The sequence below is a fragment of the Nannobrachium achirus genome, assembly GCF_963921795.1.
Source record: "Nannobrachium achirus genome assembly, chromosome: 11".
Lineage (NCBI taxonomy): Eukaryota > Metazoa > Chordata > Actinopteri > Myctophiformes > Myctophidae > Nannobrachium > Nannobrachium achirus.
Window position 1 is genome coordinate 37,675,492 of NC_137820.1, and position 135,123 is coordinate 37,810,614.

General features: G+C 45.1%; 3 protein-coding genes across 3 annotated transcripts; 2 read left to right on the forward strand and 1 right to left on the reverse strand.

Moving 5' to 3' along the window:
* Positions 1 to 49,993: 49,993 nt before the first annotated feature.
* On the reverse strand, positions 49,994 to 81,889 carry nuak1b (NUAK family, SNF1-like kinase, 1b). Its single transcript, XM_080736427.1, has 8 exons — positions 80,384 to 81,889; positions 70,676 to 70,796; positions 64,234 to 64,385; positions 61,493 to 61,558; positions 61,114 to 61,233; positions 56,081 to 56,213; positions 55,569 to 55,903; positions 49,994 to 55,215 (listed from the first exon to the last, which is right to left on the reverse strand). Exons 1-8 carry the CDS (start codon positions 80,723 to 80,725, stop codon positions 54,367 to 54,369), a joined length of 2,118 nt encoding a protein of 705 aa, XP_080592553.1. The 5' UTR covers positions 80,726 to 81,889; the 3' UTR covers positions 49,994 to 54,366.
* A 12,612-nt stretch (positions 81,890 to 94,501) lies between these two features.
* mov10l1 (Mov10 like RNA helicase 1) lies at positions 94,502 to 117,859 on the forward strand (the record flags this gene model as incomplete). Its single annotated transcript, XM_080737059.1, has 24 exons — positions 94,502 to 94,610; positions 96,271 to 96,458; positions 97,162 to 97,315; positions 97,731 to 97,843; positions 98,627 to 98,814; positions 99,738 to 99,878; positions 100,393 to 100,707; positions 101,597 to 101,794; positions 102,757 to 102,871; positions 103,846 to 104,023; positions 104,582 to 104,652; positions 105,425 to 105,516; positions 106,814 to 106,895; positions 107,680 to 107,755; positions 108,332 to 108,510; positions 109,678 to 109,824; positions 110,727 to 110,848; positions 112,035 to 112,134; positions 112,724 to 112,870; positions 114,034 to 114,207; positions 115,006 to 115,155; positions 115,450 to 115,557; positions 117,136 to 117,276; positions 117,755 to 117,859. 24 exons carry the CDS (start codon positions 94,502 to 94,504, stop codon positions 117,857 to 117,859), a joined length of 3,393 nt encoding a protein of 1,130 aa, XP_080593185.1.
* A 6,179-nt stretch (positions 117,860 to 124,038) lies between these two features.
* szl (sizzled) lies at positions 124,039 to 125,558 on the forward strand (the record flags this gene model as incomplete). Its single annotated transcript, XM_080736355.1, has 4 exons — positions 124,039 to 124,271; positions 124,440 to 124,606; positions 124,745 to 124,837; positions 125,245 to 125,558. 4 exons carry the CDS (start codon positions 124,039 to 124,041, stop codon positions 125,556 to 125,558), a joined length of 807 nt encoding a protein of 268 aa, XP_080592481.1.
* Positions 125,559 to 135,123: the final 9,565 nt, after the last annotated feature.

A 135,123-nucleotide genomic window follows, 5' to 3' on the forward strand; every position in this document is an offset into this window, starting at 1 on the left:
ACTTTAGTCAGAAATTAAAACAGCAAGTCAGACATTAAGGCCAAAATTGATAACACAAAAAAGTCCTGGGGAATTGTTTCCTATTGTTGTACTATGTATTCAATTCATCAACATAGCATAGAAAATTTAAATAATAATAACATCAACAAATACAAACACTATAGAAGGTTTGCGCGTGCATAAAGTGAACGGCAAATCGAGTGACAAAGTGTTTAACGTTGTTTAATGCAATCAGAGAGGACTTTTCTGTTTGGATGTATGGGCTGTCAAGGCCAGAAAGTAGTTTTTGGCCACTCAGTAGGCGTTCCAGCATAACTTCCCGGTATGACGATGATGTCACGCGCATACCCTCTATAGCCTATGTATTAAGGAGAAAGGGGAAACCGGGGGAAGTGAATGACGCCACCTTTTGATGGGGATTTACATGTATGTCTAGTCTACCTCTCCTCCTGATAGATGTTTTTTTTTCCAGGCCTATTTTGAAAGAATTGCGTGCATGCGCGTGTGCATTAGAGAGAGAGACAGAGACAGAGAGAGAGAGAGAGAGAGAGAGAGAGAGAGAGAGAGAGAGAGAGAGAGAGAGAGAAAGAGCTTGTGCATGCATGTGTGTGAGGTTTGTACTACATTTACAGTATAAGGTTGCTTTGGTTACAATACACGTGTCCTTACAGTAAACACAACCCCCCAAAAGCCATAAAACTGCGAACTGATGAACTTCTTCACACGAAGATAATCGTTGCTGTCGGGGCGGAGACCTCTTACTTTGTGTGTTCTCTTCTTTCGTAAATGAACTTGATCATAGGTCTTCTTACAGGCAACGCCACACAAAAGCATCAGCAAAGCTCGAGCTTGTAGATCCACTAGCCTACAGCAGGGGTTCCCAAACGTTTTTGTCTCCGGGCACCCCATAAATATTTTTTTTTAAACTGAGGCACATTATAATTTTCACTCCCAGCACCTTATATTTATAGCATATCGCCGTTGTCGGGTGGAAACCTTGTATGTCCAAAACCGTTCGTTTGGATTTATCATCTATAAAATGTACTAACTTGTGAAAACAGCCGATCTACAAGCACACAGTGTGCTTGTAGATCGGCTGTTGTCACTAGTTTTGTGCGACAGTCTTGTATGATGAAGCAGGGCTTTGCTTTACCAAAAGACGTACACATTTGAAACTTGGAGCCGCAAGGTTTCTGTCCGACAGTGGCGATATTTTAGTGATTATGTTGCGAGAAAAACGTTGAGATAATAGCCATTTTGGTTAGAACTAACTGAAAATAACTTTGTACTTCAAGTTTAAAATGATAGTAAATATTTTTTTCAAGTGTCCAAATGAATTCCAAATATTATCAAATTATCTCGCGGCACCCCTGGACTGTCGTCACGGCACCCCAGGGTGCCCCGTCACCCACTTTGAAAACCCCTGGCCTACAGTACGTTTTGCTGTCTTTGAATTTGAATCCTGAAAAGTAACAGTTTTGGACATATATGAGGTTTTCACACGACAGAGACAACATCAAAGTGTTACAGAGCCAGAGCCTGCATTATAGTTAGTGGTGTAAAGTAACTAAGCACATTTACTCAAGTACTGTACGGTGGCCTGTCACCTAAAGGGTTACTGTCACTTAAAGAATCATCTTAAAAAACAAGTTAATATTTTTATGATGTCATTGTGGGGATGCGCAATTATAAGCCAATCAAATTAATTGTCTGTATAGCCTGACTGTATGACTACTGTACTGGTCAGCTGTTGGCGAGGGGCAGATTATACTGTGACATGAGCTTCAGACTGTTTCAGACCGTTTTCAGAGAAGCTCATGTCACAGTGTAATCTGCCCCTCAACCCCTTTAGGTGACAGTACCCCTTTAAGTAAGAAAATAGATGAAGATTTTTTATACATTTGAAAACTTGAAATGGGACACTGCACAATGAGTAGGCCTACTTTCTACTTTTGGTGCTTTAAGTACATTTTGATGCAAATACTTTCTTACTTATTGATAATGATACTTTATGTAAGTAAAGAATTTGAGTACTTTTTCCACCACTGAACCTCCATATACTTCTTACCAAACCCCCATCACAACAGCATTATAATGTCTTACTTTACATGTGTGTTTATCATGCCATGACATTGTTATGTCACCACATCTTAGCAAAGCCGAAAACCAGAAACCAAATAAACTCCAATATACCCATAATTCAAAAAACGGCAATATCCAACCGGTCGTATACTTCAAATAACTCATAAAAAGCACACAAAAGCCAGAGCAGGGTAAGCTATTATAATAAAAGACATTTTGAAAACTGATACCCAGAAAACCTTTCTGGTCACACTTTGTACGCGGTTTCAAAACAAAAGAAAATGTTACAAGTTGGCCGCCGGTGGAACTGAAAAGTTGGAGGTAAAAATAGTTGCAGTAAAAATAACACATTCCTGGTGCGTGACAGCCTGACAGATCGACTTTTTGCCCGTTTAGTGCAAATGTTGCTCTACTCCCGCGGCTGCTTGGAGAAATATGGGGGTGGGAGGGAGGGAGGGAGGCACGCCGTGCTGCAAGATATGTGCTCCCATTTGGGACTTGAGTAAAAGTAGCCTATACCACCACAATGTAGAGTAAAAGTAGCCTATACAACCACAATGTAGAGTAAAAGTAGCCTGTACCACCACACTGTAGAGTAAAAGTAGCCTATACCACCACAATGTAGAGTAAAAGTAGCCTATACAACCACAATGTAGAGTAAAAGTAGCCTGTACCACCACACTGTAGAGTAAAAGTAGCCTGTACCACCACACTGTAGAGTAAAAGTAGCCTATACCACCACACTGTAGAGTAAAAGTAGCCTATACCACCACAATGTAGAGTAAAAGTAGCCTATACCACCACAATGTAGAGTAAAAGTAGCCTGTACCACCACACTGTAGAGTAAAAGTAGCCTGTACCACCACACTGTAGAGTAAAAGTAGCCTATACCACCACACTGTAGAGTAAAAGTAGCCTATACCACTACACTGTAGAGTAAAAGTAGCCTATACCACCACACTGTAGAGTAAAAGTAGCCTGTACCACCACACTGTAGAGTAAAAGTAGCCTATACCACCACACTGTAGAGTAAAAGTAGCCTATACCACCACACTGTAGAGTAAAAGTAGCCTATACCACCACAATGTAGAGTAAAAGTAGCCTGTACCACCACACTGTAGAGTAAAAGTAGCCTATACCACCACACTGTAGAGTAAAAGTAGCCTATACCACCACACTGTAGAGTAAAAGTAGCCTATACCACCACACTGTAGAGTAAAAGTAGCCTATACCACCACAATGTAGAGTAAAAGTAGCCTATACCACCACACTGTAGAGTAAAAGTAGCCTACCACCACACTGTAGAGCAGGGCTGGGCAACTTTGATGATGGCGAGGGCCACTATAATATTTCCACCTTCACTCCAGAGGGCCACATTGCATATTGCGCGACGTCCTACTTTGTCTTTCTAGTATCTCATACAAAAGAAGCAAAAATAGAAGATCTACAAGCTCAAAACGCGCCGCGCTGCGACGCGCTTTGAGCTTGTAGATCTGCTATTTTTGCTTCTTTTGAATTGGAAACTAATTTTTGTTATTTTTTAATTGGAAATGAAATGTACAAATTGTATTTAATTTCAAATTCATTGAGTTATACTCATGTTAACTTTATGAACCTAAATACAAATATGTTGGATTTGAAAAAAAAGACTAACATTTTAGTATTACTATACTAGTCATTAAGCTATTAAGATAGACTGAAGTAATTAAAGCAGGTCATGTTTGCATGTTTGGAATTAAAACAGCTCAAATAATATATCAGTATTCTGATATTAACCTGCGGGCCCCATTAAGTGAAGGTGGGGGCCGCATGTGGCCCCTGCATGCTGTAGAGTAAAAGTAGCCTGTACCACCACACTGTAGAGCAGACCTGGGCATTGTGCGGCCCGGGGGCCGTATGCGGTCCCTTGGTTCACTCTGACCGGCCCTTGTAGGGTTAACTCATTCTTAGCCATTTACAATAGGCTTGTGCGCCTATACTGCCAGGAATTTTATTAATTTCCAAGTTAGCTTTAATCTAACCCAACAGGGATCATATTGTTGTAGAATGTAGTACTAGTACTATCCACTAGAGTGTGCCCAACGATAATCTCCTAGAGTCTGGACTTAGCGGGGCAGTTAAGGAGAACAATACTTCAGTTCTGGAAAGAAGCACCAACATTTGACAGAGTGTACCTCTTGGGTCATTCTTTAGAAAAATCACATTAGACACTTAATTTTCAAAATGGCCGCCAGTTTTAAAGATGGCCGCCTTTTCGGATATGTTTTACAGTACGCCAGCCAGTTAATATCGAATTTTCATAATATTAGCGTTGTTTCGTAGGTTTTAAAACATCCTGAGTTCATTTATTACACTTTTAAAGCAGCCAGAATAATCTTTATGACTTTTGGTTGGGGTCTTTCCTCACCTGGGACCCCCCAGACAGACCCCTGAGCCTATTTCAGTAATCGCTCTGCTCCTGCTCCAGAACAATGTTAAATTAGATCTGAAATATGCTCTGAAATCAAAAAAGGACTAGTAGCAAATAACAGAGGTCTTCCACGGGGGGTCCGGGACCCCTGGGGGGGGTCCTCAGAGCTACTACAGGGGGCCTGCCAAATTTTACATTTGAAACTTCGAATGTTTTTATGTATCCTGGTTTTATGTATTGTACTTTGATGGTTTATTAGTATTCTCAGTATTATTTATATGTTTTTTTGTGTTATGGTTGACAGCTGTTACTGCAGGGTGTTAAACAGTTATGGTTGACAGCTGTTACTGCAGGGATTGCAATAATGAAGGTATTGCAACTTTTCACTTTGGGGGCAGAACAACATTTCCATTTATTGCACTGCACTCACACTGACAACACACAGACAGAGACACAGACAGAGACACAGACACAGACACAGACACAGACACAGACACAGACACACACACACACACACACACACACACACACACACACACACACACACACACACACACACACACACACACACACACACACACCTCTGTTATCGTCACCCCAAAACCCTCACCTTATCCTCTTATAGAGCCCATGGTCAATTACGCCCAAAGAGATTCACTACAATACAGTCATTTCAGACATGCAGGATATATTTGTCCTCATTTTTGTCCTCCAACCTAATGGTGTTGACACAGTCTCCACCATAGCATAGAGTGAAAGGCCGGTTAATTGAGCAGCTGCACCGTCCACAACCTGCTTTGCAGACACATTTGATGAGCTCAAGTACTGCCTTTGGAGCAGGGAGAGCAAGAAACCTAACTGGAATTTACCCTCTACAGGGCAATTTGTCAGGTATGATTTATCCTGCATTGTGACGAAGTTGGCACGGAGGTAATGTGGTAGCAGTGCAGCACGAGTTGGAGGTAGCATCTCACCCTCCAAGTTCTTTGACAGAAATTGTTCCCATCTGAGTAATCCCAGGGTTGTTGGACCTTTTGAACTGTAAACATGGCATGCAAAATGTTCCGACTTCAATGTTGATGGAAGCTCACCATTTATAAGCTCAGGAGGAATGGCCAATGGCCTTGCCAAGGTCCTTGATGGCTTGGTCATCATCATCATCAAGTCATGACCCACTCAAGGCATTGACCCATGTCTTTTTGGTGATTCCAACAAATGTTCTTCCCCAGTCAGCACCTGAAAAACTATGTACGCAAAGGAACTCTTGACATTTGTACCATCCAATAACTTGAACTCACTCGAATATATACATTTCCTTTTTTTTGTACCGGAGGCAAGGACTTGATAAGGAATCGGGGTATCAGCCTCTTCATGTGTTTGCACTTGCTCAAAATCATGTCCCTTGATGAAGGTATCGTATTATGATGCCTACTTTGTCATACCTGACAAATTTCCCTGAGCTTCCATCAATTGAAAGAAATAGATGGAATTCAGAGAGTGGAGGGTATGTTCCAGTCAGGTTTCTTGCCCTCCCTGCTCCAAAGGCAGTACTTGAGCTCATCAAATGTGGCTGCAAAGCAGGTTACAAGGGAGGGTGCAGCTGCTCAAACAATAACCTGCCTTGCACTCCTCCCTGCAAATGCTATAGTGCAGGGGTGGGCAACTTTGATGATGGCGAGGGCCACTACTCCAGAGGGCCACATTGCATATTGCTACGTTCTACTTTGTCATTCTAGTATCTTATACAAAAGAAGCAAAAATAGCAGATCTACAAGCTCAAAACGCATCGCGATGCGATGCGTTTTGAGCTTGTAAATCGGCTATTTTTGCTTCTTTTGAATTAGAATCCTGAATATTTTATTTTTTATTTTTAAATTGGAATCCTGAAATCTAACATTTTGATAAAATTGTAATACTACTATACTGTCATTAAGCTACTAAGATAAACTGATGGAATTAAAGCAGGTCATGTTTGGAATTGTAACAGCTGAAATCAATAATATATTAGTATTCCGGTATTAACCTGTGGGCCGCATTAAGTGACGGTGGGGGCCGCATGTGGCCCCTGGGCCGCCAGTTGCCCATGTATGCTATAGTGGAAACTGTCAACATTATTAGGGAGGACATGTATAGTAGTGAATTTCTTTGGGTACAATTGACCGTGAGCTCTTAACACCTTCTAAGCCTGGTCGTACTCCCTCGGACTTCCTACTGGGTCCCATCAGCCACACGTCTATTCCCGGACTTTTGATATAAATGATAATAATAAAAAAAAAAAACATCGGAAATTCTTCTCTGTGTCTTTTTGGAGCTATCTGAAACGGTTAATATGCTCTCACAGTCATTTTCTGGTGCTGGGTGTGATACTCGTAATATCCAGCAGGCCACGCCGTTGACTCACATTCTGGATGGATGGCTGGCCAGGAGTGGCCTGATACTCTCCCCAGTGTTGAAACTCGACAAGGACAACACACAAGATGGCTACTCTTTGTCTCTGTTCGTGGATCGCGGTTTCAATCACGTTCGGGCGCCGCTTCTCTATCGCTCCTTTCCCTGCTTCGCCGCACATAAACGAATGGAATTGATCTCCCCTCCGCCTCGCCAAAGTAAGATCGCCGACCTCTGCAGGATGAATATGTACGCTGTATCGAGCACTCCATTACGTGTTGTTATCATGTGGGCTTTGTTTTTTTAAAACATGTTTGTAAATAAATGGCTTATTTCTTCGGCGCTACCTCTGTTCAGAGGGTTCTGCCGCGGCTTGCAACGTGTTAAGAGGATAGGGTGCAGGTTTTGGGGTGACGATAACAAAGAGGTGTGTGTGTGTTGTGTTGTCAGTGTGAGTGCAGTGCAATAAATGGACATGTAAAGGCCCATTCCCACTGGGCCAGATAAACAGATAAAAAAATCTCTTTCTCCAGATATTTTTCCATTCAAAGTGGATGGTAGATACAGATAAAAATAATATCTACCACAGATATTTGCCACCGATACTTTTATCTGTGGCAAATATTTGTTTTATCTGGCCCAGTGGGAATGGGCCTTTAGTCTGCGCGCCCAAAGTGAGAAGTTGCAATACCTTAATTCTTGCAATCCCTGCAGTAACACCTGTGAACCTGTCTGTCTAACACAAAAATGTTATAAATAATACTGAGATACTAATAAAAACAGTTTCAAATGTAAAAAATAAAGAAGAAAAACGTCCCTATCTAGATTCGGCAGGCCACCTGTAGTAGCTCTGAGGACCCCCTAGGGGTCCCGGACCCCCTGTGGAAGACCCCTGGGTATTTGCTACTACTCATTTTTGCTTTCAGAGCCCAGTTACAGCAACTTTAATGCTTCAGTTATGATCTAATTTAATATTGTTCTGGAGCAGGAGCAAAGCGATTACTGAGATAGGCTCAGGGGTCTGTTTGGGGGGTCCCAAGTGAGGAAAGACCCCAACCAAAAGTCAGAAAGGTTATTCTGGCTGCTTTAAAAGTGTAATAAATGAACTCAGGATGTTTTAAAACCTACAAAACAACTCTAATATTATGAAAATCAGACATTAACTGGCTGGCGTACTGTTCAGAGGCAGCCATCTTGGAAACATGGCAGCCATTTTGATTTTTCAGTGTCTAACGTGTTTTATCATAGGAACAACCCCTAAGGAGTACTTGTGAAAAGTTTTAGGTTTCTTTCCACTTGTGAAGTATTTTAGTGCAAAAATGCATTTATCTGCCCCGCTAACTAGCGAGTGGACAGCAGTAGACCCATAATGGCGGCGCCCATTGGCGGCCATTATGTCTCCCGGTCCGCCGAACGGGAGCTATAAAACACGATCCGAACGTCGTGCGCACGCCATTTACACTCGTTTTTGCTCTTGAGTGACCAATCTGTCAGTCCAGCCATTTTTTCCCGAATGAAAATCGGTCTAAATATGGTAAAGTTTGATAAGAAAAACGTCAACATTCAATGCTGTAAAAAGGCCCATTCTATGTTATGGCCGAACGACTTCCGGGTTACGTCATCGATGATGTCACTTCCTTCGAATATGTAACTTTAGACTAAAATTAAGCTAGAAAGGTCATTTATAGCTCAAAAAATGTCAAAAAAATACCAAAATGATCAGAAAATGATCCCCAAGGCGACGTTTGGCGATCTGGCTGCCTCACCCTCCTCAAAATGGCGATGGAAGGCGATTTGGCTGGCTAAGAGTTTTTAATGGCAAATTACAAAATAAACATTTTTTAATTTTACCTCATGCATGGACTAAAGCTGCATTTCTTTTATTTTGAAGTTTTATTCATGTACAAATGGACGCAATGCGTACATCAGCAGCACATGTGCGTGATCATTGGATGTTGTCTCAATAACAAGCAGGTGGTCAAACTGGTCACACATCAAGACGACCCGCCTTACCTTACCCATCAAAAATGGCTAAAGTGGCTAAAAAACGAAAGGTCGATGCCGAATGCCGGGTTTTAAAAAAATGGACTGCTAAGTATTTATTTACTGAAGTTGGAGGTAAAGTCGTGTGTTTAGTTTGCGAGGAGCACATCTTGCAGAGAGCACTGCCTTTTGGCCTGGCCCTCCACAATATTTTCTGTTGTTCATGTGGCCCCATGGAAAGAATAATTGCCCACCCCTGCTGTAGAGTAAAAGTAGCCTATACCAGTAGCCTATACCACCACACTGTAGAGTAAAAGTAGCCTAAACCGCCACACTGTAGACTAGACTGTAGAGTAAAAGTAAAAGCACTGCATTCTAAATCTAAGACCTGGAACGCATTATTACTTTAACCATGCTTTAACTATTGCAAAAATAGCAGATCTACAAGCTCGCAGCGTGGCACTGAGTGCCGCGCTGCAAGATAGATCTGCGCATTACAGTAAGCATGCCCCTGAGCATTAAGCAGGCAGGCTCTATTAGCTCAATGGTAAAACATTTCAGCAGTTAGCAGATCTTTGAAAAAAGGGGCCGATGCATGCACACCAGAGAGGTTACCCACACAAGGATGGTCCAAATGCAAACAATACAAAAGGTCCTGCACACTCTCTCCAAAACAAAAGCATTACTTACCAAACAACACTTCAGTACAAGCTCACAATAAGGCTCATCAGTGCCTATTTTCAAATATAACCAGGGCATAAGGGCTAAAGTGGTTAATGTATGTTTTTGTAATAATAATCCAAATCTACAAAGTGACTGGTAACTAAACAATTTGCCTCTGAGATGTACAGTAGTGGAGTAGAAGTAGAAAATATTGGGGATATATTTTTTTTAATACTCAAGTAAGTAAAGTAAGAGTAGCTCTAAATTGTAAAGTAGGCTAGTAAAGTACTTGAGTAAATGTAGGCTACTTAGTTACTTTCCACCTCTGTACGTTCCCAGAAACAGAGCCGTTTTTATTTTCTTTATTTTTTTGCGCGTTGAAAGGGATAATTGCTCATCTGAGCTCACCCAAGATGGCTCGCTTTCTTTCCAATGGCAATATAAACTTCTGCTGCATTCTTGGGAGAAGAGTTATGCTGACCTCTGTGTGTGTGTGTGTGTGTGTGTGTGTGTGTGTGTGTGTGTGTGTGTGTGTGTGTGTGTGTGTGTGTGTGTGTGTGCGTGCGCGTGCGTGTGCGTGTGTGTGTGTGTGTGTGTGTGTGCTTGACTTGTTCATTCAGTGAAAAAGTACTCATTTTACTTAAGTAAGAGTATCAATACTGCTATGTAGAAATATTCTGGTACAGTTTAAAAGTCCGGAATTCAAAATGAACTTGAGTGAAAGTATACAAAGGTATTGGCATCAAAATGTACCAATAGTAAAAGTACTCATTGTGCAGAATAAACTTGACCTTTCACTCTGTAGTTTGCTCTGCTCTTTTCCCCTCTACACGAAACCTCTTTGCCAAAAATAGCCGATCTACAAGCTCACAACGCATGTAGATTTATTATATCAAGGGGGGAAATCAGTCGCCCAGAGGCAGCACAGCAGTTAAGGTTACAAGTTACAGAGACTTATGAAAAGGAAAAAAGTACTGTTGTGTACAGCGAAAAAAGAAGACGAATCAACAATATAGAGCCATCAAAAACCTAAGTAATAAAAACCTTAGAAAAAATAAGTGTCAAAAACATTCAGTGCTACCTATGTGTAACGTCATAACACAAATAGTAATGCTTAAAGGACAACTTATCAATACAGTGCCAAAAAGTGTCCTTTAAGGCAAAAAGTGTCCATAACAGTCAATGATCGTTTCAGCTTTAGTGTTTGTACCCATTCATAAAAATATGTTCTGCAATGTTGACGTCCTCACAAGTATAGTAATACATGATACAAACGTGTGTGTGTGTGTGTGTGTGTGTGTGTGTGTGTGTGTGTGTGTGTGTGTGTGTGTGTGTGTGTGTGTGTGTGTGTGTGTGTGTGCGCGTGCGTGTGTGTGCGTGTGTGTGCGTGCGCGCATGTGTGCGTGTGTGTCCATGCGTGTGCAAATACTGTACATACTCACGCTTGTGCAAATGTGTCCATATACATACATACAGCAGCACATGTATGACTGGGTGTCTGAGTCTACTGTGTGTGCACACGCGTGTGTGTGTGTGTGTGTGTGTGTGTGTGTGTGTGTGTGTGTGTGTGTGTGTGTGTGTGTGTGTGTGTGTGAGGGAGAAAAAGGGTGGGAGGGGGGTGAAGTGACATTTGCAAAGGGAGGGGTGGAAACTACAGAGGTCTTGGAGTGGGAGAACGGTGTGGGAGAAGCAAAGGAGGAGACGGGAGGAGGACGAGGGGGTTGCGTCGGGGTTGTTGGGTCATTTCAAGCCCTGTTTGAACGTCCGTGAGTCAGGCCTCAGCAATGAGGGGAGGGGGGGGGGGGGGGGGGGGTGCCTCAGCATTGAAAGTACCGGAGGAGGCTGTGAATGAGAGTGCTCATGTTTATGTGGGTCAGTGGGCTCCCTTTTAACCCCCTACGCCCCGGCCTATTTAGCAGGAAGTGTGGGCGACCCCACCTCACTCACGTTCCTGGCCTGACCCGCCCCGAGCATGATGTGTCACGTGTTTCTCGGAAAGGGAAGGAAGTCAAACACGCCACAACCCAGGGACGTGCAGAGAATGTCAGAGAGGCAGGGGCTGACATTTCTAAATGGCGTAACGGCATGGATTTCTGAACAGAGAGGGCAATTCTTTCAACATAAGATGCTGCATTCAAGTTGCAGGAGAGTTTGGACAAGGCAAGTCTCTTGAATGCTGCCTTCAGGTATGGCATGGAAAGAGGGCATTTGCATTTCTTTCATCATAGTGAAAGCTGCATTTATGGCTTGGAAAGGGCAGTTTTTACAGACATATAAAAGGGCAGGGGCTCAAGCCCCCTTCGATGTCTATGTGTGCACGTGCCACAACCTACAAGTGCCAGAGAGCCTTTGTAACATACGGTCATGTCAACGCAGAGGTTTCCCTGTACATGGAAAAAAAAGAAAGAGAAAGAAATCCCTCCAATAATTGCTGTGTTTACATAGGAGGGATGGGGGGCCGTGTTCGGGCACATGAGGCTGTTATCTCTACAGCCCCACGCGGTCGAGGTTAATTGGAGTGAGATCATCAGCGCTAAAAAGCAAGCTGTTCCCAACCTCTGGTGGGTCATGAGGATATTGTAAAGTGGGACCCCGAGTAAGTGGCAAAATCACTAAGAATGTAACAAGATAAGAAGGAACACAATCGATTGGTTGACCACCAAAATAAACACGCTCTGAAAATGCACACGGCCCACCCGCGGTTGGTATCACGAACTCTTTCGATATCGGTGTTGTCGGGTGGACACCTTGTATGTCCAAAACCATTTGTTTTGTATTTATCGTTTTAAAAATGATTTAAGCTAGTGAAAACAGCCGATCTACAAGCACACACCGCCTCGCACCGTGAGCCATTGTGTGCTTGTAGATCAGCTGTCTTCACTACTTTTGTGCGATGCCCATGTGTGATGAAGCAGTGCTTTACTTTGTGAGAAAATTTACAAATTTGAAACTTGGAGATACTCGAAACTTGGAGTTTCTGCCCGACAGTGACGATATGCAGAGAAATATCCCAGCGATAAAGCCAAATAGCCTCATAACAAAGGTCCTCATACTCTGCAGGATGGGGGGGGGGGGGGGGTGAATCACTTGTAAACTGTCTATGACATTTCTCGGCCAGCCAAAGGTTTCGGAGGAAGTCTTGGTGTTTAGCATCACATGCATGCACATGCACACAAATCACCCTTCCTGTTTATGCAGCTGTTTTATTCAGTGGGCATTCCAGAGACAACAGCAGCTACTCTCTGGAAGCTGCTGTGTGAATTACAAGCACTAGCACAGGAACATCTCAGGCCACACACAACAGACACCGTTAACTGCACCTGGTGCGCCTCGGCCAAGGCTGTAAGTCATGAGCACGAACACGGCTGTGACACAAAGGTGCAGGCAGGAAGATTAGAGGCTAGTGATTCCAAAGACAGACTAAACTGGTAAACAACCCCAAAAAATGACTAGCAAGGCTTATTGGATGATGTTGTTTTCTGTTTGTTGCCAGGGTTTCCATGGACACTGTATAGAAGACACTTCAATCTCTGGAATAGTGCGCTTCTTCCTGTCCTCCTTTTCGGCATCTTGGACTCTCTATTATGCCAAATGGAACTGACCATGGACTTGTCTGAGATTGTGCCAACGTGGAACCTCAATTGCACTGATGTACATACACAGAAAGGTATTCTTTGTCCAAAGAAAGTGCTGAAAATAAACTGAACTGAACTGAACTGAACTGAACTGAACTGAACTGAACTGAATTTTCACTGCAGCCATTTTTGGTAAATGCAGCTAAACGTAATAACATTAGGTGTTTCATTTAGTTGTTTCTTTGTGCCAACATGAAGTTAACAGAGAAAGGATCAGCTCTGCTCCTGTAGCGTGTAGCCTATACAGGAGCAGTCCAACAGTTATGTTGAGTTATTATCTTCACATACAGCCTACAGCATTTACCCATCAAAATGACCAATGTGAAAAGGCTCTATACAAGAACCTATGGGGTAAAAAAAAGTGGTACAATGGTGTAGATACCTGGGTGTGGAGTGAGTACTGAAGATACAACGGTCATTCCTTAACCACCACTTCGAGCCTTATTTCCAGAAAATCTTCGTATAATGACGTGCCCAAAACAGGGACTCCAGGGTGAACAGTTGCTACATGTATTAGGCAGACAATTTTTCCTCTGCTCACTCTCCCATGTACCCTCCCCCCCTTTAGCATGAACCCATCAGGCCCCACGGTGCAGAATGTCACAGTCTGCAATACACCTTGACGGGCAGTAGACCAGTGGACCATTCATAGCTTTATGTTCCCTCAGGGTTTGGAGCTGGAGTTAGGGTTAGGCTCTGTGTTGGGGTCAGGATTACGGTCGCTCTCCACCGCACCGGCATCGGCGGCGCTATGTGTTGGAAAGCGCCTGTTTTGCCGTAAAATCTGGGCGGTGGGTACGCTGTCACGTCGGCTCGCAAGTTGCGGGGAAGCGGCGAAAGGGGACTGAGCTATCAGCTTATTATATTATTGTTGAAAAAGAAACCGTCTGTCGGTGTGAGCTCTCAGGCGCACTAGCAACTTATTTTTTCACACCTTCCAACCGACCGATCTTCCAACTTCATTCGCTAATCTGCATAGTAGCCTGTAGTCTCTTTAAGGTTAACTTAGGCAGAGGGAACACACGCTCCCGACCAGTCGTGTTGTCGGCTAGAGTTTCGCAAAACAAAGGCATCTTGGGCCAACCTCTCACCTTTGCGGGTGCTCTCTTTTGGGCCAAGTTTGAGGAATTTCTACCTCAGGAGTTATGTTCTTGGCCCCGGTGGGACGGACATGCGGTGCAGAGCCGGACCACCCTCGTCCAAACATATCAGCTCTCACGTTGTTCAAGGAGTTCATGTTTTGGTTCATAAGTCCATATTGAGCGTATATTCCGTGATAGCTCGTTGACATCAGCCGCTAGGAATGTCTGTCAATGCACTAATCTTTCCCACCCTAGCTCGGTGCATAGTTCACTGCTAGCGTGTCATTAGCGCATGAGAGATCTGTGTTTTGAGAAGACGATGTGTGGGAGGCGCGCGTTGCTGTCTTTGATGTTGTCAGGTCGTGAATACCTCGGTATAAATTGTTACGGTGGTCAGGAGGAACATGATATGGCAGCTCCCCACTAATCACGGAATAATCACTTTGCCAGAGAGATGATAAGAGATGGATTCTCAAGTGCGGTTAGAGAGAGAGAAAAAAAAGGGCTCTTGAAGAACATTTTCACATTAAAATTGATGGGATGGGAGACGATATAGTCCCTGAAGACGGTAAATCTCCTTTATCTGAGGAGTTCATCTATAAAACAGTACATATTCATTTGGGGGAGAGGGCGGGCATCTAAATTAAAGACCGATACGATATGTCAAAGTGACACCATTTGATTAGCCACAGGTTTTAGGTTACCTACTATCCTTTTACAAAGCGCAACAATGTGTTTTTCATTTTTGCACTGTTAATCATTTTGTAAAAGTAGGTGACGCTTATAGTTTCTAATACAGTAGATATAGAGCACTGGTTCTCAAAGTGGTGTCCGGGGACCCCCTTCTCATATATACAGCCACATACCAGGGGGTATGTGGCTGTAGTGGTTCCATGTGTACACTCTCACAGTACACTCTCACAGTTATGGTGGTCAGTGGTCTAATGCGGGGGTTCTCAAAGTGGGGTCCGGGGACCCTCAGGGTTCCCCCGGGGACCCCCAGGGTTCTGTAAATCAGCTATTTTCAAATTCCTTGAAAAATGTTTGTCATTTCTAACACCACAAATCTTTTCAGGTGAGAGTCCGTGGCCAAATACACATTCATTTAGGGGTCGTTGACATGAAAAAAGTTTGAGAAGCACTGATATAGAGGGATGATAGATGTTTCGTTTTTTGACAAAGCTCCTCTTCACCCGATTCTTCCCTTCCCTGTACAAATCTTTTTCTTTTTTTTGGACCCCAGGAAGACTATAGCTGGCTGCTATATGGCAACAGCTAATGGGGATCCTTAATAAAAATCAAATCAATATCTCGCTCCTTTCCCTTTCTTCCTTTGTTGACTGTCCTCTTTCCTCTTTTCACTCTTCTGGGTAAACCACAGGAGCAGGCCAGTCTCCTCGCTGTTCTCCCTCCCTCTTCTTTAAACTCTCTCCTCCGCTAGCTCTCCGCCACCCGTTGCCCCTCTGGCACTTCCAAGTTGTTTGAACCCTCTCTCTAATATCCTTCAGCTGTCCACAACAAAGAGCTCCGGCTCTCTCTCTCTCTCTCTCCCTCGCTTTGCATGCCTCCTCCTCTCCCCTCCCTCGCGCTCCCTGTATACGTATCTGTTCCATTTTCTTTACTTCCTTTCTTGCTTTATCCCCCCTATCCCCCTCTCTCCATCTCTCTCCCTCTCTCTCCCTCTCTCCCCCTCTCCATCTCTTGCCATCTTCATTATCTCTCGCTAGGTTTTCTGGACCAGGGACGTGCAGAGAATGTTAGAGAGGCAGGGGCTGACATTTCTAAAAAGGGTCTTTTGGTGAAAATATTGAAAATAGCAGACCTCCAAGCTCACAACGCGTCGCGCTGCGACGCGTTGTGAGCTTGGAGGTCGGCTATTTTCGATGCTTGACTAGAGAGGGCAATTCTTTCAACATAAGATGCTGCATTCAAGTTCAGGAGAGTTTGGACAAGGCAATTCTCTTGAATGCTGCCTTCAGGTATTGCATGGAAAGAGGGCCTTTGCGTTTCTTTTTTCGCCAGTGTAAAAACCACATTCATGGTCTTGAGAGGTTACTTTTTCTAGATGGATAAAAGGGCAGGGGCTCAAGCCCCCTTTGATATCTATGTGTGCACGTGCCTGTTCTGGACCTGGTATTAGAGAAGACAGTTCTCTGGAACAGTTTAGCGTCCTTCACACACGCGCAAGCACACACACACGCACGTGCACATTCACGTTTCATCCCGCGACAGCCCCTTCTTAACCATCTGTCTCCCACTCAAGGGGGATCTTCCTCTCTGATGACACCCTCACATCCTTTCTTCTCTCTCTCTCTCCATCCCCCTCTCCCAACTCCCTCCCCGACCCCATCGGATCCACTGCACCACCAGACAGGTTGGGAGAGCGGTTGCGTGCGACGGAGGAGAAGTATAGTCTTTCGTCAAGCCTGCACAAGTGAAAGGGGTGGGGGGGGTGGGGGGCAGATTTGCGGGTAAGGATGGGGAGAGGAGAGCTGTGGAGGGATGGAGTGGGGGGAGGGTTCTACTGCTGAGAGAGATCCGTTTTCAAAGGGCTATCTTTTCATTTGTTTTCCTTCAACATCTTACACTGCTGTTTAAGATGAAGAAAGAGAAACGGGTGGAGAACGAGACGAAAGTGCACGCACACACGCACCACGCACACACGCATGTTTTTACTTAGAAAACCTGCAAGCCGGTTCCTGACCGCACACTCGAAAACGGCACCAGAATGGTGGTAATGCAGATGATGGACAAAGTCATTGACTGTGAGATTGAAGGCACAAACAGGGGTGAAATAAATCTTCCTCCCAAGGATACTTCACCATCCATGACAGAAGTGAAGCTTCCCTTCACCTTTATTAGACGACAGTTCCCTTTCAGGTTAGCTTTCTCTGTTGAAGCAATCATGAAAAACTATTTCATGAACAAAAATCCTCCCACACTCTGCTCTTGCTCAGCTGCTCGTTTTTATTTCAATTAACAGACGTTTCGGTCCCACTGGACCTTCATCAAGAGCGTCTTCAAGACACTCTTGATGAAACGTCTGTTAATTTAAATAAAAATGAGCAGCTGAGTAGGATTTTTGTTCATGAAATAGTTTTTCATGATTGCTTCAGTGTTCACTGTCCAACGCACCTGCATCCGAATCCAGTGGATGTGCGAATACTTCCTTTACATAGCTTTCTCTCAATAAAGGTCAAGGCCTTGAGAATGAAGGAGTTGGCATCGCTCATGGCCAACTCTACACAGCCTTCTCCAGGGGAAAGAGGGCCAGCAACGTCAAAGTATTCATTGAGGGTAATGACGAGGAAACAACTGACAACATCGTTTATACCGAACTCCTTTAATTACATATACCTGATCATTAAAGCAATACTGTATATTTTCTGACAGAAATTCACAGTAGCCTACTCTCCTTTGAAACGCCTCTGCTTACATGTATGTTTAACATAACATGACAGTGTGCAAGGACTGCCAGATACAGATCTCCATATATGGCCCTATCAGTTGGATCACTGCCACTCACATCGATCAATAGACGTGAGCGGCCCAATTAAAAGGGCCACAAACGTATGGTTTTCCTAATACTAAAGTGCCCTTCAAACGAAGCGTGGTTGCCGTGGGGGCTGCCGCTAGGATCAACGGTGGCCGCACCGCGGTGAGACACAAACACACTCGTTCAGCGAGTAAACGCTGTGTGGTATTTCACAAAGATGAACACAATCCATCTCTCACCGCCCGCGTGCGCATGCACAAACGAGCACGCTCACAAGGATTTTCACGGGACTGCACCCGCTCGCCTCGCCACCTCTAAACCTCCTCTCATTGAAAATGAATAGGAGGCGGTGACCACGTATCGTCTGGAAGGCACTTAAGCCTAGAAGGAGGACATGTTTCTTTTACTTTTAAATATTGAGATCCACAGTAATGAATCTTTAATACCGATTTCTCTTGTGAGGATCAGGACAGTCAAATTCTACTATAGGCCTATTTGTGGAAACAATTGGTCCTCACAAGTATAGTAACACAGATGCACGCACGCACGCACGCACGCATGCACACACATCCAGATGGCGATCACACATGACAGGGAGGAATCTTTCAAGAACGACTCATCAGCTTATAACCAAAGACAACCACCACCAACACCAGACCACAAACTGCCAAGAGAAAGACGACGTGTATCTCTTATCTGTGCATGTGTGTTGCACGGGCAAAGCGGCGGCGTTCACATCACAGATGTCACCCTAAGTGAGCATCAAAGGGGGGAAAGCTCACCTGCGAGTTTGCAGGAGTGGTTTTTTGTAGCTTTTGTTTGAAACTCAAACCCCCCTTCCAAAGGTGGAGGAGAAAAGAAGCGCTCCGCCTCTCATCTGGGTCTTGGCAGGCATGCAGCGGTGAGGCTGATACGTGTCAGGGACATTGCCCCCTTTTTTTTCTTTTTGCTTAAATCAAACCAAGGTGCGTGTATTTACCCCTCTCACGCACACGCACACGCACACACACACACACACACACACACACGCGCGCGCGCGCAACACACACACACACACACACACACACACACACACACACACACACACACACACACACACACACACACACACACACACACACACACACACACACACACACACACACACACAGTACACCCCGAGGCAGGCAGCTTTTAATCCCCTCATCATCAGAGGAATAGACAAAGAACCCTCACAGTCCTCCAACAGGCCTGTCAGCCCCAGAAAAAAAGGACATCTTCATGTATCTGAGGCAGTGGTTTTCAACGTTATACTTATCAAGTTCCGTTATTTATTCAGCACTTGATTCACGGTCCACCAGTTGATGAGATTTAGCCTCTCAGACCCAAGACTTAGGACTGTTTGGTTGTCGTTGGATACGATTTTGTCTGCAATTCCATGCTGTATTGATGTGATACCATAGGATTGATAACAAGCAAACCTTGATCAAAATAACATTTCCTTAAGTAATGCAGGTGTCTAACAATAATTCAAGGTTTTACACTCTAAAGATCTCTAGGGGTCCATATCCCTCGGCAGAGGGTGATATTGAGTCTGCCACACCAGTCTACCATTTGGTTACCAACTCTCCATCATTTAGCTGGGGACCACCTGGAAGGCTGGAACCCCCTCAAGGACCATGTGGTCTGAGTGAATCTCTGCAGTGTTGCCATGCATTTTCACTCAAAGCAACTTTTAGCTTCTTTTTTCTGTACAGTTACTTATAAATATTGGCAATTTTTTGGGGGCTTGTTTGGGGGCAAAGTGTATTCGCTTATTTGGGCGGTTCTGTCAAGGACCCACAAATTTGTAAATAAAAACTTCATTGGTGGTTTCCATTTCCTGAAAAGTACCAGTTTTGGACATACAGTTGAGTATAGGCTTCCACCTGACATCGACTGCACATGCCATTTACAAAATGAACTCTCCTGCTCGCTCCCTGCTTGCTCGCCACAATATGACCCAGTGTGTTTGGGTCAGTGTATCAACAACAGGTCGACCCAAGAAGTCAGCTGTAAATTCCATGGTGTCTGCTTGCCCTACAAATTAGATTTGAGCTCATTAGGACATTTTAGTGCCAGTACATTTAACCTAGCTGTTAGCAGGATAATCAAATTCACCTGCGCTTAACATAATTCCGCCAGCAGCCGCACAGTTCCGCCTGCCAAAGTTCAACTCGGGAAAAAAACAACGATTATCTCCTCCTCCTCCTCCGAACGCGGCCACTTTGCACCGTTTATCGAGGACCCGTTTTATCTGCCCTCTTTGAACCTTCGCCACGTCCAGATAGTTTAAAGCAGTAAAAAACCCAGCCCCCCCCCCCACACACACACACACACACACACACACACCCCTACCCGTCACGGTGGTCCATCTACCGTTGTCTCTTAAAGAAAAGAAAGGGAAAAAAGGGAAGAGAGGGAAACATTCCCAGGAGCATGTGGGGCCCTGACATCCACGATCCCATTACAGCCCACCTAAGACACCGGCAGTGCACATAAAACAACGTGGGACGCAAGGTAATGAAGTGCTAACCACTGAGGTAATCTCTCTGCGAGTGCTGACCCTTCCCCTCCACATATACGTTATAGTCTCCCGACTCCATGCCAGGGGGCTTCGACAAAGTCCCTCCCTTTGCATGTACGCACAATATAGAATAGTTCCTTTCCCAGATTTTGGGAGAGAAATAAGCAACCAGGTCTATGACGACAAGCCCAAAAGAAGCGACCCTATCACATGAGCACTTTAACGCCATATACTGTACATCGGCTGATCAAGCTTGCGATGTGACATTTTTGTGGTATATAACCATGGCACGAAATGTTTTCAGGTGGGGATATGCGGACAAAGGGGAAATCCTGCTAAGGCAAACGCCGATAAGGCAAACGCCGATAAAGCAAACTGCCCGGGCGGCACCCGGGTCTCCTACCGTAGTGATGAATAAAGAATTTTGAGCAATACAATGGTTATATGTCACAGTTATTGTCCACGTCCATGCAAGCGGCGCGAAGGCCAGCGGACCTTGGTCCTGCTCTTCGCGCCCGAGCGCCGCAGGCGCGAGAGCGGGCCAGGGCCGGCCGCGAGAGTTACGAAGCCGTGGTGAATGCAATTGTTATATTTATGCCCAGGCCGTAAGGCCTGGGCAAGCGCACGATAAACGCATGAATGGGATCATGAAACGCGATGCAGGAGAGCTCACATTTCACCATAACAAAAGGTGGTTTAATACATTAGTTTGCCTTATCAGCGTTTGCCTACTCTGCGTTTGCCTTATCAGGACGTGCCCCGGACAAACAGGCTACATGATACTTTTTCATCTGTTAAATATGCATAAAACCCACAGACAGACACAATCACTTCAAACCTTGCATTCTTATTTTGGGGACAACATATTATCTCGAACTTACCAAAATAGTTGTGAGCTTGTAGATTGGCTATTTTCAAAAGGTTTGCCTCATTCTTAATTGTTGGCGTCCTTCTTTTTCAATGGATTGCGAGGCGTTGTGAGCATGCTATTTTCACAATTTCTGCCTCTGATATATGACAATTTGGCCAATGTTTAATTTGTCATTTTAGAGGTATTAAAAAGTCCTTAAATTGTCACTTTAGAAATGTGCGGTATACCCTCTATACACTTCAACTTCATGTTGGTTTGTTTACTGTTGAGTGAGAAAACAATGTTGGACATTAAGTTAATCATCTGGGGACCCCCCCAAAATAATTTGGGGAACCCCCTAGGGGTCCCGACCCACAGGTTGAGAACCACTGATTTAGCGGCATGGCCTCCCCCCCGAGAGCCACTGATCTACCTGTTGTAAAAGCCCACCCCCTTGCTTCCCTCCCCTCCCCTCCGTGTGAAACAGCGTTTTACTTCCAGATAGCGAAGAAAGGGGAAGAGGAAGAAGCCATAGGACCAGGGAAGAAGGCCACACCCTGTGGCTCCTATCAAATCTGTATAGCGTCCATGTCAGTTTGAAGACGGCCAGTTTCATCTGGCACGGATGATAAGAGCACCACGGGAACAGAAAGGAAGCCATTGTGACACGGGGGAGGGGGGGTGGAGGAGCGTGAGAAAGTGGAGACGCCAGAGATAGTGGATGTTACAACACGGTTGTTTGTTGTTGCGTTGCACGGTGGTATATAACTAGCCACACAAGACTGTAGACGTACGGAAAACAGCACTTATATAGGCTATACGGGGCCCCGCAAAACAATGTGGAAGGAGGACCGTACGCACGCACAATATAATTGCTAGACTGCTCTTTCTAAAATGACCATGCGCTGACTGAGACAGAAACCATGCAGGTTAAAGCTATAGGCCTATATATAAATTCCTTTTGTGTGTGTGTGTGTGTGTGTGTGTGAGTGTGAGTGTGAGTGTGAGTGTGAGTGAGTGTGAGTGTGAGTGTGTGTGTGTGTGTGTGTGTGTGTGTGTGTGTGTGTGTGTGTGTGTGTGTGTGAACTTGGTCGGGAGTTTCCCCCAGCCGGTATTTGGGACAGATTTAACTTTATACGAATTCAGAGTGGGGAGACAGGAAAATGGCTGTGAATGGAAAGAGAGAGAGAGAGAGAGAGAGAGAGAGAGAGAGAGAGAGAGAGAGAGAAAGCAGAGGGAATAAAAAAAAAGGGGGGGGAGAGAAACTTTAATCACAGAAACACTGACCCAGAAAAAAATAAAAAGGAGAGGCAGACACAAGTGGAAACCAGAGGAATGTTAGCCAGCTGGGAGATACATACATGCATCCATCCATCCATCCATCCCTCCATCCATCCTCCATCCATCCCTCCATCCATCCAGCTACTACTGCTGCATTTATACTTAAAACCTGGGCTGGAGTTGAGTTGGGGGGGACAGGGGCGTCACAAGGGGGGGAAACGTGCGACTGAGTTACTAGGGCCCAAGGTGGAGGGGCCTTAATTATTTTATACTTTAGCTATTGAAAAAAAAGCAGGCCTACAAGCTCACAGCGCTTCAAGCTTGTAGATCTGCTATTTTTGATTTTTGTTTTTAAATGTGTGCAAATCTTTGAATATATATGTATTTTCTTAAGAGAACATTTCTAACTCAAGCTTTACTTCTGGGGGTCCTTGGAACAAAATATTTTGAGATGGGGGTCCATGGCCAAATACATATAATTTTGGGGGTCCTTCACATGAAAAGGTTTGAGCACCACTGACATAGAAACATATTGTTTTTCAAAAAACCTTGAAATATTCAAAGACTGGCACAATGGTTCACAATTTTTTTTTAAAATAGCAGATATACAAGCTCAAAGCGCGGCATTTGGTGCCGCGCGGTAAGCTTGTATATCTGCTATTTTTCAATAGTTAAAGTACCCAGGGCCCAGAATTTGGTGCGACACACCTGGGGGGAGGATGAGAGTTGGACAGATGGGGGTGGGGGCTGTTGCAAAAACAGAAAAAAAGAAAAACCAAACCAAATTGAAGGATGAGCTAAAACCAGCGGCACTAAAACGCTGTGGCCGTGGTGGGAGCGAGTCCTGGAGAGACCGGGCTGCACATCTCTGAGCCTCGGCCAACACCGGCTGCTCCGCTTCCCTCCCTCCCTCCAGTGGCGTAAAGTAACTATAAGTATGCACTTTACTTGAGTATTTCCCATTTCCAATACTTTTACTTCGGGCTAGTAGTCCCAGTTGTCCAACGTCCCAGTTGGGCGACCAGACTGTAAAGCAAGTGATCTTCATCCCATTCATGCGTTTATCGTGCGCTTATAACGATTGCATTCACCACGGCTTCGTAACTCGCGCCACCGGCCGCGCGGCCCTGGCCCGCTCTTCTTCGCGCCGCTTGCAATGTCGTGGACAATAATTACAGTCGGACATTGGACAACTGGGACGTTGGACAACTGGGACGTTGGACAACTGGGATTTTCCCTTTTACTCCTACTAAAGTAGCAAGCAGATCTACAAGCTGACAATGTGATCGGCTATTTTCAAATGGCCAAAATGTATACAGAAATGAACGTGAAATGAAATTAATGCACGTTTTGTAATAAGTAATAAGTAACTAAAGTTTTCATATAATTGTAGACGTAGTGGAGTTAAAGTACAATATTTGCCTCTAAGAAGTAGTGGAGTAGATACAAAGTAAAAGTAGCCTCCTGAAAATTGGAAATAGGCTACACCAGTAAAGTTAAAAAATCACACTTGTGTGAACTGAGCGGTGGAGGCTGCGTGTGTGTGTGTGTGTGTGTGTGTGTGTGTGTGTGTGTGTGTGTGTGTGTGTGTGTGTGTGTGTGTGTGTGTGTGTGTGTGTGTGTGTGTGTGTGTGTGTGTGTGCGTGCGTGCGTGCGCGTGTGTGTGTGTATTTGTGTGTGTGAATGTGAGTGTGAGAGTGCCTAGCTGGCCTGAACAACAGCGCCCCTCCCTTAACATGTGTGGTCAGAAAAGGTATAGCAGCCAGGCTACATACACCACAGGCTACATACAGACAGACAGACAGACACACACACACACACACACGGATACACACACGGCCACGCTATGGAGACGGTGTGACCACCGCTCAAAAACAGTAGGCTACTTCGGTGATGTTGCTAGGTTTTCAATGTAGGTCCCGGGACCCACAGGTGTTCATTCAAATGGGTCCCAGAATTATTTTATGGATCCCGCGACGACACTCGCATTATGTATCAACGGTGAAAACATCAAAAAGGACTTTAATTCAAACAAATAGTGGCAAATAGCTACTTGTATGTAGTTAATAAAGGACAGAAGCATGGATTTACGAGACAATCTCATCTCATCATGCCAGAACGCACAGCTGTGGAGACTCCACCACATGCAGCTGAGCTGGTGCAGTGAAATGATGGATAGGAAGGATAGAGTTGTATGCGTCCTGGGGATGCAGTGATGCTTAGTTTAATGCATCCTTTGTTAAAAATATGCGTCAGGGACGCAGGATGCAGGGCTAGTAGCATCACAGCTACTTTAGTAAATGTTATTAGTTACTTTAAACCACATGGGAGAGAGCGATGGAGAGAGAGAGACACAAAGAGACAGTCAGAGAGAGAGATTGCAGACAAGCAGGCAGGTTTAATTACCTGACTGGATGGTTAGCTTTGACAGGAGGGCCGCGGTGTCTGACGGCCTTCCTCTTCCTCCCTATAGATGTGTCCTCCTCTCTCCGATTGACCCCCTCCCTCCTCTCCCTCCACCGTTATGTGGAGCTTCAAAAACCCACATCCCCTCAAACATACTGGTAGCCAGGGCCAATTAACGGTGTTAGCATCTCTGCTAACATGGCTGACGATCCACTTTTCATGCTCTTTAAATCTAAAGTGAAATGTAGAATAATTCATTGATTAACTGATTGGGGAGTGGCGACCACTGTGGTGCATCTGTAAGAATGCAAGAGAGGCTTCTTCTCTTTAGGTGTTCATTCCAACAAAAAGGGTTACACAAGGGTGCTTAAATGCGCAGTCCCACGTTGCAAATAAGGAAAATAAAGTCTCTTCTGTGTACTAATCCAAAATGCAAGAATAATTCCAAACGGGTCATGGTGGTATGTGGTATTTTTTTTATGGGAGACATGTTTTGAAAACCTCCGCCTATATAATGACACGTCCAAAATAGAGATGCCAGCCAGGTGGAAAGCAGTGACTGACAGGACATGCAGGTGAGGGAAGCATTTCCTTAGCCTTTGGCTCTCTGAAGAGGCAAAGGTCCACACGTAAATGTGTTTTTAAGGGCCTGTCTCTGCCCCGTCATGTTTGTTTGGGTTTTTTTCCCTTCACACTAGGGCATTAACGAAAAAGTCGACAAGACGACTCAGTCGACTTCATTACACAAGTCGACTCCCACCAGAGAAAGTCGAAAGTCAAAGTTGAAAAAAAAAAAAACTTTCTATTGTGAAAATAGCAGATCTCACATGCTCACGCTCACAGGCGTTGTGAGCATGTAGATCGGCTATTTTCATAATTTCTGCCTCTATATATTTGACAATTTGAACAATGTTTAATTTGTCATTTTAGAGTTTATGTTGGTTTGTTTACAGTTGAGTGAGAAAAAATGTTGCACATTAAGTTAATCATCTGGGGACCCCCCAAAATAATTGGGGGGGGGGGGGGGGGGGGGGGTCGTGTGTGATGTGATGACATCCTCAAACGATAAAGTCGACTTCAACTCAACTTTTTACTGAGTCGAGTTGACTTGCAAAAATCACCGGTCGTTAATGCCCTACCTCACACCCTCCTGCTCTTCTTTGTCCTAATCACACTCAGGGAATCCCCTCCCAAGAACCCGGATGAACTCTTGTTGGCTTTTGGAAGGGCCGTGTTGATCTCATTAAATATGATGGAGAGCTATGTAATGTACGCCCCATTGCCTTGGATGTCGGCCCGAGGGGCGGGAAGTCTGTAGTGCAATGATTTACCAGAATGACAAGAGCCTGTATTGCTCTGAACAGGCCTGTCATTGGAGAGCGGTTAAGGTGATAGATAAAGAAAAGCTTCAGGCACAGATGACTAAATATCCACAATTGTTGGCGCAGTTCCTGGCATTCCTATCATATTGCCGCTGTCGTCGGGCTAAATAAAAAACCTGCATGTCCAAAACCATTAGTTTTCAGGATATGGGGGAAAAAAGAACCTGCACCAATTGATTCAACTAGAAGCTGGGCCGCCCGAGCGTCTAGTCGGCGACCTGGCCAACTCGGAACAACATAAATAGGGAATGAATGCCCCGCCCTTTAATGCAAACCCCATTATACCTGTTGTCATAGGACCCGTTTTGACCATCTGTTTGCCTGTGTCCATTTATGCCCATATATGGAGATATCTGTTATCTGTCTGTCTGTCAGCGTCCATTTTATGTCCATATATGGAGATCACTGCAGATATAGTTCTGGGTCCATTTTATGCCCATATATGCCCATATATGGAGATATCTGTCTATTTGCGTCCATTTCACGCCCATATATGGAGATCTCTGAATCTGTCTGTCTGTGTCCCTTTATGCCCGTATATGGAGATCTTTGTGATTCTGCGTAAATTTTATGCCCATATATGCCATTTGCGTCCATTTTATGCCCATTTATGGAGATCTCTGTATCCGTCTGTCTGTGTGTCTGTCTGTGTCCCTTTATGCCGTATGAGATCTCTGAATCTGTCTGTCTGTGTCCCTTTATCCATTTTATGCCCATATATGGGGGCATTCATTTTATGCCCATATATGGAGAACGCGCGTGCCCGTGGGACGAACGGTTCTCATATGGGGGCATTCATGTTATGCCCATATATGGAGAACGCGCGTGCCCGTGGGACGAACGGTTCTCGAGATACGCGGATTACCTACATACATACACACTCACAGAGATTTTTTGTTGACTCATGTGGCGTACGTCTGCCCATATATGCCCATATATGGAGATATCTGTCTATTTGCGTCCATTTCACGCCCATATATGGAGATCTCTGAATCTGTCTGTCTGTGTCCCTTTATCCATTTTATGCCCATATATGGGGGCATTCATTTTATGCCCATATATGGAGAACGCGCGTGCCCGTGGGACGGAACGCGCGTGCCCGTGGGACGAACGGTTCTCGGAGATCTCTGAATCTGTCTGTCTGTGTCCCTTTATCCATTTTATGCCCATATATGGGGGCATTCATTTTATGCCCATATATGGAGAACGCGCGTGCCCGTGGGACGGAACGCGCGTGCCCGTGGGACGAACGGTTCTCATATGGGGGCATTCATTTTATGCCCATATGGAGAACGCGCGTGCCCGTGGGACGAACGGTTCTCGAGATACGTGGATTACCTACATACATACACACTCACAGAGATTTTTTGTTGACTCATGTGGCGTACGTGATGTCAGAGCCTTTTATGAAGTGATGTCACAATGAGTCAGAGCTTTCGCCGATTTCCTCAGAAACAGCCTGATGTCAACAATCAACCCCGCATAAGGAGATTCCGAACGTTTCGCGCCGGTTTGGGAAAACCGCGCGTCGGGTCGGGTCGAGACCCGGCACTGCACTCCGTGCCGTGGCCATATATGGGAGCATTCATTTTATGCCCATATATGGAGAACGCGCGTGCCCGTGGGACGGAACGCGCGTGCCCGTGGGACGAACGGTTCTCGGAGATCTCTGAATCTGTCTGTCTGTGTCCCTTTATCCATTTTATGCCCATATATGGGGGCATTCATTTTATGCCCATATATGGAGAACGCGCGTGCCCGTGGGACGGAACGCGCGTGCCCGTGGGACGAACGGTTCTCATATGGGGGCATTCATTTTATGCCCATATGGAGAACGCGCGTGCCCGTGGGACGAACGGTTCTCGAGATACGTGGATTACCTACATACATACACACTCACAGAGATTTTTTGTTGACTCATGTGGCGTACGTGATGTCAGAGCCTTTTATGAAGTGATGTCACAATGATGGAGATCTCTGTATCCGTCTGTCTGTCTGTGTGTCTGTCTGTGTCCCTTTATGCCGTATGAGATCTCTGAATCTGTCTGTCTGTGTCCCTTTATCCATTTTATGCCCATATATGGGGGCATTCATTTTATGCCCATATATGGAGAACGCGCGTGCCCGTGGGACGAACGGTTCTCATATGGGGGCATTCATTTTATGCCCATATATGGAGAACGCGCGTGCCCGTGGGACGAACGGTTCTCGAGATACGCGGATTACCTACATACATACACACTCACAGAGATTTTTTGTTGACTCATGTGGCGTACGTCTGCCCATATATGCCCATATATGGAGATATCTGTCTATTTGCGTCCATTTCACGCCCATATATGGAGATCTCTGAATCTGTCTGTCTGTGTCCCTTTATCCATTTTATGCCCATATATGGGGGCATTCATTTTATGCCCATATATGGAGAACGCGCGTGCCCGTGGGACGGAACGCGCGTGCCCGTGGGACGAACGGTTCTCGGAGATCTCTGAATCTGTCTGTCTGTGTCCCTTTATCCATTTTATGCCCATATATGGGGGCATTCATTTTATGCCCATATATGGAGAACGCGCGTGCCCGTGGGACGGAACGCGCGTGCCCGTGGGACGAACGGTTCTCATATGGGGGCATTCATTTTATGCCCATATGGAGAACGCGCGTGCCCGTGGGACGAACGGTTCTCGAGATACGTGGATTACCTACATACATACACACTCACAGAGATTTTTTGTTGACTCATGTGGCGTACGTGATGTCAGAGCCTTTTATGAAGTGATGTCACAATGAGTCAGAGCTTTCGCCGATTTCCTCAGAAACAGCCTGATGTCAACAATCAACCCCGCATAAGGAGATTCCGAACGTTTCGCGCCGGTTTGGGAAAACCGCGCGTCGGGTCGGGTCGAGACCCGGCACTGCACTCCGTGCCGTGGCCATATATGGGGGCATTCATTTTATGCCCATATATGGAGAACGCGCGTGCCCGTGGGACGGAACGCGCGTGCCCGTGGGACGAACGGTTCTCGGAGATCTCTGAATCTGTCTGTCTGTGTCCCTTTATCCATTTTATGCCCATATATGGGGGCATTCATTTTATGCCCATATATGGAGAACGCGCGTGCCCGTGGGACGGAACGCGCGTGCCCGTGGGACGAACGGTTCTCATATGGGGGCATTCATTTTATGCCCATATGGAGAACGCGCGTGCCCGTGGGACGAACGGTTCTCGAGATACGTGGATTACCTACATACATACACACTCACAGAGATTTTTTGTTGACTCATGTGGCGTACGTGATGTCAGAGCCTTTCATGAAGTGATGTCACAATGAGTCAGAGCTTTCGCCGATTTCCTCAGAAACAGCCTGATGTCAACAAGCAACCCCGCATAAGGAGATTCCGAACGTTTCGCGCCGGTTCGGGAAAACCGCGCGTCGGGTCGGGTCGAGACCCGGCACTGCACTCCGTCCCGCGGCGGGGAACGCGCGTGCCGAATCTGAAGCCGGTGGGACGAACGGTTCTCGAGATACGCGGATTACAAACACACACACACGCACGCAGAGACTTCTCGCATTTATAGATAGATGTCAGGCTGGTATTTAGACACACACTCTAGTTAGTAGGATTTGGTTCAATATTTATAAATCCCACACATTTTCACTTTCAAAATGGCCAGACTGCACCAATGCAACACCTTGCAACAAAACAGTTTTAAGGCCATATCACACAAATGCAACTACTTTTGCAACTGCCATTGGGGATAAAGGCCAAACCACAACATTGCAACTACTCGCAACCATTATCCCCAATGGCAGTTGCAAGGAGTTGCATTGGTGCGGTTTGGCCTTATTGGTTAAAGTTGTTGCAAGTACCGTTGTTTCCTGTTGAGATTGGCACATTTCACCCAGGTTTTTTTTTTCATCTTACTCACGTCACTTTGTCTGCTGACCTCACTCAGCAACGAAATAAACAGAAAATAAACAAAAGAATAAATAAAAAATTCACAGGAGGCAAGCAGTGATCACCCCGTCACCCGTGATGTGCACTGCAATGTATCACATTGCAGGTGCTTTTTGAGAGTGAAAAAATAAGAAGACATGTGTGACGTGTGATCTGGGCAGCTTGCCCCAGGAAATGTGCCAAGCTCAATAGGGAACAACGGTAGCTGCATGCTATGGTTTTGTTGCAAGGAGTTGCGACTGGTTTCATTGGTGTGGACTGGCAACAGATGTAGCGGAAATAGCAGATCTACAAGCTCCCAAAACCCATCTCGATGCCATTGCCAAGCGCTAGATCCGCTCAATAGTGTCCGAAACAGTTACTATTCATGAATCAATTTCAAAAACAGCGCAAGTAGCAGATCAACAAGCTCGAAACGCGCCGCTTCGCTCTTCAAGCATGCACATCTGCTATACTGTCGTGTGGCACTGTAGTATGATCAAGGGCGTTAATTTATGGAAAAAAGTTGAAATTATTGGAGAAGGTTTCTGCACCGACAGCGACGGTATACTGTAAAACCTGGAGATAGGAGTTTTCTGCTTGGCAAGGATAAAGTGTACAACAAGGGCCCAGGCCTTCACCTCATTCTGCAGTGCAGAACACCTTCCTCCGCTCCAGTAACCTGGCACGTGCACACATATACATCAAAGGGGGCTTGAGCCCCTGCCCTTTTTTCCGTCCGTAAAAAAGTGCCCTCTCCAGACCATAAAAGCAGTTTTTACTATGGTGAAAGAAATGCAAATGCCCCCTCTTTCCATGCCATACCTGAAGGCAGCAAGAGCATTGCCTTGTCCAAACTCTCCTGAACTTGAATGCAGCATCTTATGTTGAAACTAAGAATTGCCCTCTCTGTGCAGAAATCCATGCTTAGTTCAGTGTGGTATCAAGCACCGAAAATGGCAGCGCGATGTGTTGTGAGCTTGGAGGTCTGCTATTTTGTTGTGAGCTTGGAGGTCTGCTATTTTCGATATTTTCACCCAAAGGCCTTTTTCAAAATTCCAGCCCCTGCCTCTCTAACATTCTCTGCACGTCCATGGCTCCAGTAACCTCAGGGAAGGGCTGTTCTCTGAGTGGCACGCTGCACTATGTCTCTCGACAAGGAAACGGGCTCCAGCGGATCTCTGCAATCATGAGCAACAGGTGGGCTTGGACGGTGTTCCCTCACCACTGCAAACAATTTGCTTTGAAACCACCAAAATGCCTTGATCCAAGACAGGAAAAAACTTCCCATTAGAGCTGCTTTTGTTTTCTGTTTTGTTTTTTCTTGTTTTTTCTTCTCTACCCCCGGCCCTTTCCATGGACCACACACACGCGCGTGCACACGGCGGACGCACAGGCACACAGACGAATCCACCAGCACATGTACACGTGCAAGTCTGCACACAACACAACACACATGGGGCTGGCAGTGGCACAACCACACACGAAGGTCAATCGTAGATATAGGGATCGTAAGTACGTAAATCACACCCTCAGCGTTCTATAGCAGTAAAATGTTTTAGCTCTAGACCTAAAAGAGAAATTAGACGCTTGACCTAAACTAGTGAAAATAGCATCTACAAGCCAGATCTGATATTTTCAATACAAAGTATAGCCTGGAAACCATGCAGAAAAATCTACCAGTGAAAAAACAAAAACAAACATAGCCTTCCAGCAGATTTGGTCTGGCCCCGCTCGGTTGTGATTGGATTTCCCTGCCCCCGAAGTTGTGGGGCACCAATCACCACCAGCATTTTTTTTAATCCGCCCCTTGGAAATGCAGGTTCCACACAGAGATTCCAGACTAATATCTACGCAGTGATATCAAATGGGTCCTGGCCCACTGTTTGGGAAAACAGTGCTTTATAGCGGTGGTTCTCAATCTTTTTCATGTCAAGGACCCCCAAATTGACATTTAATAGCCCGCGGACCCCCATTTGAGAAGATATGCCAGTGACCCCCATAAGAGACGGCTCTATAGCAGTGATTCCCAACCATCTTAATTTCAAGGACCTCCAGTTTGACATGCTTTAGGCTACGGACCCCCATTTAATGGCATTTCTATCTCTGGGACCCCAATGTATATTGTAAAAATCTATGTTGGTCCATTTGGTTCAATTTGTACATTCTCTGAGTTACATAACCTTAAGGGTCCGTTTGGTTCCTAACTATCATTTAGCTGGGGACCCCCTGGAACTCCCTCAAGGACCCCTGGGGACCCCACTTTGTGAACCAACGCTCTATGGGACAGACAGACAGAGTCTCTCCCCGACCAGGAGCTCCAGCGACAGACAGAGAGGTTTATATAGAGGCTGTAATCAGAGCCCAGGGCCGTCCCGTTCCCATCCGTCCGTCCGGCCTGCTCTGCTCTACTCTGGGGCTCCTGGAGCGGTTTTGAGGGCAGGCCAGACATTCCAGAAGAGATCACCGCCCAGTCAGTCAGTCAGACAGACAGACAGACAGACACCCCAGCAGCAGCAGCAGCGAACCAGTCAGAATCCCATTCCAGAATAGCAGCAGCCGAGGACTAAAAATAGGCTGTACAGGAGGGAAGGGACCGGGAGAGAGAGAGAGAGAGAGAGAGAGAGAGGAGGATCTGGGGGGGGCTGGATGAAGGGGTGGTGGGGGGATGATGAGAGAGGGCTGGAATCTGAGGAAGAGGGTGGTTTATTCCATTCCGTGTGTCCAGTCACAATGTTATGACAGTGGCACAAAGGAAAAGGAGTCCTGCAGAGATTTTTAGGGCTCGGGACCATTAGTGGTGTGTGTGTGTGTGTGCGTCCACGTGTGCGTGTGTGCGTGTGTGTGGATTCCACGCGGCGTGCATGTGTGTCTGAGTGAGGACAAAGAGTATAAGAGAGCTTGTAAAATGCACGAATGTCTGTGCTGGAGTGCACGTCCTTGTGCATACATTTGTGTTGGTGCGTGCGTGCGTACGTGTGCATGTGCATGTGCGCACGCAAATGCACGGAGCCTGGAAAGTTGGCCTTCTCATGCCCAATTTCTGCTCCGTCGTGCAACAACATATCGTCACTGTCGGTCAGAAACCTCGTATCTCCAAGTTTCAAATTTGTACATTTTCTCGCAAAGTAAAGCACTGCTTCATCACACAAGGGCGTCGCACATATAGTAGTGAAAACAGCTGTTTTCACTAGTTTAAATCATTTTTAAAATGATAAATACAAAACAAACGGTTTTGGACATACAAGGTTTCCACCCGACAACAGCCACAAAATAGCAGATCTATAAGCCCACGACCGACGTGCCAGAGATGTGACACGTTGGGAGCTTGTATAGATCCGTCTCTTTTCAGTGCGCGACACCGTCATACGTGACATCAGACCCACTCCCCCTTCTCAAACAATCTGTGTCAGCTACCCGGGCGAGGAACACACGCCTCACTGTACTCAGGACTTTCTCCGGACTCGGGCTCTACTGTTTATTTTTCCTGCAATGAACAGGCGGCTCGGTTTACAACAGGCACCCTAAACCCTCACTGTGGAACAGCCAGCAGTGGAAGCAGTACTTCGGTTAAAAGTAGCAAATAAGAACAATAAAACACTATTAAAAATGTTAAACGCAAAAAAGTATTTTAACCATATTTAACCATAACATATATATGTTAGTGTTTTTGAGGTACCAGTGGAATTTGGACCGGAGTGCTCGTTTTAGTTCACCTTATGGGCAGGCAGTCCCCGGAAGGAGCCGTTGCCACATTGGTCCGACGTCTCATTGTTCCGACATCCCATTAGTCCGACACTGGTGAATGTTAACCTGGTGAATGCTACTATGCCTAAACCTAACCCTAATCCTAACCCTAAACTCAGTAAAACTATGCCTAAGCCTAACCTGGTGAATGCTAACCTGCTGATGCTGGTGAATGCTAACATGGTGAATGTTAACCTGGTGAAAATAACCCTAACCTCAGTAAAACTATGCCTAAAACTAACGCTGTAGGAGGGACCGCTTGCTCCACCTCACGCCCAAGAACGAGCGCTCCTGGTCTCAATCTCACTGAATCTCAAAAACACTGTGACATAAATGTGTATTGAGATGTACTGTACATAGAAGTATACAATTATTCTCTACGAAAAATGGAACAACTCAAGTAAAGTAAAAGTACCGCAGAAGTGTACTCAGTACTTGAGTAAATGGTACTTGTGTTACTTTCCACCAGTGTGGAACATGCTGCCAGCAGCAGCAGACACACACGCTGCCAAGGCAGAACCGGCCTCCGCCAAACCCACTGCCGCTTTTTATTTTTGCTCTATTTCGTCGCCGTCGGGCAGAAACCTCATATCTTCATATCTTCATATCCTAACGTGTTGTGTGTTTTCTTTTCGTAAATTCACACCCCTCCTTGATCATATTACAGTGTCACACAAAAGCTTCAAAAAGTAGCAGATCTGCAAGCTTGCGGAATGGCTACCTTTGACGCTTTTGATTTTGAAGCAGTTGTTGGACATACAAGGTTTCCACCGGACTAGACGTTTTGCAGAATATGGCCACGCCAACGCCCCCCCCCCCCCCCCTTCTTTTTCTTCTCTTCATATGAAACCCTTTTTTCCCCAAGACAAAGAACTTGTAAACTGATTCGAAGCGCATGTAAATTCTCTTAGCTTTCATGTCGCCAAAAATCCACCACGTGAGTGATGGCTTTTATCCACTGCAGCTTTTGGAGGAGGGGGGGAGGGGGGAGGAGGGAGAGAGGCCTCTTATTTTAAAGTCTGATGCTCCGAGCTAAAAAGGGCCGAGAATAGCGTATTATACGTACATCCTCCTCCAACATTATGCAGACTTCCATATCCGCCAGGCACACACAGAGAGAGAGAGAGAGAGAGAGAGTCAGGGTCACGGTAAAGGACAGAATGGTGTGTGTGCGTGTCTGTGGTGGAGATTGGGGCTTAGAGAATGAATGCAGCCCCCTCCACCCCCAACACACACACACACAACCTAGTCTAGGGACAAGCAAACCCACCTTCTACAGATGGAAGGATGGTGGTGAGGTGAGGGGGGGGGGGGGCGTTCAGAAAGTCTGGCAGCTGCACTTTATTTGAGGGTCAAAGAGTGAGCCAGAAATTGTTGCGAGGACATTGATGGTGGAAGGGGGGGGGGGGGGGGGGGGGGGGGGGGGGAGGGGGGGACTCCCTTTGAAACCCGGGTCATATCAGTGAGCAGTAGTCGATATAACGTTTCAACTTTGCTTTTCTTTTTTTTTTACTCCATTTTAGCACACAACTGGCCATTATAGTCTACACTGGCCTTTAATGCACAACCACTTGTAAGAGCTTGTAGATCTATACGGCTTGTAGATTGGCCCATTTGGAAAAGACGCTTTTGCGTAATCACATTGTACTCACATTGTTTATTCAAGTAAAAGTATTGTAAGGGGATTTATCTGTGTTATAGTTTTCTGTAATAATGAGAATGTTTTGGGGCTTATCTCAATGTAACTGATAAGAGTGAACAAATATTTCGGTTTGGGGGGTATAGTCGGACTCTTTACAAGGGGACAGGACTCTTTACAAGGGGACATCAGTTCTAACGTATGTGTTGACTTGTTGACTGTAATGGAGGGAAAGTTCTAAACGAAGAGAGGTGAATGAAATTCCTGTCTCCATGTCTCATTTCTACCACGTCTGAACCTACAAGTTAAGCAAGTATCCTTCAGTATTACAGTATCAATACTGCAATGTAGAAATACTTAGTGGGTAAGGCCTAATGTATGTTTGTTTTGTGATCAAAATCTACAAAGTAACTAGTTTTCAAATAATATTTGCCTCTGAGGTGCAGTGGAGTAGAAGTAAAAGTACAGTACCTAAATGTACTTATAGTCTCTTTCCACCACGAAGTCTAAAGGGTTTTAAAAGTGGGTTAATTTATGCTCCGTACGACAACGAAGCATAAATCTGCGGTTTAACAGGCAGATCATTAATTACACTCTAGGCATCCAAATGGTTGCATAATTGGTCTATTATTCTATGCCCTTGGAGGGCTCGCAGTATTACTTCCTTGCTTTGTTCTGGGCCCGCCACTGACTTGGCCTGCATGTGGCTCGTATTCCTGAGACCAGAACCTGACCTTTTAGTCGTTCCAATTTTACGCCTCCAGAAAAAACATTCCGACAGGAATAGTCAAACTGAACACATGCAGGCTCTGTTAGTGTTTGCGTTCATTGACAGAAATGATTCTGTCAATGAATTGCTGCTTTTTTTTGCAGCAGGCACAATGTTTCTCCCTCAGAGGGGTCCCCACATTATTTTGGGGGGTCCCCAGATGTTTAGCTAAATGTTAACATTGTTTTCCTACTCAACAGTAAACAAACCAACATACAGTATAAATGTACAGTATCTGCACATTTCTAAAGACAATTTAAGGACTTTAAAGACATTTTAAGTACTTCTGGTCAAACACTGGTCAAATTGTCAAATATTAGAGCAGGAATTGTGAAAATAGCTATTTTCACAATTGAATAGATCAAGTCCAAGTCTAAATGTAAGGCCAACTCCTACAATTCCAAGTGCTTGTGCACTGGGGGTCACGGCCTGAAAAGGTTGAGAACCACTGCTATAGAGTTTAACCACATTAACTCAGGCATCCGTAAATTAGCAAAAAAAGAATGCACATCTACAAGCTCACAACATGATGGTCAGGTGTTGTGGGCTTGTAGATCGGCTATTTTCGCTATTTGTCATACGACTAAGTATGTAGACCAGATCACAGTGTTCCACGTAGAATGTCTTGATAATGGACGTTTTCACTATATAAGATAAAGTGTCCAGAACGTTAGCTACGTCTAGTTTGTCAACCTGTCAGAACAAAATAATACATTTATAACAGCAGTGGTGTTAAGTACCTTTACTCAAGTACTGTACTCCTCAATCTTGAGGTACTTTTACTTTACTGGAGTATTTCCAACTTTCTATAGGCCTACCGTTACTTCTACTTCATTACACCTCAGAGACAAATATTGTACATACTCCACTAGCTATTAGAAAACGTATAGGTTCCGAACGGAACCCTGTTTATTTAATACCGGAGGACAAGGTCCCCCTATGGGATATCAGCGCCATCTGGCGGTGCAACAGAGTAAAACTCATATCCTCCCGTAAGAGAAATGTCATTTGTCGGAAGGGCTGTCAATCACAAAACGAGGGCACCGCCCCCGAGTGTATATAAGCCCTATGGGCTATCATGACTTCCTCTAAAGCCGCACCTCTGCCCGCAACTAGCGAACCGAGGGGCTTAATTCGGGGGACCTTGTCCTCCGGTATTAAATAAACAGGGTTCCGTTCGGAACCTATACGTTTATTATCATACCTCCAGACAAGGTCCCCCTATGGGACTCATAAACTCCCCGAGAAGCCATGAACCGACAAAACTGTCGTGCACACCGACCACCCCCGGAAGGAGGTCTCGTCAACCGACGTGACCCCTCTCAGGACTGGTCCAACCCAGACCCACAGGGCCTGGGCGTGTTCAGACAGAAAAGAGACCCTGACAGACCGAAGCCTGCCTTATGCACTAAGGGCAGACACGGGTCCGCCTCATAATACTACAGTAATATAAGGGAAAGACTCAGGGTCCCCCCCCAGGTATCCTAGAGACAGTAGCATGCTGTCCCAGGAAGGGGAGAGAGCCGCCCCACTACCCAGTAGGCGGGGCAGCAGCACCCAGAACCGTATGCGCCATAGCAGAAGGCGCAACGTCCAGGTGATAGTAGGTCGCAAAGGTGGACGGCGAAGACCAATTCGCCGCCGCACAAATCTCCTCAATGGAGACACCTTTGGACAAAGCCCAAGAGGTCGACACACCCCTAGTACTGTGGGCCTTAAGTGCCTCCGGCACTTCAGACCCAGCACGGGTGTAAGCCAACCTAATGGCATCCACAATCCATCTCGACAGAGTGGGTTTGGACACCGCCTTTCGCTGACGGGCATTCATGACCACGAAAAGCTGAGAAGTAGACTGTTGTTGCTGTCCACCGTCCTGTCACAGTAGGCCTTCAGGGCCCTAACCGGACAAAGACAATGAAGACGCCTATCCTCCTCTGATGCAAACGGAGGAGGATGGAAAGCCGTCAAAACCACAGGTTCCTTCGGGATCACTCGGTTCTTAGGAATAAAACTCAAATGAGGTTTAAGAAGAACCTTGGAGTCATTATTGAGAAACCTCATACAATCAGGGCTCACAGAGAGCGCATGAAGGTCGCTCACACGCTTAGCCGTAGACAAGGCAAGCAAAAGAGCTGTCTTGAAACTTAAATGTTTCAAAGAGGTCCTCCCAATCGGTTCAAAGGGTGCCTTGCAAAGGCCCTCAAGCACCACTTGTAGATCCCAAGCAGGAAACAAGGCTCTGGTCACAGGTCTCAAATGGTCAACACCATGCATGAACTGGACCACCTCAGGGATTTTAGAAAGGCCTTTACCTGCCACCCCCAGGTGGCAGGCATCAATAGCCGCTAAATAACCCCTCAGTGTAGAGAACGCCAGACCAAGGTCCAGGCGATCCTGCAGGAAATCTAACACCCTCTGGGCCGGAGCTAAGTGGGCTCCTGTAGCTCACACCAGTCCAAAAAGGCATTCCACCTTCCATCGTACACAGCCCTAGTGGAGGGGGCTCTAGCACTCTGAATAGTGGCTACAACCGTCGGTGAGAAGCCTGCTGCTAACAGGTTCTCCCTCTCACGGGCCAAACCCACAGGTCTAGGCCCCGTGGGTCTGGATGGAAGATCTCGTCCCCTGCCTGGCGCAGCAGATCCCTGTGCAAGGGGAGCCGCCAAGGGGGTCGAGAGAGCAGTGGGGTGATCAGAGACCTCCACACTCCCCTGGACGGTGTTACTAGAAGAACCTCCCGGTTGGAACATCTGATCCTCTCCAGAGTGGGAAGGATCAGTTCCAAGGGCGGGAACACGTAGAGAAGGCCCTCTGGCCATCCGTAAGCAAACGCGTCCGTCCCCAGAGGAGAAGGTCCCCTCACTGAGAAGTAAAGGGGACACTTCGCGTTCTCCTGGGAGGCAAAGAGATCGACTCGAGGTTGACCGAACCTGGAGAAAATCTGCCTCACCACCGCAGGGTGGAGAGACCAATCCTCGTAGCGAGGCTCCCCCCTGGACAACAGATCGGCGCCGCCGTTCTGAAGGCCCGGAACATGGGAGGCTCTGATGGACCTCAGACGAGGCAAGCACCAGAGGGTCATCTCGCGCGCCAGCTGATCCAGCGTGCGCGAGCAGAGGCCACCCTGTTTGTTGAGATAATACAGGGCCGCCGTGTTGTCCGTCCTGACCAGAACATGACAACCCCGAAGAAATGGTTCGAAATGCTTGAGCGCCAAGTAGATCGCCATTAACTCCAGATAATTGATGTGGTGCTCCAACATGGCCGGGGTCCAGAGACCCCTGGCTGAACGCCCCTCGTGGGTGGCGCCCCACCCCGAGCGGCTGGCGTCCGTGGTGATCACCTTGCGTGATATCACCTCGCCCATGGAGACCCCACTCGTCAACAACGCCTGGTCCCTCCATGGGACCAGAGCGTCCATGCAGACCTGGCTGACCGTCACCTTCCTGTACCCTTGCAGGGAAGGAATCCTGAGCGCCAGTGTCCACCGCTGGAAAGGTCTCATGTGAAACCTGCCCAGACGCAGAAGTTGCACCGCTGATGCCATCAGCCCAGCTAACTTCATGCACTCCTTGTACCTGACCACCTGGTTCAGTCGGAAGAAGCTGAGACAAGTCAGAAACCTGTCCACCCTCTCCGGTGAGAGGCGGGCGGACATTGTGGCCGAGTCCAGAGATATCCCTATAAAGGAAATCTGCTGGGAGGGTGACAACATGCTTTTGCCAAAATTGACGTTGAAACCCAAGGCCTTCAGGTGTGACAACACCAGATCGGTATGGCGCGCCGCTCCTGAGCAGGAGGCGGCGGAAATCATCCAATCGTCTATGTAGTTCGCGAGCCTGACTCCCTGATGCCTCAGTGGAGCAATGGCTGCCTCGGTCACTTTCACGAAAACCCGAGGGCTCAGGGAAAGACCGAAGGGGAGGACCGTGTACTCGTACAGGCGCCCCTCGAAAGCGAACCGCAGGAACTTCCTGTGTGGGGGATAAATGAGGATGTGCTGATAAGCGTCCTTCAGATCCACTGAACAGTGGAAATCCCCCTGTCTCACTGATCTCATCAGGGACTCTGACGTCAGCATCCTGAATTTGAACTTTTTCAAGTGCTTGTTCAGAGCACGTAAGTCCATTATAGGACGCAGCCCCCCCCCTTTTTTCTGTACCAGAAAATAACGGCTCCAGAAGCCTAAACGGCTCTGGTCGCGGGATAACTCCACTATAGCGCCCTTGCGCAATAGTGAGCTTATCTCCTCCCTCAAGGCATCCGCTTTCAAGCCGCGGGCTCGAGTGTAAATAACCTTGCTGGAGAGGGAGGGTATTTCCGCAAACTGTAGTCTGTAGCCCCGTGTCACTGTCCGAAACACCCAGTGATTCTGATTGCAACGCTTCCATTGCTCTGCACACTGTGCTAACGTGTTGCTGAGCAACGGAGAAGCCTTGGGGTTGTACCGCTTTAGCGGGACTACTGGGCCGTGAGGGAGAGGATGGACGGGACCGAGAGGTTCCGTATCCGGGCACGTTTCCGTATCCGCTAGACGCCGGGCCGGAAGGCGCGGGGACACCGAAGGAAAGAGCGTTTCCGTTTCCGGTACGCTTATTTCCGTATCCGGTGGGAGACGGACACGTGACCTCCGAGAAGCCTCGCTTGTTAATAATACAGGCGGCACATAGCGTGGAGCCCGGGGGACAGGGTTTATCGCATAAGTAACATAATCCCCGGCTCGGGGAATTGTTTTTACGTTTATAACCTGTTCTAAGGCCTTTATGTGCTTCCTTACGGGAAGACGAGGCCGACCCTGGGTGTTGATATGTGCTGGCTTCTTCCCTGACGCTAAGACCAAACTCCTGTCCTGAACTAGACTCGGCATTGCAGTGCCGCTCAGTGGGGACAGAGGGGTATTGCACACTAGTGAAACCATACCATTGTGAATAGGAATTAGCTTGTCTGGGAACATTTTGCAATGAGAAATATTCTGCTTGTACCCTGTCTGCGTGACTGGAGAAAGCGATATTTTCTGAGTGGAAAGAAATTCCAGCCTGGACTTCTCTACACTGGCTAAATTCATGCAAAATGGGGTCGTCTGTACTAAAGCAGGTGGAGTCGAAAGAAACAGGCATTGTTTTATCAACACACTCTTTATTACAGGCACTGGAGGAGAGCACAGAGGAGAAGTATACATTATTTTCTTGGCATGAGAAATATTGTTCATACTGTTCAACCGTTTGCACTTGAGAGGGGGGGTCCCCTGAATATTCAGGGGGACCCCGCCAAGGTCCAGTGTCACTTTCGCGGCGGCTTCCCACGGGCCTTGTGGGAGCTGGCCGGTATCCCGTGCCTGGGAGGGTGGCGGGATTGGGAGCGGGATGGAGCCCCCGCTGCAGTGCGGGGGGGTCCCGCGGAGGAGGAGGAGGGGGTCCTAGGGGGATTGTTAGGTTTCCCCTGCTTGGAGGAAGAGCGCCCTCTGTCAGCCTGACTGGGGGCCTTGCTTCGTCCCTGCCTCTTCTCCTTCCTGGGCCCCTGGGGGTCCGTCGTGGCCTCCAGGAGTTCCAAGGTGATCTTCTTATCCGCCACCTCCTGGCGGAGAAGATCGAGTCCGCCGCCCATAAGGGAGGTAGGGTGGCCAGGGAGGTCTTGCAGGACCTTCTCGGTCTCCCCTTCGGAACTGCCAGGGCATTTCACTTTCTCAAGCCACCTGGCACGTTCCGCCTGGATGCAGTAATCCATACCGTGTCCAAGCCACTCGATGGCGTGGACATTAAGGTCCATCAGCATGCCCAGCGACTTGTCGATCTCCTCCGCCGTATCCTTAGGCACCTCTCGCAACCCGCTAAGAGGTGCCTGGTGGAGGAGAGCAGCAGCTGGGTGGCGTTCATCGTCCTGGCAGCCAAAGCCGAGGATCTGTACGCGTTCCTCACCCTGGACGACTGCTTTTCGTCATAGCCGATGGCGAAACCAGGAGGCTTTTTCCCCACAGACAGGATGAAGGGACTGCGGCCTCCAGGACCGGTCCGCTCATAAGATGGCTTGAGGCTCCCGATAAGGGACTAGGCCATCAGTTTGTCCATGGGAGGGCGCAAGGGGATTCCCGCCTTCTCTGCGTCGTGGCAGTCGACCAAGAAGGGGAGCTTGGGGGGGTCCTTGTGCGAAGTCCAGGTCGAATGCAGGGCCTCTGCAAAGCCTGGGACCAGTGGGAGCTTATCCATGCGTGGCGGGGGGGAAGGCTCCACATCCTGGCCTAGGATGGGAACTCTAGCCCGGGGTCCGAGTGGCGCGTCTCCGAGCGGCAGCTCCAGGCCGCAACGGATGGTAGCACGTTCCAGCACCGAGAGCTCGTCCATGGGGATAGAGTCTGGGTCTTGTGCCGCTGCCCCTCTCGCCCCAGCCGGCATGGAAGGGGGGAGAGAGGCAGAAAGGGCTGGGGAGGACGCGGCGGAGGTAGGAACCTCGGCGTGAGGAACCGACCCGGCCGCGCCTCCGCCCTGACCGGAGGGAAGCGTGGACTCGTCTTCTTCCGAGTACTCACCCTCCGAGTCCACCTCGGACATGTCGTAGTCCTCCGGCTCCGGTTCGTCACCGTCGCTAGCATGCCAGGAGACGGGGCTAGGTGGCCGCATGGCCCGGAGCTGGGGGACGGAGAAGGAGAGGGGAATGTCACCGACGACTAGCGGGTGGAATTCCCTAAAGGGGACGGCCAAAGTTGCAGCTGGCGGTGGAGCAACATGGGCGGTCTTGCATGTTCTCTTCTTGGGCACGGCACCAGTCGAGCCAGTCGGAGAAACAGCAGGAGTAGCAGCAGTAGCAGGCCCGCTAGCATCGGGGCTACCGAAGCTAGCTGAGGGCGAGGCTGCTGGAGGCCTGACCACGTGGCGAGAAGCAGCGCTGTGGCGTACAGCGCTGTCCGGCACACGAGGAGAGGTGTCTGGGAGGGTTCCGGCGGAGACCGTGGCGTGAAGGCCGTAGCCTGCGGCAGCGATCTCGCAGCGGGCCTTGAGGGCTGGAACGTCGTACTGGAGGCATTCAGCACAGTTCACACCCGTGGCCGGGGCCGGAGGGGACAGAGAAGACAAGGCGTGTCCTACCCCCATGCAGACAATGCAGAACGGGTGGGTGTCTTCGTTGGCGATGAGTCCTTTGCAGCTGGGAAGGCCGCACTTCTTAGGGACCATGGCTAGCAGGCTGCTAACCGTGGGCCGTCGAGCCGCCATCGTGAAGCTAACCGAAGCTAGGCGAAGCTAAGCTAGGGCAGGGAAACACGTGGCAGAGCGCTCAGAGAAGAAGGTAAAGACTCAAAGACAAAGGAAGAGAAAACCACGAACTGTAGAGAGAAGATAGAAGAGAAACGTACAGGAGGGATTCTATAAAGGCCAGTGGCCGACTTCCTAGCCGTCGCTATAGGCTATACTTTACAGAATTTAATTACTATATGGCTGAGTTCGCGACACTCTAGTTCAGGGGTCCTCAAATACAAATCTTGAAGGTCCAGAAATATTTTTTTGAAACAGGTCCGGGTCCGGAAAAAAAAGGCGAAGGCGAAATAAGGCGGATACATTAATACAGTATGTACTGTATGTATGTATGTTTATTATAATCATTAGAATTGTTTATTTTAATTATTATTATTATTATTTGGAACTTTGGAAATCTCAGTTGGAACTGTTACCCCTGCTACCCGATGCTGGATAAGCGGTTGAAGATGGATGGATGGATGAATGGATAATTATTTATGCATGTAGAGTAGGCTACATTATTTACATTTATTGTGTAGCAATAAAACACTGGCTTATAGTTTAATTATTGGAAACTAAAGAGCATAAATGCAATATTAGGCTTGTCGCTCAGAATGGAAAATAAAGTGAAACTTAGCGTGAGGGGGAGAGGATTACTTGACATTCAGTTGACACACGTACTGCACAAGCCAGACTGTGCTGACAGATTGCCCATGTCAAATGGCCAGTCAAATCAGGGTCAACGAGTCATAGTTATTAACCTAACACAGCCTAGGATAGCTGGCAATAATATGCGACGACACATCACATTGTTAAAGACGCATGATCACGCATTGCGAGTTTCGCGACCATTTCTCGTCTAATGCAAGCAGTTGGAGCCTTACATCGTGGATATTAATGTGTTGCTGTTGTCCTCTCCAATTGAACAGCCAAAGGTAGAAGATCTCTAAGTTATTAATCCAGTGGGAGCAATGGTTTCCAAGAGGTTTTAGCAACTTTTTCAGGCAGCGAGCGGCATGAGTGTGTGGAGAGGGGAGGGGAGGGGGGAGCAGCATGGAGAGCAGACTGCTTCGGAGGGAAGGAAAACCTTTGATCTACAAGCCCACAGCACGTTGCACCCGCGACGCTTTGTGGGCTTGCAAATTGGCGTAGGGGACGGGGTGTGTCTTGTGAGCCTGTGTATGTGTTTGAGCGAATGAGCACATACACACCCACGCACACACACACACAAACACAAATCACACACAGTCAGTCCGATCGTCAGATACAACTGTGCGGAGATTTCTCAGAAATGTGCCGCGGTCCGGACGGAGATGCGCCTGGGTCCGGACATGGACCGCGGTCCGCCTATTGAGGACCCCTGCTCTAGTTGCAGGAGCAGAGGTGCGGAAAGAGGAAGTCATGATAGCCCATAGGGCTTATATACACTCGGGGGCGGTGCCCTCGTTTTGTGATTGACAGCCCTTCCGACAAATGACATTTCTCGTACGGGAGGATATGAGTTTTACTCTGTTGCACCGCCAGATGGCGCTGATATCCCATAGGGGGACCTTGTCTGGAGGTCAGGTATGATAATAAACTTGAGTTCCCACTTCAGCCCTATATACATTACAGCCATTTGAAAATAGCTGATCTGCAAGCTCACAATGCATCGCAACATGATGCATTGTGAGCTTGTAGATCTGCCCTTTTCAAAAGATTTGAAAACTTGCGAGACTTGTGCATGCAAGGGCACGGTCATGCCGTGCTTTTATTCTACCTATGAGGGCAGATTCTTTTCCCCCCAGGATTAAATGAACGCATGATGTTTACAGCGTGTGTGTGTGTGTGTGTGGGGGGGGGATGAGGTCACCTAAACACTGGAGTTAGAGGTATTGGCAGCAGGTCTCTCTCTCTTCCAAGGCCAGCTGCCTGTGTGTATGTGTGTGTGTGTGTGTGTGTGTGTGTGTGTGTGTGTGTGTGTGTGTGTGTGTGTGTGTGTGTGTGTGTGTGTGTGCGTGCGTGCGTGCTTGTGCCTGGCCATGCATGGCAGTACGAGCCAGGGGTGCCGTCCCACTCATCAGCACCAAAGCCCCAGAAGACTCTTTAGGGGGCCTGAGCCATCCATCCATCCATCCAGACATCCATCCATCCCCATCCATCCCACTGCAAAATGTGGATCAAATTAACCCGGGCAATAATGGCAGCAGCAGCCAAGTTGCTACCCGGACAGGGAAATTAAGAGACAGTGAGAGAAATAAGCAGCCAGGTCTATGAATAATATAAGCCCAAAAGACGCAACTGTATAGGCTACATGAGCACTTTAAAGTTTAAACCTGTATACCAGGGGTCTTCAACAGAGGGTCCGGGACCCCTAGGGGGTCCTCAGAGTTACTACAGGGGGTCCTCCAAATCTTTGTGTGATAGAAACTAGTTTTTTCCCCCTTTTTTATATTAACCACTTGAACCCTAGTGTCCATATTCTGAGAACTTTAGCCAAAAATAGCCTATTTTCGGCAAAGAACTTTGGTGTAGAGGGGAAAAAGAGCAGACTAAGTACAGAGTGAAAGGTCAAGTTTATTATGTATTGACGGTGTTCAATTGGTTATATATCTGAAAACACAAATTGACATGAATTGACTGATGATTGTGCTGATAAACGATGAAAGTATATGGAATCTATGAGAAGGTTGTGGGGGTCCCTGCTTCATCTCTCTCTCAACTAAGGGGTCCTTGGCCTGAAAACGTTGAAGGCCCTGGTCTACCTTATTTTGCATTATGGTCCCATTGTTTCCTGTTCTCCTTGTAGGCTAGCTGTTGCCTGTCTTGTCTTGTCTTGTCTTGTCTTGTCTTGTCTTGTCTTGTCTTGTCTTGTCTTGTCTTGTCTCACCTACCCTTTGATTAGTTATGTTCTCCACCTCTGTCCTGTTGGTCTCTTAGCTAATCAAGTGTTAATTGCCATTTGTGTTCACCTGTGTCCAGTTAACCATATGTGTTATGGCTATACTGTATATCCACAAGTTTCCAACATCCCCATCGTGCGTTGCGCAGAAGGTGGGCGGCACGTCCGGCGTCTGCGACGTGACGTGAGCTTGTATGTCAGCTGTTCTGCAGACGTGTCTCACACATAATTCTACGGTAAATTCCTGCGGAAACAGGTCCCACTGTACCTTTTGTTCCCTGCTTGATTATACATTTTGTCATGGTGTTCTGTTCACCTGGTGTTCTCAGTAAAAAGTGAAATATTTTGAATATATTTGTCAATGTCAGATGGGGTTTCTGGTATGTGGGTGTCCTTGACATGCTAATGTTTGAGAACTGGTTTATAACTACACCGCACCCCGCAACTATACTATATTTACAAGCCAGTAGCCACTGTACAAGCCCAAAGTCGCTTGTAATAAGCAGACATGGCAACACTGCAGCTGACTGATTACCATGTGGTGGAAGAAAGAAAGTACTGGCTGTGATTCCTTTACTCATTGATTGATTGATTGATTGATTGAAGAATTTATTAGAAGTTTGCAATAGAAAAAAGTACAGTTTCATGACAGTACAAATCACTGGTACAAGGTCAACTAAAAGGAGATCCTAGAAAGCCGAGGCTTATTTCCACAGGAACCACACTTTAAGTATCTCATATAACATTGAAAGACAGACGGATAGAACATAGTACTTTATCTAGGATAATATCAGTTTCAAAAGCATAACATCAAATACAAAAGGCAGAATACAGAGAAAAAAGGGGGGGGGGAGCATGGGGGCTTAGTCTATTTACAAGTCACGGGTAGCTGCTGTCTGAAGGTGACTTTTCATACCAATTTTGAAGGAGGCTAGGGATTTGCTCTCCTTTAGGGCTTGTGGAAGGGCGTTCCACATGTTGATGGTATAGCAGGAGAACGAGTTAGCGCCTTGTTTAGTGTTAAATCTACGCTGATGATGATTAGTGGAGCTGCCTCTGGTGTTATGATCGTGAACATCCTTGACCTTTAAGAAGTAGTTTGTCATTAAATGCTGATCCCGCATATACTCGCAAAATATTAAACGGTGTCCGGAGTGCTGATCCCGCGTATAGGCCTACGCGTGATATATAGGACTACAGTAAAGCTGGCACAGGCTTACCTTCGGTCCGGCTATCCATCTGGCACGGCTGATGTCCACGATTTGTTTCCATCGCACGTAAACATGCACGCAAAAGTGCCGCGGTCCCATAGAAAACAATGGATCTTGAGTCTTGACACCTTTGCACTTCATTTACTTGAAAAAATACTTTTGATACCAAGGCTGGCATGTTTAGGCTACTTGCTAAACTAGCCAAGTATAGGTAACTCAAACTAGCACAAGCATAGAGGCATCCATCTTAGATCTTTGTTTACACTCTGCCCCGGAACTAGTTCTGGGTGAATCTTGAAGAAAATAAAATGAGGAAAAGTCAGCGCAATCTCCTTCCAGTCCTTCAAAATAAGAGTGGCCGCTTATGGAAGAAAATGCTGGCGCTCTGTGCAACTTAAAGACCCAATGAAATTACTATTTTGGGTATTCTGTTTTGAAGTTTCAGTTTGAAAAGGAAGCCTGTGTGTTTCTGAACCAATCCGAGGGGACCAGCCCTTCAGGCGATGGGATTTAAAATCTGAGTAATGGGAGTAATGGGAGCCAGCAATGGGAAACAAACAGGTGAATGTAATCAAAGGTTCATTTATATGCAAGCGGACCTGTCGATGTCATCACTTTTTGAATTTCTGTTCACAGGAAGTAATTAAGAATGGCCTATTTAGGGACCTTTGATATAAATATACACAAAAATTGTTTATTTTCATTTTTTTTGGCATCTAGTGTTAGGAATGCCCATATGATTACCACGGATAAGCTCTAAATGTGTGGGAAAACTTATTTTTCATTTCACTGGGTCTTTGATTACAGTACTTTAGTAAATGTACTTAGATACTTTGTTTCCACCACTGGTAGCAGACAGTAGCAGAAGCAACTCCCAAAGACACACTGTTCACACTATTCCTTTGTGCTTAGCTAGACTATATATATATTCTCTGACTCATGTCTCCTGTCTGGGATGTTTTTCTGCCTGTTTTTTAAATTAAAGGGGAACTAAAAGTGATTTTCCACCTAAAAAAACCCCAAAAAAAAGAAAACAGTTACACACATCCAGGGCCAGTTCCTGGCATAAGCAACATAAGCGGCTGCTTAGGGCCACAACTAATAAGGGGGCCACATCACAGGAAGAAGATATTTTTTAAACATATTGTTACATTATGTCATGTATCCCCTATCCAAAAAATAGCGTTATTATTTTAATATGCGCTCCCCTTCCTCCTTCCTCATAATCCCCAAACTTCACTCTAGGCCTGGCTGCCTGTACTTGATTCATGAGCAAGTCAGTATGCCTCCAAAAAGAACATTTCGATCTGGTGCTACAGATTATTTTAGGTGGCCCCTCACTAACGGATGCGCGCGTACCTAAAATAATCTTGCATAGGGCCACTTGAGTCCTAGAACCGGCACTGCGCACGTCATCCTCCTCTTCTAGAAATAAGCAGCAGGTGTGTGATATTTACACAAGTATTGTTGAAGATACAATCCATATTGGTGAAGAAAAAACTAACATTTTAATTTAACCAATCACAACTGCGGTCTCCCTTCTTTTGAAATAGGGCTTCATATCAGGGACGTGCTGGGCCCCTGATTCAGCCCGGGAAAAAAAGAGTTGTAGAGGCCCTCATTGCGCGCTATAGAGAGAGATCTCTCTCTATAGCACTGCTGCTACTCAAAGATTTGCCAATTCAGATCATGACAAGCCAGTGGGCCAATTACATGAGTTTTATTTCGTCATTGTCGAGTGGAAACCTAACCTAACTAGCTGCTGTTTTCACTACTTTTGTGCAGCAGCCTTGTATGATGAAGCAGGGCTTGGACCGGCCGTGAATGAACCGGCCGTTCGGGAGTTGTCCCGCTTTTCCCAGTGGCCAGCACGTCCCTGCTTCATATAATGCGAGTTCTGGTGTTTTGTTTTGAAAATGCATAGAAAAATAAAAACCCCCAAAATATTGTTTTAATTCGACTTGGATTTACATATTTACCGTAATTGCTGGACTATAAGCCGCACCTGAACATAAGCCGCACCAGCAAAATTTTGAACAAAAAACAAATGTTTACATAATAAGCTGCACTTGACTATAAGCCGCAGGTGTTCTTCCTGCTTCCTGCTAGAGCGCCCCTGGTGGCCGTTGGCGGTAAAAATCTATATATAAATCCTTGTTAAAGACCATTGTAAAACAAACTAACTGGCCGTTAGCTGTAAAAATCTCTATATAAGCAGCACCGTTGTATAAGCCGCAGGGTTCAAAACATATGAAAAAAGCCACAGCTAATAGTCCGGCAATTACGGTACTTACTTACAGTAAGTTACGAATCATGACAATAACGTGCACAAGACGCTTTCACGATCCATTTATTTCAGTTGATACAGTACTACAGAGGCACATGGTTCAATGGTGATACACCCAACATAAGACATGTTACAGGATTTAGTTGGAATCTTATTGGGGTTTTTTTTACTCCCAAAAAGACATACTTGGCCAATGGCGTTCACAATGACGTTTACCACTCTGCTGAATCCCATTACATTGAAACCCTGGTGTATAGAATGCAGAATTCATACAGAAACAGCCGATCCACATGCTTGTAGATCGGCTGTTTTCGGAGCACAACGCACACAGTATACGACCCCGTATAAAATCAGGCTGAATGCATCACACCACACTCAAGAGCAGTGGTTCCCAAACACTGGGTCGGGGACACATTTTGCGGTCGCAGATCCATTTCTATGGGTCGCAACTTCAAGTCCCCTTTTCTCTCCAATTACAAAAATATATATATTTCAAAAGATTTAAAAAAAAAAGAAAACAATCGAGAAATTCCATGAATTAAAAAAAAGCCAATCTACAAGCCGACAGCGCAGCGCGTTGAGCAGCTTGTACGTCAGCAATTTTTTCACTACTTTTGGAGACATGACATTTCTATTTTGGCTCTTGAGCAGAACATTTTGGGAACCCCCCTGCTCTGGAGCAGGCCGAAGCATGAACGTAGAGTCATTTTACATCAAACGAAATGGCTTGATCACCAATAAATACAAGTATAAAAAAACACATTGGTAATTATTCTCATCAAAAAAAAAAAAAAAAAAAAAAAAGTTTGCGAAGGCACTCAACTTTATCCACCTTGGCAGTCCAGAGTCCACAAACCGACACCGAAAGAAAAAAATTAAAATAAATCAAAACCTCGGCATTAGCCAACAATATTAATGAGCCATAACAAAAATAATACTTAAATAACATAATACTATTTTTTTTTAATTATTATCATAACAATATCCAGTCAAGTTTTCCTATGATTAGACTTAATGCTAACTAACGGATATGCACCAGTTATTTCCAGTTTGGCAGATTGAGAATTTTTTCATCATCAGATTAATTTGCTTTAATAACATCCCCTGTTCTCTTGATGTATTTTTTGTTGTTCCAACCTCCCCCCCTCCACTGCTTTAGTAAAAAAGGTGAGCCAGATCATTCTTTGGAGACAAGCTGTCAATGTGACGGCACATATCCGCTTAATGGTAAGATCACAGAGATTGTATTCATAAGGAGATATGCTTCCATTTGGGCCCAGTCCAACTTGGCATCCGTGGTTTCCTTCCTACACTGGGAGCAGTTGGATTACTAATCTGCATAGCTGATCTCAGCCCAGCTTCTGGCCTCGCTGGTGTATCAACATGTGTGGGGGGAGGGGGTAAAAACACGGAGACTTCACTGATTTTGGATCAGATTCTCTCTTTTTTTTTTTTTGGCCAAACCCTTATTAGGAAGTATTCTCTGCCATAACATAAAGCAATATAAAGTTTCTTATATTTTGTAGAATCAAAAACAGAAGCATAATAAAACAAAAATACTAACATAGTATAATTTCATCACTGTAAATCCAGTTGACAATAAAAATGCAATACAAAATAAGGCAATTAAAAATGCAATATAATACGCAACAGGTCTTTCAACTAAATCCATACCCGGGACCTTTTTTCCTCACACAAAGCCAGACTCGCAACATTCAAAATGGTGTCTTGTTTTTTTTCATTACTTGACTTTGGCTCGTTTACTGCAGAATTTGGCATTCTGAATGATGTCCGTCACCCGGGCGTCCACTGCTGCTATTGAAAAGCGTAACACACTATACGCTATAAGGCCACAATGGATCGCAACACAAAGTCACACACTGACCCACAAGACAAGCTGTGTCAACACACAGTCCCTCTGTATTTGGAAAAAAAAATGAAGAAAAATCACTCGTCACCGCCGCCAAGAAAAGAAAAGGAAAAAGAAAACAAACGCCAGTTAAAAACCAGAGTGAAAGATGACTTCATCGTGCGCCCGCGGCGGGGGGGAATTCCTATACCTCAGGAACATTCATAAAAAGAAAAAAAAATGCCCTTGTTAGTCCGCGACACGGTCAATCCCACGTTACTCATTTCAACAGCTTTATCTTATCTCCTTAAAACAACTTTGCATCTTACATTCCGTCCGCTCACTTTCGTTACCTTTCACTACTCGACATAAACTGCTTCCTTCAACAAACCATACTCCTACCGATGATTTCCTGTGCTCTACAGGAAAGCCCTCTCTCCTTTCACCACCGATTCCAGGCATCACTCTTTTTCGTCCACACTCTCATTACTCTTCCTCTCTACCCTCGAGCCACAAATCGCTATACGCTCTACCTCTCTCTCTCTCTCTCTCTCTCTCGCTCTCTTCAAATGAAAACAATAGCTGGCTAATTGTGCTGGGTTGACACAATGGACTAGTATACACAGCTGGAGGGGCTGTAGTACAGACCGCAGGTCCCACCTGTGCTGACTGGGAGCTTTGGGGGCTGATAAGATCTCCAGCACCAACACGTCTCCAGCCTTTGTCTGTGGAATGTGCTTTGTCATCAGCGCACTGAAAACAACCCCACTTTGCTCTTTTCACAGTAAAACATTAACCAAACCCCACAAAGGAAACCACCTCGTTGGGGCAAAAGATTGTCTCTTTCCTTTTTTAAATGTCATTGTTTTTGGTTTATATTACGCCGACATCCATCCGTCAAGGTGGGTTATAATTGCTTAGTAACCTACAAAAAACAACAAAAAAACTAAAAACAAAGACTGAATGGATATGATATACGTAGAACAAAAAGGCGTCACTCACTAGCCTAAAGTAACTGATCTTCCAAGCTATACGACGTGTTGCGTCACGTAGCTCAAAGATCCGTTCCTTAAGGCAAGCGACAATGTCGCGCGGCTTCAGGCGACATTTGGGTTTATTTGCGACATTCCAGTCTGAAAGCCCGTTGACCTTCAGTATAAAAGGTCGCTCTATCTGAACCTCTAGCAGGGCCTGTGTACCAGCAGCTACGCTGTGCTGCCGTTGACACATCAAACCACACGGAAACAACACTGAGAGGCTGACAAAGAGCCACTGCTGCTATAGCAAGCTGGGAGACTTTGTCATCTCTCCGACACTATAGTAGCTGTGGGTATTCACACTTATCTGTGAGTGTGTGCGCGCACGTGTTTGTGTCCGCTTATCTCATCTGTATGTGTGTTCTAGTTCCACACGGACATGACGCAGGTTGCAGATGAGGCTGTTTGTTCTCAACAGCCTAACAAAAAAGGTCTCGGATGACCTTTGAACCGTTAATATCAAGGCTACAGTCAGCTGTGTGTTGCAAGGTCCCGGGTCGTTCTCTCTCTCTCTCTCTCCACATTCACAAACAAAATCTTAAACAGCACAACTGGTGACAGGTCGGCCTGGCTTCTCTCTCTCTCTCCATCTCTCTCTCTCCACTTTTCAGGAAATGACATACATAATCGTTATTATGAATCCATAGAAAAAAAGGCACTTCCCACATACTCCCCTAGTTATCATACACATATATAGGACATACACTTTCAGGGAGATATACTTAGTCTGCGAGTTTTACATGCGCAGCCATAGCTATGTATATATAATATATGTCGGGTATCATGTATATTATGCTTCTCATCACTGAGCTACATAATTATTATATATGTCAGTTCCACACAAAGGGGTTTGGGAGACAAATGAGCTTTTGACTCTTCCAGTAACAGCCAGTAAACACCCACCAGTTTGGTATTCAAAAACCTAAAAGCTACGCAAATATTAATAAATAATCAACAATTGTCAGTTATCTTGGAGCAAGACCCTGGTTTTGTTTCTAAACAAAAACAAACAAAACTTAAAAAAAAAAAAAAAAAAAAAAAGTAATCAGGAAGTAAAGATCACAAAAGCATGTGCTCTGTGTGAGTTTTAAGGTGCTTTTGTAAACTCAATCTCAAAATGGGTGCTTTTCCGCTAAGGAGAGCCCAACCAGTTTTCTGGTTGCTTGCGCTTCTTGTGATTCTAACTTGCCTTTTTTCTTTCTGCTGAATATGTAAACATTTTAAAACACAGCAAAGTCTTGGTGGGCCACGAAAGGCAGACTGGGTGGCATTGCTCTCGTGCCAGCTACAATCTCTCTCTCTCTCTCGCCTACTCACATTCTTTGAACACCATTTCCTCCTGGCCAGAGAAGTGCATTATAAAAAACGTGTACATTTGCGTGTGCATGTGTGTGTGGGTGTAAAGATATCTCTCTCTCTCCCCATCAGCATTTCAACTCTGTTTGGGAAAAACCGCAGCTTCCCAAAAAGTTGCATCCCAGCAAACACACTGGTCGTCATGGAAACCCATAATACACGTCTACACTCCCCCCCACATGCACACGCCAATGCCCGCGATGCCCACACTCTGCCAGCTCGCTGCTAGGTGAGCTTGCTGCTGATGTCCAGGGCTTGCTGGTACACCTGAGTCATGTCCTCCAGATCCCCCAGCAGGGAGAAGCTGCCGTTGTCCCCCGGCGAGGAGCCCTTGGCCCTGGGGCCGCCGCGACCAAACTTGGAGGACCCCTGGAGCGGCGCGACGGGTGACGACGCGGCCTGGAAGCCCTTGAAGTTGGCGAGCTGCAAGAGGTTCTCGGCCGAGACGCAGGCCCTGATCTTGGGGCGCAGGAGGTGGGAGGTCGAGGGGGGCCACTCGGCGAGGCCTCGGCAGAGGGAGCTAGGGGACAGGGATAAGCTGGAGCTGTCCTCCCCGACCATGCTGGAGGGCCGGCTCTGGCTGCGGGACAGGCCCGAGTCGGCGGAGGAGGAGGACGATGGGGGAGGGTCCCCGAGGAGGACCCCGGCCACGGCCGCCGCCGAGGGAGGCCCGCTGTACGTGGAGTACTTGCCGTTGCGCTTCAGGATGCCCTTCCGCCCCGGCGCCCTCCTGGGCGGGGAGCTAGGCAGCAGCACGGACATGCCGGCGCCCCCCAGCAGCTCGGAGGACTCGCTGCGCTCCGGGGAGGAGTAGTACCCCGACTCCCGCTGCTGGCTGTTCTTCAGGATGCCCTTCTTGGGCAGGGCGGCGGGCGCCATCTTGGGCGGCGAGCCCCCCGTCAGAGCGGGCTCCTCCTCCTCCTCCTCCCTCTCCGGGCTGGAGGCCACCTGGACGCCCCCCTCCTCGGCCGGGCCCAGCAGCAGCAGCGGCGGCTCCTGCTGCCCCATGGGCTCCACCTCCTCCAGGCTGGGCGAGCGCTGCTCTCCCCCCGTCGGCCGGGTCTTCAGGATACCCTTCAGTTGGGGATGCAAATTATCCATTAATTCATTCATTGAAAGTTGATAACCTTATCGATCTTACCTTAATTGAATGAGCAGCGTTTTTTTTTTTGGATCAAAGGGAAAATTCTTGTCCAAAACAAAAAATGTGTGCAGAAACATAATTGTCTTGATGTATACAACATTAACAAGCGTCAACGAGCTTCAGCTGGACACAGACCCACACACACACACACACACACACACACACACACACACACACGCACACACCCTTGCCCTCTGCAGTGCTCTAAGGAGTCCCTTTAATTTAATTAATTAATTTCTTAGCATCAATTCATAGATTTTAGATTAAATGTTAACATCAATACCTTCGGTCTCTTTAGGCCCGGCTTGTCCTCCTCCTCGCCGCAGCAGGGCGCTCCTCCCGCCTCGTGGTTCTCCTTCTTGGACTTCTTGGGCCTCTGGCGGAGCACGGCGTGATGGGGCGCGACGCCGGCGGTGGTGGGCTTCTCCGCGCTGCTGCGGTTCTGCCAGTCGATGAAGCGGGCCAGCATGGGCGAGCCGCCACGGTCTCGTTGGCCCTCGCAATCGCACACGCTGTTCTTCCAGCCCCAGTTGACCCACCAGTGGTTGGCGATGTCCTCCACCGTGGCCCGCCGCTCGGGGTTGACCATCAGCATCCAGCGGATCAGACCGCGGGCATCTGATAAGAGGCACAGCAGAGGTACAATGAAGCAATAAGCCACAAGAGGCATGTGGTTATCTGGTATTTTATAACGGCTGAGAGGCGTGGTGTCTCCAACCCAGTTAAAGTATGATTATTTTGGGGGTCGCGGCCTGAAAAGGTTGAGAACCACTGTTATAGAGGACTGTGCAGTACCTGAGGACTGGGTGGGTTCCCTGTACTCCCCATTGCTGATCTGCCGGATGAGGCTCTTGTGGTCTCCCCCATCGAACGGCATGGTCCCGTAGACCAGGGTGTACAGCAGCACCCCCAGAGCCCAGCTATCCACCTGTGGAACAAAACACAAGAAACGGAAAGAAAGGCTCAAAAATGTGGTTCGTTCAAGACAAAACAGGTCTTCAAATGAAGGCTTTTCGGGGTGCACGGGTAAAGTTCTTATGCACCGATATGGAGACTGGGGTTCGATTCCTCCATGGTACCTCTGGGCTTGGCTGGGCGCTCCAACAAACACAGGTGGTGGCCATGTTCGTGGTTGGGAAACAGTCTCTGGTTCCACATCCACCAAATGACCAAATGTCTGACTCTGAACCTGCAGTTCCTTTAGTACTAAGCGGGATTATTATTGCAACAACACATCATCGGTAGGGTAAAACTAACCTGTCTCACGACGGTCTAAGCCCAGCTCACGTTCCCTATTAGTGGGTGAACAATCCAACGCTTGGTGGATTCTGCTTCACAATGGTAGGAAGAGCCGGTCTGTACCAGTCTGTACCGTGAAAGCGTCGGAAGTTGAATGCAAGTCATTCCAGTACAAGCTCCATTTGACTGGAACAATCTATCTCTTTCTCTCAGATCAGTTACCTTCAACATTCTTTTAAACTATTTGCACTCATGTTGATTTCTGACTTTGAGTCGAGTCATCGTATATTGCTTTTGTTGAAAATGGGTTTGAGGGCTGGGTGTGGGCGGGAGAGGGTGAGCAAGCTAATTGTATGTTTTGTTTATGTGTATAGGACCCCCACTAAAATGAGATGCTGCATCTCAAGGGGATATCCTCTCAAAACATTCTGACCAGAAGCTGACCGGGGAAGGGGCTATCTCTGTCTCTGGAACTGGAGAGTTACAGTACGGCATGTTACTGCTATAATATACAGCTGAAACCCCTCTCAGTCAGGTGAAAACAAGTGGATTGCCATTCCATTGTGTATGGAGACATGCGGTTGTCTACACCCTACCCAGACCAAACATCAGGGCTCAGCAGTGACGGGGACTGACCACTAAACATGGGGGGCAATTAGCATCGACTAAATTGAGGGTAACAATGAGTAAATAAACAAATAAACAAAAAGGCCTTTCTGATTTATCAGGTATTATCGCGGAAAGACACGAGGAATGCTGTATACAGTAGGTGATGACGTACTATGCGGTGGCCGGTCACGGAACCTTTCCTGTGCCGCACTAACATTGTGTGCAAAAAAAGAATAGGAGATGTGTTAGATCTGGTTATGCAATGGAAACACGTGTAACTAGTCCCGGTGTGGTCAGTGAATCATGGCATTCCAGCCGGGCCTGCCGTGGGACCAGGTTCCACTCTGCTCAGCCACGCAAGAGACCTTTCCAGTTTAATACTGCCGATCTCCTCTGACTTTAACAAGCAGCCCTGAAGCCCCCTGTCGCACATCAATGCCATCAGAACGATCTCTGTTAAAGAGCTTTTGGTAACCGTATTGCCCCACCCCCTCCCCTCCAGGGGGGTCTCCAAATTATTTTGGGGGAGTCGCCAGATGATTAACTTAATGTGCAACATTGATTTCTCACTCAACAGTAAACAAACCAACATAATGTTTACGTGTATAGAGGGTATCTACACATTTCTGAAGTGTCAATTTAAGGACTTTTTAATACCTCTAAAATGACAAATTAAACATTGGTCAAATTTTGCGAGGCGTTGTGAGCATGTAGATTGGCTGTTTTCACAATAGAACCATGTTATACAAAAGAATGTAATGCCTCAACTCTTAGTGCCCGTCCCCAGTTAAAATATGATTATTTTGGGGGTCGCGGCATGAAAAGGTTGAGAACCACTGCTCTAACACACCACTGACATAATGCAACGTGTCTTTCTAAGTAAGGAGTTACATAAGAGGTGTGGGGGGAGTATGGGAGAGGTGGTGGACAGACAGACAGGGCCGCACCTAATGCATCTAGCAGAGATGGCAGAGCTGTTAAACTCTGGGCCCTGTCGGCTCCGTGGAGACACACTGTGCCCCTCGCCGAGTAGCACACGTGTGTGTGTGTGTGTGTGTGTGTGTGTGTGTGTGTGTGTGTGTGTGTGTGTGTGTGTGTGTGTGTGTGTGTGTGTGCGTGCGTGCGTGCGTGCGTGCGTGCGTGTGCGTGTGCGTGTGTGCGCGAGTGCGCGAGTGCGCGCGCGCATGTGTGAGCATACTCGCAACAACGAGCTTGTAGATCGCTATTTTTGCTAGGCACCTGCTTGCAACTAAAATCCTCCCTTAATGGCCAGACCGTTTTCAGGCCAGTCTAAACCAATGCAACTCCTTGCAACTGTCATTGGGGATAATGGTTGCAAGTAGTTGCATCTTGCAAGGAGTTGCATTGGCGTGGACTGGCCTTTAAAAGGCCAGACCGTACCAATGCAACTAGTCGCAACTCCTTGCAACAAAACTTTGCAACTACTTGCTACAATTATCCCCAATGGCAGTTGCAAAGAGTTGCATTGGTGTGGACTGGCCTGAAAACGGTTTTGTTGCAAGGAGTTGCATTGGCCCATACCCTAAGTGGGGTTGGCAAAAAGGGCCTTTCTGTGTGGAGTGCCCATACCCCAAGTGGGGTTGGCAAAAAGGGCCTTTCTGTGTGGAGTTTGCATGTTCTCCCCGTGACTCCTAGGGTAGGTACCCTCATAAAAAACATGCAGTAATCCTGGTCTCTATACTGCCTCCGCCTTAGCCTAGGGCCAGCCTATATACTAATGCAGCTAACTAACTGCAGTATCTATCTATTCTTGTTTTAACATGGCTGGGATGTCTAGCTCAGCTAGGCTACCTCCGCCTGGCCAGTCGGGCACCTAATGGAGGTGAAAGGAACTGGTTGGAATAACCTTCCATGTTCCTTCCACGCGCTTTTTGCAAGTCGACTCGACTCAGTAAAAAGATGATTAACTTAATGTGAAACATTGTTTTTTCACTCAACTGTAAACAAACCAACATAACGTTCAAGTGTCTTCACATTTCTAAAGTGCCAATTTAAGACTTTTTAATACCTCTAAAATGACAAATTAAACATTGTCCAAATTGTCAAATATATCGAGGCAGAAATTGTGAAAATAGCCGATGCGAGGCATGTAGAACTGCTATTTTCACAATAGAACGTTTTTTTTTTCAACTTCGACTTTTGACTTTCTCTGGTGGGAGTCGACTTGTTTAATGAAGTCGACTGAGTCGACTTGTCGACTTTTTGGTTAATGCCCTAGCAGGAAGGCAGATGCAATATGCAGGCTCTGGTTAGTCAACAAGTGAACCTCCTCTGGGCGCTCATGGAACCCTGCACCAGGAATGTGCATCCATCCATCCCCACCCCCGAGGCCAGGCGTGTACCATTGTTAGCGTTTCCTTCTACATGCCTCGTGTTTGCTGTAATTTGCGGTTGTTTTCTCCCTACCGGGATTTTATCATTTCGATCGGCCCCGCGCTGTTGTTTTTAGCACTCTCGGGTAAATTACAGTCAATTATGCTAAATTGAACGGTTAGACTTGGGATAGCTAAAAGCTTTTTTCTTTCTCCATGCCACAAAGCGAAACTTTTCTTCTTCTTTTACTTTCTTTTTTTGGAGCAACGCCCCCTTTGTTTGTAAACGGAGTTCGCGGAAATGGTAAATAAGCTTGCCTTGGTGAGCACTCCTTCTCTCACCTCCCCAAAAAAACTAGACCAGGGGTCTTCAACAGGGGGTCAGGTTTTTAAAGTATTGATGGTTAGAGTGGTTAAATATCTGAAAACACAAATTTACATGAATCCAAAATACACTGATGATGGTACTGTCAAACGATTAAACTATATGGAATCTATGAACAGGTTGTGGGGGTCCCTGCTTCATCTCTCTCTCAACTAAGGGGTCCTTGGCCTGAAAAAGTTGAAGACCCCTGAACTAGAGTGAGAGCTTTTTTGCTCTGAGCTCTCTTTCGGTGGCAGTGGAGCTCATTCCGTTCCTCCATTGGGGAGGAGACAGCGTGCAGACAGCAGCAGTTAGATCACAATTCCCCACTTCAAAGGAAGAACAGGAAGGGGGGGTGAGGGGGGTCATAGACAGTATCTGGACTCCCCCCGAATACTTGGTGTGAGCAGGGGCGTCACAAGGTGGGGGAAAGTGGGACTGAGTTACTAGGGCCCAAGGTGGAGGGGCCTTAATTTAGCTATTTTTGAAAAGTCGTGAAAATCTTTGAATATATGTATTTTGTTTTTTGCTTCTGGGGGGGGTCCATGGAATGAAATATTTTGAGATGGGAAACCTAGGTTTTTCAAAAAGGATTTGAAATATTCAAAGACTTTTTAAGATCTTTCAAAAATAGCAGTTCTACAAGCTTGCAGCGTGGCACTCGGTTATTATCTGCTATCTTTCAGTAGTTAAAGGACAAAATAATGCGTAATAATGCGTTCCCAGTCTAAATGGGTTAAACCCCCTCCCCCTATGAAGAACATTCAGTGAATCCTTGTACCCAGGGCCCAGAATTTGGTGTGACACTCCTGGAGAGAGAGAGAGAACTCTAACCCTGCGGGACTGGTGTCTAATCTCATCAAAAGAACCACCACCACCGCCCACTTAAAACCTACCCCACAACCAGTGGTGTAAAGTACACCAAGTACACTTTACTTTAGTACTGTACTTAAGTACAATATTTAGGTATTTGTACTTTCCGATACTTTTTACTAATTCTAATCCACGACATCTCAGTGACAAATATTGTACTTTTACTCCACTACAATTATTTGGAGGAGTACCTTTGGTACTTTAAGTGCATTTTAATACCAATACTTTTGTACTTTTACTCAATTAAATGTTTAATTCCGGACTTTTACTGGTTATTTCTATATTGTAAAAACTGTGAGTACTTTTGTATGTGTGTGTGTGTGTGTGTGTGTGTATGTGTGTGTGTGTGTGTGTGTGTGTGTGCGCGCGTGTGCGCGCGTGTGTGTGTGTGTGTTTGTGTGACCCCTCACCTCCGGGCCGCGGTAGGGTCTCCCGTTGACGATCTCTGGCGAGGCGTAGAGCGGGCTGCCACAGAAGGTCTGCAGCAGCTTGTCCTTGTGGTAGAGGTTGGACAGGCCGAAGTCAGCGATCTGCAGGGAGACATGAGTGCACGCAGCGCCGTTAAAACCAGCGTTGGACAGGGACTCAATGTAGAAATACTTTGTTACAAGTAACAGTCCGGAATTCAAAATGTACTTGAAGTACAAAAGTATTGGTCTAAAAATGAACTTAAAAGTATCAAAAGAAAAAGTACTCATTATGCAGAATATTCTATTTCAAGGTTTCAAATGTATAAAGATCTTTTGAACCACAGCCCCTAAAAGAACATGGAGGCTCTCATTTCCTTACCTTAATATTACAGTTATCATCCAGTAAAACGTTTTCCAGTTTCAGATCCCTGTGCACCACTCCATTCTGTGTGAGGGAAACAAGAACAAAGAATATTAATATTATATTTAAAAAGAAAATCCTTGGTGCAAACCTTCTCTTTCTTGTCTCGCAAACCTGAACGATGAACGACTGCGTGGCATTACGGCGACAGATGGTTCACTCCTGACACAGCTGCCTTGCCAAGCGGGTGTCAGGAGAAATCGAGGCACCACTAACACTCGTTAGTGGTGTATGTAGTGTTTAATTGGGTCTGGTCCCCTTTGGGGTCTAATAGCGTGTGTTTCTTTAAAATAGAAAAAAAAAAGTGTCTCACATGTGTGTCACATAAACACAAGCCTGTAATTACCCTGACCAGGATGAATGATGTTCTCACAACATCTTGGGATTAAAAAACAACTATGTTGTTAGTGACATTTTTGAAAAGAGCCCGGGAGAGGGGGGAGGGCAAACCGTTTCAGATGTGGACAAGTGTGAGAGAGAGAAATAGTGAGAGTGACTTCACCCACACTGGTCGTTTGTTTTGAGAGACCATGTGTTGACATGGCTGTGATTGGTGCTGGTGGTGATGGAAAAGGGGCGGGCACTTCCTGTTTCCCTTGTCAACAGACAAGCACCATTTCTTCTGCACATAACTACCGTACGTTTCTCAATGTCAAGGGGGCGGAGCTCATAGCGCAAAGACAAAGCCTGGAAGATGACGACGAATGACACCATCAGTTGTCTATGCAACTCTTTCACACAGTAGAGACAAAATAAATCTTTCTGATAACTTAAGTCAAGATTGTAATTATTATTTACATCACATCATGGCAGGCACGCCAACAGAAGCGGTCTTGAGGCCTGTGAGGGTGCTGCGCCCAAGCGAGGCGTCAGCCCAGCGACAGCCCGCAAACCGAGTGGCACGATGCCCGTGCGCTGTCGAATCATGCAGCGCCTCTCGAGTTAGTTGCATACCAACCAACGGGAGTTGGAATCAAGTTATAAATGTATTTCCAAATTGTGTCTAACTTTTGTCAACTCAAAGTTGACACGGGCACATTTACTTTCCCATTGTCAAGTACTATTATTATTTCGACACTGCAACACACAGTACTTGGCAATTAAAGTAGGCTAAATGGGTAAGTGGAAACAGCTGTGTTGCTCTTCCACTGTCACTGTCTGTCTGTCTTGTCTGTCTGTCTGTCTGTCTGTCTGTCTCCCCTTGGGGTGGGTGGCACCAAACAATGCAGCAGCGCTATCCAATGAGAGAACGCCTGAGGTGTGGCCAATTGTTACAGAAGAGGTCTGCCAGGGGAAATAAAATAAAACGACACGTCATGGAGAGGCCAACTGCGCTCCCGCACCCACGGTGGGTTTAGTTAGGACTAGGAGGAGGTGGCGGTAGGTAGGCGGTGCCTGTGGCGTGGATGGTGATATGAGTCATCATCATCATCCGTATGGGGCTGTCTGGGACGGTCCCTATCCTGGGAAAACCATGGTGACATCATCCTTGCACGGACGTGCAGAGAATGTTAGAGAGGCAGGGGCTGACATTTCTAAAAGGGCCTTTTGGTAGAAATATCGGAAATAGCAGACCTCCAAGCAAGTTGTGAGCTTGGAGGTCGGCTATTTTCGATGCTTGATTTCTAAACGGAGAGGGCAATTCTTTCAACATAAGATGCTGTATTCAAATTGGACAGGAGAGTTTGGACAAGGCAATTCTCTTGAATGCTGCCTTCAGGTATGGCATGGAAAGAGGGCATTTCTTTCACCGTAGTAACAACTGCATTCAAGGTCTGGAGAGGGCACTTTTTACAGACGAGTAAAAAGGGCAGGGGCTCAAGCCCCCTTTGGTGTCTATGTGTACACGTGCCTGGGCGGTCCCTGTCCTGGGAAAACCATGATGACATCACCCTTATCTCTCCAGCTGGGATGTTGAGTGACGAGGGGGGAGAACCCACCCAAGCAAGCAACCCCTGGGAGGGGCTGGAGGGGGGGGGAGGGGATCAACAACAGCGGGCGTGGCCGGGTCCCCGGGGAGACCGCGGAGATTGACAAGAGGGCGGCGAGAGCCAGCCAGCAGTGCTGGAGCTGTTCAGCGTGTGCAGCGCTAAGCAAGTGTAGCAGCAATGAATCCCAATTGGCACGGCGCTCCAGGCCCACACCAGAACCAGATGACTCCCCAACACCCGCGGGCCAAGAAAAGCAGCGCAGCGCCGGCAGACTGACTGGCTGTGTGCGGTTGAACTATTGGAGATGCATTGGTTAGGATCACATTAAGCACTTTAGCCCCCATATATGCAGTACTTTTGCCCATTATATTCGACGAATAGTGAACCTCAGAACACTTTGAGATGCGTTGCTGTGAGCTTGCAGATCTGCTATTTTTTGTTTTTTTCTCGAAAATGTTTGAGATGTTTTGCCTATAATGACATGCTCTCCAAATAGGGACGCCATGGGGTTAATGTGGTTAAGCTCTCACCCTGGGATGTGATTATGAAGGAAGAAGGAATGTATACGTGTGTGTGTGTGTGTGTGTGTGTGTGTGTGTGTGTGAGCGCGGCAGCGTATAATTAAAACCGAAAGAAGCAAAAGTAAGACAGGGAGTGGCTGTGAAAATGAATGTTTGCAGATTACTCCACACGCAAGTGTGCGGTGTTTATACTGTACTCTTATGTGTGTGTGCGAGTGAGTGCACCCATGCGTGGACATCCTCTCACCTTGTGACAGTGGTGCACGGCAGAGACTATCTGTCGGAAGAAGCGCCTCGTCTCGCGCTCGTTCAGACGCCGGCGCTCGCTGATGTAGTCGTACAGTTCGCCCTTGCTGGCGTACTCCATCACGATCACGATCTTGTCCTTGTTCTCGAACACTGCGTTAGAAAGAGACAGAGAGAGAACGATTAAGACAAAAACAGACAGCTTGTCTTATCCTTGGCCTCGGCTCAGTAAACGTATTATCAAAACCATTATCTGATTTTATACCACGACTACAGAGGCCAACGGGATTACGGGCCAAAGAGGGGAGAGTGGGAGGACTGTTTACACAATGATTCCAGCTTCATTTGTACAGTTTGTAATCGCCCCAAAAAAAAGAAAAGAAAAAAAGCTGAACATTCTTTATTGTAAAAAACGGCGAGTGGATTAAGTCCCCCGTTTACCCCCCACCTAGTGTTGGACGGAGACGGTGGATTCCAGAGACGCACGCCGCTGCATCTCGGCACTTTCTCTCTGGGTTACATCACCTATAAAAGCTCCACCTCAATAAGTCTGGCCGCGGCTCCCTTAACAACGCCGCGGGGAGGGGCTGTTATTTCAATCAAGCCAACTCTCCTTGGAGAGAGAGAGAGAAAGAGAGAGAGAGAGAGAGAGAGAGAGAGAGTGTAACTAACAGAAGAGAAATCAAAATGGACAGACACGCGGAGGAGGAGAGGAGTTGAAGAGGAGAGAGGGAGAGTAACTCATCGGCTTCACATCATGTCACCATGTTTCACAACTCTGTCCCACATTCCTGGTCACCGCAATCCAGTATCTATGTACACATAGGAAAACATCACCGTCTCACCCTAAAGCGCACAGTGATTTTAGTGAAGAGAGACCCCGCCTGACCTCTCCTCTAGTTTCTGACTAGTCATTGGAATGATTAAGGCTTTTTAGTTTCAAGTCTCAATGTATTGAGTCAATGTATTGGGTCTGATTTGGATGATGTTAAAGGCCCACTTCACCTCTGGGACAACCAGATCTTATTTTATTGTTGTTTGAGACACGATCAACAGAGTTATTTATGATGCATCATGCTGCATCATATGATGCAAAATGCATCAGTCATCTAGTCATGCTGAAATACTAAAATATCTCAAAACACAGATTGAACACAAGAAATAACTCAGGATGGTGTTGATCGTGTCCCAAACAACAATAAAATAAGATCTGGTTGTCCCAGAGGTGAAGTGGGCCTTTAATTATCACTACTTTATATATATTGTCGTCGTTGTTGTGGTATGTCCAAAACCGTTTGTTTTGTATTTATCATTTTAAAAATGATTTAAACTAGTGAAAACAGCCGATCGACAAGCACACAACGCCTCACAGTGCGAGGCGTTGTGTGCTTGTAGATCTGCTGTTTTCACTACTTTTGTGCGACAGCCTTGTATGATGAAGCAGGGCTTTGCTTTGCGAAAAAAAATTACAAATTTGAAACTTGGAGATACGAGGTTTCTGCCCGACAGTGACGATATATACTGTATATCATTTCTTTGTTCTTGATTCGGTTTTAGACTAGTGTTATTCTATTTAGACAAGCCACTGGTGCCATATATAAACACTTTAACAATGCATCTGTTTTGTCCAATGGGATTGTGATGATGTCCGATGAGATGTCGAACAAATAAACTAAGCTAAGCTAAAGTAAAGTAAATCTGATACAGTAACCTGGCGTCTTGGGAAAATTGCTTGGTCTCCGGCGAGTTCACATAATAAGGGGGAAGAGAAATGATTAGCCAGGCAGATAGAAAGAGAAAAGAGAAAGCAAGTGAGGGTGAGAGGGAGGGAGGGAGGGAGAGAGAGAGAGAGGAGAGAGAGAGAGGGAGCGCTGGAAGGTGAGACACAACACAGCAGCACAAGCTTGTTTGTACTTATTGTGTGTTGGTTTTCCCACACAGCGGGGTCAGCGGAGGTGAAGCCGGCCTCCACTTTCTGCAGCCATGAGTGAACAACCTTCATACGCTTCTCTCTCTCTCTCTCTCTCTCTCTCGATCTCTCTCCCTCTCTCTGTGGTGGAAGAAGTACAACTTTTTTTACTTAAAAAGTAAACGTATCAATGCTGCAATGTATGTCTCAATGCTGCAATGTATGTCTCATATTCCCAGAATTAAAAAAATAAAGTACAACAGTATTGGTATAAAAATGTACTTAAAGTAGCAAAAGTATTAACAATTCCGCCATATAACCCAGCTGGAGTAACCAGGTTACCATGGTAACCAGGTAAACAGACGCTTGCTGCGGGTGCTTGTGAAAAAAGGTTTACTTAAGTACGGTACTTGAGTAAATGTACTTAGTTACTTTCCACCACTGCTGCCACACTACTCTACCATGCTCTCTCTCTCTCCTACCCTGCCTACACGGATACTTTTTAGAGACACAATCCTCTACAAAAACACATGGTTGCTGATTGATGGTAATGCCCGCTGGTTGTGACCCACCGACCTGGGGGGGGGGGGGGGGGGGGGCAGTAACATACGCCAGCACCGGGGAGAGAGAGAGAAAGAGAGAGAGAGAGAGAGAGAGAGAGAGAGAGAGAGAGAGAGAGAGAGAGAGAGAGAGAGAGGAACGCAGACTCTGGCATTCTGATTAGGAGGAATCGAGGCGGTGACCCCAGGTGACATTTGCAGTGAGCCATATGATAGCCTATAGCGGCAGAGGGTGCTAGCTCGGAGCGTCGGAGTCCCCCTTGTGCGTTCTCCTTTTACCTTTCTCTCTCTACCTTTGACCCCGGTGGGTGAGGTAATTACCTGGCTTACATAACTCCGGTTTCTAGCTGCTCCCTGGGCACCCGTCGCTGCTTCCACCCCCGCCACTCGCTGTGTTGTGTTTGCTAATTAGTCCCCATTGTGCGCCACAATGGCCTCTGTGCTGCGGCTTACACACAGCGCTGGGCAGCTATAGCAGGTTTGGTTAGTGAGAGCACTTGTTTCCCAAACACTGGAGTCGGGACCCGTATGTGGGTCGCGGAACACTTTTTTATGGGTCGCGAGTAAATACCCCTTTATTTTTTAGAGAGGAAAGTACTTTGCATCGCGACGTGTTGTGAACTTGTGGATATAGGGCTATTTGCACTTGTTTGAGTCCTGGGGAGACATCAAATGTCTCTTTTGGGTCTCGAGCTAAAACGTTTGGGAACCACAGAGTTAAGAGTATAGAATACTCTACTACAAAAGTCCTTGTAGTCCTTGTCTAAAAAGCAAGGACTTTCAACCTGGCACACAGTAACCTGTACCTGGAGTGTTGATTTATAATGCTGAAAGTCTGCCCCATGGGTGCACTGCTTTGTTTCTGCTGGTTTAGTCAGGTTAGATTTAAGCCGTTTTAATGCCATTCAGAATTACATTAAAGGCCACTTTATCATTTACCAAAAAAAGGAATTCTGTGGCTGTTTTTAAGACCTTTGAAGCATACATTTAAGACATTTCAACCACTTTAAAGAGACAGAAAAGGGTGGTCCAAATGTAGAGCCAACTCAGCTCCAGTTCAATGGGTTTAAATGGTGTTTTCTAAGGCCTTGTACATACACAAAATGTAAAAAAAAAAAAAGGAAACATTTTAAACCAGAACTTCAGAGCATCTTTCTTGAGTCTTGAGTGTGTTGTAAAGTGCCCAGACTCCTCCCCCAGGAGGGAGGTCCCTGTCACGGTCATGCCAGCCAGGCCTGTCTCCACAGGCCTACGTCTCCGCTCTGGGGACAATGGCATCTCCAGAAGATTCCACTGAGCACATAGAAAACCCACTAACAGCTTTAGCTGGATGAACCAATTGGAGCATTTATAGCATTCTTTGGGGCTTGAGTGTGTGTGTGTGTGTGTGTGTGTGTGTGTGTGTGTGTGTGTGTGTGTGTGTGTGTGTGTGTGTGCGTGCGTGCATGAGGCGTTATGGGTTTTGCAGGGGAGTGTCGGGCAAAATGCGCTTTTTAAAAGCCTTGCACAGCATGCTGATGGATGCAGAACGCAAGGGGAGTGGTACGAATCCATCTCCGTGCACCGCGCACACACACACACACACACACACACACACACGCACGCACGCACGCACACATCTGGATCAGCTTTGCTTCACACAAGCAAGTTAGCAGGCGCTGTTGAGGAGGGTGTTGCCGGATACACAGCTCTGAGGATGGGGAGAGGGGCAGGAGTGGGGGTGTCTATACGTCTCTGAGGCCAGGCCAGGCCGGGCCGGGCTGGACAGAGGCCAGGCCACGACAGTAAACACAGAGCTTTTAAGGAGAGAAGAAACACCAGAAAGCAGAGGGCAAGAGCAGCGCGGGGGTACAGCGGGGGCACTAAGTGAAACAGCCTGGCAGAGAGAGAGAGAGCGAGAGAGAGAGAGAGAGAGAGTTGGGTCGGGTACAAAGGGATGGCGGTGAGCGCACGCACCGCGCCAGCACATGGACTCCCAACACAGAGAGTTTATGAAGCCGGGGTGGTTGCTCTTTTAATCATTCTCCCAGACGGCAGGACAAACTGGGCTGAACCGCAGGGCCCTCCAGCTGACGACTGGCACGTTCCCATGACAAATAGCGCTGTTTGTCGCCCCGCGTATACACACATGGAGGAGCCGATAACGATCCCTGCTCGGAGGAGGACTTTGAAACCAAACAAAGGAAACGGCAAGCGGAGCTAGCGCCAAGTTTTTGGGGCAAGCGAGCGGCGGCAGGTCGACACACAACCCGCCGTGTGGCACAAGGCAAACCTTTCCTCCCTCCCTGTCCCCTGACAGGACGCAGAGAGAGAGAGAGAGAGAGAGAGACTGTCGCTCTGTTGTTGACCCACACACTTATAAAAATAAGTCACGAGTCACAGGAATGGAACCGATGCCACTTTGCTGGCTCACAGCAGCCCGGCCTCGTGACTCAGACGGCCCCTGTGCGCTCGTGGGCCGAGAGGATGACGAATTGTTAGGAAGCAGCTACTCGTGGAATTCAATGTGAATTGTTTCAATTGGATTGCACTTTCTTTTATATATATGAGGAAACGGGAGGTGCTGGTTAAGCCTGGATATTTAAAGACTTGCTTACTGGGGCAGACATACAGAACACGCTGCACAAGCTAAATTCATTTAACTCTGTAGGTGTAAAGAATTGTGCATTAGCACACTCGCACGAGGTTCTTAACACATTCGGCTGGCTGTGTAAAGATAGCTACGGGGAATCCTACCTCAGCATATACTGTATATACCAGATTAGCAGTCAGGGTAACCGGGGTTTAAGTTAAACTACCCAGTCTTCCCAGTTGTTCAATGCGTGCACTCGCCACACGCGCACACACACACACACACACGCACACACACACACACACAGAAATGCCAGAGCCATAGACACTTGTACATTCACTCTCACTCTCTCACTCTCACTCGCTTTCTCTCTCTCTCACACACACACACACACACACACACGCGCGCGCGCACACACACGCACACACACGCACACGCACACGCACACACACACACACACACACACACACACACACACACACACACACGTGTCTGATGATCCTAGTCTGGTTCCCAGCTGCAGATGTCTCTAAGTATCAGCAGATGTCTGGCCCTGAGATCAAGACTAGGGAAGACCAGGGGAGAGACCTCTTATGTGGGAGAGACACACGCACAAATGTGTGCACGCACACGCACACGCGCACACACACACACACACACACACACACACACACACACACACACACACACACACACACACACACACACACACACACACACACACACACACACACACACACACACACACACACACACACACACACACACACAGTGTCTGTCCCAGAAAGATGAACAGAGCAGAGGATCATATGAAAAACATCCCACAGCTCTAGTATGACATCTGTACATCATAACATGACACTTTACGCAGCCTGGCCACAGCGGTGTGCACGTGTGTGTGTGTGTGTGTGTGTGTGTGTGTGTGTGTGTGTGTGTGTGTGTGTGTGTGTGTGTGTGTGTGTGTGTGTGTGTGTGTGTGTGTGTGTGCGTGTGTGTGTGTGTGTGTGTCTGCCTGCCGTAATCTGAAGACTCACCTCTTCAGACTCCACCTTAGCCCGTAGCACTTGCCCTAGCATTGACAATCCTTATACAAAGTTTAAAAATGCTATTTAGGTACTATAGTTATATATAGTAGATAGATACTATATGTTATTTTTAGACAGATTTTTAGACAGATGCCAGGTTCATTTGTTGACCTGGCATCCTATAGTTTGTATCGTTTCAATGTACAGATTATTAGTTTTTTGATCATTTAATGTTTAGACTGATGATTTCTGTATATCTGTGTGTGTATGTGTGTGTGTGTGTGTGTGTGTGTGTGTGTGTGTGTGTGTGTGTGTGTGTGTGTGTGTGTGTGTGTGTGTGTGTGTGTCTCTTGTTGGACACGAGGACAGGTCCTCACCTTCATATATAGAGATGATGTGGGGGTGGCGGAGAGACGACATGATCTCGATCTCCCTGCGGATGTGGACCATGTCCTGGTCATCCTTGATCTTCTCCTTCTTGATGGACTTGATGGCCACCTGTAGACACACACAACAAGCCCGCTTTGTTATTAAAACCAGAGAATCTTTGAATCTGTGATTTATTGAGCAGTGGTTCTCAACCTGTGGTACGTGTACCACTGGTGGTCCTTGAGCCCCCCTCTGGTGGTACTCAGAGGAGTCTCCCAAAACAGAAGAGAAAAGTGGAGTGAAATATTTACATTATACTACTGGCAGTTCTTCTGATCAGGCAGTTGGTTGAAATAGGCTCTCCAGTCATGCTGAAATGAGCATACAGCGCAGTTTGCAAAGGAGTTCATGGACGTAGTAGCCAGTGGTATAAAGTAACTAAGTAAATTTACTTAAGTACAGTTTTGAGATATTTGTACTTTACTTGAGTATTTCCAGTTTTCAGTACTTTTACTTTTACTCCACTACATCCCAGATGTATAATATTTGGCCACGACCCTCAAATGGGTCCCGACCCACTGTTTGGGAAACAGTGCTGTACACACACACACGACTCCGTGTGTCTACAGGAACACGTGAGCTCCTGTTGCGACATCCCCATCCTCCAGTCCAGGGGTGTCGCACCAAATTCCGGGCCCTGGGTACTTTAACTATTGAAAAATAGAAGATATACAAGCTCACAGCTTGTGGATCTGCTATTTTTGAAAAATCATGAGAATTTGTGCAAGTCTTTGAATACTTCAAATCCTTCTAAGGTTTTTTGAAAAACCTATGTTTCTATGTCAGTGGTGCCCCAAAATGATGTGTATTTGGCCACGGACCCCCATCTCAAAATATTTAGTTCCAGGGACCCCCCAGAAGCAGAATTTGAGTTACAAATGTTTGCTTAAAAAATACATATATTCAAAGATTTGCCCACATTTTCACGACTTTTCAAAAATAGCAGATCTACAAGCTCGCAGCGTGGCACTCGGTGCCGCACTGTGAGCTTGTATATCTGCTATTTTTCAATAGCTAAATAATGAAGGCCCCTCCACCTTGGGCCCTTGTAACTCGGTCCCACTTGTGACGCCCCTGCTCCAGTCTACAATAACCTCTCTGTGAGTCCTCTCAGACTCATCTGACCTCCCTCCCTGGAGTCCTTGCAGCGCAGGGGCCTTCCCCCTATAGTGACCTTTTACCCTCTCCTCACCTGTCTGCCTCATCATCAGACACGAGGGCTGGATGAGTCTACCTGCAGCAGACAGTGTCATTTTCCCCCAGCCCCTGGGGCGCTGTATAGCGTGGGAGAGGGTGGGTGGGAGTCGCAAATTAAAGTGCGCCAGTTTGAGAAAAACAACCTGGCACGTGGTGGTGGCAGGGTAATGGAAGCTTCCTTTGTGCTGCGCTCTCTCTCTCTCTCTCTCTCTCTCTGGACCCAAGCCCGCATTTAACCTGCCGTTTAAGGCAGTGTTTGGGCTGGTCTGTGAGCCGGGGCCCCTCACCCCGTGCACTAATTGAGAGATCAGGTGGCGGAATCGCACACAACGCTGGGGGGGGGGGGGGGGGGGGGATTTCCATAGCGACCTAGTCTGTCTGGCTTGCAGAGGCAGGCATGTTGACTGAAACAGTCACGATATGCAATATGAGGAGCGGAGTCGACGTCCGAGGCCTATCTGGCCTTGCCAGAATGGGGGGTGGGGGGGCTCTCGTAGATACATTCAAGAGGCAGCAATTAGATGTGACTGGATGATTTTTCACTGTCATGCAAATAACAGCAGCGCTAAGAGACTTGACCACAATTGGACGCGCATTCGAAATCTCCAGCCGTTTTAGCCAATGCGATCTTAAAATGAAAGGCCTGGCGGGCTACTCCAAATAAACCCAATAGAAAGTACACAGTCCTGCACATGTCCCTATAATTGTAGCCTAAACATTCCGGATTGAGTCCCGGGTGTCCTTTGATCTGGCCAGCATAGAGGCCTATTCACTCTGAATTTCTGTTAGTTTAAACTTTTGTCCTCCCCTGGAGCAGAGCAGCCATATTCCCGGGGAGCCCGAACCTTTTTTTTTATTCCAAGCAGCAGAAAAACCACAGGCGGTAACGGGTGCCAAGCTAATTACCGTATACATCCATAAAAATAACCCCAAACCGGAATAGCTCCCATCCAGAGCAAATCTTGATTACATAGAATTAAAAAAAAGAAAAAAAGTAGTCTGCCATAAACAAGAAGGGGCTCTGTGTCCCCATGCTGAGTGTTTGCCTTCGTTACCCCGGTGTTCTTAATTAGTACAAGCCTTAACACTGTGGTTTTCCTTTACCTCATTGGATTCTGAGTTATCCGCCTGGCCGCAAGACCTGAGTAAGGTTTCTAAAGTTCCATCCTTTGTTTGTTGCAGAGTTAAAGTCGGCCTCTTCCTGGATTTAATTTAGGAATGAATGAGAGGGGGGCACAGTGCCAACTGCTATTAGACATATTATGACGATGGAAGGAACTTGACCATTCTGGGCTCTAGCCCAGAATAGAGCAACGGCAGTCGACTCCATAGCGACTGCCTCCATACACCTCCATAGCGTCCCCTATAGACCGTTTTTTTTTCAAAACTCTGGCTACGCAGGCTAACAATTCTGCGCCGGATCTTCTGTATGCTAACCAGAAACTTTCTGGCAAAGTCAAGTAAAGTTTCCATGTCTGTCTGACTGACTGTAGACCAAGGGCAAAATGTCCCTGTCTTGGAGAATAACCAGCGATCAATCTTTTTAAAAGCCATGACCCTAATACCACCCTGTGTATGCAAACTCATTAAATGAGCTGGCCTCCCCACAATGGGCTTGTGACCAAGCTAGCCATCTCTTGCATACCGCTGCTGTTGGAAAAACCTTGTATCTCCTCCATATTTCGACTTTGTATGTTTGTTTGTTTTTCAAAAATGAATGCCTTACTGTAGCATGACAGTGTCACACAGAAATAGAAAAAACATAATTGAAGTGAAAGTGGTTAAGTATGTCTGACTGTTATCATTGAGCGGTGCTCCTGGAAGGAGCTGAGCTCCAACATCTGGCTTTGTCCGGTTCCCCAAAAAGGTCCAGGCCCTAAAGTAAACTGAAGTGTGGATTAACAACAAGCTTGTGACTCATTAATAACTGCAGCGGATCAGGTTCTTTTTTCTTAATGTACTGAAAAGTACGTTTTGGACATACTAGGTTTCCGCCTGACAGCAGTGCCATCATGTGCTCATGTTCCTCCTGCCAGGACCCCCTCTGTGGATCATTAAACAGGACTGCAGATTACCCGCCGGGGCGGCCAGCTGGCTGGTCCCCAACCGGCACGTCTCGTCCCCGAGCGCAGCCCGATATTACTGTCACTCACAGAGCAAACAGACACTGTCCTGCCGACTACGCCAAGCCAGGTAGAGAGACCGGGTCTAAGTTCACCCCTCCCCTCCCACCAAGCTGGCTCTGTAATGTATGCAACACTGCACAGGGGCTTGTTTGAAGTGAAAGTCCGCCGTTTCGCTTCACCAGAGCCTGACATCGGCCCGGTGCTTTTCTCAGGCCATTAAAATAGATGAGGTATCCATCACGAGCGAGCTCATCGCCGCCCCCACCTGGCTCCTCTCCTGGGAGATTGTGTTCAAGTTATGTTGGTGGTGATGATGAAGGAGAGCGAGCATGAGGGAGAATAGAGACAGACAGAGAGAGAGAGAGATAGAGAGAGCAGGAGAAAAGCCCAGAGACTGATAAGCGATAGAGAGAGAGAAAGAAACAACACAAAGAGAGAGAGAGAGAGAGAGAGAGAGAGAGAGAGCCCGTGTGTAGGAGGAAGAGGAGCCCTTAACTATTCCAGAGAACTATATCTTCTCAACCGGAGCCAGAAATCCTAAAATGTCTTCAGCTGCACACACACACACACACACACACACACACACACACACACACACACACACACACACACACACACACACACACACACACACACACACACACACACACACACACACACACACACAGAATGTCAGTGTTTTTCCCCCTCTCCTCTCCAGTCCTCCCCAGTGAATCCATTGTTGGGGAGTGATGTAATCTAGTGCTTTAAGCTCATATTAATGTAACTCTGTCTGTATCCCCCCCCCCCCCCCCAACTGACACCGTCCCCCTCTTGTTATGGTGGGATTCCTTGCCTCCCCCTTTCCCCCATGCAGGATATTAACTCGTCCCCTCCGATCTCATTTCCTGACCGGGTTGGGGATGGCCTTTCATGTGTCACTGTCCATCGGGGGGCCCTCCTGTCGCCCCCATCGTTCCACTCAATTCATCTTAACATGGCAAGCGGCACTCGTCTGTATCGCCACTGTCACCAACACACATACACACAGGGGCGTCACAAGGTGGCGGGGGGGGGGGGGGGGAGTGGGACTGAGTTACTAGGGCCCAAGGTGGAGGGGCCCTAATTATTTAATACTTTAGCTATTGAAAAATAGCAGATATACAAGCTCACAGCACGGCACCGAGTGGCACGCTGCGAGCTTGTCGATCTGCTATTTTTGAAAAGTCGTGAAAATCTATGCAAATCTTTGAATACATGTATTTTTTAAGCTAACATTTGTAACTCAAAATTTTCTTCTGGGGGGTCCCTGGAACTCAATATTTTGAGATGTGGGTTCGTGGCCACATACATTATCATTTTGGGGTTCCTTCACATGAAAAAGTTTGACAGTCAGACAGTCAGCTTGTATATCTACTATTTTTCAATAGTTAAAGCACAGGGGCTCCACAGTGAATCCTTGTACCCAGGGCCCAGAATTTGGTGCGACACCCCTGCACACACACACACACACAAACGCACACACGCGCGCAAACCATGCTGCCACCTTGCTTGTCAGCGCTTACTCAAAAAGACGTGCGAGCGACGCGTGGAGCAAGAGACACGCAGAAATACCTCAGAGGCAGCATCTCCGTCCGTCCGGCATGCACTAAATTCCCTTCTGCTAGCTTTCCAGGTCTGACTGCCAAGGAACACAGCATGTGGCAGTACAGATTAGAGAGAGCAGGCACTCACTCATGCTTTATCTGGGCTCCGTCGTCGTGTGACCGTGTCACTCGCCGAGAATAGGAGATCTACACTATAAATCATGCCTCGCGTACACTTTCACTGACTCACACATGGAACATGACATGTGCAGGTTTATCCACTCGAACCATATATATACATACAGTATGTACTTTGCTGACTGGGTTCCCCCGGGGCTGAACCGGGGCTCTAATATTGGTCTTTGTCCCCTCCTTTTTTACCACTACACCAACTCTCTTCACTGAGAGTAGCTCATCTACAAGATCTAGAAATTGTGAGCTTGTAGATCCGATTTTTATCACAGAACGTTTGCATATTATTACGATATGCCCAGAATAGGGGCGCTTTAATTGATTGAATTGTTTATTTGCAGTTTGCAACAAAAAAAAAACAATCACAGGAAAGTACAGTTCAGTACAAGATCTGCTAAGACGATGTTAAACCCAAGAAAGCACTATGGCTTGTTTCCGTTGGGCTCCTAAGTACTCAATTCATCGCCAGGGTTCATGGAGGTTAATCAATAAACCGTCAAGTCCATTAAACCAGCTCTGCACGTGCACAAAGTGTACGCGGCGTACACAAACACAAGTCCCGGCTCCCTCACTTTCCCTTTAGTCACTCATACCTGATGCACCGTCTGCTCTTCTCGTTGTCTCCAAGTGGAAGACACTAAGACAGCTGCCGGCATGAAAACAAACACGGTGGCGGAGCCACAGTGGTTGCGCAACGCTCTCTCGCCACCATGCTGCTATATCTGCCGTATGAACACCAAGAGCCCGGGGTCAGGGGTCAGGTAAACCATGTCTGACTGTCTGAGTTCGGCTGCCTGCCTGGGACCCCATCAGTGGTGTAAAGTAACCAAGTGCATTTACTTACTGTAAGAACTTGAGTACATTCTTGAGGTATTTGTACTTTACTTGAGTATTTCCGACTTTCAATACTTGGGACTTCTAATCCACTACATCTCGGATCCAAATGTTGTTTTACTCCACTCTATTTATTTGAAAACTTTAGTTACTAGTTACTTTGCATAATATAAAACATACATAAACCACTTTAGCCCTATGTTATACCATGGCTATTTGAAAATAGCCGATACCTTTGGTACTTTAAGTACGTTTTGATGCCACTTCTTTCATACTTTAACTCAAGTACATTTATAATTCCGGACTTTTACTTGTAACAGTGTATTTCTGTATTGCAGTATTGATACTTTTACTTAAGTAAAATATGTCTGTACTTTTTTCACCACTGGGCCCCATGTACCGAGACACTGATTCCCTAAAGATAAGATTCAACTCAAATATACAGCTGCCCCGCCCCTTTCCTTCTCCTCAAACGCCACTGGTGTGAGATGGGGCCTAAGCTTCACTGGCGTCCCATTTCGTCTCCGGTTTTAGCCCCTAGAAGTCAGAATGTTAAGCTTGGACCGCTGCTGCAGATAAGGACTAAGGAATGTAGGGATTAGCCCAGTGATTCCTAGAGCTCATGGGTTTTATTGACACAATCTGGAATTTATTAGACAATATTAGAGTTTGGGTGTATTCGCCATGTGTTCTCAATGAGGCCGATTTGTCTTTGGAAAAAATATGCTTTTGGGGAACTTTTCGAATTGATCATATAACTCACTACACAGGGCCGCTTTGTCACAATATGTATAAACCATTGTACATTAGGAGCAAAGTTAATATGCATGCTATAACGCATGCAAAACTCTTGTTCCCTCACAGCAAACACTACAATAAATGATGTTGTTGAAATGACAAAAAAACATGTTTAAAAACTAACTTGCAGAAATTATAGGCTGGATCTGAATCACTCATATTACTTTACTTTATTGACCAGATCCTCCAGTAGTCTGGCCCCATCATTATTTCCCTCTACACCAACTGTCTTCATGCAAAAGAGACACTTTACAAGCTCACACAGCACATCAGAGTAAATCATTTCGTGTTGCTGTACATAATTGTCTTCTCTAAAATGAAAGTGCTTGCACTTGCAGACTTGATCTGGGACTCAAAGTGCTGTGAGTGCAAGGTATCTAACCAAGCCTTTAGGGGGAGCCCTAACCACTGCAAAGTGCAATGGTTACCTCAAGTCTCAATTTAAAGCTTTGTTGTGATTAACCATGTATGGTAAGAGTATGTTAATACAACATAACAGTGGAGGTTGGAGGCGGCCTTCCATGCTCTTCCATTATATATTTTAATTGAAATACATACTTGATATTTCACGTACAATGACATGGCCAAAATAATATGGATAAACAGGGGCACTGTGGGTAAATTTAACACTTAGGACTTTACTGTGCATAAATCCAAGGGTTGACCTTGTTGGCCCTGACTGATGAGATCCCCCCCCTCCGCATTCTCAGTACATGGAAAGTTCCCCTGTCACTGCCAGAATGGGCATGCAGGGGTCAGATTCTGCCACACTTGGAAATATGTGGACGAGTTAGCTGTGCAGGTCTGACTGCGAGGACAGCTCATGGCTTAGAGACGCAGAACTTTCAGGGGCAAAGTCACCCTGGTGGAGTGGCACCCACAACAGACAAAGATGTATGGTGCAATAGACTCGCTGGCACGCACGCACGCACGCACGCACGCACGCACGCACGCACGCACGCACGCACGCACGCACGCACGCACGCACGCACGCACGCACGCACGCACGCACGCACGCACGCACGCACGCACGCACGCACGCACGCACTCACACACACACACACACACACACACACACACACACACACACACACACACACACACACACACACACACACACACACACACACACACACACACACACACACACACACACACACACACACACACACACACACACTGCGTGCGCACACACACACACACACACACACACACACACACACACACACACACACACACACACACACACACACACACACACACACACACACACACACACACACACACACACACACACACACACACACAAAAACCTATCAGGAGACCAAAATGTAATTTTCCCCATCTCTTTTGTATGGTGTTTGTATTTGTTAATGATATAGATTATTGTGTTAATTCGGTATGCTATGTTGATATGAATTGAATACATAGGACCACAACAGAAACAAGTCCCCGTTTTTACATTTCTGACTAATGGAGTATTCAATGAATAAGAATTAAAAGAGCAAAGAGTCAGCTCTTCTGCATTTTGAGCTATAAATAGGCTTTTTTTTATCCGTTCCTGCAATCTACAATAGTGTATTCCTGGGACCATTTTCCATGTGAGTGAGTGGGCGCCATTGAGGAACTGCTGGAAATGATGTGTCTAACATCGGGGTCAGCCAGTGGCCGGGGGTTTTAAACATCTGCACTGGCGGCGCGTCCGGTCGCGCCGCTAGGCCCCGCGCTGGGGGACAGTGAGCGCGTGCGGTACAGATTCCCAGGGCCCCTGGGGGCCTTTGAACAAACACGGGGGAATTCCCAGAGGGGCGATGAGACACACGCCTCTGTCAAAGAAAGTAGTTATTTTGGACACTGCAGCGTTGTTTGTAGTGTGATGATGATTCACAGAAGGGCGTTTCAATGGTATGGGCCCCGAATTACAGACGTCTGGACCTTAAAAGGGCCCTGCTGTCATTGAGACAGATGTTTAAGAGCAGTGGTTCTCAACCTTCTTTTTTTGTTCATGTCAAGGACGGTCCCCTTGGCAGCAGAGCAGAGTAGACCCCCATCAGAAAATGCCAGGGAAGGACCCCCATGAGATAAGATTAATGATAAATGTTAAAAACTATTCAATAGTAGGCTATAACATAGGGCTATTAACTAATTTAGCTGGGGTGAGGAGACCCCCCCTGGAACCTCCTCAAAGACCTCTGGGGCTCTTATCCTTGAGGGGTTCCAGGGGGTCCCCAGGAAAATGATGATAGTAGATAGTTGGGGTAAATAGGAACCAAATTGACCTTTATGGGGCTGTAACTCTGAGTGTGTACAAAATGGAAACAAATGGACATTTTTCATTTCATTTGGTTCCATTTGTACACTCTCAGCCTTATATGCCCCAACCGGGACGAAGAGGATAAGTAAAAGTAAGTACCGGTAAGTACATTATGGTGGTTTGTGGTCTAATGCAGGCCTGCAGGGGTTCTCAAAGTGGGGTATGGGGACCCCAAGGGGTCCTTGGGTGGGTTCAAGGGGGTCCCCAGTGAAAGTAGCTAATATCAAAATCACTTTGACATTTTTGTATGTTTTTTTTTTAAACTTTTAACACCACAAATCTTGGATCGTTTAGGACCCTCGGCACAAAATACTTTCAGATGGGGGTCCACCGACTGCCAAAAATAGTAAAATGTAGGGGTCCTTGGCATGACAAAGTTTGACAACTACTGGTTTAAGAGCAGGTTTTTCTCAAGCGGCTCACTAGACTAGCAGAGGCGTCAATTGGGTATGGCAAGGTATGGCATCAGCCATACCTTGGCTACAGGTGGGGAAAAAATGTACTTCTTAAAATAAATTCATCATGGCTGTTGCTAAGGTATGGCAACATGACTGGTGTCCAGTCATGTTGCCATACCTTAGCTTTTGCTGAACTGACGCCACTGTAGACTAGTCACTCAGACTGACTCACCACTCTGCCGGAGTGCCTCTCGATGGCCTTCTTCACCTTGCCGTAGGTGCCCCGGCCCAGCGTCTCCAGCAGCTCGTAGCGGTGCTTCAGGTTGTGCTTGTGGTGGTGCTTCTTCACCCTCCTCCCCCCTCCTACTCCACCTCCTCCTCCGTCACTGGTGTCGGGGGTCGTCGCGGGGGAACCGCTGCCGGTGCCGGCAGGAGGTCGGGGGAGGGAGGGTGCAGCAGCAGGGGCCGGAGGAGGGTCAGCCCTAGTGGGTCTGGTTCCTCCAGACCGGGACACTACTAGTCCCCCCCGGCGGGATGATGATGATGATGATGATGATAGACAAGCTGTTTCCATTGCTCTCTAGGGAAGTATAGGCTATTCAATCAAAAATAAAACTCACTTCCCACTGTTTAAATATCTCGAACAAAAAAAAAAGCTACTTTATAGGCTAACAACTTGATAATATAATACTTATAGGCCTAATAATAGTATCAATAAATAAATAAATTACAAGGAATAGTAATAACGCGCGCTAGTCATTATATAGACTATTATCATGATGAACATACTAGACATTCCGGATTGTCTCGATCGATTGCTTCGCTTTGATCATGCTTCAGCGGTCAGAGAATTCCCCTCTCCATGTTTTTTTTTATTGTCTAGTATTGCTGTCTGTGCGATAATGTCAGATTAAATTATAGTACAAAAGAAAAAACATCAAGAAGACATCATCGGTCTATAAAAGCCGGATACATAATGGCTATCTAGCTACTTATTCTAAGAGTTATGGCTATAACAACGTTGTAAGACTGACTATAATAATCATGTATTCAGATTTCGACAGAGCAATGCATGTCGGAAGCGGAATACTGTATTCTATATTGTATACAGGAACTCTATCAAAAAATATTTATATATATAATATAAGCGATAAAAAATAAAATAAAAAGATCGGTCTATTCGTCTCTCTCGCCTAGAGGATTGGCATGATCTCGTAGTCTAGTCGTCGGGTATTCTGCGGGTCATTCACATGTCTCATTCTCACTTTTAGTATCGTCTTAAAAACGCTCGCGACAACATCACTGGGACTCCTCCGTCAACTGAAAGGCGTCATCGCTCCTTCCTAATGTCTTATCCCGAGAAAGCAGCGACGAAACCGGCGTTCTGGATGAAGATGACCCTCATTTTCAGTGGATCCACCGCGGCCCAGGTGTCGCTCCTGCGCCGTGCAGCTGGACAGTGGTGTCGGTATCGCTGGTGGTGGTGGTCTTGGTGCGTTGAGATGTTGTGGCCATGCATGCAGCCCAGGTGGTGGTGGTGGTCGACGGTGGAGATTGAGAAGATGCGTTGTTGTTGTGGCGATCGGAGATATCAGGCTGCTGACGCGCGTTGAACATTGCCATGGTTCGTTTTGCTACAACGACTTTTCTTCTTGTTGTGCCTGTCTTCACTCTCTCTCTCTTTCTCTATTCTCCAAGTTCCAACGTGAGGGGCTGTCTGAGTGAAGGAGGAATGTTATGTGAGATGATCCCTGCAGCCTGGAGGCGGAGTTTTACAACTTAAGACCTCCTCCTCTTTCTTATGCTCTCTCTCTCTCTCTCTCTCTCTCTCTCTCTCTCTCTCTCTCTCTCTCTCACACACACACACACACACACACACACACACACTCCCCCCTCAGAGTTACAAAAGTAGCCCAACACAAATATTTACCCAAAGTAAAAGGATCAATACTGCATTGTAGAAATACTCTACAGTGTCTAGACTCTAGACACTATAGTATATAGAGTATCTAGTCTATACCAGGGGTCTTCAACAGGGGGTCAGAGTTACTACAGGGGGTCCTCCAAATCTTTTTGTGATAGAAACCTTTTTTCCTACTTTTGTATATTAACCTCTTGAACCTTATCGTCCATATTCTGAGACCTTTAGCCAAAAATAGCTGATCTACAAGCTCACAACGCCTCGCACTGCGAGGTGTTGTGAGCTTGTAGATCGGCTATTTTCGGCAAAGAGGTTTGGTGTAGAGGGGAAAAAGAGCAGAGTAAGTACAGAGTAAAAGGTCAAGTTTATTAAGTTTTGACTTAAGTGGTTAAATATCTGAAAACACAAATTGACATGAATCCAAAGTACGCCAACGATCGTGCTGTCAAACGATGAAACTATATGGAATCTATTTAAAGGTTGTGGGGGTCCCTGCTCTCTCAACTAAGGGGTCCTTGGCCTGAAAACGTTGAAGACCCCTGGTCTAGACTGTACTCTAGCTAGACTCTAGAGTACAGTCTAGAGTCTAGACTGTTACAAAAGTATTGATATAACAATGTACTTGAAGTAGAAAGTAGCCTAGGCCTTCTCATTAATGCAGAATGTCCCATCTCACAAGTTTTCAAATATATAAAAAAACATTTGAAAATTACAGACAGACAAGCTCACAATACATCACATCGTGAGCTTGTAGATCGGCTGTTTTCAAATGGCCAAAATGTGTGTAGGGCTAATCAAAATCTACCAAAGTAACTACTGACTAAAGTTTTCAAATACTTGTAGTGGAGTAAAAGTATAATGTTTACCTCTGAGATGTAGTGCAGTAGAAGTAAAAGTATACAAAAATATACTTGAGTGCAGTACTTCATACCACTACACAATACACATGTAACATTTGTACCCCTCAGAGTTACAAACTGTAGCCCAACACTCTGTACCCCTAGCCTATGAGTGATTTATTTAGCCCCACATATGGCATTGAGGAGCACTAGTCACTCAAAAGGCCAGCATCTCTCTAAACAATAGAAAATGACTCACGAATGCTGGCTGGCCCAGCCAGCCAGCATTCAGTGCAAGGAAAGACGGCCCAGCTATTGTCAAAAAATAACAAAAGAAAGTGCTGTTATGAAAATCTGCCTGAGTCAAAAATGATTCACTCCCATATCCTTTGCTATATAAAGCTGGCCAACAACAATACATGGCTACATTGCTGAATTTAGAGTGTGTACTCCTTCTGAGGCCAACACTGCATTTCATGTACATACATTGGTGATGAAGACACTGTCATGCTCCCATGGAGCTTAAATTGCAATAAACGAAGGAAAACCATGCGATGAAGCGTAATGTTATACAGCAGAATAAATGCAGGCTAACATGGATAACAGGTATGGCACACGATTTGGCTCTGCTTGCTCTTGCAATATTCCTAGACCTCCCTGGGTTCAGCCAGCCTATACCTCATGCAGTGATTCATAACCAGGGCAGGGACATGCTGGGCCCCTGATTCAGCCCGGGAAAAAGAGTTGGAGAGGCCCTCATTGTGCACTATAGAAGCGCTGCTACTCAAAGATTTGCCATTTCAGATCATGATAAGTGACAAGCCAGTGGGCCAATTACATGAGTTGTATTTTGTTATTGTCGGGTGGAAACCTTGTATGTCCAAAACCGTTTGTTTTGTATTTATCATTTAAAAAATGTTTTAAACTAGTGAAAACAGCCGATCTACAAGCACACAACGCCTCACGGTGCGAGGCGTTGTGTGCTTGTAGATCTGCTGTTTTCACTACTTTTGTGCGACAGCCATGTATGATGAAGCAGGGCTTTGCTTTGCGAAAACATTTACAAATTTGAAACTTGGAGATACGAGGTTTCTGCCCAACAGTGGCGATTTACTTTGTTGGCCGCCCAGCCCCCAAAATGGAACGAAGGCCGACATTTTATTTTAAAATGTTTTCCTAATGGCCGGCCTGGACCGGCCGGGAATGAACCGGCCGTTCGGGAGTTGTCCCGCTTTTCCCAATGGCCAGCACGTCCCTGCTACATTCATAAGGCCAAATTAATTCCTACAATACGTGCATCTGGTTCCCATAATGAATGATACATGCATAGGAATCTCTGAAGGGATTATCCAATTAATCCCATTTTGTTTTTGCTGGGGGCTAATAGCACTACACCAGCTATTGTGAGCAAGCATCTTAAATTAGTCCCCTGTGTGCGTTTTTACTGACTCCAGTGGAATGGCCCCTTTCACAAACCTAAGGAAACCCCACATTGGCACCTGGATGCTTCTTTGATGACCTCATAAAGGACATTCTCTAGCTCTTTCTACCATGTCATTATCATCAGTAGCATCTAGGCATCGTCATCATCAGATGCTGTTTGCTTGATTGATTGATTGAATACAGAAATGTAAACAGCTCGTGGTACAGTCAGATATCAAGTCTAAATGAATAACAAAAAGATAATGAAAACATCCTAGGGATTTTTTTTTTACCATTGTGGTGCTTGATGGGTATTTGTCCCTGGCTAATTACCTTTTGCATGTAATTAAGACAAGAATAAATAGGCTACAGTTTCCCCAAAAAGATTAAAAAGTACTCTGCACACAAGAAGAGTCGACAGTGTAAATCTCTGTTTCAAAAGTTCGCTTACAAGATGAATGTCCAGTGATCAATAATAATGTTTTCTCTGAATACAAGGCATAATAATTTCACAGATATAGTTCAGTATAGACACAGACAAATAGACATGTCACTTTATGATTGCCCAGTTAAACATAACAATGAATCATGAGATGGTCTCATGTAGTGGAATGTTTTGGCTTCACTTTATCCCAGTGTCCCAGGACATTATGACATATCTTTGACATTTCTCTGGTCGTCACCTCTTGTTCTTCCTGCAGCAGTCACATCTCACCACATGTATAAGTTAGTAGTTCCAAACAGAATACCCTTGACATTTAACACTGAAAGTGGTGTCTAGATATTAAAATGTAATTTTATACCAACAGTCCCATGTATTCAATTCTTCAACATTGAGTGTCCTGGTGCAATCCTGGTGCCAGCATTGGGTTCCAGCCAGGGGAACCGCGATGAGCCCTAGCTCTGCTGCCTTAAAGGATCAGTTATCACCCCATGATGCCTTGAATTCATGGAGATTTGTTCTTGTTTTTGTGGCATTCCTGAGCCAATAATCCAATATTTGACTAATTGAAGTTAATAGGAGACCGATCTTAATAAGATCAAAACCACATTTAAAACATTCTCGTTGAACATGTTTTGGAGTTTATATTATTATGTTATATATTGTCTTGTATGGGTCGCTTTACCACAGCGGACGCCACAAATATTGAATTATTGGCTGAAGAATGCGACAAAAACAAAACACATTTCCATGAATTCATGGGGTGACAGGGGGGATTGAATTTATGGGGTGAAGTATTCCTTTAACCAACTCTAAGCTCTATTTTTATTACATTGTATTACGGTGTTGGCAAGGCGAAAATAGCCGATCTACAAGCTCACAACGCGTCCCTCGCATTGTGAGTTTGTAGATATGCTATTTCACTACTTTTCAAAATGTCTGATTCGAAAACCAAAAAGAATATTTCAAAACTTTCCCCAACAGGGACACCAGGAGGTTAAAGGGATAGTTCACCCCAGAAATACTCACCCACACTTGAATTCATATATGTTATAGTTTTTGTCACATTTCTAAGCCAATAATTTCAGGAGACACGTTATATATACTGCAGTTAGTTGAGTATATAGTCTGACTACGCCAGGCTAGGCCAACATGGCCTGACAATCAGATAGTCTGTCTGGACTTTATTTATGCCTGTGTTGCCTGTGGACTGGGGTACTTTATCCTCTAATTACAAAGAGGAAGTTTACGTCAAATAGCATCTGATTAAGGGGAGATGTTTTCCCCCTACGATCGCCATGATAGCTGGTATAAATTTAGAGCACTCGCGGCATTTGTTTTCATTAAAAAAGGGTCAGTGGAGTATCCAGTTATAGCAACACTCAAGTCTCAGAGATTCTTATCTGAAATTCCAAATCCTATGCTAAATTGGCCTTATTTGCACTCTATGGGCAAAGGTTGTTGTGTCGTAACAGCACTAGTGCTGCTCCCTTGTGGAGATAGAGGGGACTATAAAGTAACTTAGGATAGGAGAGGAGGAACTATTTATTAATCCCAGAGGGGGGAATTCAAGGTGTTACAGCAGCAAGTAAAAAAAAAGTGAAACAATGAGCAATAAAATACAGCAATAAACCACACACCAATAGATAGGCCTACTGCAATAAACTGCCACTCACTTACAAACACACCCACACAGGCACACACACGCACGCACACGCACACACACACACACACACACACACACACACACACACACACACACACACACACACACACACACACACACACACACACACACACACACACACACAAAGTCTTTATAATACAAAGGTTTCAAACTCATACTGACTGAGGCGATCCGTTTGCAAACAACATTGCAGGCGTCCTCACACAAACAACAGAGTCAACCTGCTGCTGCCTTCTGATTTATGGCCTGCTGGATCAACTGTTCCCATGTAGTAGAGCCCCATGAGATAACTGCAGGGCATGGACGCCAAAGGGCCATAAAACAAAGAATCTGGGCAGTACCTGTGGAAACAAAGTCAGCAGCTTGTGGCTTAGGGTGGTATCTATTTTTGAGCGGTGGTCACACCGTCTCCATAGCGTGGCCGTGTGTGTAGGTATGTTTGTTTGTTTGTATGTGGGTGGGTGGGTCTGTCTGTCTGTATGTAGCCTCAAGCCTGTGCAGTACCTTTTCTGACCACACATGTTAAGGGAGGGGCGCTGTTTTCAGGCCAGGCCAGGCACACACACACACACGCGCGCGGTGTGATTTTTTTCATACCTTCTCATACCTTCCTGACATTTGTATCAGGGTAATGGGTGACGATAGGCCTATTTGAGTCGAACAAGAGAGGAAAAACGCTCCATTCGGGATTATTATTTTTTGCACAACATCCTTTTTCGTGTGGAAACAGGAACTCGGTTTGGCGCCTCCCCTTTCTTAGTCCACTTCCTTCTGGGTGCTTCATTGTTTATTCCTACCAACAACAACACTACATGTTTAGGACAGTGGTGTTGACAGATTCAGCTGTTAGCAGAGAGATTAACAATTGGGTAATATGCAATTAGCCTACTTAGACAAGTCTTGCTGAGTTTCACCACTTAAACCCTGGCCTACATATACATACAGACTTCTGTAGTTGACCTGGGTTCTGTATTTGGTCTGCTCCTTTTTCCCCTCAACACCAAATCTCTTCACCAAAAAAATTGCCGATCTACAGAGCATGTGCACAGCTATTTTCACAGAATGTTTGCCCCAGAATACTAAGATGTTAGAGGGCCACTTCATAGTTGGGGCGAATCCGATACTTCCTTAAGTTGGATGTGAGGGGTCAAACTAGGAGTTTTTAATTATTCTGAATCCATTGCAAGCATTTGTTTTGCATGAAAAACATTCCTTGGGCTAAAAACGGACCCCAAAAGACTGGGAAAAGTGCTGACTCCATTTTTACCCCAAGGAATGTTTTTCGTGCAAAACAAATAAATGTAATGGATTCAGAATAATTAAAAACCCCTAGTTTGACCCCTCACATCCAACTTAAAGCAGATTTTTTGGGAGTCATTTTTTCCTTTATAGTTTAGTGTATTAAGGGGGACATGGGAGGGACATGGGAGCTCAATTTGTTATTCAACCTTCATAGTTGACAAAACCACTGAGAAACGGACCTTTGATCTTGTGGTCACGGAAGTATCGGATTCGCCCCAACTATCACCCATTTTCAGCCTATCTTCACTAATGCCCATGATAAAATGGTATCATTTTTGTCCACTCGGTCTGTGTCTCATATAGAGGGCTGTGGACACTTCAGAAACCCGCCTATCATCATCTTTAGGCGTCTTTTTTTCTTCTCCAATACATTTTCTTTTACGCAAGAACAATAGCTTCCATTATTATAACATGCTAACTTTCCAGTAAGCCTGCAGTTTTTATTAGCTCGGATTCCACATCATTGGTCACTGGTATCCGGGTTTCTGAAGTGTCCACAGTCCTCCTCTGAGACACAGACATGGTAGACAAAAATGGTAGGCCTACCTGAGCATTAGAGGACCAATTATATGAAGATAGGTTGAAATGGCTGAAGTCGTCCTTTAAACCAATTGCCCATAGAATAATATAGGAAATAGGACAAAGTACAGTCAGGCTTAACCCTTAAGTTCTGCTCGGGTCCTTTTGACCTGTTTAAAATTTTCATTTGAAAGAAAAAGGTAGAAGTTTAAATTTTTTCCCACCTGAAACTCACTGACCTAAAGATTCTTCTGTGAGAAAAATATATATCTTTGCACTACACCCATGCTACACTCCTCCCATTTTCTTTAAAGTTGACCCTTTCTTTGATTTATTAGTGTTGTAGTTCTGCTATTTGTGAATGTTTGGGAAATGTTGTAAAGATTTTAGACATAGGAATGCCAGGATAAAAGGACACCATCAGTACAGAAATGTGGTATAATACTGTCTGACAGAGAAGGAGTCTATATAGTTATATGCTTGCCAGGTCAATTTGCGTTTAATTTTAGTAAGCTTTGAAATGTAATACAGGGTCAACTTGCCAAGCGGCAAATGTCAATATCCCTGCTATTTATCCAAACAAGTTATAAAAAGACCTGACAGAAAATATGTTACGTAACCACAGAGAATGTTGGCTGAATGAAAATATGCAAAGACAACATGAAAAAACTGCAACAATCTTTGAGATTTCATCATTGCATCGCCCGAGGTGTTTTGCTGTGATCTCTATTAAACACTTTGTCCAGGCCCCCCCCACCCCCCCCCCCCCCCCAGAACCAGTGGTGCAAAAATAACTCACATTTTGTAGTACTTAAGTAAAAGTATCAATACTGCACTGACTGTAGAAACACTTTGTTACAATCATTACCATTATTTACTTGAGTAAAGGTATAAAAGTATTGTCTCAATATGTACTTAAAATGCCAAAAGTTAAAAAATAATAATATATAAAAAGTAATTATGCAGAATGTCCCTATTTCACAGTTTTCAAATGTTATCTGTTACCCACTTCGTTTGTGCCTTGTGGCACATAAGGCCTTGTTTAAAATGAAAATAGCAAATCTACATGCTCACAACGCGTCACATCGCGACTTGAGTAAATGTACTTAGATACTTTACATGTACCACCTCCCAGGACAATAAGTCACTCACAATAAAAACTCAAGTTCAGCAACCCTGTTAGACCCACAGCGGCCATTCAAAATGGAATCCATTACTCTTATGACATAAGAGACATGGAGAGCTGCCAGGATACAGATTTGGCAACAACTCCTGTCGCTTTTGAAAAGCCCAGTCCAGCTGTTCCCAGGCCAAGTCTTGTTGTTTACGCTGAACCAATAAACAAGAAGTGACATTTCAATAGTAGTGGGGGTGATGGAAAGGTGAACATTTCATGCCAGGTCATCAAAACAGAATGGAATATTAGAACAGATTAGATGCTCTAGGAGAGATTTAATTGAAGATAACATAACTGCAATATTACATACATTTTTGGGGGATATGAACATGTCTCTCCCTGTCCTGGGTTCATTGTTGTCTTCTTTTTATTCTTAGAAAAAATAAGTAAAAAAACATAAGAATGTCCATGTCCAAGAACGTTATTTAATGCTCTCCGTATTTAATGTTCTCTGTTGACAGCGAATCTGAGGTTGGGATTTCATGTGCTCAGGAGAGAATAAAACAGAGTTCTTAGCCTGAGCCAGAACACAGCATTAGGACATAATTTATACATTTGTATCAGCCCTATGATGTGTGTTGGACAGGGATTTAACTTGTTGATTCATTGGTTGTCTCCACCAGCCGAAGGCATATTGGGGAGACTATGTTTTCGCCCCTGTCCATCCGTCCGTGTGTCCATCCGTCCGTCTGTTACTAGCTAATCTCCGGCGCCGTTGGCCTGGTCTCGGCCAAACTGTGCACACACACTCCCTGGATGCCAATTCAGAACCTCTGCCCCACATTTTTCACATGGGCCTTTTATAGCGCCACCATGAGGCCGATTTTTGTCAAACTCCTTTTTTTTTTATATATATTTTTTATCCCACGTTTTTTGCAACCCATTTTTCTCACCCGGTGACTACCTAACCTGTAGTCCTGGTTTCTGCTCTCCCCCTACCGCGCCAGGGGACATTGGGGAGCACCCGGCTGGCTAGGGGGAGGTAGTATAGAAACCAGGACTACTGCATGTTTTTGTGTGAGGCCTATGCCCAAGGATGGGGAGCACCCGGCTGGCTAGGGGGAGGTAGTATAGAAACCAGGACTACTGCATGTTTTTGAGTGAGGGCCTATGCCCAAGGAGACACGGGGAGAACATGCAAACTCACCACAGAAAGGCCCTATCGCCAACCCCACCTAGGGTGTGGGTGCTGATGACGCGGGTGGAGGAACACGCCCCCAGCGCCCACAGCTTCCCGCGGCGGGAATCGAACCCAGGACCTTCTAGCTGTGAGGCGAAGTGCTAACCACTGCACCACCGTGCCCCTGTCACACACAGTGTGTCCATCCTGATTGGCCAAGATTGGCTTCCAATGTTTGTTCGGTCCGTTTTGAACAAAATGCCACAAATCACGAATGCAGCGTGCAATTTTCGTAAAATTGTGCACACACATTCCCACTAGGCCGAGGAAGAAATTCCACTTCAACATTTTCAAATCAGCCTGAAGGTGGCGCTATAACAGGCTGATTTGGGTCCTGAAGGTGGCGCTATAACAGGCTGATTTGGGTTTTTACCTATAACTCCATCGATCAGTGTCAAACTTTGTAGGCCTACGCGCACTCCCTAAGAGTCCAAGGAAAAACCTTTTCCCTGCATTTTTCACATCTTCCTATTATAGCGCCACCAGCAGGCCGACATGTGTAAAAAAAATGTTTTGCCATTATTCCCTCAGATGTTATCAAAAAATCACGCAGATCAGTACACAATATCTCCATAGTCATGTGATGAAGACACATTTGTCCCATATTTCATATTCCATCCTAACTGCCTAACATTGGCTTCCAAAGTTTGCAGGATTGGTCCATTTTGAACAAAATGACTTAAATCATGAACACAGCTTGTGATTTCAGAGAAATTCTGCACGCACATTCCCACTAGTTCAAGGAACAAATGTCACTCTTTTCACATTGACCTGTTATAGCGCCACCAGCAGGTCGACTTTTGCCACACTCATTTTTGGAACAAAATGCCTCAAATCATAAAGGCAGCAGATTGCTGTTAAAGCTATACTGTGTAAGTTGCTCAACTTGTGGTCAGTAGCTCTATAGCAAACCTCGGCCGTTTTTCGGCCGTTTTTCGGTTCTCACACCCCCGCGTCTGCCTCCACCTCGCCGAGATCTATCTTTTGAGGGGTCCCTGGTTCCTGTGCGTTCAGCCATTCCGGAGATACGTAAGCAATTTACCCCGAGTGAGAGGACATTATGCTCTCATAATGTCCTGTGTGAGGGTGTTATCGGACGAGGCGCAGCCGAGTCCGATAACACCTCACACAGGACATTATGAGAGCATAATGTCCGACCCCGAGTGGTAAATAGCTTTTCTACCACATCTACCATATACACGAAAGAAAACACAGTTGTAACTTGCAAAGTTCTTCCTGGAAGCAAGTCCTCACACAACTGCAGCGGTTGTTCTGCCATAACCTCCGGAATTTAGCCAATCAGAATCCAGTATTTGAACACGTGACCGCAATATGTGGTAGAAACTCCTTCAACCCATGCTTCACCGTGCACCCGAGTAGAGACACACGGGAGACTACAAATATGGCCGCCCTAGCGACCCCACTCCAAGATGCGCTGTGATTGGCCGGCAGTGTATAACCCTCGCTGTGATTGGCCGGTAGTATGATGACGTCATTTTGCCGCGAAATTCCACCCCCCCTCACGGCTCATAGAAAACATATAAAGAGAAGGCTTTTGAAGCTGAAAATAACGGAGTGGGGGTTCTAAAACTTTAGCGATTTAACAGTTAGGACCATTTTAAGATTTGTTTTATAAAAAAAGTTACATGGTATCTAAAGGCCAAAGAAGACATGGCACCCCACATTGGCCTATTATATCGCCAACAGGAGGCCACAATAACATACCTGACCTGGTTGAGACCTGTGCTCGGAACTGGAAGAGCTGCTTCTAGTTATTCTTGAAGCTTCCTGCATAGTCAGAGAGAGAACCAGTAGAGAGCGCTGGTGCAACTGCCATTGCTACATCTTTCACCTGTTTGCTGTTTGTAACAGTTTGTAAATGTAAACAGAAAGGAGTGTAAAGAAAATGTTTGATGTTCATAAACTGAAACAACACAGACATTCCAACATACATTAACCACTTCAACACTATCTCTACATTTCCATTTGAAAATGGCCCATCTACAAGCTTACAATGTGTCGTAGATCTGCTATAGGCTATATAAAAAATAATGTCATTCTTTAATGCTGGATTTGTGCTGAATTGTGCCGTATAATTTGTGCTGGTAACATTTTTGATATTCTACACACCACCACTGTTCTGCTGCTATGCACTATTAAGTACTGCTGCACTATACTGCCCTCTGTAGGTGAAACCCTGTACTGCTATAATCAATTAATATATCACACAATAGACAATGATGATTTCAACGCCACAAATAATTTGTGGCGGTAAAAATTGTCTCATTCTTTAGTGCTGGATGTGTTCTAATTTGCGACGAATTAGAACACATCCAGCATGAGACAATTTTTACCGATTTGGAGCCAGCACAAATTATAAAATGTAGCCTAAACCCGCCCCTAAGGCACAATTCAGCACAAATCCAGCACTAAGATTAAAGAATGACACCATTTTTATTATGTTTTCATCATGGGTGCCATATAGTCTATTAAAAAAATAATGGAGAAAGAAAACCAAGTAAAGTAAAATGTAGACACATTTTAGGAGACATTCGTCTGTTTGTGCACGCATGTGCGCGTGTGTCTGTCTGTGTGCGCGCCTGCATACAGGTGGCTGTCGCTTCGCGCACGGTGGCGGGACTGCGCGCGTGCACACGCATTCACGCACGCGCGCGCACATACACACACACACACACACACACACACACACACACACACACACACTGCCACAGGCTTGGCACGAGCGACGACGACGGATTCGAGTAATTAGACGCACGTGTGTATTTGCCAGAGGTATTTCTTTTACCGATGTATCATAACCTCTGAGATTATATAACGCTATGGTATTTATGCAACAGTAGGCCCTCTACAGTCTCCACTAACTTCCATGTTTGCAGGTCATGTTTACTTTACTTTTTTTGGTAGAGTTTTATAGGCCTACACGGAAAGATGCAGGAGCAACTGATGGTGAAGTAGCCTAATATTTGAAGACCTCTTCAGATGATGTTTTGCGCCCCATCACCTTTTGCTTGTTATTATTATTAATGGTACATTTCCCCAACTGGCTCCTTTGTTGACTACCGTTAGCTAGGTGCTTACATGTCTTCGTTATTCAGTATTTTTTTGCAGGTGTGCAGTTTAGTAATGTTGTTAGGCAGGCCATCGATGTTTATGTTATTAGCTCATGCATGTGAGTGTGGCTATTTTCGACGAGTGAGACTGTATTGATGTATTTTGACTGATTGCCATTTTATTTAGCCTACAGTTTGCTATTTACAGAGGTACAGTTTGAATACAATAACGTAGATAAAAAGGATATAACACTATTAAGCCCTGAGGGCTTGACTTAATTGTTTACATTCAAGAGTCAAGACAGGCCTATAAAACAGCCTACTATAAGAGAAATCATCAATACAAGGAGCAGTGAAAGTATATTAGGTCCACTTGCTTACTGACAGGTGCTCTTGTATGTACAAAAGGGGTCTTTCAACGATTTTCAGCCCATAGCTGAGACAGAGAGAGATGAAGCAGGGGATCTCCCACTACACATTGTATAAAATTCTGTTGCAGATTGAACTTTTTCATGGATAGCTTCAGAGACCTGTTTGACAGCACTATCATCACTCATCAGTGTTGTGTAAACGAATGTTCATCTTCTATTTTTGGCTAAAGAATAGGGGTGCTAGGGTTCAAGTGGTTAATGTAAAAAATACACTATCACAAAAAAAAAGATCCCCTTTAGTATCCCCCTGTTGAAGACCCCTGACAACAAGGTATAGATCAAGCTTGAAATTAACCCTTCCTTCCTTCCTTCTCCTCCTTAGTTTCCACTATAGTGATCCATGGTGACAGTGTGCAGACATGTTGATGGCCTCTGCAGTGAGATCTGTTCTGTCCAAGCTCCTGGCTCCTCTGTGGAGGACAGTAGTGATAGACGAAGAGAAGGAGAATAATTATGTGTTTGGTGCAGGTAAGGTTTCAACTCCTACTACTGCTTATACATAAAACACTCTGCTAAAGCTACAGTATGTGGTAGCAGTGCAGTCCACCTGGTTTAGTTTGTTACCATGCGTGTACCGTTTACATAAGTTTGGAATGTTTTTAAGATAACTTATTCCACATTAGCTTTGGATGGAGTGTGTGTTTGTATGTTGGTTGCTGCTGCTGTTGTGTTACTGTTTCTCTGTTAGGAGGTGCCGTTTTTGTCATACTAGCACTAGAATGGCAGATGATATGATGACAATAATATTACCAAAAGGCAAAAACACATAAAGAGCTAGACCATAACAGGCCTGTAACTCTTGAGAGTGTACAAATAGAACCCATGGGTTCATTTTGTTCCATTTGTACCCTATCAGAGAGTAAGGGGGTCTTTGCAAATACAACATTTGAGAACCACTAAGTCGTAATATGCTGTGTAGTGTCATAGAAAATAAGTGTCATATATATTCTGAAGAAAACCTGGATTGGAGACAAACATTCAGTAATTGGGCATTATGACCAAAATAAGAACATTTAAATTGTGTGTAAACAGAAAATCTCAAATTTGCCACGGACAAGGCCAAGTCTTTGCCATAAACACAACTGCCTGTGTACGGACATGTTGTTGACCCCTGATTCACAGGCATTCTAATGTGTGTGTGTGTGTGTGTGTGTGTGTGTGTGCGCACACGCACTCATTGGATCACCTCTTGCTTTGCATTTATTGAAAGGATCAGCGCTTCAGTCACAGGAAGGTCCTGTGTAACCGTAACATAGATAAATGAAATGCAGATGTGATCCAGTTAGTGGCTGCGGGCCACTTTTTCTCTTTGGATCTACTCTTGCATTCCCTGTGTATTCGCCTCATACATTAAGTGCTGTGACTTGGTGTCAGCGCTTGTATCATATCCATTTGACAGTTCTGGCAGAAAACATGTACAGGTATTTATTTAGTAAAACATCTCCACTTTCCCACGATATTCACACAGACCACATTCTATGTACCTGGCAAAGAGCTAAATGTGAATCTCATGGAGAATTGGATATTTTACTAAATGCATGTTTCCTGTTATCATTTTTAAATGGATAATATGATACCAGATGACCAGAGATGACGCCAAGTCACAGCAATTTATTATAAAAAAAATGGCTCAGGTCTCTGACACGCCAGGTAGTAGAAGTCAATCTTGGCCAATCACGATGAAATATGACAAATCTAACAGAACCGTCTTGATCACATGACTATTGAGATAACGTGTACCGGTTTGTGTGATGTTTGAACAAAATCTGTAGGAGTATATGTGAAAAACCAGGACCACTGGTTCTGCTCCAAGGAGTGTGTGTGTGCATAGTTTTGCGCTGTTCGGTCCAACGGTACCGGAGATTACTGTCCATGGATGGACACACACACGGACTGGGGAGAATACATAGTCTTGACCGTGGCATTGGCCTGGCGGAGACAATTATTGAGTGGGGACAGGGACACCCAGAGCACTGCAAATTACTGTAGAACGTCGCTGAGATGAATCCCTCCTTGAAAATGCATTGCAGCGTCCTATGGCTGTACTGTATATAGAATACATGCTGTGTATGTAATATCAGCCATTTTGTGAATCGTAAGCCTACTTTGTGTGCCTTTTGTGTGTCAGCCACGGAGGAGATCCGCCACCTGCGAGGCAGTGTGGTCACCCAGCTTTGTCTGGACTACGGCATGCTGGACGATGAGATCTACTTCACCGGTGGAGAGGTGCTGGGAGGCACGCCGCTGAAAGTAGGCGATACAGTCAACGGCATCGCCGTACGGAGCAGTGGCAAGGGTGGCTGGAAAGCTCTTCGGGTGAGAATAAGGCCTGTCACAATTATTACATAATCACCAAGTAATCGAAATTATTTTAGATAATTGCAATTTCTTTGCATAATCGTCATAATCGTTTCCATGTTGAAAGATATTCATATTTGAAAAAGATCATGGAAATAGCTGATCTACTAGCTCAAAACACGTCATGATTTGTCTGATTTTGAGCTTGTTGACGGGCTATATTCAATGACAAACACAATTAAATCTTTAATTGCAATAATCTATGTTAAAATTAATCAAATAAAATGTCCTAGTCGTGACAGCCATAGGTGAGAACCATGGTTGTTTCATATTGCATTTTTCTTATACAAGATTTATTGTTTTTGTCAAATGTGGCTTTAAATGAACATCTTTCTTGTGCTCATACGCAGTGACCAACGTCAGGCGGATACATTTTGAGTAAGGTTAAAAATAGAAACAAAGAGACCTTCATCATTGTGTAAACTTTCTTCTTCTTTGATCATTTTAAAGAGAATCATTTCCACGTTTGGCAGATGAGTACAAATGGAATGATGTCTGTAATTTAAGTGACCTGATAACTGAGAAAACCGTTATGTGAATTCTTGTTGTCAGAGTTGGAACATCATCTAACATCAACTGCATCGGTTGTTCCTAAGTTTTTGTTAATATTTTAGTTGATGAGATTCAACTAATAATTTCATTGGCATTCTTTCTCTTTCAGGTGGAAAAGTGTGCAGAGGAATGGGGGACACACGCCGTAGAGGCAGACGGTCTGAAACTGCGCCCTCTCATTGGCACCGTGACACAATATGACGGTAGAGACGGTGGCTACATCAACCAGACCACGTTCTTCCCAAGCAGTGCCCTGCAGGATGGTAAAGATCTGAGTTCAAAGCATACTTATTAACATGCACATAGATGGCGGGTGGCGGGCCAATAGAGCTACTTCAAAGACTCGCCAAGGGAGTACCTTATTTTCTCAAGTTTAATGCCATACAACAGGGGTCTTCAACCTTTTCAGGCCAAGGACCCCTTAGTTGAGAGAGAGATGAAGCAGGGACCCCCACAAACCTTTCATAGATTCCATATAGTTCATTAGAGCATGCCCTGTGCTACATCTGTGCAACATTTAGTGCTTTTAGACTAATAAGCACAAAATGACCATGTTATCTCCCTAACACCCCTGACTAACTTGCAATCTCCCAGAATTGCACCTTTCAGGTTATTATAATTTTTTGTTTTTTTTGCAAGATTTCATATGCATCTTACATTTCCTCCCCTATTTGCCAGGCTATGAGCCAATGAAGGGAGACTGGGTCCAAGCCCAGTATTTCATCAATCCAACCCAGTGGAGCAGCCAGGCTCAATCAGTGGCTCCCTTACGCTACTGCCGTTTAGATCAGGTAATGTCCTTATTTCAGTAAGCTGGGCCAGATGTTCAAATCATTTAACCAGTTATGTCCTGACAGATTCTGCAAATGTCTTTTAAATTCTAACGGTTTTCATATCAATCAAACTGTTTCATATAAAGACCCCCACAATTGTTTAAAAAAAAAAGACGTTGATATTTTAAATTATTTATTTTATTACGGCTAGGGTAGGTACCCTCACAAAAAAACATGCAGTAATCCTGGTCTCTATACTGCCTCCCCCTGGCCAGCCGGGGCGCCTGATGGAGGGGAAAGGAACTAGTTGGAATAACGTGTTCCTTCTACGGGCTACGTCCAACTGGGGAAACTCCAACTATGATGAAGCAAGGCTTTGTTTTACCAAAAAACGTACACATTTGAAACTTGGAGATAAGAGGTTTCTGCCCGACAGTGATGATATTTTAGTGATTATGTTGTGAGGAAAACGTTGAGATAATAGCCATTTTGGTTAATGAGCCAAGTTTTAAATGATACTAAATATTTTTTCAAGTGTCCAAACAAATTCCAAATATTATCAAATCATCTCGCGGCACCCACTTTGAAAACCCCTGGTATAGGGGTTCCTCGTCTAAATGGGTTAAAGGAGTAGTTTACCCAAAAGTGTCTCATTCAATTACACACACCCCATGAAGTCTTGAATTCATGGAGATTTAGTTTTTTGTCGCATTCCTAAGCCAAAAAATGGATGAAAGTAGGATAGAAAATGAGTCATGTTTTTTTAATGGGTGTGTGCCTTGTGCCTGATTCCATCTGTAGGTGCACATCACCAGCATGTATGGCAACAACGGGACGGTAGAAGACAACGTGTTCTTCAGCCTGGACTCTCTGCTGCTGCCCGCTGACTACCGGCCCATGCCAGGGGACCTGGTGAACCTGGTGATCATGGAGAGCAGTCAGTCCTTGTGGAGCTGGAGGGCCCTGTGCATGGCCCCGACCGAACAACGGTACTGTAGCGCAACGAGAGAAGCCTTTCATCTACGGCAGTGGTTCCATATCTATTCATGTTAACTTCTTTGTGTGCAATATGAAGAAGTGTTAAATTCCCGTCTGTGTTGGATTCTGTTGGAAGCTCCCTTTATTCCTCAATGGGCGGTAGTGACAGGGCTCATCCGGTGAAAACTGGAATTACACTCGATGTAAACGGGAAGTAAACAAGGGAGAAATAAAAATGCCATTTGGCCACAGACGGGAATAAAATGCACATTGACTGCAGGGATTGACACTAAGGCTTGCCCACCTGCCCCCGGCAGGTAAAAAAAAAGCTTTTCTTTTTTAAGGTTGCCCGAATGGGCAAGTGCTCATTTGAGAGGGGACACAACCGTCTATAAACACAACACCAGATATCTGTCTAAACACCTGAACATGGCCAGAGCGCTCTGTATTCTGGTCTGTGGAATGTAAAATAATAGCACTGTTTACCTATAATGTGCTGTTTTTACTGTTTCTACACTTAATAATGTAAAATAACTAGTGTGAAACCATAGACATACAGTATTCAATCATAGCTATGTAGATATTTGGATTTGGAAGTATTGAGGTACAATATGACTTTTTTTTTATCACACAGCCCCAGAAAGTAAAGAAATAAGTGTTACATTGAGCGTTAATTAAAATCTTAATACCTATCATTTTATAATGTACGATTTACTTTTCAGGCAAGTGGGCATGACCTTTGGGCAAGTAGAACATGACCTGTACTTGCCCAACGGGCAAGTGTCAATCCCGTACCAAATACATTCTTGATCCAAGGCTATAACAATATCCCGGTTTGACTTAATTTCCCATTCCCAGGTTAGTAATCTACTCTTATCAGGTTGAGATCTTATGATCTAACTATGTGACTTGTGTGCCTTTTCTCTCTCCACAGTGTGAATGGTTTTGCTAAACCTACACCTGAGGCTGACATCCAGAACCTCCTGAAGGATAAAAGGGGACTGGAGGTCACTGCATACGGTAGCTTTGGGACTATGCTACTTGGGGAGAGCGGAAAACTGGTATTCTGGATTCAGTAAGTGTAACCGTTTAATGAAAATGCCTTTCTTTTTCTAGAGTACGCATATATTGTTTTTGTCTTGACAATTTCTAGCTGCATTGACTCCTTCTCACTGGGATTTGTATTTAAGATAGTCAAAGAGACATTGCCCTCAATTCCCTCATACATGTTGAACTTCTGCAAAGTGAGTGACCGCCACAACACTAGAGTGAGTGACCATGAAGTGGTACCACCCACATTTAGAATAAAAATGGGAAAGTTCTCACTACTACTGCTCTGCCACCAAAATATGGAATGTCCTGACAGACACCATCCATTAAAAGCTGTGAATCACTGGTGTCTTTCTAAATTGGCCTGAACAAAAAAACAGACCAAAAGAAGAGATTCATTTATTTTTATATAAATAAAGGCGGTTTTCAGCCAAATCATTCAGATATAAATTATGTAAATAAATTACACTATAAATCAGCGACGACGTGTAAATCTCATGATGAAACGATACAAATTCCCTTACTTTGCACCAAAACAGGAACAAAGGTACAGAGAGCCAAACTCTGACGCACTGCGAGTTTTCCGGCTGGGACTCACAAGAACAGTTCACCTTCGTTGCCTTCAAAGACCCTTCCTCAGCAAAACGGGAAAAGATCAGTGGGGTTCAGGACCCCAAAAAGGCATCCACAAATGGGTCCACTGCTGTGGACAAAGTCAATGGTACCGTAAGGAATGACCTTGAGCCGGAGGAGGAGGGTGTGGTCACTGCTAAGCCCGCTGAAAGGACACAGGAGATGGATGCGGAACTGAAACCAGGGGAGAGGCTGCCAATTTTAGTGAATTGCACTGCCAAGTAAGTGAACTCTTGAATGCACATAGCAGGTAGTAATTTGTCGTAGTGGTTGCATTGCATCAGTAGTGGCTGTATATCACAAGTAGAGCCCACGGATGCCAGATATGTTGGGTCCGATCCCGATCTTTGGGACACCTCCTTGGCCACCGATTATCAATATTTGACAGATATTTTGTGAAAAACTTGGAAAATGTTGAAATCAATTTGACAAACTTTATTATTTAATTCAGGTTTCTATTTGAGAACATTTAACCTTAAGTAAAAAAATAAATACAACCTTTTAATAGACTTTATATTAAACTAAAAAGATATACGTAGCAGTATACAGTGAACGAGTATATATGAAATACACACAAACTGAACCTTTGTTTTATTCAAGCACGAAGACCTGTTCTTTTGGGCTTGTAGACACGCAATTTTAGAAAATAAATGAAGTGTTAAAAATCTGGGGGAAAAAGTCAAATAAGGGACGATTTTTATCGGTACCGATTTTTATCGTTACCGATTTTTAGCTGCGTGCTTGTAGATCTGCTATTTCTTTTTTTAATCTTGTTTCTACGTCAGTGGTGCTCAAACCTTTTCATGTGAAGGACCCCCAAAATGATATGCATTTGGCCACAGACCCCCATCTCAAAATATTTTGTACCAGGCAGGGACCACCCAGAAGTAAAATTTTAGTTACAAATGCTTAAAAAAATACATATATTCAAAAATGTGCACCCATTTTCACGACTTAAAAAAAATAGCAGATCTACAAGCTCGCCGTGAGCTTGTATATCTGCTATTTTTCAATAGTATAAAAATAATTAAGGCCCCTCCACCTTGGACCCTAGTAACTCAGTCCCACTTTCCCCCCTTGTGACGCCCATGACGACTTCTATGTCTTCAGAATCCAGGGGAGTTGTTCCGAGCTGCTGTTGCTGCACTTCTCCTCCTTCACCATCGGGAGGCGCCTGGAGGTCGTGGTGGCCAGCAAAGAGGAGACCTTGCTGCAGCCCAGTGCGCCCTACTATCACCAGCAGCCCTCCCTGTCCGTCCCTGAGGAACCCATGCACGTCATCTCTGTCTCAGCACCTCCTCCTCAAAGGTACCACTATCACCACCAGCCTGGTTGTAGTCTCACTATCACCACCAACCTGGTCTAAAGCAGTGGTTTTCAACCCCTTTTCACATCAAGGTCCGTTATTTATATGGCATTTGAGCCACAGACCACCATTCACTGAGATTTAGCCTTTCAGACCCAAAAGTTAGAATATTTTGTTGTCATTGGATACGATTTTTCTTTCCACAATTCTGTCCACAATGCTGTATTGCTGTGGTACCATAGGAGGAGTATGCATTCTCTAATTGTGTGGACATCTTTTAAATTAAGTTGCAGATGTTTAACAATAATAATTGAACTCTTCAGAGCGTAAAATGACAGGTCCATTTGGTTTCATTTTACGCCTTTGATTGGTCCATTTGGTTACCAACTCCATCATTCAGCTGGGGACCATTTGGAACCCCCTCAAGGACCACTGGTGGCAGTTTTTCCTAGTTTTCAGTAATCAGGATTCATTTTACAATCCTAACCTGAAGTCAGATAATGATACTAGAATGCTTGGCAAGTGCATGGAAAACGATGGGAGAGTGTTGAAGAAATATAGTTGTTCAGCAATTCCGTGTACTGTATAATAACCATTTTGTGATATTGGGGAACATTGCTTTGTTTTAGTGGGAAAGTTCTTTACCTAACCCACAGATAACATAGCTGCATTTCGTCGCTGTCGGGTGGAAACCTTGTACGTCCAAAACTGTTTTGTATTTATCATTTTAAAAACGATTTCAAGTAGCCGATCTACAAGCACACAATGCTATTTTCGCTAGTTTTGTATAACACTTTTGTATGATGAAGTAGGGCTTTAATTTACAAAGAAAATACATACACATTTGAAACTTGGAGATACTGTAAAAGGTTTCTGCCCGACAGTGACGATTATGTCTTGTGTGTCTAACGTTAAGTTGAAAACATGCTCAGAGATCTTTACCTCATCTCCTACCTCCCCCCAGGCTCATTAGCCGGAGGCTGCCTCAGTTTCTGGGCAGCTACTCGGTTCCCCATGCTTTGAGAGAGTGCGTGGACGGCCAGGGGGACGTGCTGGTAGTCCAGCCCTGCCTAGGAGAGGTCAGTTGTTGTAACTCCTAGGGCTGTCACGATTATGACATTTTACATGACGATTAATTGCCTCTCAAATAATTGCGATTATCGATTTAATTGTGTTTTTGTCGTTGACAATTACATTTCTGTTTGGCTTGTAGGCTTTGAAGTTGCACATGGCAGATATGACACATAACCTAAATATACAAAGAAATTACATATTTGAAACTTCATACTTGAAAAAGAACATTGATAGTGGAAATAGCTGATCTTCAAGCTCACAACCCCAAGTTACTCCCACAATAAGCATGGTTCATACTTTGTCCTGCAACTTCGTGGAACACATCACTCAGTGGGTAGAGTATGGCACTAACCAAAATAATGTACAGCAACTAGGCTTTCATTGTGATGACTGGCTAGTTTCACAATTTATAGTGTAACAAAGTATAATACATGCTGGGTTACGTGTTTAATTGACTCATTGTTTTACGTCAGCTGTCAGCCTGAGCCAATCAGCAAGCATAGGAGAAGAGGCGTAGTGGAAATGTGCGACACTGAGAAATGACACGATTCATTAAACACTTTTCTGTTCTAATATGTCATATTGGGTGAACATTTGTCCAAAATAGCTCATTTACAGCTGTTTACAGCAACAAGATGATATAGGGCCTAGTATAGGATTTTCGATGCTATGCTAAGCCCTCCTCTTTGTTTGGTGTCTTTCGAGTATGGGGTGGCAGTGGCTCAGGGGGTAGAGTGGCGGCTTGGAAACCTTAAGGTTCCCAGTTCGATCCCGGGGTTCCCCAGAGTTAATGTCGAAGTGTCCTTGAGAAAGACGCTGAACCCTTAATTGCTCCCGATGAGCAGGTGTGTGCCTTGCATGGCTTCCTCTGCCACCTGTGTATGAATATGTAAGAGTCTCAGAACGTGTGAAAAGCCCTTTTCTTGCATCATGGTATTTTTATATTGTGAAATTGCTACTTCTACTTCCTACTGCTCAGGTCCTGTCTGCCTCCAACATGCGTGAACGTTTCTCAGCCCTGCTGTGGATGGAGGAGCTGAACTCGGTGGCAGAGATGAAGTCTCTCACCATCACCGGAGCCCTCCTCAGGAAGGGATCCGTTTACCTGCACCTGGAGGTGCTGGGATTGGCAGAGGGACGGCCCAACCTCTCCGTAGGTGAGTTTGATGAGACGGGATGGGGCCGGGCAATTCACAGAAAATGTCAAAACCAATATTTTGAAGTAGAACCAATAACTGACTTAATCTTGCTTATGTACTGTAGGCTAATGGAAAGACAAAAATGTGGATCTTAGTTTTTTTTTTTTTCTTTCTTATCAACAAGTCGATACAAACATTTGAATAGATTATACTGACGCTAAAATAAAAATAATGTCAAATATTTTATAAAAAATATTAAGCTTCATATAGTGTATGTGTAATTCAAAAATGACCACACAAAGCGTAACATAATGATAAAATAATAATTTTGGCCATTGTCAGGCTGACTTTGTTTATATCCCTCTTCTATTCTTTTATATGGATTGATATGAAATATTTTCGAAACATTATTTTTATTTTAGCGTCCGTTTTTCAAGAAAAAGTTGACTATAGCTCCTTTAAGACTGAATGTATTGCTGCCGGCCCGGGTCCCAAAGCCAAATGTGGAAAAAAAGTCTTTCTGTTGCTAACTTCATGCATGTTTCAAATGTGAGCCTTGCTGGGTCTACTCTACAGGTGATCGCCTTACACTGAAGAAACCACAGAGTGGTGGAATGCTGCTGGAATACTTTGCCTATGTAACAGAGGTAAGGACATCAGCACTGTCAATACTCAAAACATGAAAATGCTTTTTAAACACATTACAGTAACTCTACAGTCCCTATATTTGGCAAATGTAAAAAAAAGAAGAAAAAAACGTTTCATTTTTTTCTCCCCCTTGCAAATATTTTTACAAACTGTAAGTGTGATTGATTAATCAAGCACTTTTCGACACATGTCAGCACTTTGAACACTGTGATTATTGCGACAGTAGGTCGCAGTTAACTATGAAAACCCTCACATCTTGTCAGTAACGTCAGAGGGTAACGCCCCAATATCTATAGCTGACTTATGACATCACATTGTTGTGACATCACATTTCGTCCTTGTACCTTGTATGCCCATATATGGAGTTCCCATGCCCATATGTGGATATATTGTGTGGGTCTCATGTGGTCTATAACATAAGACATCTATGATGTCAGACGTCAGTCATTTCCATATTTGGGAAAATATTTAGTCCAATGAATTCTGTCCTGTGCGAATTCCGTCCTAAAGGGCAAGGTCACTTTTTGCCCTTAGGCGTCTTACTGATTGTGATTTCATTTTACATTTATGTGATAGTTGTGACTTCAATTATACTATGCCCTCCTCCTTTTCATATCAACTCTTTGCATTAAACAGCTGATCTACAAGTTTACAGCTTGTAAATGAGCTATTTTGGCCAAATGTTCACCTAATATAACATGCCCCAGAACAGAAAAGTGTTTAATGAATTCAGTTTGATACATGACCAGTGCTTTTGTTTTCGTGTGACAGATTCGTGACGAGATAGTGAGTCTGAGAGTCAACCCAGACTTTCAGAGGGACTATCTGGGAGAGCCTTTGGATGTTGAATTCACCTACAACAGGTCAGATAGTGGCAGCTCTTGTATTGTGAGCACAGTACAGTAAATGCGCACTTAACACTGTTTACAGCCTTGTCCACTTTCAACCTGGTGTCCCTATATTGGGTAGGCAGCTGTAATCTGATGTTATTCCATCCATTAACCAGTCGTAGAGGCAAAGATAAGAAATGTCAATGTGTGTCAACTGCATGTACTAAGTAATGAGAAACAAATGTATGCAATATGCACAATTCAACCTGTGACCTTCTATTTAAAATGGAGAAATCCATTATTGCGACCGTCAGGTTGCAGTTACTATCAAAACCTCCACCGGCTGTCAGTCCGTCAGTCTGTCTGTCTGTCTGTCTGTCACGTCACGTCACCCTTTTGCCCTACTCATCTCTGCGACTGTTGCCTGATGGTCGCTTATCTCCCAATTAGGGAGTCTTACTGGTTAAAGTATTTCTCCTTTAAAAAGAAAACTTTTTCAAATTATTATTTAAAAATAATGCCATGGTGACAGGTTTTGAGCTTGTAGATGTTCACTATTTGTCGTTGGACAAAATGCAGTATATTGGAAGTTGGTCCATACCTGTTGTCTAAGATTATTTTCTTTCTCTACCTTTTTGTATGACTAGATTGACTATGAGACGATGTCACCAAGCACTAGAGCAGGCCACGCAATTTGGGCAGAGTAAGTATGGCTTTTATCTGAATTGCTATGTCTATATGTCCACAGTGGTATTCAATAAATCATTGACTTGTTTCTACATTTTGGTGAAGGCAGCTTTTGTCACCGCTGGAGAAGTCTGGTGTTCTCCTTTACCAACCACCAAATGGTTCACTTACCGTGCTTGATCAAATGAAAGATAAAAGGTAATGCTAGTGTCATCCAGGGACCTGCAGAGAATGTTAGAGAGGCAGGGGCTGAAAGCCGACCTCCAAGCTCACAGCGTTGTGAGCTTGGAGGTCGGCTATTTTCGGTGTGTGATACCACACTAAACTAGGCATAATCAAGTTAATACTGGAGATGTGGCATAAGGGCATGGATTTCTACACGGAGAGGGCAAAAACATAAGATGCGGCATTCAAGTTCAGGAGAGTTTGGACAAGGCAATTCTCTTGAATGCTGCCTTCAGGTATAGCAGGGAAAGAAAGAGGTATTTTGCCTTTCTTTAACCATAGTAAAAAATGCATTCATGGTCTGGAGAAGGCACTTTTTACAGACGGATAAAAGGACAGGGGCTCAAGCCCCCTTTGATGTATGCACATGCCTAGTGTCATCATCTCCACAACCCTGTTGTCCAGTTCTGTTTCCCAGCAAGATCGTTCTTCAGAAACTCCAGTGGACAGGATCCTGGATAGAGGCAGATGGAGAAGAGAAAACCACAGAGGACGACCAGGTGAAGAGCCCTATCGCGTTGCAGAAACCTCTTATCTCAATAACTTTGCGTTTTTTTTCAATGCACTACTTGGTCATACTACAGCGTCACACAAAAGCGTCAAAAGTAGCAGATCTGCAAGCTCTTTGAATCCTGAAAAGTAACAGTTTTGGATATAAGGAGGTTTACTTTGACACTATTTAATTTGTCCCACAGTGTTCTATACTTGGTCCAGAGCCGGCAGCAGGACTCAATGGATAATGGGGCCGTCCGTGAGCTTAAAGGAGTACTTCACCCCCAAAATGACTTTTTGTACCCCCATTGATTCCGGATGGGGACCCGAATGCATTTGGGTCCCCATCTGGAATCAATGGGGTAAATTTACTACAATCAATTTTGAATGCGACAAATACAAAAAAGTATCATTGAACTCAAGTCTCCATGGCGCTATAAAAAAAGAAAGTCATTTTGGGGGTGAACTACTTTAGGTTGCGACCACTATGCAAATTAGTGTTTCACCTTTGTTTTCGAGTATTTGCTTTCACTGATGGGGCCGGAGGGTCAGTGTGATGGGGCTCGGCCCCAGCCGCCCCCCTCGTGCCGCCGGGCCTGACTTGGACCTCTCCTTTTTTTTCCTTCTACACCAAAGCTTTTCACCAAAAATATTTGATCTGCAACACAATGCGTGGAGTAGCCAATTTCTGAAGTTGGGACTTAAACGTCTTCCTGGCAAAGTGGAGACACAGTTGAGTGTGCCTCTGTGTAATTTAACTGCAGTTCTTTTTTTCTTTAATCTGAACTGCAGGTTACAACCATGGAAAATGGGCAGAAGGTGTCAAGCATCTCCATCGACATGAAGTCAAAGACAACGCAGACTAAAGGTGGCTGAATTTGGGGAGAGCGTTGCACTGTCCCCTATACATCAGTGGTTCTCGAAGTGGGGTCTGGGGAGGTTCCATTTGGTCCCTTATGTGTCTTTAACTCTTGATAGTCAGGGAATATTATCAGAATAATGTCAAATCTGGGAATAAATTCCTTACCAAGAGATTTATTCACCAATGTGTTTGTAAAGGTTTCTTGTAACACACCTAACAAAGTTTGAAATTCAATTTCCAAGGGGAAAAAATACACAAAAATTAAAATAAATCTGCTTTAAGTACGGTATGTGAAGCATGTGAAGGGTCAAACTAGGTTTTTTTTCACAATGTTACAATTCTGAAGCAAGCATTTGTTCTGCACGAAAAATACTCCTTGGGCTAAAAACCCAGATTATTCCCAGATTGTATTAATATCCCCTGACTATGAGAATGTACAAATGGCACATTTGTGCTCTCTCAGTTAGGGGGGTCCATGAAATTTAAAAAAGTTTGAGGACCATTGCTGTACATAACCAAATAATGGATACGATAACAAAAAGCAGGGTGAAACTTATTGCGTGTTGGTTGGTTGTCTTCCAGGCGGTGGTCTGCCTCCCCCCACACCCAGGGAAGGGCACCTCTTCAACCCCAGCCTCAACCCCTCTCAGAGGGAGGCAGTGAAGAGGATCCTAGCCGGTGAATGCCGGCCCACTCCCTATGTGCTTTTTGGACCACCTGGTACTGGCAAGACCGTCACCCTTATAGAGACCATCCTGCAGGTATTCCACAGCTCAACAACCAGCCACTAGAGGCTGCTGTTGTCGAGTTGACGTGTCACATTACACCAGTGGTTCCCACCTTTTCAGGCCGTGACCCCCAAAATAATCATATATGAACTGGGGACCCCCACCCTTACAAGCACTACTTTGAGTTGGAAGAGTTGAGGCATTACAATTTGTTTAACACAGTCCTATTGTGAAAATAGCTGATCTACATGCTCACAACGCCTCGCGTTGCAAGGCGTTGTGAGCATGTAGATCGGGTATTTTAAACATTTCTGCCTCTAATATTTGACAAATTGGCCAATGTTAAATCTTTCTTTTTAGAGGTATTAGAAAAGGTCTTAATAGTCCTTAAATTGTCACTTTAGAAATGTGCAGATACCCTCTATAGTCTATACACTTAAACTTTATGTTGGTTTGTTAACTGTTGAGAGAGAAAACAATGTTGCTCATTAAGTTAATCATCTGGGGACCCCCCCAAAATAATTTGGCGACCAACCCCCCCCCCCCCCCCTGGTGGTCCCGACCCACAGGTTGAGAACCACTGCATTACACCACCAAAGCCTTCTCACATGTACACACACACTACAGCACAAACCAATCGGATCTCCAATCCAGTCAGTTCTCCAAACCAGTTCTCCACTTCGGTTTAGGGGTGCAATAACAATCAAATTTGTCAAATTGAATATTTAGAAATAATTAATTAATATAAGAAACATAATTAATAATCAGTCCCTATTTTGGGCATGTCATAGGTGAAACGGTTAACACATAGCCAATCTACAAGCTTGCAACACTTCGCAATGTGGCATTTTTTAATTTTCTTTAGGATCTGCTATTTTCACAATTTTCACATGGCACTGTTGCTTTGTTCAGGGCCCCAGGAAGAGTAGAGGCTCATTCATGTCTCTAAAAGGGATCCTTTAATAAACATAAACACATAAAATAACAGTTAAGTGGTCAATCGATTCTTTGGATATAAATATTTTAGATTATTCGATTAATCGCAAAAGTAATCGATCGAATAATTGCTAAGAAGTTGCCGCCCTACTTCAGTTCACACCGTTTGTATTATTTCGTTTTGCCCTTGAAGTTCCCCTATATTCAGTATTTGAACAATCTCACCTGTGAGTGATTGTCTACTGTTGTTTCCCATCCTTCCAGGTGTACCACTTTGTTCCCAGCAGCCGTCTGCTGGTGTGCACCCCCTCCAACAGCGCTGCCGACCTCATCTGCATACGTCTGCACAACAGTGGCTTCCTGCATGCCGCCAGCTTGGCTCGCATCAACGCCACCCATAGGCAGGAAGAGGTACTACACATTTCAGTTCATCTCATTGGGCCCTGTTGTTACTGAAACATAACATTATGGCTGCGTTCGGAAATGCGCACTCAACGCACTGGTGTGCCATGTTGTCGTTCGTTTATTCAGTGCACTTGGTGGGATGTCGTTCGGAAATCCAGTGCGCTGCACACCGGGTGTGCTGAGTGCACGCACTGAACGACTCTACTCAGAAGATGGGGTTTGACAGTGTGGTGCATCAGTGCGGTGTTTTGATTGGTTGGTTTTCATGGCCGTGTCTCGCGCTTCTCAGCTGTGAATAATGGCATAGGAAATTATAACAAAATGCACCATGTGCTGCTTTATTGGTCCTTTGGGCAACGTGTAAACTAACAGCAGGTAGGCCAATGTATGAATTAAATTACCTATCAATAGCAATGTTACGTTAGCAACTGCTGCTTTTAAGAAAGTTTTCCGACTGAAAAAGCGCACAGCTGCCTCTTAACTGGTCGTTCGTAAATAAACCACACTGAATGCACTCTACAACGTCACCGCCCACTGCACTATCTACACTGTGCGCACACTCAATGCGCATTTCCGAATGCACCCTTTAAATCCTTGATTGAGATAAAAAATTACAAAATCTTATTCAGATATTTGTAATAACTCTAAGCATGTTCTTAAAGGAGTAGTTCACCCAAACAATAACTTATTTTCTATCAATTACACAATCCCATGAAGCCTTGAATTCATACATTGTTTTTGTTGCTTAAGTCAATAATTTGAAGTCGTAAATATGTGAATAATATGTGGATGAAATCAAGTTTGTGAAGTGGTAAATATGGGAATGAAATCAAATGTGTGTAATGGTAAACAATGAATGAAATCAAAGATGCGCACTCACTCTTGTCCATCCTCCTCCTCCTCCTCAGGCGATCCCAGAGGTTCTGAGGCAGTACTCCAGGGCAGGGGAGGACATCCGCCACGCTGCTTTCCACAGGATCGTGGTCAGCACCTGTTCCAGTGCCGGCATGCTGCATCACATAGGACTCCAGTAAGACCAGGAGCGTGTCCAAGATTCAACAACCCCAGACATTTTAATGTATTTAGCCGTGCACCCCATCATTATTTCGTGCCAGCCAGAGACCCCCTCTCCATATAAGATTGTCTTAAAATGTTTCAACAAATAAGATTGTCAAATCTTTTCAAGATCTTTAGAATATGGCAGAGCTGTCAAATCTTTTCAAGATCTTTAGAATATGGCAGAAGCTAGTAGAGGCTATTTTCAAATAGCCGATAGGGTCAAGGTTTTTTTTTTTTTTTTTGCTGTATAGAGGGTATGCGCGTGACATCACTGTTGCTGGAAGTTATGTGGGAACACGCCTACTGAGTGGCAAAACACTAATTTCTGCCATTGACAGTCCATACATCCAAACAGAAAGTCATATCTGATTGAATTAAACAAAGTTAACTCACCAACATTGTGGCTGTACTGAAAGCTTGAATTATCCTCTTTCTATCTGCAAAGTTTTTGTTTCATAACAATCCACCATAGGCATGTTATGAGCTACTTTCTGTCAAGACATTCTGTGCAGGATTTTATTTTTCCAGGTGTCAGAGTTTGGAAGCACTCGTTTTCTACAACACAACATCCTGCTGCCTCCTGCATTATGTGCAAATTAGAAACAGGTGGTATGCAGGGCTGTTGAGTGATTTGCAACTACCACTTCCAAACTCCAATGCTCCATGCTGCTCAATGTTTTGCCACTCAGTCTAGATTAGGGGGGCGGGTCCCAGTGGACGTGCATACCCTCTATAAACTTATTTCGCTGGGGTCCAGACACCACTGTAAGAATGACTGTCCTCAATCACAAACATTAGAAGCAACCAATATTTGCATAGGTCAAACTCCCGTTGGGTCGAACAGCGTCGGCAGGTTAGATAATCACCCTTTAGCGTCGGCAGGTTAGATAATCACCCGTGTTACGGTTACTGAGGTTAGGGTTAGGGTTCGGGTTAGGCATAGGCATAGTTTTACTGAGGTTAGGATTAGGGTTTGGGTTAGAGTTTGGTGGTCGATCCAAAGGGTGTTCGACCTAATGACATGTTACCATTTGCGAGAGCCAAATTGCACCCTTATTGATATAAGTAACTGGCATTCTTCATGTACAATTAACCAGCACCAGGTCTGTAGATATAAGGGCAACATTCATTCTAAACCCTGTCTGTGTTTCCCACAGTTTGGGCCATTTCACTCATGTGATGGTGGATGAAGCCGGCCAGGCCACGGAGCCTGAGGCACTGATCCCCATAAGCCTCGTGTCGGAGAGAAATGGCCAGGTTGGAGCTAGTTTTTAACATGCTTTCCCTCTCTCTCTCTCTCTCTGTGTCTCTCTCTGTTTCTGTCTCTCTTCAGCTTTTTCCTTTTCAACTGTCAACCTCAAAGGGATCTAACTCTAGTTATTACATTCACCTCACACCCTCACACTGTCCATTATTTTATCTTCCTCTCATCACTTATTATGTATTTCTCTCTCTGGCCCTAGATGTGTCCTGATGTAACACGAGCGTGGCTGAGCCTTCTCGTCCTGGTGTTTGTGCACAGTGATTTGTTAGCCTGTTAGTTTGTGCCATGACGGTCTGAGTCTTCTCGACCTAGCTCTGATGTCAAACCTGTGTGTTAACACGAGCGGGGCTGAGCCTTCTCATCCCGGTGTTGGCACACATTGATTTGTTAGCCTTTGTCTATATGTACGTGTCTGTGTCCCCTTCCCACATTGGCTGAGCTTCGCAGGACGTTAATGAAATGAACTCATAAATAGCACTGCTCACTTTTTTTTCCTTTTTTTTTTTTATGTATAATCAATTTAGAAATGGACTAGTTGTATTAAATGTTGCACCCCCCTCTCTCTCTCTCCACTGTTTGCAGATAGTCCTGGCCGGGGACCCCCGTCAGCTGGGTCCCGTGGTGAAGTCCAAGCAGGCTCTGGCCTTTGGCCTGGGAGTGTCCCTGTTGGAGAGGCTGATGACCAGTCCACTGTACACCAGAGAGAGCTGGGGCTACAACCCTAAGCTGGTCAGCAGCACAGCACACACATAACATATTTTGTTGCGTTTAACAAGACATTCTTGAACTCAAACAATAGAATATGCTCGAACATGGGTGTTTCAGGATACAGATCACGGATACAGGAAGTATCGCCTCCTTCATTTATGGCGACTGCCAATTATCAGACACTGAACAGAATTTATCCAATGCCTTATCTGCTCTTGACCTGGGCATTCCTGCAATCTGGAGGCCATAAAACAGATTTATGGACATTACTGAGGCTGCCAAACACGAACACAAGCAATTTGCTACATAATGGTATCCTTAACGCGTTGGTACTTGGTAGCATCTTGGTAAGGAATGCCTCTTCCAGACTGTCGTCGAACGTACATGCCAATTCCAAAATGGGCGCACACACACACACACACACACACACACACACACACACACGCACGCCAGTTGGTCCACTTTCATCACCCATCTTCTCCCATCTAGGACAACATTTCATACGTACATCCCAGACTCTTCTCACTTCTGGCTCCCAAACTGTGGAATGAAGAGATTTCAGTGTTTCAACGTACAGATTATAGATTGTTTTTTGTTATTCTACTGTTAGACTGATGATAGTTTATTGGTTTTCCCATGATCCTAGATTACTATTTCTATGCATTTGATGTATTACCTTGTGCTGTCCTTACTCATTGTAAATCGCTCTGAATTAAGAATGTCTACTACTTCCAAGTTTTCAGGCCAAGGACCCCTTAGTTGAGAGAGAGAGATGAAGCAGGGACCCCCACTACCTTATCATAGATTCCATTTAGTTTAATTGTTTGACAGCATGATCATCAGTGTATTTTGGATTCATGTAAATTTGTGTTTTCAGATATTTAACCACTTGACACTCTGTACTTAGTCTGCTCTTTTTCCCCTCTACACCAAAGCTCTTTGCCAAAAATAGCCGATCTACAAACTTGTAGATCTGCTATTTTTGGCTAACATTCTCAGAATATGGACTCTAGGGTTCAAGTGGTTAATGTAAAAAAGGAGAAAAAAGTTTCTATCACTCAAAGTTTCTGAGGACCCCCTGTACTAACTCTGGGGGTCCCGGACCCCCTGTTGAAGACCCCTGGTCTACTAAATGCCTAAATTGTAAATTGTTCTGATGAAATGCATTCTCCTCACTCCACCAGGTGACCAAGCTGATCGACAACTACCGTTCCCACGAAGCCTTGCTGACTCTCCCCTCCAGGCTGTTCTACCACGGGGAGCTGGTCATGAGGGCCTCCAGGGCCACGGTGGACTCTCTGCTGCAGTGGAAGAGCCTGCCTCACTGGGGCTTCCCACTGCTCTTCCATGGGCTCAGGGTGAGGAGAGGATGGATTGATTGACTGGATATTTTATCAGACAGAAATGTAAAACAGCACGAGTACAGTCAAACACTTGGGCTAAAACACAAAAATAAATAAGTCTTTGCTGTATTGTTTCTGTTGGGGTCCTATGTATTCAATTCACCAACATGTAAAAAATAACACAAAGAATGCGCAATATCATCACACATAACGCTATATGTACAGACGGTTGCTCGGGAGATAATAATAATGCATTTGAAGCTGCACTATGGGACTTTCCTCTTCTACCCTGGATTTGAACCTGGTTTCATGCACAAGGGCTGACATGTTTTACCATTGAGCTGATAGAGGCTGTCTGCTGGCTCAGGGGATTAATTGATTCTTGGCCATTAGGTCAAATCTCGTGTCAGATCCTGTGTCTATAGGTGGGACATGACCCCCTCTCTCCATCTTCCATCTCTCCAGCGGCAGTATGTAGAACAGTAGAAATAATACTCTAAAATAGGGGTGGGAAACTTTGATGATAGAGACGGCCACTATATTTTCACACTCACTCCAGAAGACCACAAAAACATGTTTGGAATAGTAACAGCTGAAATAATATATCAGTATTTCCATATTAACCTGCAGGCCGCATTAAGTGAAGGTGGGGGCCACATGTATGAACTAAAATAAAATCTTACATATTGTGTCGGAAACACTGTTAGTGTGGGGTGGACGGATAGAAAGTGTTTTTTTGTTTTGTCTCTCCTGAAATCCTTATAAATATGAGTTGGACAATTGTGTTCTGTGTCTGTTCTCCACCGCATGCAGGGCACAGAGATGAGGGAGGGTAACAACCCGTCCTGGTTCAACCCGGGAGAGGCTGTCCAGGTCATGCGCTACTGCTGCCAGCTGGCTAAGAAGCTGTACAACCCCGTGGATGCCTCTGACATAGGAGTCATCGCCCCCTACAGGAAACAGGTACAACAATAGGAACACCGGCACTGTGAAAAAAGATAACTTCCAGGGAAAGTCCCACCTTTCTAAGCACTCTCTGCCTCATGTCTTGCCCAGGCTTTTCTCTTCGCAGATAGTAAGCCTGGCTACGTGAGGTTAACCACCACTGTAGTATGTCAAAGTAGGGCATTCATTTTAAACTAATTTGAAATATGGGGGTAAGCCTACCCGACATGTATTCTATCAATAAGTATAAATGTGCAGTCTTCTCACACTTGATTCTATTGTCAAGAAGCAATGTGTTTCTCTGTCTCTCAGTCGGAGAAGATCCGTCTGCTGCTGGGCAAGGTGGGCTTGTCGGACATCAAGGTGGGCTCTGTGGAGGAGTTCCAGGGACAGGAGTTCCTGGTCATCATCCTGAGCACCGTAAGTCACTGCTTTCATGTCAAGGACCCCCACATTGATATGTGTTTGGCCCACGGACCCCCGTCTGAAGACCCAAGTTTCTCAGAGTTATTAATTAATTAACTTATCATATTTATAAAATTCATTAAATAATAATCGCCGAAAAGTGCCGAAGTGCCAAAAATAAAGTGCTTCCTTTCTGTGCCGGAAACGAGATTCAGATCTGCACCCATTCAAAAGATTGCAGACAAACCCAGTTTTCTGTTTCTAGGTCCTGTCACATTTCTTGTTAGTTTGTCTGCTTATAGCGTGCTAACGTTTGGTCGCACTAGCATGAATCCTTTTGTGATCGTCCTTGTATGGCATCGTACACGCGCAAAAAGCGCGATCACATAAAAAGGTAGGGAAATCTTATTTTATTGCGGCAGCCAAAAAAAGGCTAAACTGAATTAATGAATTAGTACCTGCCAGTGAATGTGTTAATATCAATGCTTTGATATCGATATTATTTGTGTTACGATGAGATAACAGTGAGACACTTATGTAACACTGACTGTTATGGACACTTTTTACACTATTTGGTTCTTAACCTCCGTTTACAATTGCTCTGTATTGTTGCTTCGTTTTTTCGCTGTATGCAACTTTTAACCTGTGTCTTTGTAACCTTAACTGCTGTACCGCCTCCGGGCGACTGATTTTCCCTCGTGGGATAATACATGTATATATCAATCTATCTGATGTATTGAAATTTGAAAGAAATTTCAAAATTAATACAAGTAACGGACCTACAAGATCACATTGAATCATATTCTGACACATTGAGAATATGTAGACCTACTATTTTTACAACTTTGAAATGGAGCTTTGTTGTTTTGTTTTTTTAATGAATGAGCAGTCAAAAGTGTGAGTGTATTGCAGTGAAAAGAGTGAAAGTCTTAAGTAAAACAAACAAATAATAAAGAATACTAAAGTAAAGTACAGATACTTAAAATTAGCTTGTTTTACTTTCTACCACTGTGTGTGAAATTATGAATATGATCACAAGACCATTGGATTCTGACATGCTGTCTCTGGCTCCACCTAGTGGATTTGATGATAATTGCAATCTGAGTCTCCTGCCACTGTAATTAGACTGTATATCATGGCCAGATTGCTGCACCGATGGATTTACTTACTGAAGAGAACCTTTCATATCAGAAAAGTTGAATAACCATTGGATTAAGCTTGTTCGACAGAGTCTGGATGTGTGCATTTGTCACGGTATTATAGGCCTAGTTGAACAATGTCATCAAAATGATTCATCGTTCGATTCATTCGTCTTTTTGTGAATGTTGGAACTTGTGTTACGACCTACAGTTCATGCATACCTTTTAATACTTTGGTTTCACAGCGTTTAGGTATAATGAAAGATTTTCCATAATGAAACCTTGTGAGCATACAATGGATTCTGCAGAGCATGAACAGCTATTGTCCATTTAAAAAAAACATTGGCAAACATTGTGATTTCAGAAATGTTTAAATTTAGACATGTAAAATGTTCTCACTTGGTAACCCATTTCACTTGAGACATATTCCTTTTGTTGTCCCATCAACATGTAGGTGCGCTCCAACGAGTCGTTGCCCGGTAACGACATGCAGAGTGTCCTTGGCTTTCTAGCCAACCCCAAGCGCTTCAACGTGGCCATCACTCGGCCCAAAGCCCTGCTCATCATCATTGGAAACCCCCACGTTCTCATTAGGGTAAGTGACCACGGGATGCCCTCTGTCTTTGGTATTTCTTCAAAATAAAGCGTAAGTGAACGGCGACTCTATAGCACATGGAATTTTCAAAACAATGGCAGCCCATGTAGTCCAAGTAGTTCATCCCAAACAATAGTTTATCATAAGATGTAAACATGCTCACCTAACCAATCAGAAAATGTGAACAAATCAGATGCATCGCATGTCTGAATTCAACGCTGAGGCTGATGTTGGTCAATAAGTCACTATGGCGCGTATACACTTGCACATTGATGTGTCGTGTCCGGTTTTAGGGGCGCGATATTTGGTCACCCTAGACTACACCTAACCTCATATCCACATCCACCTGCGCAAAACAGTGGGGGAAAGGGAGTCCGAAGCGACCACGCTGCTCAATTCTCTTGAGAAGATGCCCCGATGCAACTAGTACATCATGTTATATATAACATTGTTATTTTTGCCTTTGGTTTGCCCTCAGGATCCGTGCTTCAGAGCTCTGCTGCAGTACTGCTATGACAACAGGGCCTTCATGGGCTGTGATCCTCCTGCCTTTCTAAGGGAGTCACACAGTCGCAGGTACTGAGTTGGAAGACTTTCATTTTGCTCTAAATCAGTGGTTTAAAGCAGTGGTTCTCAAATTTTTCAGGCCGTGACCCCCAAAATAATCATATTTTAACTGGGGACCCCCCACCCTGACAAGAGTTGAGGCATTACATTTTGTATAACATGGATCTATTTTGAAAATAGCCGATCTACATGCTCACAACACCTCGCATTGCGCGGCGTTGTGAGCATGTAGATCGGCTATTTTCACAATTTCCACCTCTAACATTTGACAATTTGGCCAATGTTTAATTTGTCATTTTAGAGGTATTAAAAAGTCCTTAAATCCGTTGAATGCAATGCTATTCAAATAATGAATCCCCTTATGCAAGGTGAAGCTGTATTTTATTTCCTTTACATTCAGATTGTTTTCAATCCCAAATACAATGCTGTTATTATTGGCTCCTTTCATGCACCTGCTTGTCAAAAAACTAAAAAATCACGGTATGCGTTTTCACTTAAAATTTCGGACGCCAAAACTTCCGGCATACAAATAGTGCCTGTTTTCACATGGCGTGAATTTCAAAATAGCCGTAACTTTTGAAAAAACGTACTGAACTTTAGCTCTGTGTAAGGGCTTTAAGACCTGAGGACGATTTCTAAATCAGTGGTTCTCAAACGTTTTGTGCCCAAGGACCCCCAAAATAATGTGTCTGCCACGAACCCCCATCTGAAAATGTTCTGTGTCAGGGCCTCCCCCAGAAGCAAAGATTTGTTTAAAAGAAAATCTAAATTATTCCATTAATTTCCAAACACTTGAAAAAAGAAGAAGAAAAAAAAAAGTAGCAGATGTACAAGCTTGCAGCACCAAGTGAGCTTGTAGGTCTGCTATTTTTGACAACCACTGTTATAAATCATAATTATTTTTTTAAACTTAAATCTAAAATTAATTGTCCCAGTCTTAATGGTTTTTAAAAAATAAAATAAAAAAACGTTTGGGTGAAAATAAATAAATGTATAATACAAATATATTATATGAAATATTTATACTGTATAGATTTGAAATGTTTTGGGTTAATGTGGGTAACCCATTAAAACCAGGAAAGTATAATTCGTTTTATTTTTGCATTAGTTTTTCAAGATACACAAGCTCACAGCGAGCTTATACGTCTGCTATTTAAACATTTTTGAAAAATCTTTGTAGAAAGGGCCTCAGTTCTTATCTTAATGGGTTCTCAACCTGTGGGTCGGGTCCCCAAATAATTTTGTGGGGTCCCCAGATGTTTAGCTAAATGACAACTGTTTTCCCTCTCAACAGTAAACAACATAAAGTTTAAGTCTGTTGAGGGTATCTGCACATTTCTAAAGTGACAATTTAAGCACTTTTTAACTCTTTGTGTGCCAGCGCCCTCTAGGGGCCAAAGAATGCCAGCGCATCTCTCATAGGCGAGCGCTTTAGCTTCCAGGACTTCAGCTTCCAGGACCTGACGTGCTCACGTTGATGCACGGCATGGGAATGTCCCGGATGAAGATGCTAACAGAATGGCTATTCCCATTTTGTCATCTAAAAGATCATTTTTGGGCGATTTCGCCGTAAATAAACCTCGCGCCGCTTTCCTAAAACACAAAAAAGAGATATAAGCCTTTAAAGATGCGGTCGTTCATTGGATTAGGCGGAGATTGGCGATTGCGTTCGCAAATTACGGCCGGCCGGGACGTTGTTAGCTTTCGGCTAGTAGCTACAAAAATCAAGCCAGGCTTCAGAAGGCCTCTTATCATTTTATTCATTTAATTAAATAAAGCCGAACTACTTCGGGATCGGCACACTCGTGTACTCATCGGAAGCGGTGCCGAACATCGGGTGAACATTGGGGAGCTCAAAAATGTATTTTAAACCATTTTTAATGGAATATATCGTCGGACAGAGTAGAACGGCTAGCTGGCTAGCGGCTAGCGAGCCAGGACCACCCACGACTCTACAAGCAGCTCGGGGTAAGTGAATTAATAAAAAAAAGATTGTATTGGATTGAAATAAAGCCGAACTAGTTCGGGATCGGCACCAGATGAGTTAATACCTCTAAAATGACAAATTAAACACTGGCCAAATTGTCAAATATTAAAGCCAGAAATTGTGAAAATTGACGATCTACATTGCGAGGCGCTGTGAGCATGTAGATCTGCTATTTTCACAACAGAACCGTGTTATACAAATTGTTATGCCTCAACTCTAGTGCTCGTCAAGGTGGGGGTGGTCCCCGGTTAAAATACGATTATTTGGGGGGTCTCGGGCTGAAAAGGTTGAGAACCACTGGGTTAAGAGACCTGATGAAAATTATCATCCAAGCCGGTTAAAACAAAGGCTACAGTGTTATTTACATCTACTATTTGATTAATTTGTTTGAATAATGACATCTCTTTTGACACAGGGAACCAGAGGGCCAAGAGAGCCCAAAAGTGGACATTCCTCGTCTGACATCTGGCCACATTCCACCTGCCAACTAGTTTGTATTAAACTAAAAGTTTTTTTCCTTTGCTCTCTCAGCATACTTGTCTCCCCTCACTGAGTTGCAGCAGTCTTTCTTGTAATATATATTTTTTGTTTGTTTGTTTTCCATCTGCATGAACCAAATGCAGCTAAATAAAGACAACGATGCTCACTGCACACTTATTTGATTGCATCGTGTTATTAAACGGGTGTGCTTGGCTACACAGCCACAACAAACATTTTAAGACCCAATACATTTTCTTGTACGACACTTACTGAAAATAGTCAATCAACAACCTCACATCTTTGTCGCGTCTTTGGAAACTTTCACCTGACATGACATACCAAAAACAGGCAGGTTGAAAGTGGTTATGCTGTTCCATAAACCTCAAGTCTAAAACTACTTTTTGTTACCACTAGTTACTTTTCAGGATTCAAATTCAAAAGTATCAGATCTAGAAGCTCGAAGCGCGTCGCTTCGCACATCGTTTTGAGCTTGCGGATAAGTTACTTTTTATGCTTTTGTGTGATGCTGTTAGTAGTATGATTCTTTTATTATTTGTTTAATCAGTCAAGGAAGGCAAATACCTAGAACTATAGCAAGTAAGGCTGAGACTCAATTAAAAAATCGAATTAATTAGAGGCTTTGTAATTGATTTATCGAAATGTATAGCTTTTTTTATCGCATATTCACAAGTAATCAAACTGCCACACAATCTGTCTGACTAAAACTATACTAAAACTACAACTTTTCCAGGTGGCTAAAACCAAATAAAAAATCTGCCATCAAAATGAACAATGTCCTTCGCAGTTTGAGAACTAGTGTCAGACTGCAGATGAGATGACTGATGCCACAGCCAGGCTGAGTGGAGTGTCTCCAGTCTCCACTGCTCCTCGGCGTGTGTGTGGAGGCAGCCGTCTGCCCCAAACGGGGCCCATTACAGCCTGCATTATGTGACGACTGAGTGGCAGTCTGGGACCGTCAGCCCCGCTGGAGCCCTGGCTGGCTGCAGAACGAATGGGGGGGAGGGGGGGGGCTCAATCTGTAGAAGTCAATGGCCGTCTTAATGGGCAGGGAGGAGACAGCTTTTATCTGTTATGTATGCTATGCTGCCAGGTAGGCCAGCCCCTCCCCCCCGTCCCCAAACACACACGCATGTGTTTATGCATGTGGTTTTCAAACTTAATTTGTTTTCACGGAGCCCCCATAACACTGCGAGTTTGCAGATGTTTCTATCTGTAGTTCTGTACACGTCTCGGGAGTTAAATACCTGTAAATGCTCCATTTGGAACCACTTCAAGGTGTCCCAATCTGTTGGTGGAGACGGAGCCTGTGTCTCGGTATGAATTGTCCCCATTACATGGCATTTAACTCAATTACATAAGTTCTTTGTGTGTTTTTTGAAGATAAGCCCGACCGGGCAGTGAGTGGATTGCATTTACAGCATTTAAACTACAACATTAAGAGAATTCTGAGTACACACAGTGAAAAGCACTGTTGTATCAAAACATTTTCCAAGTTCATAGGTTATTTCATAACCTAAAACTAAATTAACTGTTATTAAAAAGACAAACTAAATGTCAAAATGAACACTGGCTTATACACAAATTTTGCACTCCCAAGTCCCACCGGCTGAGTGTATGGGGCAGGCCATGCATTACCAAGACAAACACAGCGTCTACAAGACAGCCATTAAGCCCGGCAAAAGCCCCCCGCTGGGTTGCCGGCAGGGGCAGCCTGTTACAAGTGTGGGGCCCCATTGTTCTCCCAAATTGGTCTGTGACACTAATTGAGCAGTTAGACCCCTAGCCTAGCTGGCTGTCCTGGCCAGATCAGCCTCGTGTCTACTCATAACCAGACTGTAAAAGATTGGAGGGTCCTTGGTGGCGGTTTGGCTGGCTGGCTGGCTGGGTGATGGTATTGGAGACGGGGCTGGGAGATGGAAGGGAGGAAATAGCGGAGAGAGGGGGGCCCAGTGAGACGGGGCTCCATCCATCCAAACGAACAGCTAGGCTGGCTGGAAGAGAGACCTCTAATTCAAGTTGCGAGACAGGCCTCAGGGCAGGCACAAAGCCCCAAGATAACACATCTCGACCTGGAGACAGACACACTACAACCTCTTGTACCCGTATATGACGACGGCTACATCCCAGGAGTGTGTCTGCCTGCTTGTTACATATTTTAACAGTGTCTGGATTAACACATTTTAATATAGTGTGTTGCTGATTAGTTTGTTAAATTATGTAGTTAATAGTGAAATTGGTGAGATTAGACAAGACATGGAAATAAAAAATAAAATAAAAAAATCTGAATAGCTTACCAGTTTTTGTATTTCTTTGCGCATACAAGAAAGTGTGATGTGAGGGTGATGCATTAACACTGAAACAAGTATTTTCAGTTAATTAAGACCTACTGACTCAAAATATCTAAAGATAAGCAAACTTGGAACTAAATATGAGCTGACTAGCACAGTAAAAATATAGTTTTAAAATGTGGACACAAGGGAAGGAGCTGCATATCTGCCGATCCCAAGTTTACAATGCTGTTTATTTTGAGCAAGGCTGAGCCAGTGTAACATTTAGCATGTGGATCTGAGTAGTGTGTGTTATTGGCATATCAAAGCCAGGTAAGCCAGGAGACTCACTGCTCTGCTAATGAGACTCTGATGAGTTCTCTTTTGAAGACCCCCCCCCCCAGCCCCCTCCAGTCTGTAAGCAGGGACTTGAAAGAGCCGAGCGATAATGGAGGAGACCGGCTGTCTAAACACCCTTTTTCTCCAAACGCCCGTGTTGATCTTGAAAAGACGTACCATATCATTGATTTAAAATGTCCTGTTTCCCTAATCTCACTGCAGTTTTTAAATTTTGCGTTATATATTTTTTAAGTCAAACATTTTATTCACACCTAAAGATTCAGAACAGAAGTCAAACTATGGGCTTGACATTTTGTTTTGAGTTAGTGTAGGGATTTTCGTTTGTGCTCTCTGAATAAAATGACGGTGCAAATATTTTTTGGGCAATAAATGAACTATAATTTCTTTTTAGAGATTTCTTTAAACCATACATATAACAAAGTACCACTATAGTCTATGGCAGTGTTTCTCAAAGTGGATTTCAGGGACTCTCTAGGTTCCTTTATGGGGGTCTATAATTGACCCTTACAATAAGTCTGTAACTTTGACAGTGTACAAACGGAACCAAATGGACCCTAACTGGTCCATTTGATTCCGTTTGTACACTGTCAAAGTTAAGGGGAGACATTTAAATTTCAAAGTTTGAGAAACACTGGTCTGTGGAGCCTGACATGAATGCATAAAAATGTAAATTCCCATGGTTGGGCTGTAGTACTGTAATCTAGTGAAAGCTGGTGGCCTCTTGCCTATTGTCCCTCCCTCCAACCCCCCTGTATACCCCCCCGCCCCCCCTCCTCCCTGTCTGCAGTCATCACAAAACAAGCCGGTGTCTGCAAAAACAGCGTCTTTTGATAGGTACTTGATAACAGACTAACTGACTGATGGGGCTGGGCTGGCCTTATACGGGGTATAAAGGGGCCAAGACAGCCAGCAGAGGAGCATTCATTCTTTCCCCTGCCAGCAGCAGCCACAGCAGAACTGCATCCCAACTACAGCTCCAGCACTACAAGGACTTAGATTAGTATTATTATTACAATGGCTGTGTTCTCCTTCACCGTGGTCGTGGCTCTCCTCTCGGCACTGGCGCATCCGGCGGTGCCCATGGCCTTCGACATGGGCCAGTCGACCCGCTGCGTGCCCATCCCGGAGCAGATGAACATCTGCAAGGACGTGGGCTACTCGGAGATGAGGCTGCCCAACCTGCTGGGCCACAGCAGCCTGGAGCTGGAGGTGGTCCCCCGCTCTGAGGACTGGAGGCCCCTGCTGCAGAGCGGCTGTCACCCCCAGGCCCAGGACTTCCTGTGCTCTCTCATCGCTCCCGTCTGCCTTGACACGTAAGGAGGATTTCTGTACCCTTTGCATTTGTTGTTCTGTTCCGGTGTTAATTTTGACGAGCACATTTTGATTTATATTTTTGTCATCTGAAATGTTTACATTTTAGTCTAGTGAACTTCAATTATCTGTTACTCGATGTCTGACGGTTGCATTTTTATTATCTCCAGGTTTGTCCAGCCGTGCCGTAACCTGTGTGTGGCGGTCAGGGACAGCTGTGCCCCCGTGCTGGCCTGTCAGGGACACGCCTGGCCTGAGGTCCTGGACTGTGACCGCTTCCCCGACCAGGAAGACACGTGTCTGTCCCCCCATCCCAAATTCAGCCATTTTGCCAAAGGTATGTTCGATGTTAATGTAACATGTCATTTAAGATTTTCCAAGAGAATTCCCTCTATGAATTTAGATATATCAACATATTTAGCTCATTATCGCCTCCACTAACTAAAGTCGTCTTGTGTTTTCTCTATTTTTACAGATTTGCCGAAACCTGCATGTCAAAATTGCCCATCGGTGGTTCATTCTCCTTCAAAGAAAACTGTTCTGGATGCCTTGTGTCAGCATGACTTTGGTAAGCAGCACCGCATAATGTGATTTAGTTGAATGTAAATTTTGCACATGTATTTATGAATATATTTTTGATAAATGTATTCGTCATATTTTAGTCATCTGAAAAGTTAGTTTTAGTCTAGTTTTAGTCAACAAAATCTACAGTTGATTTTGTCGACAAAAATGTGTTTTGGCAGGCTTTGATGGTGCCGTAATGGCTGATTTTACGCTTGGTTGGATGCTGAAAATAGACGATCTACAAGCTCACAACGTGTCACAATATATTTAGTTTGAGTCATCATAGCTTGGCTTTTATTTCGTTTTCGTCTGTGAAAAAAGGTAGACGACTAAATGAACACTGATGTATGAAATATAGTGGGAAAAAACATCCTCATTCAAGTCACTGACTCATTCTCTCTCTCTCTACAGCCGTGACCGCCAAGCTGTATCGCCGCCGCCTGCCGATGGGAGACCCTGAGTTTGAGATCGACGGCCACGTGGAGTTCATCCGCCAGGGGCCCCTGCTCCCCTACGACACGCAGCACCTGCTGCAGCAGTGGCTGCTCATCAACCTGCGCTGTGCCAACACGCTGGTGCCCCGGCCCGGGCGGGCACAGCTCTACCTGCTCACGGGCAGCGTGCAGCGCGACGGCAGCGTGCGCCTCACCCGCCTCTTCCCCTGGCACAAGAAGGACGTCAACATCGCCGTGGCCACCAAGAAGTGGAGGCACCATAGATGCTGAATGGACGTGATGATGATGCTTCTGTTCAGCTCAATGAACTTTGAGTCAAAAGCCAAGAGAGAAGATGAAATGAATGTGTTGTAGCTGCAGTTCTCAACCTGTGGTCCTGATTTTATTTATTTCATTATATTTATATTTATATTTTTTTTGGGGGGAGGGGGTCCCCAGATGACAGTGAAGTGACAATTTAAAGACTTTTAAGACCTTTTTAGTGCCTAAACAAAGAAGGAAAAGGTCTATTACTGCCATTATCAAAAGTAATTAACAAATTGCACTATAAAACCTGGTAAAACATTGGCCAAATAATATAAGAAAGAGCCATGATTTTAAAAAATGGCTGATCTACAAGCTCAAAACGCCTCGTGACCTTGTAAATTTGCTATTTTCACAATTATCTGTGGAACAGAGTCGAACTAAATTGAATGTCTCAACTCCCACATTCCAAGTTCTTATCATGGTGGGGGATTCCCAGTTCAAATATAATTATTTTGGGGCCTGAAAACGAACCTCTGAACTAGTGGAGCTTCAGGGTATCGGAACAGAGCTGGACTCTTATAGAAAGATACCCTCTGCTGCCATCTAGCGGCTCTTTCACAGTATCACATCCATCTGCCTGATGGCACATGGTATTGGAATGCACTAATGATTTGTATATAGTAATGTCAACTATTTTAAATAATATATTATATGTGGATAGTTCTGTATTTATGAGAGTCTGTTGATTTGACAGAACGATGACAATAAATATGTATTTACTCTAATATGTCAGTGTTATGGTGTGTAGAGTCTCCAATGGTCTTTTTGATTAACGTACTGCAGGGCTATACATTTTAGCAAATAATTAATAATTCGTTAGGCATATGACCTCTGCCCAGGGGCCCCATATCTGATGGACCAGTCAACAGGTTTAAATAAAAATGTTCATTACAGCAGCTATATAGGTTCAAATTAGGTTCAATTAATTTCACACTGTTACGAGCTGTTAAACGCTGGAGGTATGCTCTGCATACTTTGCAAACGAGAAAGATTCTCTGGATAATGCTGAATATATAAATAAATAAAAAGAACATTAATGTATGCATCTGGATGTGGAGCTAATGGTGCATTTAGCATTGTCTACAATTCTGCAGTATTACCTAAATATGTAAATGTATAAGAACTATAGCCTATGATTTCTCTTCTATGGCACCACATCAATACGGCATCGAAATGTGGACAAAATCTTTATCCAAGGATAACAAAATATTGTACGTTTTGGGTCTGAGAGGCAAAATCTCATCAAATAGTGGTCTGTGGCTCAAATGCCAAATACATATTCGAATGGACCTTGAAATGAAAAGAGTTGAAAACCACTGAACGAGAACAATGTTAAATCCCTTTCCATTGTAGAGATGTAGTGGAGTAGAAGTATAAGTACTGGAATTTGGAAGACCTCCACTACAGTAAAAGTACCTCAAAATTGTACTTGAGTAAATGTACTTACTAGTTACTTGTTTACACCACTGTCACTGAACAGTACATGTTCAGGGGATTAAATATCTAGATATGTAGACGAGTCAATGAAAGCAGGGCTTCCTGAAAGATTTTATTTACAGTTGATACAGGTATCAAAATAAACAAAAGAAAATAGAAAAGTACAAAATATACGGAGTAAGATTTGACTTAATAAAAAGAAGAATAAAAAACATTTTAATAATGAACAAAGCTTTAGTGTAAAGCACTGGTTCTACAAATGTGGGGTACGGGGACCCCCAGGGGTCCTTGAGGGGGTTCCAGGGGGTCCCCAGCAAATGTGTTAATACAGCATCGCAAGCATTTTAACCCCGTTATCCATATTTTATACGTTGGCTATTCAAAATAGACTGGCCACTCTTCCTGCACCCAACAAGACAAATGCATCGATATGCAACGATTATAATGAGTGTTAGATTGACCTCTCTCTCTCTCTCTCTCTCTCTCTCTCTCTCTCTCTCTCTCTCTCTGCCATAGTTTGATGGTCATAATCAGCTAATATGTCCAAGTCCATCAACAATGAATGTCCTAGTTGAGTGGCACACTCACTGAAACCCTACCAGCTCACTCACTGTATAAGCTGCTCTGAATAAGTATATCGTCGCTGTCAGTGCAAAAAACTCATATCTCTGTATACTTCAACTTATTATTAGTTATCGTTTTTTGTACCTACAAGGTTTCCACCCGACGGCGACGATATCACCTCTGTCGGCTGGAAAACTGTAGGCCTACATTTCAGGATTAAACTTCAAGTATCAATGGTGGCAGATCTTGGTTGCAGAATCTGATCTGCAACTTTTGATACTTTTGTGTGACGTAGTATGTATGATCAAGTAGGGCGTTAATATACAAAAACAATAATACAGTGGAGATAAGAGCTCGGTTTCTGTGTTGGAAACCTCGTCTCCATATGGAGACGAGGTTTCCGACAGCGACGACACACTGTATTACAAGACAAATCTCAGTGTGGGCTCTGCGGAAGCGCCAGAGTCTCAGCACGAGTACAGGTGTTTCCAGGGACGCAGGAGGAGGAGGAGGAGTTATAGCGCAGGGAGACACCAGCCGGCGAGGAGGACTCCCTCTGTCTCTGCCTCTCCCTGGCAGTGTTGTTGTGTGAAGACGTCGACGGTCTGACAGACGGCACGTCTAAAGACGGTTCCTCCTCTGGAGAAGAGAGGCCCTGGGCCATCAGCTCGTCCATGGGAGAGCGCGCGCTGCTCTGGACCTCCTTCTCCTTGCAGTTCCTCCACTTCATCCTGCGATTCTGGAACCAGATCTTCACCTATATTATGTATACCAGGATGACGGAGAGACATTAGGGTTCCGTTTTGGGATTGCCATACACTGAAGAAGGCTGTGAGGCCGCTACGCTTGGGTTATCCCTGCCATAGCTTTTAAAACAAAATTCAATGATGAAATAGTCATCTCAATGAAGGCTTTTTTAAAGCACTTTCACCTTGTTTTCCCCCCTTTAATACATGTTTTGAGTCCCCTATCAAAGAGCACCTTCATTATACTTTTTTGGACTTCCGAGCACTGCAGACCCTTTTTTTCTGTTTTGGGATTGTTTGACTCTTTGATTGAGATGCAAAAAGGTCATCGGGATCAGGACTCTAATCGCGATACACTGTCAGGCATTGCAGCCTAGCGAGGTGCCTGGACCGCAAGGCTAAATTTAATTTAGTATTAGTCATATTTTAGTCATCTGAAAAGTTTTAGTTTTGTCTAGTTTTAGTCAATTAAATATACGATTTTAGTCGACTAAATCTGAAGTTGATTTTGTCGGCTAAAATGGATTTTGCCAGGCTTTGATGGTGTCGTAATGGCTGATTTTACACGGAGTGCAACCAAAGATAAAATCACTTGTCTTTTAGTTCTACTGGATCTCTTTTTAGCCTAGGTTTTATTTGTTGACGAAATAAAGGCCATCTACGTTTTAGTCATCATAGTAGGCGCCTATTTATTTTGTAGACGACAAAACATTCTCGTCATAGTTTTAGTCGACGAAACAAACACAGGTTGACATGAACAGGTATGAGAACTAACCGTAGTGCGATAGTAAAGGTGAACATATACAGTACCTGTGACTCCTTGAGGCTGAGGTGAGCGGCCAGTTTGTTCCTGTCCGTCTTGCTGATGTACTTCTGTCTCCGGAACGTCCTCTCCAGCTCCTTCCGCTGGTCGTCAGAGAACACAGCCCTCCTCAGGATCCCTCGGCGGGATTTGGTGCCGCCGGGCCACATTGAAAGGTTGGCTTCCTCTGTGTGGTCAAATCGGGGGTGGGGACGGGACGGGACGGGACAATTGCTGTGTGAATGCATTGTTACTTGTAGCCCCTGGTAAACAGGTACCTTTTCATTGGCCGGGTTTCCCAAAGCGATTTCAGCCCTTCGTAGCTCACACATGGTCATAGAGACCAGGCCCTGACCGTCATGTTCCCGGGTTTACATGGGTTCGGGCAGAGCAACTTATTTAGCCCCCTACAACTACACCAACATTCAGATTTCACAAACAAAGTGCTTAATAAAGTCTCACACCTATCTAAATACAGTATGGCATATAATTACCCGTATCTTCTGTGTTCTTTAATAAGAAGGCTTTTTATCCGATCGTCCGATCGATCGATCCATAGATCGGGTTGGTGCGCATGGGGGGAACACCGGGAAATACAAGGAAACAAAGAAAATGATCGGATAAAAAGGCTTCTTATTAAAGAACACTGAGGACCTTTGAATATATGTATTTTTTAAGCGAACATTTGTAACTCAAATTTTTCTTCTGGGGCATCCCTGGAACGAAATATTTTGAGATGGGGGTCCGTGGCCAAATGCATATCATTTTGGGGGGGAAAAAGAGCGGATCAAGAACAGAGCTGTGGGGAACACCGGTCAAGTAGGTATAGGATAGTATATAGGATTCAAGTGTAGGGTTAAAAGCATTTTTTTTTAAATGCTTTGTTCACATGAAAAAAAACTGAAATGCATCCACAACTTTCGCACTTTCGCCAAACTGTACCAAATCAACAAGCTTTTCAATCCTCAAGATGACACTTGTTTTCGGCCACACTTTCTTTATCACTCATTCTTCAACTCCTGGGGTTTTCTCTACCAATCTGTCCAATTTAACAAAATGGGGTGACTAAAGAGAGCATAGAAAGGCCTTTCCGCCAGGGGAAAAAGGGATTTGGTGAACTCTGAGGGCCAATCCCACGCTGCTTCACTCACAGGTGCACGCACAACAAAAGTCAAGTGGGACGATTTATCCGAACCATTCAGCGTTGCCTTTTTAATCTGTACGACAAATCTGCACACAGACCACCTCTAGGGAGCACATAACAGGCTTGGACACGCTCTTCACTCCCCTATTGGGGACACAAAGGCTTCCACTTAAACGGCCGATTACCAGGTCAGTCCCGGGGGCTACGTGTGTGTCTCTCTCTCCCCATGTGGCCCCTGTGGGGCGTCCAACAATGGGCCGGTTCAGTGCAAAGGCCACCGCGCCTCTCTCTCTCTCCGGCTCAGTGCCCCGGCACTAAATCTTTTCACTCGCAGGTATGAAGCCCGGTTTGTATGCGAAGATGAGCTCGAATAAGTCTATAAAAGTCACCTTCATTGAATGCTTTATGGTCCCAGTGGAGAAGCCTCCAATGGGACTGGGGCTTGAAGGATGGGGAGGGGGGTGTTGTTGAGCCAGGGTCTTTAACCATACAATGGGGCAAAGGGGGGGTTGTTCCTGGCGCAGCCCTCTTCTCCTGCAGAGGAATGGGTGGTGCGAGGTCTCTCTTGTTTTTGTGCTCAGCGGAGTTCATTGCTGCGAGTGAAAAATTGCAGCGGGGTCGCGTGTGGATGCCGGGAGTGAAAGTGGCGATTGGTCACGGAGCAGACCTGGCATTGTTGCGTTGCCGGGCACTGTGGGAAAGTGTCAGCCCATTAAGGTTGAGCTCGGAGGAACCGGGGGCGGGGGGTTGAAGGCGTTCTGAACCACGATGTTTTCTAGCTCACTTACTTGACTGACATCATTGGATATAGCAGACCTGATAAGACTGTGTTAGTGTTACTGATTAACACTAGGGCATTCACGAATAGTAATTTTTAGTATTCGAATTATTCGACCTCAAAGTATTCGAATAGTCGAATATTTGACAGGACTGGCCAAACTGTCAAATATTAAGTAAGCAAGAGGCGAACATTGTGAAAATAGCAGATCTTTGCGAGGCGCTGTGAGCATGTAGATCTGCTATTTTCACAATATTTATCTGCGGAACTGAGTCACATTAAATGTAATACCTACAATCCCAAGTGCTTGTCAGGGTCCCCAGTTCAAATATGTTTATTTTGGGGGTCACGGCCTAAAAAGGTTTGAGAACCCTTGGCATAGAGCATTAACAAATTCATCCACCAGGGGCATTGACAACTCATTCTTATGACTTCCTATCTAGCCAAGCTTTATAAACTATATATTTTTTAAAGAGAAAACAATAAAAAAATTAAAATAACCGAATATTCGACTTCGGTGAATAACGTTGAATAGTGACTTTGAATATTCGAATATTTGGTGAATGCCTTAATTAACACTAACACTCGATAACACTAAATGAACACTAACACTAAATGTACATTTCTCTCAGAGTTACAAATGATGGTAAACGAACTCTGAGGATTTTTGCTGTGTAGAATGCGATGGAAGAAGTAGAAGTATTTGCGACCGTAGGTCGCAGTTTAGTGTGTGAACGGTCACAGCTTGACCGTATCTCAGTCTATAACGCCTGACACTGTGGTTCCCCTGACACATCACTGTGACATCAGTGATGTCAGATACTCAGAGCAGGGATCTCCATATACGGGCATAAAAACAGGTGACATCACAGTGATGTCAGCTACTCAGAGCAGGGATCTCCATATATGGGCAATGTCATAAAAGGGATTCTGTGATGTCAGATACATATATGGGCATAAAAGGGATTCTGTGATGTGATGTCAGATACTCAGAGCAGGGATCTCCATATATGGGCATAAAAGGGATTCATGGCCAAGACAGATGGCACGACCTCACCCTTAGGTGTCTTTCTGGTACTTTGCATCGCAGAACAATTACACAATAGCCTACACATGAAACCCACATAGAAATGAGACTTCTAATTCTATTTAGACATTGTCCCCATTTCCAAAATGAAAATGTAAAACAAAACAAAGGAAAGAATCACAGCCAAACATGTGATTGGCCTATACTGTATGATGAAACGACTTCCCCTCAGTCTGCAATAGGCTTGTTAAATGTAATCTTAATCTGGCAGAAGACAAGACATGTGTTAGCTCTGCACACACACACACACACACACATATATACCAGCGAAAGTGTGTATCCGTGAACACAAAGACGGAGGGCCCCCCGGGGGGGCCCATAAAAGCCCCCCCGCAGCCCCATCCACCAACCCTAAACAACCGTGAATGGCCATGAATAGTGCCGTGCAGGAGTTGTGCGGAGAATTAGCTCCTTGGCGTAGCATTGGTAATTAGCCGCAGAAGGCCAGCGGGAGAGGCCTCCCGCAGCGAATGCTTTTTTGTAGAGGGGAGCCGAAGCATGGCTGATGAGGCATGCAATCAGGGGTGTCACACCAAATCCTGGGCCCTGGGTGCAAGGATTCACTGCGGGCCCCCCATAAATGTTCTTCATAGGGGGAGGAGTGGGTTTAACCCATTTAGACTGGGAACGCATTATTACGCATTATCTTTTTGCTTTAACTATTGAAAAATAGCAGATATACAAGTTCGCAGCGCGGCACCGAGTGCCGCGCTGCGAGCTTGTAGATCTGCTATTTTTTGAAAAATCGTGAAAAAGTATTTGAAAAAGTGAAAAACATGTTTCTATGTCAGTGGTTCTCAAACCTTTTCACGTGAAGTACCCCCAAAATTATAGGCCTATGTATTTGGCCATGAACCCCCATCTCAAAATATTTTGTTCCAGGGACCCCCCAGAAGCAAAATTGGAGTTACAAATGTTCGCTTAAAAAATACCTATATTCAAAGATTTGCACACATTTTCACGACTTTTCAAAAATAGCAGATCTCCAAGCTCGCAGCGTGGCACTCGGTGCCGCGCTGTGAGCTTGTATATCTGCTATTTTTGGAGCGGTGAAAGCGCTCCCAATAGACAGGTATGTCTGTGGCTGGCTGGCTATGTGGCTGGCTGGCTGGCTGGCTGGCTGGCTGGCTGGGTATGTCTGTAGCCTGGCAATACCTTGAGTGGCCACACAAGTTAAAGGAGGGGCGCTGTTGTGCACAACACACACACACACACACACACACACACACACACACACACACACACACACAGATTCACAGATTCACCGCTCCACTTCGAACCGAGGTTTGATTTTTCAATAGCCAAAGTATAAAATAATGAAGGCCCCTCCACCTTGGGCCCTAGTAACTCAGTCCTCCCCCCCCCCCCCCCCTTGTGACGCCCATGCATGCAATGCAATGCGATGCAACACTCACTGCTGGGGAAGAGCTGGGGAGGCGGGCTGGACCCACCGCAGCACGCTGCCAGGACGTACTGCTGCTGCTGGAACATCACGCCTGCACAGAGAAACACAATACACAGCAGTGTTCAACTTTATTTAGTTTTAGTCATAGTCTTTTTGAATAAAATGTGATCTAGATTAAGTCATTTTTCAGTCATCTGAGAAGTTTAAAGTTTCAGTCGACTAAATATCAAAGGATTTTCAGACAGAAATGTGTTTTGCCGGGCCTTATTGGCGTCGTAACGGCAGAAAGAAACACACACATACACATACACAGCAGTATTGATTTTGACAACACAACTTTATTTAGTTTTAGTCATAGTCTTTTTGAAAAAAATGTGATTTAGATTTTGTCATATTTCAGTCATCTGAGAAGTTTAAAGTTTTTAGTCGACTAAATATCAAAAGATTTTAGACAGAAATGTCGGGCCGGGCCTTGATGGCGTCGTAACGGCGGATTTTACACGTGGTTGCATGCTGAAAACAGCCGATCTACAAGTTGTGAGCTTGTGTAGATCTGCTATTTTCAGAGCGCAACAACACCCAAGCGCATCCAAACATGAATACAATGACTTGTCTTTTAGTTCTACTGGATCTCTTCCACACTAGTCCCTCCCTAACATAGGTCTTTCCAAAAAACCTTAGAAAGATTTGAAATATTCAAAGACTGGCACACATTTTCACGATTTTTCAAAAATAGAAGATCTACAAGCTCGCAGAATATCTGCTATTTTTCAATAGCTAAAGCACAAAATGTGAGTGAATCCTTGTACCCAGGGCCCAGAATTTGGTCTCGGCCCGTAGTATGTGCATGCAATGACGCTACCCTCCCCGCTTCCCTCCCCCAGACACGCGACAAAGCCGGATAAACCATGGTGGATACGAACCCGCAACCTCCACAATAGTGGGCAGGCCACGCTATGAATTCCTGAATGTTCATTAACTCTGAGCGTGCAGGTGCACAAGTGTACCTAAATGGACCCATCAGAGTCCATGTGGTTATGGGTCCCGGGCGGCAGTGGTTCAGGAGATAGAGCGTCCACTTCGGGATAAAATGAATGTTTCCCTCCCCGTTCGATCCTCAGCTCCCCTTTGGATTAGTGTCAAAGTGCCTTTGATTACATTTGTGCACCCTCAGAGCAAATGGATCAATTTAACGTACAATCGGGAGGTTCAATGTTGCCCTTGGATCTCTCACGTGGGAGACCAAACCTCTAGTACACGAGGGGTGTAGGTGTACACCGGGGGCAACATTGTTTTCTCGCTCAATAAACAAAACAATATAGTGTAAGTGTACCTCCTGAGCCACACTGTACACCGAAGGGTATCTGCAGATTTCTAAAGTGCTTGTGAGGTTGTGGGGGGGAGGTGGTAGCCTGGCTTGGCCAAACTATATAATGCAGCTAACTAACACCTTGTTTTAACATGGGTGGATTGTTTGGCTGCGCTAGGCTAGGGAGGTGGTGTCCCTTTCAAATATGATTATTTGGGAAGGGGGTTGCACCGTCGCAGCCTGAAAGGTTTGGGAAC

Excerpts from the sequence above, each read along its gene's own strand:
- nuak1b (XM_080736427.1), bottom strand. The coding sequence starts at position 80,725 with ATGGAAACAGCTTGTCTATCATCATCATCATCATCATCATCCCGCCGG. Across the intron at positions 64,386-70,675 it reads CATCATCTCTATATATGAAG|TGTTCGAGAACAAGGACAAG; the intron begins GTGAGGACCTGT and ends TTTCTAACGCAG. Across the intron at positions 56,214-61,113 it reads GACCCTACCGCGGCCCGGAG|GTGGATAGCTGGGCTCTGGG; the intron begins GTGAGGGGTCAC and ends TTTGTTCCACAG.